General features: G+C 35.4%; 2 protein-coding genes and 1 pseudogene across 3 annotated transcripts; 2 read left to right on the forward strand and 1 right to left on the reverse strand.

The window, feature by feature from the left end:
- The first annotated feature begins 237 nt into the window (after positions 1–237).
- LOC131851077 (alpha-ketoglutarate-dependent dioxygenase alkB homolog 6) lies at positions 238–1,247 on the forward strand. The gene is made up of 2 exons (XM_059201506.1): positions 238–438; positions 602–1,247. Exons 1-2 carry the CDS (start codon positions 403–405, stop codon positions 1,238–1,240), a joined length of 675 nt encoding a protein of 224 aa, XP_059057489.1. The 5' UTR covers positions 238–402; the 3' UTR covers positions 1,241–1,247.
- Positions 1,248–3,768: 2,521 nt separating this feature from the next.
- LOC131850968 (cytosol aminopeptidase-like) lies at positions 3,769–19,674 on the forward strand (annotated as a pseudogene).
- A 2,032-nt stretch (positions 19,675–21,706) lies between these two features.
- LOC131851142 (calmodulin) lies at positions 21,707–60,858 on the reverse strand. 2 transcript variants are annotated; one of them, XM_059201591.1, is made up of 4 exons: positions 60,551–60,858; positions 54,221–54,395; positions 25,919–26,161; positions 21,707–22,571 (listed from the first exon to the last, which is right to left on the reverse strand). In XM_059201591.1, the coding sequence occupies exons 1-4, from the start codon at positions 60,551–60,553 to the stop codon at positions 22,543–22,545; spliced, it is 450 nt and encodes a 149-aa protein (XP_059057574.1). In that variant the 5' UTR covers positions 60,554–60,858; the 3' UTR covers positions 21,707–22,542. The 2 variants fall into 2 exon arrangements, with proteins under 2 accessions (XP_059057574.1, XP_059057573.1); XM_059201590.1 differs by lacking the exon at positions 60,551–60,858 and adding an exon at positions 54,895–54,924.
- Between the last annotated feature and the right edge of the window lie 83,321 nt (positions 60,859–144,179).

Raw genomic sequence — 144,179 nt, forward strand, 5'->3', positions numbered from 1 at the left:
GACGACTAACCACTACTCCACATGATGTGGAGATTTATATATGTACCTAAAACATTTTTTCTCTAATTGTATATTTGGTAGGATATTGGTGTTCTGTGTTTGGTACTGTCTAATCATCTAATGGATATGGCAACTAAGTATCTAGTGTCAGGTTATTTACTGTGTTTTTAAACTGTCATTATGACAAGTAATGTGACTTTGACAGTTTGATTTTATTATTTATTTATCCGTATCCGAGCACTTTTATATCATAAATTTAAAATTATTTGCATTACTTTTTAGTTTATATAACTTTAAAAAGTTTTTATTATTATTCAACTGATTTAAGTTAGTGGTTACATTACGAATGTTTGTTTCCTTTAATGCAAGTTCTTTATCATTATGTAGATAAGATTTGTTGAAATGTCCACTGATATAAAAAAGTTTCAAGTTCAAAACGTAAGTTATGTTTACTATTTTATTTTTTTATACATCCTTTTATTTTTGGGCTAGCAGAAGGCCTAAATGGACATTTCTGACATCTGTAATATTAATTTTAATTGGAATTAAATTGTCTCCCGCAATAAACGTATGTTTAAAAACAATATAATTGTTTTCGTAGATACATCCAACGGCTTACTATATATCGGAATATATATCAGCGAGCGAGGAGAGTTCAATTCTATCAAATGTGCATGCGGCACCGAAACCAAAGTGGACCCAACTTTCAAATAGACGGCTGCAGAACTGGGGAGGCATACCTCACAGTAATGGCATGATAGCAGAAACAATACCGACCTGGCTTGATCACTACTTAGAAAATATACACAGACTGGACGTAATGGGCGGGAAACGACCTAATCATGTTTTAGTTAATGAATATTTACCAGGGCAAGGCATTATGCCACATTTAGACGGGTCATTATTTTACCCAACTATCACAACAATATCCGTTGGTTCACACATCATTCTAAAGTTTCTCGAACCTCAGCAAGATACAAGTAAAGTGACTCCAATATTCTCATTACTTTTAGAGCCGAGGAGCTTGCTCATTCTGCAAGATAGTCTGTTTAGTAAATATTTACATTGTATCGAAGAGTTAAAGGAGGATGTACTCGATGATTCTGTAGTTAATTTGAGCATGTGCTCTGAGAAATATGTGAAGGGATCAACAGTTAGTAGAAAGGCTAGGATATCTTTAACAATAAGACATGTTCCTAAAACAACTAGTTTTAAAATTAATATTGGTAATAAAAGATAAGAAATCATATGTATTGTTTATTTTGGTAAACTCAAGGTTGAGTATGGCAATCCATATTATACAACAAGTCAAGAATTTTGATATGTTTTAGAAGCATAAGTATTATGGATTAAAACACATTTATATTTTAGAATCATGTTTTTTAATATGAATGCTTGTATTGAGGCTTACATAGAATGATTATATTTTTGTACCCTACATATTTGACTTTTTTGTTAAAAGTTATATTGAGGGTGATAATAAAAGACACACACAATTATTGTTATACAACAATAAGCTTTAATGTTGGTTAATTTATATAGCAGTGGACGTCTTTTGGGCTGAGGTGATGATGATGATGATGATGAAATTTCTATATATAACAGTTTAATAAAGAGGACCACACAGTTTTCAGAATAGGCTGTAGATTAAAAAAAACTATTCTATTCAAAGCAGCTTAAATTGAGTTTATTTGAATAAAAGGATTTTTTCTCTAAGAAAAAATTACAACATATCTGATTATAGCCATAAGACTGATGGCAGATGGAAAGAGAAAAGGGAAAAAAAGGATTTTCTATTCTATTCTATTTTATGGCTCCGTACCGCCTATCTCTAAAGCCACATTGAAATTAAATAGAGAAATACCAATTCTCCTAACTATATTATTTAGGCGAAATGTAGAAAGCCTTTGCATATTGTAAGTATGTGTTGTTCAGTCATCAAATTTCTTTCAAGGCATTTTCAAATGTTTTATGGTGAAATAGAAATAGAAATAATCTTTATTCAAATAAACTTATAATAAGCACTTTTGAATAGTCAAGTTTTATTATTCTACCGCTTATTCAGAATGCAGATTCATCACAAGAAGAATAAGCAAGAAACTTGTGTGTTGCTCTTTTAAATAAATATTGGTTTACTTATATTTAATTAATAATAAGGATTAGGCATGCGACAATCAACATAGAAACCGCTACGCACTTAATCTCTGTTCAATCAGATAACATTGTCAGAGCTATGAATTTTAAGTTATATATTTTCTACAAAAACATTATTATCATTTATGAATTCTTCAATTTTATAATAAGCTTTTTTGCAAAGAAACTATTTTATGACACATTTGAATTTTTTTTCTGGCAAATTGACTACAGACTCTGGGAGTTGGTGTTGGTTGGTTGGGGAGTTGGTGAGTAATGTAATGTAATGTAGGTTAGACTCCATTTTCCGCAATTGGCTTCTCGTTTGGGCTGTTGTGCGTGTAGAGCCAGACTACTGAAGTGGCCAGCCAAGCTCCTCCCAGAAGCGCAGAAGTCTTCTGGTGTCTTCGCAGGCTTCACGGAGCGACCTCACCTTTCCGTGGATTTGATTACGTTGTGTGGCCACTGTAACCACTCCAGGATTACGTGAGCAGCCGTTTCCTCGGCTACAAAGCAGCCCCACACAGGGGACTGTCTGTAGCACCTATTGTGTACAGATGTTTGTTTAAGGGACAGTGGCCCGTCATTGTCCCTATCATTATTTTTATGTTGTGCCTATCTAAAGTTAGTAGGCGTTTTGTCATTCATTGGTTTGTTATGGTGAGTACATGCAAACTGTTAAATGTTATTTATTTATTTTATTAATAGCACACAAAATAGATTACAATCTGTACAAGAATTTTTTTAGAGTGTGTAGTTCGATACAAATCTGGATTGTAATCCAACACCATGTATGCCTAAAACCTAAATTATATAGATCAATATATAATATGTCTGTTTGTTCCGGCTAATCTCTGGAATGGCTGGACCGATTTTGACGGGACTTTTTTTGGCAGGTAGCTGATCTGTCAAAAAAAGTCCCGTTAAAATCGGAAGAGATTAGCCAGAGATTTGCCGGAACAAACAGACAGACAAAAATTGTTAAAATAATGTTATTTTGGTGTATGTACCGTATTTATAGTCATATGCATGTAGTAAAAAACGTATATATGCATATATGTATAGATATAAGCACACCCGGGGTGGGTAGCTAGTTGATTATAAAGTTTATATATTTATATATATATCCTGCAGCTCTGTCTACATTATTTTAATAATAATAATAATAATAAATTTAGCAATAGATACATAGTAAACATATATCATGTTATACTCGTACAAAACTCGTAAATAGACATGTTTATATGTATGAATTATTGTATGTAGGTATATGTCAATATGTATATTAATCTAAATGTCATGAGGAACAATTTATTATTTTAATATTCCATCGGAAAAAGAAACTAAGATCATGCAGTTTTCTTTAAATAATATTCCAGAGAGGGTTCTTATATCGTCAGACTTATTAAATATTTGGTCGTCAAAAACTCTTTTTTGTTATGGATAGTTATATCCTTGCAGCTCGGTACTAATTTATTCATCGTTGTCTGTTTTAGAGGAAAATATTATTTATATATCATTTATGTTAAAAATTATCTCATTAGTTAATAAAAATATTTTATTTAAACAATTTTAACAAAAGCAGAATGGAATAAAGAGTAAAGTAAACTACTTTTATTTTAGTAAAATAAAGTTAAATTTCACGCGGATAAGTTGCGGGAACAGCTAGTTATACATAAATTAAAGATTTAAGCATACATGGAAACGGACAGACAGAGACATCGACTGTTTTATATAATAGTACTAATAGTACCATATGTAGTGAAGTCACAATTTTATTCAAATTCATACATTCTACAATTAAAAACCGATTCCAACATATCCACAATCTAGATGGTTTAATTTCTATAACAATAATATTTTTTTTTATATTTTTATTGTCAGTATATATTTTTAGTATTTTTTGTGAGAATGTATTTTACAAAATTATTTTCGGGTATCAAATTTGTGTCAAATGGTTTTAATTATGTAAGAGTAGTGAACAGATCGTACTGTGCAGGAACAACACAGCAGGACCTCCCGGAGGCTGAAGAGTCGACGGTACATGACAAGCTGGATGAATCCAAGGTAATTAACAGCATCCTTACAATAACTAGAAATAGAAATAGAAATAATCTTTATTCAAATAAACTTAATATAAGCACTTTTGAATAGTCAAGTTTTTTTTATTCTACCGCTTATTCGGAATGCAGATTCATCACAAGAAGAATATAATCAAGAAACTTGTGTGTTGCTCTTTTAAATAAATACTGATTTACTTATATTTAATTAACAACAAGGATTAGGCATGCGACAATCAACATAGAAACCGCTACGCACTTAATCTCTGTTCAATCAGATAACATTGTCAGCGCTATGAATTTTAAGTTAGATATTTTCTACAAAAACATTATTATCATTTATAAATTCTTCAATTTTATAATAAGCTTTTTTACAAAGAAACTATTTTATGTCACATTTGAATTTTTTTCTGGCAAAAGTTTGTTGACAATTTCCATAAAACAGACTTTCGTGGGAGTTTGTTGCTTTTATTAAATCACCTACTTTTTCAAAACTGTTAATGTATTATCATATGTATTATAATAAAACGAATTATTTACATAAGAAATATTTATAAATATTGTAGCCCGCTCATACATAAACAAAATATCTCCTTTGGAAAGTTTACACTTTATCCTGAGGAGATAAAAACCAACGCTCCTAAGAATATCCTTCAATTCTTGTCCCTGACGGGTCTATGTAGCGAACTTTGAAATAGGGCTGTGTAATAGATGTATGTAGGTTTTTTTTAGTGTATGATAATGGAATGGAGCACCCGCCTGCGCTAACGGTTTACGCTGGCGGGGCACCAGTGGAGGAGGATAAGATGGGTATGAGGTCAGGTCAGTTATCGTAACAAATTCACCAGGAATTTATCATTATGGTTGCCAGGGGGAACCGTGTGGAGTTCAACCTGACTGGTACATTGCCGGCAATGGGATCATTGGTCCACATTACCTGACAATAGCCCATACCCCTCAATAAAAAATATAGTTTAATAACAGTGTTTGGGAAACTACTCTCTGCTAACAAAATGTTAGGGAATTTACTATGTCTGTCACGTACCTGTATGGTTCTGCGGATTTCTTGGGCTTCAGGGTCTCGAAGGTATATTCGCTAGCTTTCCAGTTTCACAGTAGGTTTCACAGTTCTAATTTATTTTAATTCGCAACAAATGCGCGCGCGCGTCAAGGCCGCTGTACGGTCCGTTTGTTACTGGGCAAGGGAGAGGAAAGCGAAAGCGCGGGAACAGAAACTAAAGGACTCTAATATAATAATCTGTGCTTACGATGTTACAGGGTAGATTTTGAACAAACAGCGTAGTTTGGGACTAAATGCGCTGTGTGAATTGTTTGAGGTTATTCTTTTTGTATACTTGTTATGGTACACACAAATTTCATGACTTTATTTTACTTTGTTAATAACTTTGTTTTACTTTCTTTTAGTTAAAAGATAGCCCTTTATCCTCCTGATATCTTTGTCTAATATTATTCAGATCCGCTCAAGTCGTCTCAACATTCTAGGGAAAGTACATTTAGTTGCCATTGAAAAGAAAGAAGATAATCCGCTCGCTGTTTTTAATTATGAATCGCTTAGAAACATTCATGAATTACTTTCTGATTCTAGAAAGGTCTAGTGGTTGGCGTGTACGAGGTGGGAAAGAAGTTCGAACTAACGCCAACCGCTGAGGAGATCAATCAGAAAACAGATGGGAAATTAAACAAGTACTTAAATGAGTAAGTAATATTTATTATGATGATCTATTTTATTAGTATAGCTAGCTAATCTAGTACAACTATCTCTTAGAACAGGGGTGAGCAATTCGCGGGCCGCGGGCCTTTTTCGGCCCATTAGAAAATTTTTTCGGCCCGCTAAGCATTATTAAAATTGAATAAATTTTTTCGACTTTCTCCCATCAATATATTCTTATAATAAAATGATAGTAAATCGAAACCGTTTATTATGAGGGGCCGTTTTTACGTAAGCACTATAGGGGGGCGGGGGGTTTTTTCTTTGCTTATTTTGGATGACATGGGGGTGGGGGAGTCTGTATGATGATTACGTCATCGGTCGTAATTTACTTTTTTACACGAATGGAAACCCTCACATTGTATTTGCTAAAAAAAACAATACATTAATTGAGAGATGTTTACGTAAGCATGGGTGGAGGGGGTAAGAGCTTTGCTTACTTTTGCTGACAACGGGGGATGGGGGATAAATAATTGTGATAAATCTGCTTACGTAATACTTGAACAGCCCCTGACAGACGCGGTGCGTCTGAGTGTGTTTTTATTTTGCATTAAAATATGTATATGATATATTAACTTTTTTTATTCCAATGTTTATTATACGTAATTAAAATTTTGTGAATTATTAATAAGTGTTAGATACTTTAAGTAGGGCCGGCCAAAATCTAAATTAGCCCTTTGATGAAACCGGTTGCTCACTCCTGTCTTAGCTGTATATTTAACAAAGAGTTAAATCCATTCAGCCGTTACTTGGAGTAATTTAGTTTGTTGTAGGTGTTCTGCATTATCGCAGTCAGTCAGAAATATAAAATGACACTCCAAGTTGTTTTTTATGTCATTTAAATAACAAACAAGCGCGGTTCCCCCTGGAAACTATCGTGGTAAATTGCCAAATGGCAATGCCAAGAATAGAATAGAATAGAATAGAAAATCATTTATTCAAATAAACTTACATTGAAGCACTTTTGAATAGTCATAACATTTTTTTTTTTTTTAATCATCCTCATTCTGGAATGCTGTCTCATCACAAGAAGAACAAGCAAGAAACTTGTGTGTTGCTCTTTTAAATAATTTATTCTTACTTACAATTTAAGTTTAAGTGTGTGAATACAAACCACCGATTAGCACTAATTCAATTAAATACTCAAAAAGAAAAAAATATTGAATACATAACCAACTGGTTAAACAATTAATAAAAAATCATCATAGTGATTAGAGCAGACCAGTTTGAACAGCACCAAGATGGGCTTGATGACCTCATGCTCATCTTATCATCCTTTTATAAACGGTTATATTTCATTATCATCCATAAAAATACTGATTATCACATTAAAAAATCATTTATTCGTAGGACATTTGAACCGCTTATGAACGTTAATTTTTTTATATTATATTTTTTTCCTACCGTCCAGTTCAGTATTTGAGAAGAACTGGCAAGAAACTCAATTGAATTACTTTTTTTTTAAAAAGTCAGTTTATTTACAATGTATATTTATATAGGTGTCTATGTCTAACATTAAATGAAAATCCCGTGCATGAACAACTATTGCCATGCACGCTCGTTTAGTGAGTAATAGGCTTTGCTCAGTAAATATTATTACTGGCATCTCAGCTTCTCTTCTCATCATGATCCATTGCAGAGTTTTATACAAGTATTTAACTCTTCTATTGCAGACTGTCGTGTCAATTAAAGTTAGGGAAGGCTTTCACAGTGACAGATCTGCTACCCGAATACTCTGCAGTTGCCATCACTTGTTTCGGACCCAAAGACCCGGGCTACAATAAGCTAGAGGAATTGGATGAGACGAAAGTAAGCTACACATATCCTGTACTAGCTGTGCCCGCGACTTCGTTCGTGTGGTTATCAAAAAGACTATCGCGATCTTTATTTTCCCCGTTCTTGCAACATTTTTCACTGATGCTTCGCTTCTATTGGTCGTAGCGTAATGTTATATAGCTTGAAGCCTTCCTCGACAAATGGACTATCCAACACAAAAATAATATTCCAATTCGAACCAGTAGTTCCTGAGAGTAGCGCGTTCAAACAAACAAACAAACTCTTCAGCTTTATAATATAGTATAAATATACAAAAGCAAATCCATGTTGCCTTCATGGTATCCATGGCATCACGAGTGAACGGCTGGACCGATTTTGGATATTCTTTTTTTGTTGTTTGTTATTGGCAGAAGGTTCTCATGAAAGAAAAAACTAAGAAAATTGAACAGAACATTATAAAAGTTAATTGTGTATTCAATATTCATAATTAAGACAGGAAGTCTGTCGTGTCAGTTACTTATTAATAAATAAGGTTTTTTTTATGCAGAGCTTCTGTTAAGAGTACCAGATAACTCAGTGTCAAAGTAGTATATATCTACCCCCAGGGGTCTATGACAAACTGCAAGGGGTCTACGACAGCGGTCATCTTGTTGTTTTTACTTTGTTTTTAACACTAAACTTTACTACAGTTAGAAAATTACAAAAAATCAATACCAGGTAAGAATGGGGGGTGTACCCAAAACCGAAAAATATGCCAAAGGTTGGGAACCTCTGAGATAACTGATACATATACTTAAATATATTGTTTTTGTAAATACATACGTAATATACATTGAAAACACAGAGCGATACAAATATCATGTGAGGAATCGAACCTACGATAATCGCAATTAAGTGTTTGTTGTAAATACATACATAATATACATAGAAAACATCCAGACCGATACAACAATCATACTCATGAACAGAATTATGTATCGTGTTAGAAATTGAACCTGCGATCATAGGAAGTAAACCGCTACACCAACGAGACGTTTTTGACGTAGTGCGGCATGACATGTTACAGGAGAATGTCCGCTGGGGTATCGGAGCTGGAGTACGCGAGCTGCAGGCACGTGGCATCGGTCATATCCAAGTGGAACCTGCAGCCTCCTGTCTCGCCGCTGCTGAAGCCGCCGAGCTCGCTTCCTGGAGGTATACTTTGTATAAAGTCATCCGCGTAGGTATGTCTGTCTTACCACCAAGTAGCTTGCTTTGTGAGAGATGTTTTAGTATATGAGATATGACAGTGAAATTATAGGGTATGGATGCAAAATATCTTAGTTTTCAGGAATAGAAAACATTGTGGACCCCAACAATATTTGATGACTTGAAGTCCGTAGTGCTGTTTACTGGATATAGCTTACGCTTCCCATATACCACCAAGTGGATCGTTAACTCGTTTCTCAATTGGAAATATATATAGGTATTCGAGGATTTTAGTAATGGAGACAAGTGGCTTCACTAGTGTAGCAAGTCACCTGTACACCCGTATATGTACACCCGTGCGAAGACTGGGCGAGTAACTAGTATTGAAATAAAAAAATATACTCTTTTGTAGGTTTCAGGAGTTTACGTCCAACATACCGGACCAAGTGTATCGTTGTATGTCGTTTCTAAATTGGCCAATATATATGGGCGGAGGGCGCGGAGGGGGGGCGCGCGCAGAACTGGGCGCGGTGGCTCACAGACATGCCTGCCAACAAGATGGCACCCGTCGACTTGGCGCAGGTTATAATCATCTATCAAGATCATGACCAAATTGTTTGCTACCAAAATGTTGGGGAAAAAAGTATGTATATATATATTTGCTGGTCAGTCACGTACCATACATCGTGACTGACTGATAGCAAATTTGCGGATTTGGACTTGGGTCTCGAAGATATCTTCGCTAGATCAGGATAGTTTACATCTCAGGTTTATAGTTCTAATTTATTTTAATTCACAACACAAATGCGCGCGCGTCATGGCCGCTGTACGGTCAGTTTGGTACTAGGTAAGGGAACGCGCGGGAACAGAAACTAACGGACTCTATATATATATATATATAGATATATAGATTTTGAACAATTAGATTACTACTCATTCTCTCATACATTACTCTTCTATTGTCATTAGCTTTTTTGTTAACAAAAAGTTGGTCCGCTTTCTCGCTGTGTTTTGGATTTGTCGATCTACTACTTATACGCAAAACTTTCTAATCAAACTTACTTTTGTTCTTTTAAATAGTTGTTGTATCTTTACATTTTTAAGTTAATATGTGTGAATACAAACAACCAACTAGCACTAATTTTGCTAACATTATAAACGCGGAAGTATGGATGGATGGGTAGAGCATGGGCGGGATTACTATTGTATTTTGCTGGAGATTCCTACAGACTCCCTGTCGCGAGCAGATATCATAAAATCATGCTTAAATCGTTTTTAATTGAAATTTTAATATTACGGACGAATATGAGAGCTCATCTTCATGGAATTACAGATAGTGATTTCCTACAACTGCTCAAACTTGGGGAAAAAATTTTTCCCACTCCAAATTTAAACAGATATTGTGATATCTTAACAACTGCTCAAACTTGGGGAAAGAATTTTTCCCACTCCAAATTTAAACAGATATTGTGATATCTTAACAACTGCTCAAACTTGGGGAAAATTTTCCGTCAACTTAAACAGATATTGTGATATCTTATCAATTCAAACTTGGGGAAAAACTCTCTCCTACTCAAAATGTTAAACAGATATTGTATATATATACAACTGCTCAAACTTGGGGAAAGAATTTTTCCCACTCCAAATTTAAACAGAAATTGTGATATCTTTCTGGATGCGTTCTTAGGTCAAATCGTTTATAATTTAGAAATTTTGATAGATGCCTATATCACATTACTCACAGTAGGCTGCAAAAACTTTTTTCTACATATAGGTTTAAACAGTTCTAAAATTATTTTAATTCACAACACAAATGCCGGGTCTGATAGTATATATATATATATATATATATAGATCTATATATAGATCCGGCGTCATGGCTGTATCGTCAGTTTGTTACTCAGGAATTTTTTAATTCACTTCTGGAACGCGCGGGAACGAACTGACATCTAAAATAATAATCAAAAACTGCTTACGATGTTACAGGGTAGATTTTGAACATATATATATTACTATCGGAATGACACACTCTCTATAAAATGGATATTATCTAAATTGTCATTAGCTTTTTTGTTAACAAAAAGTTGGTCCACTTTCTCGCTGTGTCTTGGATTTGTCGATCTACTTATACGCAAAGTTATCTAATCAAACTTACGTTTTGTTCTTTTAAATAGTTGTTGTATCTTTACATTTTTAAGTTAATATGTGTGAATACAAACAATCAACTAGCACTAATTTTGCTAACATTATAAACGCGTCTGATAGTATATATATATATATATATATATAGATCATATATAGATTATATATAGATATTTTGCTGGAGATCATTAACTTAGTATAAAACAAAGTCGCTGTCGCTGTCTGTCCCTATGTATGCTTAAATATGTAAAACTATGCAACTGATTTTGAAGCGGTTTTTTTTAATACATAGAGTGATTCAAGAGGAACATTTATATTTCACCTCCCATCTTCGCTAAACACTTCTAGGAATTATAGGAATATTTTTCATTTGATTCACCTCTCTTTTGGTAGACGGCGCTAAACAACTGTAGGAATATTTCTCCTTCAATTCACCTCATTTCCGGCAGATGGTGCCGAATACTTATAGGAATATATTTAGTTTCTTTCACGTCCCCTCCGTCGGGCGGTATTGAATCCCCATGGGGATATTCTTTTAATCAGAATTACTTTTCTATCGGTCTAGCGGCGGTAAGTATTTATGAGGATATTTTTTAGTACGATTCAGTTCCTCTCCGAGTAGCGGCACCAAGTGTAGGGATAGTCCGTTGACTGGATCTCCGGTTCCGGCAGGCGGCGCTGAGCACGCTGTGTCCGCTGGGCGTGCGCGTGGAGGCGCGGGACGCGGCGTGGGTGCGCGCGCAGGGGCTGCGGGCGCTGCGGGCCGTGTCGCGGGGCTCCGCGGCCGGCCCGCTGCTGCTCGAGTGCCGCTACCACGGCGCCGCGCCCTCCGCACCACCCGTGCTGCTCGCCGCGACCGGCCTCACCTGCGACAGGTAGCGTACAGGTACCATACTGTGGAGGCGCGGGACGCGGCGTCCCAGTTCCATTATCGTCCACTAAAAAAAATATTCCAATAAAGAGTATAAGCAGCCATCCCTCAATAACTTAATCTACCCACATATATAACACATATAACATACATATGTCTAAAAGTATTTATGATACGAACCTAGTTGCCTGAAATAAATAAATAAATAATAATTGTTAGTCATGTTTACTGATGATCCTGTGAATATATGATCTTATTGCTATACTAGCTGTTCCCGCGAATTCGCCCGCGTGGAATTTAACTTTATTTTCTAAAATAAAAGTAACCTAAGTTACTCCTTGTTACATCATTTACCTGCCAAAAAAAGTGCCGTCAGAATCGGTCCAGCCATTACAGAGATTAGCCGGAACAGACAGACAGACAAAAATTGTAAAAAATATTATTTCAGTATATGTACCGTATTTATATTCATATGCATGTAGTAAAAATGTTGTTGGTCGACAGATGTATATTTAAATTGCAATATTACACAACAGTCTTACTAGACATTATTCCAATTTTATTTATATATATAAATGTATAGCTAAAAAGGTAATAAATTTAATTGGCATAACACTAAAAAAGGTTGGGAGCTGTAATAAAGCATTTATTATTATTGTAAATGTAATTTATTACATACCGTGTGATCGTACTGCCATGTCTCACCCGACTCGTGTACAGCGGCGGTCTGTGCCTGCGTCGTGGTAGCGACATGGCGGAGAGTCGCACCAGCATGGCGGGCGCTGCTGCCACGCTCGCAGCTATACGTATCCTCGCTAAACTCAAGGTACACTATCATTTAATAAATAGATTTTCCCGCGACTTTATTTGTCTAAAATAAAAGTAGCCTAAAGAACTAAAAATTATTTTGTTCGTCTTAATTTATTCGTTCCATTAGGTACTGATAGGTTCAAACTAATACATTTACATCCTGCATCATCCCCTATTTTATCCCTATGGGGGTTGAATTTATCAAAATCCTATTTAAGCGAACGTCTTCATCATAATAGCTCCAATTTTTAATTTCAGTTCAATCAGTCGAAAATCTAAGAAGATTTATATATACTTTCATCCCCTATTTTATCCCCTTAGGGGTGGAACTTATCAAAATCCTTTCTTAGGGGATGCCTACGTCATAGTAGCTTTATGCATGCAAAGTCTCAACCAGATCGGTTTAACATTGACAAAGTTTCATATAAATTTTCATCCCTTATTTTATCCCCCAAGGGGTACTAATCAAAATCCTTTCTCATACCGTCATACGTCATAACATCTACCTGCATGCCAAATTTCAATCCGATCCGTCCAGTGGTTTGGGCTGTGCGTTGATAGCACTATTCAGTCAGTCAGTCACCTTTGAGTTATATATATTTAGATACCTATGATTTACAGACAGAAATACAGACTCGATCTCAAAATAATAATATAATAATAATGATAATCTGAGCACAATTCAGATAGATGACGTCTATTATTTTAAATGTGTTCAGTGAGATTTTTATTATTATTAATTTTTTTATCTTCTGCATAACGCTAAGTATATTCTATTTATTTCTATTACTTGTACAAAAAAAATTGAATGATGGTGGATATTCAGGTGCCCCTGAATGTGGTGGCTGTGATCCCGCTGTGTGAGAACATGGTCAGCGGCCAGTGTATGAAAGTGGGAGATGTTGTGCAGGCTCTCAACGGCGTCCATATACAGGTCTGATATCATTCCCTTTCCTACTATATTAACTACTAGCTGCGCCAGCGACTTCGTCTGCGTGGAATTTAACATAAAACTTAATTAGAGATTTTTTCTAAAATAAAAGTAGCCTAAGTTACTCCTTATTACATTAGCTACCTGCCAATAAAAGTCCCGTCAAAATCAGTCTAGCCATTTCAGAGATTAGCCGGAATACACAGACAGACAGACGAAAAATTGTAAAAAAAATTATTTTCACCGTATTTATATTCATATGCATGTAGTAAAAACGGTTATTTCAATTTTACAAACAGACACTCCAATTTTATTTATATGTATAGATATATTAAAAAGTCAAGCAAAATATTTGTATCCCTTTGTACATGAAACTTCGCACACTTATAGTTTACTAGCGATCCGTCGCGGCTTCGTTCGGATCCATTACAAAATTTTGAATTTCTTGGCTTGTTCTGCACTATAAAACGCATCTATACACATACACCTTCCTTTTGAAAATCACTCTATCTGTTGCTGAAATTGCATTAAAATCCGTTGTGTAATTTTAATGATATAACAACAGCAGCGGCGACATTGTTTTATACTATGTAAACATATAGAATAGAATAGAAAATCATTTATTCAAATAAACTTACATTGAAGCACTTTTGAATAGTCATTACATTTTTTTTAATCCACCGCTCGCTCGAAAGCTGTCTCATCACAAGAAGAACGAGCAAGAAACTTGCGTGTTGCTCTTTTAAATAATTTTATTGTTAGTTTACATTTTAAGTTGAAGTGTGAATACAAACTACCAATTAGCACTAATTCAATTAAATACTCAAATAGAAAAAATATTAAATATACAACCAACTGGTTAAACAGCTAAATAAGAGGTTATAGAGTTTTACTCCTTTGATATACTTATATGAATAAAGATATTTTGAATTATAATTGTATGGTGTATGCAGATCGAGGATACGGACAACGAGGGGCACCTGATGCTGGCAGACGCGCTGGTGTACGGACAGGCGCTGTACAGACCCTCGCTAGTTATAGATGTCGCAACCCTCACCAGTTAGTAGCTGTATAAACACCTCTTATCTATAAAATACTAACTAGAAACTACCGGGTACTTAGAGACATATACTATCACTAGCTTTTGCCCGCGGCTTCGCTCGCGTTAATTTATCCCCTTAAGGGAGAAATTTATCGAAATCCTTTCTTAGGGGATGCCCACGTCATAGTAGCTTTATGCATGCAAAGTCTCGGCTCGATCGATTTAAAATTGACAAAGTTTCATCCCCTCTTTTATCCCCTTGGGGGTAGAATTAATCAAAATCCCTTCTTAGCGGATGCCTACGTCATAACATCTACCTGCATGCCAAATTTCAGCCCGATCCGTCTAGTGGTTTGGGATGTGCGTTGATAGATCACTATGTCAGTCACCTTTGAGTTATATATATACATACATATAGATAACGGATTAATATATACGAGGCCATATAATAACAGAGAACATTAAAACCGATTTCAAAATAGAGGGAGTGCAGTATTCATAATGGGCCTCCACTTATAATATAATATTTCTGTCGGTATTCGGCACCCTTCCATTTGTTTCCACATAACTTAGATTAAGTTCTGTGTAAAGCCAGTCCACGTTACGACTCCGTGTTGAGTGTACGTGTCCTAATAAGCCATGTAAGACACTATTAAATAAACATAAACTTAATAATGTAGTTCAATTATTACACCTGTAGGTATACTACCTAGATACCGCAGAAAACAAATAAAATAAGTAGTGTCATTTCATCACATGTGTAACGCTACAGTGGTGAACAGAGGGCACGGCGCTAGTTGCTGCGTGGGTGGTGCACAGAGGGCACGGCGCTAGTTGATGCGTGGGTGGTGCACAGAGGGCACGGCGCCAGTTGATGCGTGGGTGGTGCACAGAGGGCACGGCGCCAGTTGATGCGTGGGTGGTGCACAGAGGGCACGGCGCCAGTTGATGCGTGGGTGGTACACAGAGGGCACGGCGCCAGTTGATGCGTGGGTGGTGCACAGAGGGCACGGCGCTAGTTGATGTGTGGGTGGTGCACAGAGGGCACGGCGCTAGTTGATGCGTGGGTGGTGCACAGAGGGCACGGCGCTAGTTGATGCGTGGGTGGTGCACAGAGGGCACGGCGCTGGTTGATGCGTGGGTGGTGCACAGAGGGCACGGCGCCAGTTGATGCGTGGGTGGTGCACAGAGGGCACGGCGCCAGTTGATGCGTGGGTGGTGCACAGAGGGCACGGCGCCAGTTGATGCGTGGGTGGTACACAGAGGGCACGGCGCCAGTTGATGCGTGGGTGGTACACAGAGGGCACGGCGCCAGTTGATGCGTGGGTGGTGCACAGAGGGCACGGCGCTAGTTGATGCGTGGGTGGTGCACAGAGGGCACGGCGCCAGTTGATGCGTGGGTGGTGCACAGAGGGCACGGCGCCAGTTGATGCGTGGGTGGTGCACAGAGGGCACGGCGCCAGTTGATGCGTGGGTGGTGCACAGAGGGCACGGCGCCAGTTGATGCGTGGGTGGTGCACAGAGGGCACGGCGGTAGTTGATGCGTGGGTGGTGCACAGAGGGCACGGCGGTAGTTGATGCGTGGGTGGTGCACAGAGGGCACGGCGGTAGTTGATGCGTGGGTGGTGCACAGAGGGCACGGCGGTAGTTGATGCGTGGGTGGTGCACAGAGGGCACGGCGCTAGTTGATGCGTGGGTGGTGCACAGAGGGCACGGCGCTAGTTGATGTGTGGGTGTTGCACAGAGGGCATGGCGCTGGCGACTGGCGGCGGGGCGTATGGCTGCTTCACGAACTGCGAGGCGGCGTGGCGTACGGTGCGGGAGGCGGGGGCTCTGTCCGGGGATCGTCCGTGGCGGATGCCGCTGTGGGACTACTACCACCGACAGCTCACAGGTACTGCGCACCTTCATGTCCAATACTAAAATATATTTTTAACTAGCTGTACCCGCGACTTCGTTCGCGTAAGTAATGAAAAAATATTTAATCACCTAACCCAATAAAGGCCTAATAAAAAAGTTTCATCGTTTTAGCTTCAAAAATGAGGATACAAATTTCCGTACAATTCAATCAACAGCCTAAAAAATAAGTTTCAAACGTCTAGCTTCAAAAATGACGAATTTTGTCCTCTACTTTATTTAACCAACTTAAGGGTAAAATTTTTACAAACTTTGAATGTAATATTTATTTATATTTAATCAAGAACCTTAAAAATAAGTTTTAAGCTTCTAAAAAGTGAAGAATCGTCCATACAATCTTTCATCCCCTTACAACCCTTTTTTCGTATTAAAAAGTAGCCAATGTCCTTTCTCAGAGTCTATCTGTGTACCAAATTTCATTTAAATTGGTTCAGTTGTTTTTGACGTGAAAGCGAGACGTACATACAGACAGATAGAGTTACTTTGGCATTTATAATATTAGGAAGGAGTAAGGAAGTAAGGGTGGATCATAATGGAATGGTGCAGCCACCTTTTCTAACAGCATACGCTGGCGGGAAACCAGTGGAGTGTGATAAGATGAATGAAGTAGATCGGTCGGCGATCGTGGCGATTTCATCAGATTTTTTCACGAGTTTCATATACCTTTTCTTTGTATAAAACAACTGTCGCCATTCAACTTCATCTGACAAATAATTATAAAAGGAGTAAAGCTTTATTGAGTATTGTTATTTTTTTTAAGTCATTAAAAGGTAGATCCAAAATATCTTTTGGTTATATTGTAAAATTGAATGCCCATTACCATAAGACATTAACTTCTAAATCTAAATTATATTTGGGTTCTGCAGGTTTGTATTTGTATCTAGGGTTAAGGTTCTCGAAATCACTATTTTTGAGAAATAAATCAAAGTTTGTGTATATATACTTTGAAGTTGCAGTGAGAATATTGATCTCTTTAAATTTTCTCCTAATTAATCACAAGAGCCCAACCGACAACAGCGTAGCTCTTAAATTATGAATGAAAGAATTAATCACAACTTCCTATAAATACAATCTGTATATCTTCTGCCTCTTTGCCGATTCAGTTGAGACTAGTCACAAAAAGAATTTCGATAAACTGCATAGTCTTGTGCCTTATTATATTTCTGTCAACACTTGAGAGCCTTCCATTAGTTCACGTCTCCACTAACATAGATTTAAGTTCAGTGTAAATCAGTCTACGTCCCGACTCCGCGTTACTAATAAGCCATGTAGCACACTACCAAATAAACTTACTAATGTACAATAAATAGTACAATTATTTCACCTGTATATTCACTACCTACATGCTGTTAGCTAATATATTATGTCACCACACCTCATCACATCATACATAATGTTACTGTGGTGAAATAACCTCCCCGCTAGTCCTAATGCCCAATTTACACTCAGCCCGAGTGGGCAGGGAAGTGCGCAGCGCGAGAGTGTAAACATGATACTTCCCATGCCATTAGCGCTATCACTTTCGCTGCCCGGCGCTCCCTCGATTGTCGGTTTTTCGTACGCGAGTGGAAGCGTGTGTTTACGCAATATTTCCGGCAGCGCGAGTGGCAGGGGAAGCGGCTGATTGTAAATGTTTGTGTAAACAGTGATTGAGGTAGACCAATCAGTCTAGCCTACTGTTCCACTTTGTCAAACACCAGCATACTAATTCTGAATGTACTTTTTCAGATGACCCATCAGTTGATTTGAGAAATAAAGGTTCCGGGAAAGCGACACCCTGTCTCGGCGCAGCATTTCTCAGGGTATGTTATTTGTATGCCTGCCTGCACAGAACGGCTTTTGTATGGATTGTAGATTTTTTTGTTTATCATACATTTGCATTTTTGTAATGCATTAATTACTAGATACTCGCCCCGGTGTACATGTATTATATATATAAATTTTCCTCTTGAATCACTCTATTAAAAAAAATGCATCAAAATCGGTTGCGTAGTTTTAAAGATTTAAGCATACTTAGTGACGGACAGACAGCGATAGCGACTTTGTTTTATACTACGTAATGATGGTAGATACTCATACACAGAGGACTTTTGGCTGTGTATAATGGATTTTGTATGGAGACTAGATTGTTTTTTTTTATTTTACCGTGCACTTTTACCCCTAGCTTATATTATGTTCCATTAATATGTACGCAGAGGACTTGTTTGTTTGCACATTATGCGAAATTCGATAGCCTAAGAGGTTACAATCCGATGGTCGCAGGTTCGATTCTTCGCACGGCACAAACAATTGTATGATTGTTTGTATCGGTCTGGATGCTTTCTATGTATAATATGTATGTTTTTACGAAAAAAATATATCTATGTATTTGTATCAGTTATCTTGTACTTATAACACAAGCTTTAGCTAGTTTAACTTGGGTCTAGATGGCGCTGTGTGAATTGTCTTGAGAGTGTTATTATTATTTTACTAATATTATAAACACGAAAATTGGTTAATATGAATGGATGTTTGTTACTCTTTCACGCAAAAACTAAGGAACTGATTTTGAAGAAACTTTACAGTGATATAACTTATACACCAGAATAACATCTTAAAACTTTACTATATGATATATTTAGCGTATATATCAGAATAACATATAGGCTATAAATTTCACGCGAATAAAACCACGGGCACAGGTAGTATGTTCATAAATACAACCGAGCGGATATTCCAACGTCTTAATTGGTGACTAAATAATTGACTATGTTGTATAATAATATGTATGTATGTATGTGTGAGCAGCGGTTCGTGTGCTGCGAGTGGGTGCACGTGGACACGCGCGGCGTGGAGGCGGCGGCGGCGGGCCCGGGCCCGGGGGCGGCGCCCTACCTGCAGCCGCGGCGGGCGGCCGGCCGGCCCGCGCGCGCGCTCGCACTGGCGCTCCGCCTGCTCGCGGCACCACCCACCACCGACGACTGACCATCACCTTCAAGCTTTCTCCCGATACTGGCTCACTCGACAATATTGCACACACTATATCCGTAGTATAGTTATTGATTGACAATAAATTTCTATTTTCTTTCTACAAAACCCGTTAGCTACCGTTAATTATATTGATAAAATGCGGTTATTTACTGTTAGCCGACAGCGACAAAGAAAAAATTTTTTTGTCTAGTTTTTTTCTAATAGGTTTATACCTACATTCATTACATTCCTATGAATGTACGTGGATCCTCTGGAACTGTATAATGCTTTTCATGTAATACCTAGAGAGATTGAGATTTCTTAAATTTTGCGATTTCTACTTTAACCTTGTTATTCCTTGTGCCTATTCATTTATTGTGTGGTCTACCACCTCATGTTGGAGGAAAGGGAATTGTTAGTAATGTGGACTTATGACCCCATTACTGGCAATGTACCATATCAGGTTGACCTCCACACGGTTCCCGCTGGAAACCATTGTAATTTATCACGATGGCGGCGAGGAGATCAACCTGGTGAATTTATCAGAATGGGCTAACTGACCTGACCTTATCCTCATCTTATCATCCTCCACTGGTGCTCCGCCTGTGAGTGCATCAATCCATTATCATACATAAAAAACTACCTCATGTTTTTATCTATACATATAAATAAAATTGGAGTGTCTGTTTGTAATATTGAAATAACAGTTTTTTACTACATGCATACGAATATAAATACGGTACATGCACCAAAATATTTTTTAGAATTTTTGTCTGTCTGTATGTTTGTTCCGGCTGATCTCTGACATGGCGGGACTTTTTTTGGCAGTTAGCTGATGTAACAAGGAGTAACTTAGGATACTTTTATTTTAGAAAAACAAAGTTAAATTCCATGCGGACGTAATCGCGGGAACAGCTAGTACTGTATAAATATTAGTCATATTGTACGAGCTAGCATCGTACATTATTTCGCAACATTAACATTTTATTTTACATTTCACATTTCACTAAATCAGTTCGCATTCGGTCATCAAGGACGCCGCGCGTACTCATTACAATCATTAATCAGTTATAGTTAAGTTTCAATATACAGTTTTAATCAAGTTTCTATCAGTATCATTTATCAGTTTTACCTATCAGAATCTTTATAGTTTCGGTACAACCCGAACATTGATCCGGCTCGAAGGACCGAACCGATTTAATGAAATTTGAAATGTAAAATAAAATGTTAATGTTGCGAAATAATGTACGATGCTAGCTCGTACACATATATTAAATTATTACCAGCCTATGTTCTATACTTGGATACTATATGAATATTAGATGTATCTCAAATAATATCCTATCAAATTCATGCATAGCTTCCTAATCTATGGATCACATTTTATATAGAGGTCACGTGATCCCTCCCCGCTTCATATTGCATACCCCTCATATGTCTAAGAAAAGGAGTTGGGTAGCTTACCCACAAACTTAGGTCAATGTATCCCTATTGGGGGAAATGGATTGTTAGTAATGTGTACCCCATTGCTATTAATGTATTGGTTATTTCTACGTAGTTCTGCCTGGAAACCACTGTTGTAAATTGCCGTTTACGAAGACAGACAATAGTAGGATCTATGGCACTTTGCAATTTTCATGAAAATATTGACCTTTAAGTGAGAGTAAAATCTAGTGATTCTTTACTCACATAAAATTATGACAGTATAAAACATGCATGATCTATGGCACTTCCTTTGCAATTTTTATAAAAATATTGACCTTTTAGTGAGAGTAAAATCTTGCGATTCTTTACCCACACAAAATTATGATAGTATACAACATGCACCTACTGTTGCAACTTAATAGATCAATATTGCTCTTAACCATTAATTTACATGCAATGTAATTACATATCCAGTCAATATGACTGTTTGTATTTATATATAAAGGTTTACATTAAATAAACATATTATCTTATGGCATGTATTTATTATTACATTAAGTACCTATTACAAATAAATAACAAAGTAACCGTTAGCGGATAGTCTAGCCGAATAGAGATAGAGAGTGCGGGAGTGAGATAGAGAGAGAGACGGCTCCCGGCGGCGAACGAGTGGTGGCGTGCAGGGTAGCGGCGAAACTAAACCTAAACAACGGGACTAAATGAAACACCGATACTTATTGACCTAAAAATGAAGAAACATTTATTTTCAGTATGTCTTTTGTAAAATTTAATAACAGAATGAGTTCAAATGTGTTAAGATAGTAACAGAGCGGAATACTTTCATTACGATAGTATTAGTTTCACCAACAATAGAAATATAGTTACCAAGTAATTTACAGATACAATTGATGCATTACAGTATCGATAAATCTAATTTATTCGCTTGCCGAGTCAGATTGAAACATCGGTGGTGACCGCTGGTGTACACGAAGTAGGGGGTCGAGCCTGTGTGGGGTGACCACCAGCTCGAGTCCACTACCACGCCACGGACAATCACCACTCTACACCTTAATTTTTTTGGGATTTTTCAAATTTTTATCATTCACGTACTTTATAAATATCTCATACTTGAAAAAAATTTACATTAAAATGTATATCGGAAAGGTGCGGACGCTGGCAGCGCGTGCGCACACACACAGCACAGGCGCGCAGTACAGTAATATACACAAATATAAATTATGAGCCGACACGAATCCGACACTTATAACCATCACATTGCGATTGCACACCTATTCGTTTCCATTTGTACCGCTACAGTTAAAAGTTTTTCTTACATAGTAAAATTAACGGAATATTTTAAGACTAAACGAGGGGCCGCGGGGGGAGGCGCGCCCCCCGCCGCCGCCCGCCATACAATTACATACATCATATAAACTGAAACGATGACAATATTTAATTTATCGCAAAACACTAGAGAAATGCAGGTCCAATACGATGGTAATATTGTGTGTCATGAAACAAAATGTATATTTAAATTCTCTGCTTTTTACACACACACTAGCCGGCGGCTCACTTCGACGTCATCATGGTGACGAATTCTGGAAAGAAAAAAAAAATTGCGTCATTAACGCGCACCATCATCATTATCACACGCAAAATATATAAGATGTACAAGAAACTGTTTCACATAAACCCTTGCATAACATGTCTAAGATAAAATGTTAACACATATATATTAACACAACGAAAAAAGTGACCGACACGAATTTAGATGCACTAATAAAGATGTAATAACCGCTATTAGAAAGGCGGGCACGGGGCCCGGGCGCCGAGCATACGCCTGCGGCCGACTCGCATCAGCAGTACAAGGCGAGCCGTATGCTCGGTGGTACAACGAACAACAATTAAACCGACAAGAAATTTACCTTGTCATGCCACTACAAAGGGATTATGTGAAATACCACCCTCTGGATATCGGTTACATTTAAACAATGCCATATAGTTATGAATGCGCCCCGCCGTATGCCAGTGCGACAAGCCTATATGGTCCGCTCATATAAACAACGGTACGTGCGCTGACGTCTGTTTGTTTGGTTGCTGCTCGTTTACGGTAACAGTACACGGACGGATGCTGCTTTGTTCCGCGTCCGCAAGAACAAAGTGTGCGGCAAGCGAGCGACGCGCGGGTCGCGCCGGGAGGGATCGCCAGGTGGTATTTCTAAAAGAAAAGTTGCTATACAAATATTAGATACATGCACCAATACACAGGCGGTATAGAGACGGCAAACCGGCGGCTCGGGCGGGTGCAACGCCGCATCCACGCGGTTGCATTCGCCCGATAGCCGGGGCGAGGGAAACAGAGACACAATCGATAGTCAAGTGGTGAGATCCCAGAGTGTGAGGTGAGGGGTGACGAGGGGTGACGGGGGGTGGCGGGGTGTGGCGGGAGCAGCTAACATATCCAAGGTACGAGGAGGAGTACAGTTAATAACGAGCAGCAAACCATTCATATTAACACTTCTCATGTACCTATTGTCGGACCGCGCTCCACGTACGTAGGCCGTCGGTTGGGCACTTTGCTACACACTACTAAGGGAAATCGTTTCGAGATCACAGCGTTATCGTAGAGTCTTTTCTTATTGTTAGTTACGGTACTAATATCACAAGTGTGGCGGCGGACCGCGCGCTAGCGGCTGCCGTCCCCGCGAGCGAATATGATTTGGGCGAGGGCATGGAAGTCTGCAAGAGAGAGAACGCTCGGTCGGATGATACAGCATACACACACACACCAGCCGGCGCGTGCACCTGCACCTCGCCCCGTCCGCACGAGCCAGGGTTGCCAAACACTTATCGTCGTAAGAAGAAATCAAGAAATCTCATAATTTCCCTCTGAGTTTGAGCCTCCAACTTTGGACATTATAATACTTTGACCGACATTCATAGACCAAAATCTCGTATAAACTTGGACCTCGTACCAAAGGGCGAACTGGTATATGAGCGGTTGGCATCCCTGGTGCAGAGGCGCGGGGCTGCAGACGGCGAGCGTACACGACTGCGGACGAGGTCCGCTCGCGCTGGACACCCCACGTTTGTTTGTGTAACGCTCACCGCCACGTGACGCCAGCTGGCGACCGCCCAAGCGCAGTTTTTCATCATACTCGTAACATAACACTGAATCCATGCAGAGCGGGGCAGCAGGCGTCCAACTTACCAAGCAATGTCTAATCGCCGGTCACGTTACTGTGACTCATTGCGCAATCGGGGTTCAATAACCAAAAATTCACGTTTCGCCACGGATCACGGTGCGGACCACGGCGAAACGTGTTGTGTTTGGCGATCGTTAGGTACACAACGTGATATAATATCGATGGAGTCACTTCTTAATATATACATACTACATAATCATCAACATATAACGAGCGCTGACCAACTATTGTACTTGTATAAGCTCAACATACAAAACATATCTAATCTAATTGCCGACGTGTCTACAATGCTGCACAGGGGATTGTTATAAGCGAATATCCCCATTAAATTCATTTCGTGTATGGCAACAGTTCTAACGTGTCAGCGTGGGAACATATATAAATTGGCAACAATGCTTTCATTATAAAATCACGGTGTTCGTAAATCAAGAGTAATGTAAACATTGAGTACTATTAAACATTTTTATGAGGAGGAATCCTCGTGATTTTTGGACGCAAGCAAATCCCAACCGTGTTAGCGTGTGATGACATCTGTACATGCGGGGCCAGGGCCGGGGACGGTGTAGGTTCGTCGTTTGTACATATAGCATTATTGACACAAGAGGGTGGTATTGTGTTCGTGTAGTCAACACCATAGTGTTATACTAAATCTAAATGAAATAAATTTATTTCCCATACATGTTGGGATAAATAAATTTACATCTTGATTTAATGCATTTATTATACGCGGAGCTAATTCGGATACAGTATTTAGTTCGTATCCAGTAGGTACTGCGACACCTTGTATGTTACAAATTGACGTAATCGAACCAGTCCGGACCGCTGGACACAATCTTATCTTTGTGTAATGATAAAAACTAAGTACCATGTCACATTTGGCCACCTCTTGTACTGCGTACACTAGGAAAAAACATCGAGCCGATTGCGTCAGGTTCAGGTTTACAAAATGCTCTGCAGCAATTACTAAACATTATTAGAGATTCACGGAAAATATGAACAAGTTTATTATAATCTATATATTATATACCGAGGTTTGGGAGAATCATTACAGACTTCTAAAGTACATAACATTATGGGTACCTTACCATTTAAGGGTAAAAAATTAATGGTCATCACTTTTATTTTATCTGTGATATGATCTCCGTTTGGTATATTATCGTCTTATCCGTACATACATACATCGCGACACGATAGTAAACAAAGTCACTGAATTCTAAAAATGACCAATGACATGAATGTATCAATCGTGACACACACGGGCCATTAATATGGTTGATTATTGTAATTTTGAAACGATTAATGTTAATTGCAAATATACAAAATGTAGATCATGTTACGGACCACGGAGTATCGGATATGCTAAAAAAACTGTTTAAAAAACATGAATTACATTATTTCACTGCAGCTTTATCAACAAAATATACAAATATATTTACAGTTCATTAATTGTTAGACTAGTAATCTCAATTTATTCCAAGGTTTTGGACTTGTCAACCCCAAAACATCTGAGAGTATACTATAGAACTAGCAAGATATTTCAGTAGCACCGTCTAAAACATTCCAATGATTCTCCCATAATTATGTTACGATAACTTTAAATCACCGTAAAACATTGCCTACACAGTTAATAGAATCCAAATTCGCAATCATCGATTCTAGTGCTACAAATGCTCCTGTAAACCTGAACGCTGAGCCTATCTCACGTGAACATTGTTCGTGTGCTGAGTGCGGCAACTTACCCTCGTAATTGACCTGGCCGTCGCCGTCGATGTCTGCTTCGCGGATCATCTCGTCGACCTCCTCGTCGGTGAGTTTCTCGCCGAGGTTGGTCATGACGTGGCGCAGCTCCGCGGCCGATATGAACCCGTTGCCGTCCTTGTCGAATACGCGGAAAGCCTCGCGGATCTCCTCCTCGCTGTCCGTGTCTTTCATCTTGCGCGCCATCATCGTCAGGAACTCTGGGAAATCTATCGTGCCGTTGCCTGGAATAGTCAGAAAAAATACACGTAAATTTTATGTTAGCATTTTGTGCGATAGCGTAGATGGGTCCTATTACAATGATCTTATTACATTATCAAATCCGTACTTAGTTTTAATGCAACCAAGATGATGGTATGTGTTAATGGTTGCCTATACACAGTACCATCTGACATCACGTCATCTTGTGTCATCCGTAGTATCCCTCAAGTATTGCCATTCCAGAGAATCAACTTACTATGCCTCCGTACCATGTCCAACCGAAATATATCTTACAAATCAATCTACTTGGTAGTCGAAATAGACGAAAGATAAGTATTCACACAAACTGATCTCTGTATTTCGTAATGCTAACGTTTAACCGCATGACGATGATTGACCGGCATAAAGAGTATCCTACATCATGATATGCCAAGATTTATTTACATAGCGTTTAGAGATCCCTTCAGAGAATACTCACAAACTGAACCAGTATATCAGTAACATCAACGCAAAAAAATACAGAGGCACCATTTACATTTAGCTGACTTTTTGACGTCATGTAAACATCTGTCACAATAATCAGTTCATAATCTCACGATCGAAGGACGAGTACACTTATGGTGTTACGATGTCGCAATTGCATATACTTGGGTTAATTTTTAGTGTTAGATTGAGCTGTGCGGATTATAAACGGATTAGGTCTGTGTGAACGACTTGTATGAGTTTAATCATTTTATAATACAGGAATATCTCATTTCATCCTTAGATGTCTGTACAAGTAACGTAATCCTTGATTGTACATCAACCTATGCGTCTAATATCCGCCAGATTATTTCTACGGAAGAATCTGCGCAGTCTTGAAGACTAGATATTAAAAGAAAATCGAGGAAATGACTTTACAAATTGCCTGTACTGATGACAGTTTGATTGTTAAAAAATTCTCAACTATTTTTCTATAAACATGTGCCCGACAGTAACACTCCTCTAAATACATGAACATAAACGGCTCGTCATCATTCCTGAGGACTAAGGTCATGTTCCGTAGCCTATAATTTAAAGGGATAATTATATAGAAATACTGTTGAAGCTGGTACTACTCAAATAAATGATGCAAAGGTGCCGCACGCAGAAGACTTTGTACTCAACTTCGGTAGTTTATCTCGAATGATGACTATAATGTACACAGTTCATAGACTGGCTGCAACGACTGATTAGATCCACTAGACTACCATATTCACTAGTGGATCAAACAAAACGTTTATTAATATGACGCGCGGTATTTTTAGAGATTTCCTCATTTAGAACACAAAACAGATGACGCATTTAATTTAATTAGATGCTGAAAGTCAGTAGCTTTATATATTTTCCGCATGGTAACTATATTTAGTTTAATCACTAATGCACCTTCAATTAAACAGGCTGCTAATTAGGTTTTACCACTTATGCAAGTCAAGTTGTTTTCGACATTTTCTAACACCTAGTATTATATATAGGCTACTTTATTGTTTACCATAATATTCCTAAAACCTAACACTTGGATGACGCCAATAAATCATCGCTGAGCCATGATAGTAATTTCGGTTTCGACAATGCAATTATTATGTTAACGGCGGAATATTTTTATGGATGTCCATAAACCAAGTAACACCTAGTTAATTATGTAGTAGTGTCAACACTAGTGTTGTATACCGACAGGGGTTACCAGACTAAAAACTTTTACATCAAAGTAACATATTGTCACATGCCTAATCCTGACTTTTTACGTAACAAAATCGCAGCGAAAACTTTTCTCAAACTTTTAATGGCAAAATGTATTGTAGTACTTGTATAAGTATAAACTTATACAAGTACTACAATATCCTTGTACATAGATGGACGAATAAAAATCTACCCTCACAATGGTCGTACTACGGTTGACAGCCCTGTCGGTACCTGCTGTCGACGTGTTTACGTCGCGATGACAATCTCGTGTCACCTCGTTATACCTGCCTCTAGAGTACTTAATAATATCATTAGCTCATATGCAAACTAATAGAAAAATACGTGCTATGACATACGGTCGAAAATGGTATAGTAACAGTGTAGAGCTACATAGAAATGGCTGGCTTAAATGTGTATTATAGCAAAGTAGTTTCTAATTGGGACTTTGTACACGTTAAAATGAGCGATTCCAAATTTTTGTCCGACATTTAAAATTTTTGACAAACTCATCGAAGGTTGAAAAATTTCAAAATGAATCTGAGAGACAACATTAGGACCACCCTCTGCCACAATCAATTCTCAGTGTAATGTAGCAAAATTAAATGTCGACTTCATCGCAACGTCAACAGTTAAATAATGAGAGGCATTATCAAAATTTCTACCAGAATATTGGATCCCGACTTAATGGAGGGCGAGCACACCGTACTCTTAGATCAATTTAGTCTCTTCATCATTCACTACGTCCGATCTAAGATATAACAGATATTTTTGAATGACAGCTGAAATAGACAAAAGAGGAAGAAGATGAAAGGAAAGGAAAAATATATGGCAACTAAGCTACAAAACTATATTGGAAACTAGCATCAAATTTTGTGCTCTGTATTTCTAGACAAGGCTAAGTGTGAGAGCAATTCGACGCACTCGTAATTTGCGCATTAATTTTCAATGCTTCATTGATAGCATGAAATCTATTTGGAACATGCTTATAGATTTCTTCGAATCAACAACTAACGCTATTAATATTTGTCTGGATTCTTAGAAACAACTGCCTGCCGTCCAATCCAAAACAAACATAAACCATATATACCATATATCCTTGTAATTTTATGGGTCATTAATGACAGACGTTTTTTTATACATTCCTTACGCGTTGGAATAATCCAGTATTGTTAATTTACTGTTTCATCAAGTGCGAATGAATAGATATGTAACATCTGTGTATGCTTGTCTAGTGTAATCAATGTGTCTAACGTATTCGTATAGTAGGCACAAATAAATCGAATGCTCATTTGTACCAAACCTTTGTACATTCTAATAAAATACCTAAAAAAGTTTAATTACCTATTAAACTGTGGATACTAACTGTAGATAAATTACTTTAGGTAGTGTGAACAAGTGGACATATTGCCAGGCATGTCCCATATGTCAATTCTACATCCACGCGATCCACCCTTTTATTTTTACTTGTGGAAAATCCATCCTGAACTCATTGCAAGCAATGTACCATGTCGGGTTCCCCCGGAAACCACCCTGATAAATTCCTAGCGAATTTGGCGTGATGGGTCAAATGACCTTTACACATCCTATCATCCTGATGCCTAGCCAACGTAAACTGTTACCGCAGGAGAGTACATCACTATCACCCATCAAAAAAAATAAGTCCTCATGATCACGTATCGCGGGGGTGAACGCTCGGCCCGGCTGCTAGTTGCAAAAATAAGTGCAAGTTAAGTTTGGCGCGTCTAATTCTGGTTTAACCTTTCCGAGGCGGTTCGCTATCTATATTTAGCGCGGCGCGAATCGCTCGGCCTCTGAGAATGCAGGCCGCGCGCCGTACGCCGCACGCACCACTCGCACCCTAATTGTTCTAGGCGCAGACACCGCTGCACCTGGAGTACCAGTAGTGATGTGCTTGATATTGCTATTCATATCCGTATCCACGGATATATTAGAGGAAACAGATCCGCGTATCGGATCTCTTACATTATGAAATGTATAAAATTCTTGATATATGTATAGCAATTAAATAATTAAAACTTAGAGCATTTTTAATTAATGTTTCTAATTTAAAGCCTATTTATATATCCAAGAAAAGCTAGAAATTTGCCTGTTGTTCTTTTGAACAAGTTATAAAACTACATATGATTGTTGACACACTTTATAAGTGAGTGTTCCTACTAATATATGTAGTTTAGTGGTTATGATGATGTCATTTATAAAACATCAATTGCCGATTTTAAGGTTACTGAAGGAACGAAGAAATTGCGGATATTGACCAGAATAGACTATGTTCGTATCCGTGGATACACATTTTTTACGATCCGGCACATCACTACGTACAAGTACTATCAATCGTCGGGGATGTCTCGTTAGTACCACTTGCCACTTGTGTCAACGTTACTAATGTTGAAAACACCGTCGGTTGTCAACGCTAATGTTACTTCTGGTAGGGACCGATTAGCATCGAGAAATATGTCTAAATTCTGTCATCAAAATCATTTAACATACCACTGTTGGCCTCTAGCGTCTTCTCTCTGTAGGTGAGCGATATTAACGATTTTTTATGGGTGTTGTTGATATTGAACTTCCGCCTTGACTAACGGATTACGCTGACGGGGCATCAATGAATGATGATAGTATGTCCTGAATGAGATTAGTTAGCCCGTCCTGGAGAATTTATTAGGAATTAATCCACCGTACATCCTACCTCGTAAGCTCGAGCCAACAATAGGGTCCTTAATTCCAATTCGTAACAATCCCCTTACTGCATAGCAATTTTCTATGCATATTACGTATCTAAATATATCTTTCAACAGTATCTAAGTAACAGTTCTTAGTAACTATAGGAGTAGTTGGCGCTGTAATGTCTTCTGGCATATTAATAAGAGCTTAATAATAATGCAAGACAACTGTAGAATCAATGACAATACAGAGAACATTATTTATGCTGCGTGAGGCCAAAGTACGAATATCTGTTAGAAACGAAGATCAAACTACGCACAGCAACAATGGCCGCTCGCCTTGAACCCGTCCCGTCCTGCCGCCGATATTTGTTGTTTTTGCATCGTTCCGCTGTCCGTACGATGCAATCCCATCAAATGTTCCAATGAGATATTTTGCCCGACTGTCTGCATGGACTGTAGACTTGGGTAAACATTTTGGACAAGATCAGGCAAACAACATCTTATGGCGACTGATAGAATTGGACGCCGTCACGAAATCTGGTGGTGTGTATGTCTAATGTTTTTTAGATTGCTACAGAACCAAATAACATGACGACTAATAATAATCTCAAATCGGATAGTAGAAGACTGTCCAATTTGCGTTGAACCCATTAAAACTGAGAATTTTTCACAATTTCTGATACGTTCAAACCAGAGATTAAGATTTTAATATTGGATTTAATATTCTATTACATTATTAGGACCATTGTTGTTTGTACTAAAATATGAATGGGAAGACTAAAGCAGACGTCTCGAGCTGTATGTCCAAATGACTGAGGAATAAAGGGTAAAAATTATACATAAGATACATCGTAAGCTGAAATAAACAACGGACAACCAAGTTAAACGTTGCTAATTGTGTAACAAATTAGAATACATGTCGTTCCGAGGCACGCTTTCTATATTCTAAGCCGTTATTGAAATGCAAAACGTATGTTATACGAGGCTGGTTTATGCAAATTCACTTTGAACTGGACTTGAATGGTGAGACTACTTTGGTAACGAAAAAGAAACTGCTTATTTTTTATGTAATTTGAATGGCTTGCCAAGGTGACACACCACATTATGGAAAGTGGTAACCGTTGCTTATACACATCCTTGAGGACTACAACTGGTACAAAGCTTCTAAAGCAGTCTACTTGCAGAAATATGTAAGTAGACAATTTTATATGTTATTGTACAGTACAAGAAAATTCAATAAGATGGCTTCATTACCAAAAGTATTTTTAAGGCAACGAAGATAATTCGGAGGTATCCACACGACGTCTTCGTACAGTCTACAATGTAGACGTAAAAGATATAAAAACAATAATTGAAATATAAAGTTAGACTCTACATCTTTAAATTTCAATTACAGTTTTTACAGTAAAATCACAAAAACCAAACTACTTATTACATAATTGATGCACGAAACCATTACAATAAACATGGATGATGTTCCATTCTTGGACAATGTACTTGACCTTCAAACTGAGATTCACATGCAATCATCAGTTGACGGAACTAATTATAAGAGTTATAAAACCATCCTCTAGGCAGGACAGGTTGTAGGCATGACATGAGCAAACCAGTTCTAGATAGGCGAAGATTACATAATCAACAGAAAAACTTAACAATGCCGTTGTATAAAATTATGTGACATTGTTTTTCATATTACCAGAGTCAGCGCATACGATAATGTTAAGTAAAATATGTACACGTTTTTACAGACTTTCTAAACCGAGTTCATCCACTTTCTATGTATTATTCTAGTTAATATAAAGAATTTTGATTTAATTTGGAACGGTTCTGTTTTTATCGTGTATAAATGTGAAGTAGACATATTCTAGAGTGGAACGCTCCGCAGCTAAGTGAAGCGACGATATAAGTAGGGTAGATGGTAATAACAGGGCGAAAAGAATTGGGGGCCCAGTGGCGTGCCTTGGGAGAGACCTACGTCCAGTAGTGGGCTGATAATGTTTTAATAATAATGAAGTCGGGTCAGTTAGCTTCAACGTGACTAAAATTTATAGAGTCAGGACATACCCCAATTGAGTCATAATTGTATATACGCGTATGTAAAGGCGTATCATACCTTAATTCTGCTAAAAAACCAATGTTTTCGATCCGTTGTATATATTAGAGGCTGCGATCATGCCGCACTGTGATTACTGAAGTACAAACCGAAATTAGTTACCAATACTTTGTAAAATATTGTCGGTTGCGAGCTGAGTCGTAAATAGTTTTATTAGTGTAATGCATAATTATTATTGTGGCATACAATCTATTGATTTGTTTACCTTTGTTGTTTAAATTCACTTACCACAATGGGCACAGCCCACGCCATGCTTTGTGGTGTTTTGAGACGCCACCAAGGCCGTTCAAACATTATTTCACATATACTGACGGCCTCGCTGGTCTAGCGGTTTAGCACACCGTTTTACTTCCGATTGTCGCGGATTCGATTCCTCGCATGATGCAAACGTTTGTATTTATGACCATGATTGTGTTGTTCTGGATGTGCATGTATATTATGTATGTGTTTAAGTATCCTATCAGTTGTCTAGTACCCATAACACAGGCTCTGCTTAGGTTAGAACTAGATGGCGCTGTATGAATTTTCCTGGATTATTATTCAGTATCGTGAGAAGTTCATTATATTATATGTATGTTAATCTATAATATGGGCCATTATTTTTACAATATTATACTTGCCTGATTATGTAAATATTATTGTTATTGTCTACGCTAACAGATAAAAGGTTTGTTTGTTTGAACGCGCTAATCTCTGAAACTACCAGTCGGTAGTATGAATCAAATCGAAACCGTTATTTGTAACAAAAGAAGATTAATATTCATAGTTTGATTCTAAGTATTTTCAATACTAAAGCGAAAATATTTTCTATCCAAAGTGTTTGTCATGATTTTTAAGAGTTTCATGAATAATGATAGTTTTATATCTTTCAACTGTTACAAAGAAGAATAAGGACAGTTTTATACCTTCAAATGAGTCTTTTAATAAAGAGTAGTAATTGCGAATTAAAACTGTCCAAATGTCGATAACAAAAAATTCCAGACAAGATTTTTTAGAAGATTCTTGAGATTTCGCTGATATACCTCTCGCTACCACTTAGACTGTATATAAATTAGTTAGAAAAACAAAAGAAAAAAGGAATAATCTTCCATCACATCCTTGGGTTATACCTAAGAGAGACGTTAAACAGGTTTAGTAGCAAAATCGTATCGTCGATGGACTAGCGTGCGAATACGAAGCCTTACAAAAGTGGACAAGGACATGTGAGTCACCGCTGCGGCAATGGCGTCAGCGGCCGTTAACGAATTCTCGACACATTCCATATACGACGCTAAAATCTAATTACTACGCAGAGCACACACGCTCATATAGCAGATGATTTCGATAAAAAAAAAGTTTGGTATACGCCACAAAGCGTAACTGAGAAAACAAAGAAATTTAATAGTAATAATCCTGGACAATCCACATCTAATTCTAAGCTAAGTAAAGCTTGTGTTATGGGTACTAATGCTAAAGTCTAATTACTACACAGAGCACACACGCTAATAAAGCAGGGAGTATTCGATAAAAAAAAATACCTGTTATACACGGCCACAAAGCGTAACAAACCAGCAAAGGCTGAGAAAACGAAGAAATTTAATAGTAACAATCCACAGCTAATTTTAGGCTAAGTAAAGCTTGTGTTATGGGTATTAGACAACTGATATAAATACTTGAATACATTTTTTTCTTTACATTACACATACATTTAGTATAATGTGAGGAATCGAAACCGCGACCATCGTAAGTAAAGCGGTAATCGAAACCGTTAGACCACCGAGGTCTGTAATTGTAGAAACACTTACATCAGATTTCAAAATTCTAGAAAAATAATCCTAGTTTTGAGGCACAATCTATCTTCATTTCAAAATCAATAAACACAACTTAATAACTTAATATTAGACGTAAGTTTTTTATATCTAGAACATTCTCATCATCATCAGAACTCATATTGACGACAATACAGAGGTAGACTTTGTCCAAGATTTCCTACCTGAGTACTTTACGTACGGACTGTTATAGCGCCACATTCCATCAGATGGACCGGCGCTTCCAGTTACATTAAAAAAAACAACACCAATTCACAGTGAGATAGCAGTAAATGATACTGAAGCGGAGGTATCTGATGAGTGAAACGTACTGAGGGTTATATGAGGAAAAATACGGAGATAAAATGCGACTAATACGACAGCGATATATAATAGAATGTTACAAAAAGAATATGTCAAAAAAATATGATTATAAAATTAAAAAATAATATAAAAACTTCTCAAGGAGTTCGCTACAGATACAACAATGGAAATGCTGAAGCACGCGGAAGTACAGCACTTATACAGACCAAGAGGGTTACTGCACGCGTTATGGGCGATATTTATGAAGTTAACAGTCGTGTGGCGCCAGCCGACTGAGAAAACACAATCTACACAGATGCACTTTTATCGCCGTTTTGATATAACATTCGTAATGGTTCAACGGCATCATTCAAAGTGATTTCTGCGCAACATATGGAGTAGCTATATCGTTATACATTATCTCTTGTTGCTGTGGTAAATTCAGTAATCTCCTATGTATTTTTAAAACTTATCTATTACATTCCCTTACATAATTATAGAAATGTGAGAACAAAATGAACATAAATTTAAAAAATTAGACAAACTCCTCTATGCCCGCAACTTAGGGCTTTGCCCATTACTTGCGGTATGACAGTTATCATCTTCCAGCGTCATATTTGAGCTTACCCTTCTATTATGCGTAACATCTTTCACATAGTCCATCTTTTCTTTGATTGTCCTCTTCATTTACATTCATTCGCTTTCATATTTAATAGCCTTTGAATCATTGTCATGTCGAAATTTAAATTATTTAAGAAATATCCTAAGATCAGTAACCAATAAAAAGGCAGTGTCTTCAGTAACTCGTTTAGATAAATTGTCATTAGAATATTTAAAATGCCAAATTTTAACTGAATGGGGCCGCAGTGCTATGAAATGCCTTGAAATGGCTTAAAATTTACAACTCACTAATGGTACTTTAGTTGGCAACTTAGTGCCCCTGCTTAGAAAATGTTCTCTTGTGGGCAAATGTTCAGTTTTATGAATACTATCACTGGCTTTGTGCTTGGTAACCATTTACAACTAATTCTCTATAAACATGTCTACTAGTCAATTGCGAGAAACACGCTGGCACGAGGCCAATGGAGTATGCAGATTTATTTGCAATTTGTAAGGATTCCAGCCATGTCTGATTGTTGTGCGATGTCAACAACAGCCGACGCCATATGTAATTGTTACTGTGATATATTAGGATATAAGTAGGGAGATAAATTATTAAATTAAGTGTATGTTAAACTGTTTCTTGTGTCTTTATGTCATACTCTTTTGTCTGTCATTAAACGCCGTTAAGCAAACATCTATTTTATTCGTCTCCGCTATAGAACATTCCAGCATTTCTCAGTTATGAATATATTATCGCAAAATAACCTTTGTGGTAATACTCCAATAGACATGTCATATAGACATGAGCAGTTGCGAGGGCTTATTAAATTGTCGAGAAGTTTTCTCTTCAGCAATTTTACATGTATAAACATTTGGTCTCCAATATTATGTAATATACATAGTACATTACAGCAGTAAAATTAGGAAGTAGTACTATCCCAACTTCACTAACTGAAAGTTCGTAAATAAATCTGGCCGACTTGCAATACGTCCACAAATCTGGTGAACATATTCAAACAAAGCAAAACAAATCTGAAAGACTGCGGTAGACTAGCACATCTGTATAATTAAATCATTATTATAAAATATCTTCTCAGCAATATGGTCGTGTGACAGAGTATCCAAAACATCTGACAATACGGAAACATTGGAAAACCTGAGCCGTGAGATAAACATAATTACACTACATACAAATGTAATAAGATTTCTCTCGAGAAACGCAATTTATTTATGCAAGTTGCATTTTGAAAGAAACGATGGCCAACAAAAGATACATTAGCGTCAAAATAGAAATGGGGAAACTAAATGAAGCCGTGATTCACAATCTGAAAGGGCATCGCGGCAAGCAATTAGGACAATAATGGGTCACTATTTGAACTATGCGCGGGGGCGTCAAAGAGCCCGGTGCCTACATCGGCTCGAGAGATTGGCATGATACCAAACTGACAGTTTACATTTACCTAAGCGCTATATGATGCACCCTCACAAATTCTATTGTCACATTCTTATTTAACTCTTGATTGATGACATTTAGTTCTCTATCTTCACGCTAGAACTTAGAAGACAGTGAATTGATTGCCATTGACTTTGATGCTATACACTGCTTCATTCACATTCATAAATCTTCTCGTACGCTCTCGTTCTTGAGATTAGTTATTCCTGCATCAAATAATACGATCCTAATCGTGACAGGTCAAGTTCACATATCGGTTTCGTCCGTTCTTTCTTCTGACAAGAGTTTTTATTTTAAATTCAAAGAATAATAACGGCATTTGACACAATTTTTGATCAAATCTGTTTTTGCTTTTCTTGACGGTGCAGCTATTTAGGAATCATCATCATTACATACATAAAATAATCTATCTGTCTGTCCCTATGTCTGCCTAAATCTTTAAAACTACGTAACGGATTTTGAAGCGGTTTTTTTAATAGATAGGCGTGATTCTAGAGGAAGTTTTATATATATAATACATGTACACCCGTGGTAAGCCGGGGCGAGTAGCTAGTATGAATAAATGAATTCCATTATTCAATTGAGTATTCTATCATCTGTATGATAGAATACACTTTCCTGAATCCACAAATAATACAAACAATTCGTTCGACCCTGTAAAGTTTTACTGAAAAATCTATACACCTATATAGTATAGTAAAAGCACCATCTAAAGTCAAATAAGCAATACATATAACAGGGGGAAAGGGGATTGTTAGTAATGTATTGATAACCCCATTGCTAGTTCCCCCTGGAAATTATCGTGATAAATTCCTGATATTGGATGGGCTTACTAACCCGACTTCGCGTTCACCTTATCATCGTCCACTGGTGCCCCGCCATAGTAAACCGTTAGCGCAGGCGGGTGCATCAAATCATCCATATAAAAAATACATATAACTATACGTTAGTTATATAAATTTACAAATACAATAAATCAGAAATAATATAATACATATGTTGCTAAAATAATCAGACAAGGTCTTGCAAATTTTTAATGCTAACATTACAAAAGATAAACACATTTAGTAAACATGTAGTTTGTTATCATCGAACCAAGGAAACGCAGAGAAAATTGTTGGCGGTGCAAATATAACGCGTATCTTATGAGATAATAGATGATTACTTAATTACGCAAGTTGTGGAAACAATACCCAATTATAACAGCTTCAAATATTAAATCTATACTAATATTATGAATACAGCAGATTTTGTTATGGGAAACTACCATTGAAGCGATTTAAGCATTTCTTTCACAGAAATATATTATCTCAGACAGTTATAGGATATATGCTATGTCAATATATATGTCGACGACCTCGGTGGTCTAGCGGTTTAGCACACCAACATACTTACATTGGTTGGGGTTTGAATCCTAATCAATTTTGAATTTCGTCAATTATATTATGTCTTTTTAAACAATTTCATGCTATTATTATACATAATAAAATACTACTATATATATATGTACATTGTACAACCAATACTATAGCAGGGAATACAAAAGTCACGAAATCATAACAAACCGCGGCGGGTAGTTACAATAAGATTTAATATTATAAACCCGAAAGTTTGTGAGTATGGATGGATTTGATACTCTTTCACGCAAAAACTACTGAACGGATTTTGATGAAACTTTACAGTGATATAGCTTATCCATCAGTATAACATATAGGCTATAAATTTCGAGTGAAACCGCGGACACAGCTAGTATTATTATAATATTGTCATAAGAGTTATAGTGCGACACGTACGTTAATACGTTAGGTTATTTCAAGGATAGCAAATAAGTTTATATCCATTTTTATGGAGTATCAATAGACATATGCGATCTTTTTTTTAATCTACAGACTTAACACTACCATAGCTAATGTCAACTATACATTATTATGATATGTATATGTATACTGCTCAGAGTGAGGAATTTTGTATGTATTTAACATTTAGTTTAAGTTTCTTAAGGGTCATCAGATGGGTTAACCCTTTACCATCAGATGGGCCGTATGCTTGTTTGCCACCTTCGTGGTATAAAAAAAAATTGTGAGTGTTAGAAGTTTCGTATGAAGTCTATTAGAAATACTGAAGGGGACAAACAAACATATTACGAAACAGATGATGATGAAGAGAGTAGACGGTTCGTTATCTTTTGCAGTTCATTAGTAGACCAATTGAAAAATTTGGAAACATTTTTAAACAAAATCAACCCTTAGCATACAAATAGAATATATAATAACAACATATCGTCGATTAAATAGAAAAATGCCATTTTTTTCAAAATTGCCAGAATTCTAAATTTTATATAAGTCAATTAAATTAACAAAGCCGTCTTAATCATTATCTAAGATACATTTAAAATTATATACAATACTTCTGTGTAAATGTATAAAATTTAAAAAATAAGAACTTTAAATAAATGCTTGTCTTGTAAAAAATGTACTTTTCGAATATTGCCATTTTTCTATTTAATCCGACGATATATATATATATATATATATATATATTTAAGTATATACAGTACGTATTCGTAGAATACCAGCGTCGTTGTTGGACACGCTGTGAGACCAATTCGTTACTACAATTTAGAGCTGTGTGTTCGATTCTCATTTCTTTTTGCTTACTTTTGCATTATGTGAAACGAATAAACATTTACTTCAAAAATAATACTCAAGTAGATATTTGTCCTGTTTTGAAACGACATAAGAGCTAGTTTCGCCCCATTATACAATTAGTGTGGAGTCCAATTTTCGCGTTAAGCCGTCGTGACAGCCATCCCATCTGATGTAGACCAGATACGAGCGTTACGCTAACCAGAAGCTCCACCAAAATATTCCTGACACGGTATATCGCGACTTATATTTATTTCCTCAATCATTCAACACATTAATCTATTATCAAATGTTACAAAGTGTAAAAAATATACATGGTAGTCGGAACTTTCTGGAATATATGAAGAAATAATAGGTGACAAACAACATATCTATACATAGAAATAAAATTGGAGTGTCTGTTTGTAATATTGAAATAACTGTTCTTAACTACATGCATATCAATATATATACGGTATATATACCAAAATAACATTTTTTATAATTTCTGTCTGTCTGTCTGTCGGTCTGTTTCTTCCGGCTAATCTTTGAAATGGCTGGACCGATTTTGACGGGACTTTTTTTGGTAAGTAGCTTATGTAATAAGGAGTAACTTAGGCTACTTTTATTTTAGAAAATAAAAGTATAAAAATTAATTCCACGAGGACGAAGTCGCGGGAACAGCTAGTTATCAATATATATGCCTATATATTCAAAATAAAATCAAAATATATTTATTCATGTAGGTCTATTACAGACTCTTATGATCAAATCCACCGTCAGTTCGGAAATCCTTTCCAATATTGTTTACAATAATTCAGATAGATTTTTAAATTCAAATTTGGGTGACACAGAATAACCACCAGCATATGCTATTGCAATTTTGTCAAAAGCATATAGTATAATCAGTGTTCGAGACCCGAACAGACCAGTCACAAACCCGATACGTAAATAAGTAGTTCTACTATCTACTGTATTAGAGTACGCAAAGTTTTCACTTATTAAAATTAGGGAAATACATAATTCTGTTTTTATCGAAGTGGAAATCCTACAATTTGACTTGATTTCATCTTGACCTCATCTTCATCCACTCTATTCCTATTAAAATAACGTAGTGGAAACCCTATCATTTGACTTGAGTGTATATCTTCTGTCTAAAATTTTACTAATATTCATCTGTGGTATGTGAGTTTGTGTATATCGTATATCGTAGGCGAATAAAATGATACTAATATTTTGAATATGTGAGTTTGTGAATTTGAAGAAGTAATATCGGGGGATTGTACAATTCTCCAGGAAAGCTGTGGGCTAGATAACATCACTCTAAGACCAATAGGAGTCGAGCTGCACTGAGAGACGTAGCAAAAACGGTGGAAATGTGACGTAGACAAAGTTGCGCGGGTTAGCTAGTCTATAAAACATAAAGTTGGCGCTCTTTATCTTGAAAACTGACAGTTCCACTTATGTGGACCATTAGCGTGTTTACCATTCTAGTCAAAACACTATATGACGTCAACTGACAATAATAATAAGAAAAATATGACAATGGCAAACCAAAAAAGTAGAGCAACCGTAAAACCAAACAATAAAAGGTTAAAACAAACGACCGCTTATGGAATCCGCCGAGGAAATGAACGACGGCGAAGCGTACCACTTGGTAATGAGCTGAAAAAGGTCAGCCGTTGATGTATTACGACCATTCCCGCTAGCTAACCATTTAGGGTAATAAAGGGCGTAGTATTAGCCAAATTATCTATAGGATACCTTCACACACACCAGTGTTTCCCACCTTTTCAGTGGCATGACTAACGTGACCAGACGTCACGTTTTAAACGGGACTGTTCCTTTTTTAATTACGAGTCCCGGAGTCCACAAATGAATTCTGAAACGCAAAATTCTCTCGTTTTTTGGAACTCCACGAAAATTTGTGTGGTTGAGCGGGCCGATTATGATGTTGATAATTAAGGAGAATATAAAAAAACGTGCCAAGAGTTTCAATCTTACTTAAAAGCTTCATATTAGCTATATTAAAGCAAATTCGTTTATCGGATAATACTTAAGTTTTAAGCTAGATAAGATGTACACGAGGTCAGGTCAGTTAGCCCATCTAGCTAAATTCTATGAATTTATCAAAAACGTGGAGTTAATAACAGATTTGGGATTAAGAATATAGATAGGCTATGGTTGCCACTTGGCATGTGACGCGTTGTCACAGATATCTGATATTACATTAAAAAAAACACAGATTTGTTAAGAATATAGTCATTCTTATTCTGAAAAGGAAGTGATTATAGCTAATTATGTAGTGGAAATAGACGAGGCCTATTTGTAGCATCATTGTTCCATTCGGTCATTACATGGTGTATGAGATCATCACAAGCACAAGGCTCGAACTTGTTACAAATTTTAATGAAACAACTCATACTGTTGGCAATGAAATCATCATTGAGTCATTGCAAACAATCATTAATACATGTTGTTTCAGTGATTTAGGTTCTAACCAAGTTTTTAAATAAAGAAACATTACAATAAAACTGCTTGTAGGAGAACTGGAAAAAGTAAAACTAGCTAGACGTAGAAATACGACTGATTTACAAGTATCTGTTATATTTATTTACTTTTGTCAGCTTTACTATATGACAATTGTATTAGCAAAAATCTTAATAAAAACAGCAACACGCAAGTTTCTTATGATTCTGCGCTAATAGGTGATGACTAAAAAATATGCAACTCAAAAGATTATTTCTATTTCAAATACATAAATAAAACAGGGTTTATTTAAAGAACCACGCGACTAAAATAGGAAATACTCAACAAACAAACTTATGTTTACTTTATTAGAAATGCTCATTCCAATGGTGATGAATTATTTCAAACATAAATTTATTCCAATCCAACTTGTGTAATTCTTTTTTATTCACGAGAACTTTTAAACTGATAAAGAAAATTTAGTTTCCATTGGTTAAACAGAATAAAGAAATACTTAATCGCTCCTTCTATACAAAACTACAAATGTTTTTTTCGTTTGGAAAATAGTTTAATCTGACCACGTATGGATTAATAGAGATCACATCTTGAGAATCATGTGCAAAATTAATTAACGTCGTGTCTAGCCTCGAAAGAAGTCATAAATAATTGGGTTACATACGAGTACATTCATGCTACAAAAAATCATACATCAATATTATCAGCCAGCTAGAAATGTAGAGATTCCTAAATTTTACCCGAGCAAAACTGGGAGCGACCAAGAGAGCCCTACAACTTTACCCGAGCAAAATGGGGAGCGATAACTAGTATATGATAGTACGTAACTGTGATCTAGAAAGCCGCACGATTGGCTCCGAGTCGATCGATGGCAGGCTGGGTTGCTTGACCGGCCCGTAACCTATTTTTATTGTGATCCCGGTTTAGACAAGCGTAAACAGGCGCATGCGTTGTAAGAACATCGTCTCTTGTGAGCATAAATCCTAAAGCACAATAGATGTAGTAGATGTACGATAAATTTACACGTATAAATGATCTGTTCTCTCAGCGCACACTCAAACATATGTCTAGAAACTTTTAAATTAAGGTTCAAATTCAAGTCATCAAATTCGTCTCTTGTAAGCAAAAATCCTAAAGCATGATAGATGCTATAGATGTACGACAAATTTTGTCATATACATCATTTGTTCTAACAACACACAAGCAAAACTATGTCTAGAAATTTTTAAATTAAGGTTTATTTTAAGTCGTCAAATTCGTCTCTCGTAAGCATAAATCCTAAAGGACAATAGATGCTGTACATGTACGACAAATTTATACGTATAAATCATTTGTCCTATCAGTGCACAACCAAAATTATGTCTACAAACTTTTAAATTAAGGTTTATTCTAAATTATCAAGTTTTTGCAAGCGAAAACTCAATGACATTATGCATATAATAGCGGAAATAATAACTAGCTAGTACTTTATACAGAAATCAGGCTACAATAAATACTAATCAAAAATAATATTAGTTCAAAGAAAAATGTATAAACTAAAAATAAAAAATTACTTCATTATAACTATTTCGAATTTCAGTTTAGGATTTGCAGTTTTCAGTCAAAGGACAATTAACGTATATGCACGTAAAATTTGCTTTAAATATTTTTAGTTAATATATTTTTAGAATATTGTCTGTATTATTTTGACTAGAGATAATTCTGCAAAATTATACAGATTTATCTTTTTGTAATAAGGCCGAATGAAAGGTTGAAGGACAGAGTATTAGGTTGTTAAAGCTATAGACACATGTTATTTTAATCATATTATAAATGCGAAAGTTTGTGACTGTGATGTTTATTAATAATAATAACCCAGCAAAAAGGCTAAGAAAGCGAAACATACAAATAATAATAATAAAGCATTTATTACTCTTTCACGCAAAAACTACAGGACGGATTTTGATGAAACTTTACAGTAATATAGCCTATACATCAGAATAACATATAGGTTATAAATTTCACGCGGATGAGAAACCGCGGGTACAGCTAGTAATCCTATAAAGTATAGATAACATTGAGTGCCTTGATAATAACAAATAATTTCCGTTTAAATTATACATATAACCGCATAACCTTATTTTGAGCATCCACACTCATTAGCCTTGGTTTTTTCGGACTATGGGGTAGGTCGCTAATGATAATCGGATATAAATATAGTAAACGACTTGCTGGCCATCCTCAATGGTAAATAAATATACAGCAGTGATTCATAGCCGTTTCAAATCGATGAGGCAAGAAGTCAATTGAATTGGACGACGCCTATCGTATCGCGGTAATTGTAATCGTTTGCCTCTACGCTATCTGAACGGAATAATTCAATAGTATGCGCTGATTTCTGTATTATGTCCATGTTCAGTATAAATAGCAGAAACAAATGCCTAATAGAAAATTACTTGCATAAATCTTTATATATAAAAATTACGTGTCACGTTGTTTGTCCCCAGTGAACTTCTAAACTAGTAAGCCGATTGTAAATTTGATTTGCATATTGTGTGCAATTTGATCCATTTTGAAAGATCTATATCTTATCTAGGGTTTAGGGAAATTTACAGAACGTACCGATGTATACACATTTATATATAATTTTTTTTTTTTTTTTTACTATTTATATCAACCTTATGAAGAGAAAAATAAGTATAGGGAAAAGGATGTCTGCCATTTAATTCAACGACAGATAAAACCCCACTCAGCTAATTTCAGTATAAAATTGTATTGTACAAACTATGAAAATATCTTAAATCCGAACACTGAACGCGGACAATGAAAATCCGATGTTGTAACATGGGATTTGTGGGATGGAGGCGTTCGGGTGATATTTTTCGGTGCAGTGAGCAGTTGTCGGTCGCCCAATAACGGGCGGCATGTATTGATCGCAGCCCCTCCGCGACCCTCGGCCTCGGCCTAGCTCAGCTGACAACACTTTCCTCGATATTCATTTTACATTGTTAAACTCGAGCAAAATTTACTGAAACCCCACTATGTTGGATAATAGAGACAAGAATTTCTCCAACAAGATGTCGCCCGAGTCGAGTTTTTATTGGATAATTGGATAGTGCTATTAAGCGAATGGCGTACGCAAACCGGGCACTAGAGAAATACGATATTTATGGATGAAGTCAGTCAGGTCAATTTGGATCAATTTGCTCGTAATTAATCACGATGGTTCGCGAAAGAATAGCGTAGCTAGCTCTCTAGACCCAATCACTAACGATCGCCTTCCCCCTTCAGACTAGATATAAAAGAGGATGACGCAAGACAATGATTTTGGCAGTCGATTCTTTTTCCTAGACTACTAAGAGACGAGAGAATGAAGATTGATAATGATAATTATCATAGAATAAATAAGTAATCGGCATCGCCTTGGCATCTGCAGTAATTATCAACTATAGCACATGAACTAATTGTCATAATTTCACCATCCCATCGCCAAAACCTTGATACGTTTTTGTGATTGGGCAGGAGCCAGGAAGTTGTCGATTCGATTATGTTCCCAAAGGTCATTCCTTGGATTATGCTGTCTGGTCAGCTGTCGATGTGTCGTCGAGTAAAGCCGAGTTTAATGCTCGGCACGGCAGCATTGTTCCACAAATAGCGGTGAGGAGCGAATCCGCCGGCTGCGCTCCCTCAGTTCACTCAGTGAACGACTCCTTATCACTGTGTCCGTGACATCACACAAACAAATGTATGCCAACTAAAGAAATGTACTAATTTGAACTTGTAATTTTAGTAACAATCCGCGAGTATTTTATATCGACTAGTCAGAAGTTTTCTGTACTATCAAGACTATTTCGTGTATGCGTTCAGGACATTGTAAATTCTAATAGTTGCGAGTTCGATCCTCGCATAACAGAAATATATGTATTTTGGGATAATATATTTATGTAAATTTTTAACCCATTGTCCAGTTCAAACAATCTTCGGTTGTTTTTTAAAACCGGATATGTTAAACTTATATATTGGAGTGTATATGTCTATGTCATCTATTTAAGGATTATGTTTCGCAGATAGCCACTTGACCATATTGTTCAAACGTGCACTCGAAATGTAGTAAACTTCAGTACCGTGGGGTCAATGAAACTTGGCAGATGCAACGGTTCCTCTGCGAATTCGGTCACTAGCGCCAGCGCCCACGTACCGAAAAAAAATCTCTTGAAACCGACCACGAACTACACCATACACACTGCCAATATGTTGGGAGCGGTTTTTCGTCATTACAAAAATAAACATTCTGACGTGGCGTTGTCAAGCGTTATGAAAACTGTTATTATTTGCTTTACGGAAGGCATCGTAAGGTTATTTTAAAGTCCATTCCGAGATTAGAGCACTGTATTATTTTTTTATGTATTCCAGTTACCAACAAGCCGATTGCTCACTTTATGGTCTGAGATAACCGTCTCTTATATGTACATAAACATACAGCTCGTACTCGCCCACTTCGTTCGATTGAAATTTAACTATTTTTTAATAAAATTTCTAAAACAAAAGTAGCATAAGTTACTTCTAATAATATTAGCTATCGGTGAAAGTCCCGACTAAATCCGACAATTCACTTGTCCCAGAGATTCGCAAGACCAAACAGACTATCATACATCCCTGCAATTTATGGAGAATATAACAAGTTATACCACATTATCCATAATATGTAAAAAACTTTATATAGTCTCCAAAAACAAACATTTTCTCGACTTAAACAAGGTGGAGGCCTGTAACATTTTGACATATTAAAGAGGACAAACTATTGACAAAATATTGATCCGATTTTGAAATTTCTTTTAGTCTTAGATAGCCCATTTATCAAGACAGGCCATAGGTTATTATTTCTCGCTACGACCAATAGAAGCGGAGTTGCAATAAAAATGGCAAAAACGCGGACATAATGCTAGTGCTAATGTGTAGCTAGAACAAAATATATAACAAATTTTGATTCAAAATCGCGGACGTACTGAAATTTGCCAACGACGAATGCGCCGGTGCTGTAAACAATCGCACCAGCACGGGACGACATTAAAATAATTACAGTCGGCGATCACTACGTGTATGGGAAACTTGCCCAAAACCTACTACACTAATATTAATAACGGGAGAGACTCAGTCAGTTTTTGTTTATCGTTAAATAGTACAAAACAAAGACGCAACCGCTGTCTGTACGCTTGGACCTTTTAAATTACGCAACAAATTTCAATGCAGTTTACAGAAATAGAGTGATTCAAAAGAAAGGTTTATAATAAATATGAATAAGTTCAGAAAACCAGAGAAAGAGCAAAGATTTCTAGTGCACCCGTGCGCAGTTGGGGCGGGTCTGTAGTGGATAAAATGGATAAAGTCAAACAATAGCTAACTGATATAAATTCCTTCAGGTATAGAAAACTGCATTGAGGCAAAGTAACACGGACAATTATATAAAAAAAAATAGAGATGGCACTACTACTGTAAGTACAGAATTATGACTTGTACAAAACAATGTCAATAATATAGTTCTAGACGGCACTATTAAACTAATTGACAGAGCAAGTCAGGTAAACTTCAGATGTGAAACAATTAACTCTGTTGAATACAAGTTGTGACTAGAATAAACTGTTTTACTGAAACAAAACTAGTTCCAAACACAGTCAAGGCTAAAGTCAACCAAATCAGTTTCTGAATGTATTCTTGGACCAGGGTTGCCAACAGTACGAGAATTCTCGTACTATTCTTTTCTACTAATAAGTCCATATATAATAACAAATTTAATATATATTAAGAAATACTTTCATAAATCCTTAAAAATAAAATCAGTATATAAATGACGAAGTTAAGTGATAACAAACGTACGACCTAATTCAGAATCTGCCCTTTTTTACGTAAGTTAACTGGAATGGCAAAGAAGCTGAAGGCTTATCTGATGATAAGTGGCAAACGTTGTCTATATAAATAAAGAGGACGAAATCACGTCACGATCTGACGCCCGTGGTAGAGGCCTTGGGTGTCACCAAATTTATCGCCCTTCATCCAAAACGAATGAAATACAACAAACGATTTTTAAATTTACCACTATTAAAAAGTTGCAAAGTTGACAACCCTGTGTTGAATGTTATTTGTCGATAGAGTTAGGCACTGCGACAGGAAACCCGGTGCGTTTATCGGCAGTCCTTTCCGTTAATAAGCGACAAATAAATTCGCAACACTACCTATTGTTGTTATAGCGGATGTAATAATCTATTATAGTTAGGCTTTAGTACACGGATCATTGTCATAACGTGAGCAATGTATTTCTTTCCTTATATTATTTACTAGTTATAACACCCGAGGTACCTACACATGTGAATCAGACTAAAAAGTATCATATGTATCTAGAGAAATAAAAATAGGAAACTATTTTTCAAATACAATCAATCCTGTAATACAGTTATTTGAATAAAATACTACAGATTCTGGGCTATTCTAACTTGAATTTGCAAAAGCCTAAGGCTATTATTTAATCAATTTGATTGAAGATACCTATATTTCCATTTCTGTCTAATTTACTTAAATAATTATCATTTTATATTTTTAGAATGTTTAGTGAATTTTTTATAATTTCAGTTGTGGTCATATCAATAATAACAAGTCTTGTGTTATCGTTAACTAGAACAGTTCAATAGTTGACACAAACATAATTATTGCGATAGTCTTTCCCGAAACCACGGCTATCGTTGAAATATTTCCGATAAATAATCGGTTATCGATAGATTTGTGGATATCAACATTATCAACATTCAATATGGATATAAGTCTAATTGTTTAAATATTCAAAGAGGAAAAGATATAACACTAAAATCTGAGTCATTTATGCTATGACTTCGGAATGTAGGTTTATAAGTTAAACTTAAAAAGTATCATCATGTTTGTGTAAATAAGTATAATTACTACAATGAATCATTTAAAAACAGATATGTTTGCATATTTTAGCAATAAACACTGACGTAAGCTGACAATATGGTTGAACATAAAGAAAAAGAGACTGGACCGAGGATAGATCCTTGTGAAACACCTATTTTTAAAATCGACTAATTAGATGTAACTGCTCTTTCCTTAAACGTATTATAATGTATAATTAATTATATTAATGTGACGCGATCAATATACATGAGGAGGTGAGCTTTTGTTAGCACAAGAGAGTTTTCCCATATCGTATACTGATGAACTCAGATGGCAATTGTACTAATTGTGATGATGGGTTAAAGCAACAAATGAATGAAAACCATCGTATGGGCAATATTTAATTATTAATACGTTACGACGACTTTTCCAAAGCAAAGAAGAGTGTTATAACTTTAAAATATATTAAAAGAAGGATGCAATTGAAATTATTTAATCAGGAAGCCGTTTAAATTTGGATAGGGTAAGTGCAAATGCAAATACGTTTAGTATGTCAAAAATTTGTATTTAATACAGAATATTTTAATTAAAGAATCCATAATTATAAATGTCATTATAACTTTTAGGCATATCTTTATCAATAAACACACAAATGACCTTCATGTTATTGCAGGATACAATACAATAGAACGTTAAAATGGGATTGAACCTACCAAGGTTATTAATTTAATCGCACATGTTTTTGCACACTTTTATAGCATAGAACGTGTTGTTTTACAATTTGATGTAGGTAATAAGGCAACAACGTAGTTTCGCGTTGGAAGTTACGAATGGTCATATTGTTACAAATGTTACATGAGCCTAATCATTATGAGCATATAACTGTAATTTAGATCATAACGTATTTAACGATGTTATCTGATATTTAGATTACACAGGAATGATCTTGAACGCAGCGTTGCGGTTGATAATAGCAACGGTGTAAGATATATCTGGTTAAGTAATTAATAAGACATGGAATATTTTTCTCAACAGTTCATCTCGAAACTGCCAATAATAAAAACATATTTGCATAACCTCAGCGAACTCCAAGAGTACATGTGAAAAGTGTGATTGATGAACAATACAAATTAATTTGGTTGATAATGACGGCAGCGGAATAAAGCCGGAAAGTACGAGTGGTGTAAACAAACAGTCGTCGCGGTGTCGCCCACTGATGGCGGAACTGAAATAATGCCGCCTCCATTCGATTTGCATGTCACTCAATGACTGTCACGTCGAAAGGAGAAAATGAGAGCAAATGCCAAAATTTACCAGTTTTATTGGGCACATCAAGATAAACTTATACTTATATTCGTGCAAGCGTATATAAATAATATTAACGAAGTTTACATTACTAAAGTGAGTTATGAAAGTTGCAACTAATGCCTTTTATTCAAATCTCCATTTTAATATGCTGATTTTTAAGTAAACATAATACAGAATACAGAAAAAATTACGTGAATAAGTGGAAAAAAAATTTCTTATACGAAGAAATGAAAGAAATGCTTTAGATTCCCCAACTAATGATGTTTTAGTGTTTCTTGATCCATTAAAGGACATACCCTTGCTGCTGTAAGCGGAGATACATATAGTGTGGAATAAGTACGTTTTACGGCAATAAATATTGTATCTAATATAGTACGAGCAATTGCTTGTTGACCTGTTTACTATGCGCATTCCGTAAAAGTCAATCAAGGTGAAACATTAATGTGCCAAGTGAGAGGTATTTGGCGAAACGTAAGACGCCGGCTGGTGACATACAACACCGACCGATTTCACACGAACAGAGATCAAATATCGTGCATTACAAATCTGCCTACACGTGGTACGCAAATGTGTACTCAATACATTGTCAATTGCAAAATGTATCTCGGAGTCGAAACATTTTAGTTCGAATCTGTTACGATTGTATTTCATCTTATTTTACCATTTTTGTTATTTTGTCTAACACATTTGTAATTACCGATAATCTAATGTTGCTCCGACCCAAGTTAGCGGTATTCGCTGGTGCGACACCAATGGAGGATGGTAGTCAGGTCCGTTAGTCCATTTTGCGATATCACACATTCGATTCGTGTCAGAAGCCAATCTGGGAACTTGGATCTTTTTATTCAAATGTACTGTTGTAAACAGAGCAAAGTTTATTTGCTACTCTTTATAGCACAATTACGATAAATGTTATAGATACAAGTACATTGACTTCGAAGATGTAGCATCCTCTAACATCTATCACAAAGGCATTTTTTGCTTTAAACCTTTGATATTCTGGTAGGATATTCCTATGCAGATTTATATTATATAGTCAATATACCTAGCAATTAATTTTACGGCACTTATTTGGATAGTCCATGTAAATATTCGCCATGTTTATTTGCGAGTTCATTGCCACTGATACGGCATTCGGTAATGCCTTATCTTGTTACCGTTTAGTTTATTTGGACAGTATTACGAGTAAAAACAGTGTGTTATTTTATAGTAATTTCTTATTCTTTGTTTGTCCATGATATTTCTGTTCTTAGTGACGCGGTACTCGTTTTAAATATATATACCGTATTCAGAAAAAACTCTAAAGTACTGTATATTTTAAATTCCCTCAGTGTAGCTTGCAGAAACTCAGAAATTACTGAGTATGAAATAGAAATAGAATTTTGAATAGTCATACATTTGATTCTACCACTCATTTGGAACGCAGATTCATCAGAAGAAGAATGAGCAAGAAACGAATGTTGCTCTTTTGATTAGATGTTTTATATAAATTATTACACTATTATAAGTAAGAGGCATGCGATAATCAACACAGAAATCGCTACGCACTCATTCTTAGTGCAATCAGATAATATTGTCAGTGCTATAGATTTTAAGTTTTTCTGATATGATACCTTAGTATTTAGACATACCAACGCTATCAGTAAGACGGGTAAATTGTATTTGGTAAAGAAATATGTACTATTATTATAGCATTGTCAGAGCCATTGCGGAATGTTGAAATAATATTTGCCGAGTTTAAAATGAAGTGATAACTCTTATCAAATACGATTACTACTGATAACATTGTTCTTTCATTATTAGCGATAATTAAATTTCGATTAATTGACTTTCTACAGCATAGTGACCTATTCAAATAGTGCAAATTAATTTGTTAAACGGCAACGCATAGTTTTACTCCTGGTGTTTAAGGCGTCCATTGGTTTGGTAATAAATGGACCCTACGCTCGTTTGCCACATTGTGTTATAAAAAATAACTAGTACATGGTACTATGTACATTAAAATTTCTTACGAAGTAACTTTGGGCATCTGATTGACGATCAAATCTATGGCGAAGATCATTCATTATCATCATCATCACACACATTCCTAAATGCATTTTATATGAAAATACGATAACGGACTCCAGGCTTGTACTATAGATGATACTTATTGTCGCATTACATAAGTCATTGCATTATCGCTTCGTTACGTCAGCGGATAAAGAAATAATTACTACGCTGATATGGTGTGTGACAAATGTTAACTACCTTGCTCGTGGAACAGAAAACAATATATTGGAGGAAAAACAAGTGACATGGCAAAAAGTGGATCAAATATATTATTATGACCGTATTGGAGAAGGATAAGTGGAACAGCATAAAGGCGACCAAAGGTGATATATTAGGGAAAAATCAAGTGGAAGTATATAAAGACAATCAAATAGATAACATATTGAATTGGCATGGCATAAAGTTGAGCAAATTGATGACCATAAGGGAGAAGAATAAGTGGATCAGCATAAAGGTGACCAAATAGGTGATGATGTATTAGACAAAGATCAAGTGGGTGTTTATAAAGACAATCAAATAGGTAAATCATTGCAGTGGCATGGTATCAAGTCGAGCAAATAGATTACCATATTGGAGAAGAATAAGTGAAACAGCATAAAGTAAATGTTAGTCCGTTAGGTTTATATTATGGACCAATATTGTTACATATAAATAGTATTAAATTGCCTAATAACTGAAGCTAATAAACAAAATAAAGAGAATCAAATAGTTGAAGCATTATTGGATATATTAAAAATATTATGCGAATAATATAATACGTCCTCGGCATAACGCAATAATCTTATAAGTAGGTAATACAGTCAAAGCCTGTAAGATAATAGTTATAGATAATATAATAAAATTATTGAACAACCTATTCGTTCTAACATACTACAGTTGCGATACGTCTACCTTAGTGAATATTTCCATTTGAAGATAAATATACGGTGTACTGTAAATATTGTATACTATATTTTTTGATGATATTTTTCTTAATACATACACTGATTTCTTACTGCAACGTACAGACACTTGGACCATACCTTTCCAGGTAAATTTATGGTATTCTTCTCCATCCGATTTACAATGTACATCGGAATTTGAATGTTATTTTACATAACTTGTAATAATGACGTAGTTGTGTGTGTAATGAAAACATTCAAAGTTCATTCATTATGTTCATGTTTAAAAACAATTCTTGTATGGCTTTTTTCAAGAAGGGTATAATAAGGTTTCTTAGGGGTCGGCAACGCGCACGTATCTTCTTTGGTGCTTCAGGTGTCCGTAGGATGGTAACCTTTTACCATCTGAAGGACCGTATGCTAGATTACCACCATCATGGTAATGAACAAATCTATACTTCTAAATTATTAAAAATAGTAGCAAATTAAATTTGAACTAAATTAAAAAATACTTATTGACAATTATGCAAAGTAAAACACTTCATTGATACTTCATACATATTGGATTTTATCTAAAGAATCGAGGAAGGCGGCTGAGGAGGTCATCTCGATTGTATTTAATCTTGTAGGTACTACGAGTGTGACAGGTGGCCGGTCATGTTTACGAAACAATCGGATAGATAACCGCTTATCACATGAAGGTGCATTGAGAAAAATATGACTGCTGCAATATTTTGAAGATAAAGTTCATCTGGATACGCTAACTAATTTGGAAACTGCCCGTTTTTCTTAGAATCACCCTCTTGGTACCGTAGTTGTGGTCAATACGTGAGGGTTGGTTTGCGCAGTTCAAATAGAAAAAGTAACAGACTTTAAAGAATGCTGAATTATCAGCGCGCAATTCATCTAGTTTTTAATTTTTAAATTAAGCGTTTAATATACATTCAGACAGCTTGGATAAGGAGACTGCATTTGAGAGAAGCTTGGCTGGCTACTTTAGTAGTCTCGGCTCTACACGTACAACGGCCCAAATGAGAGGCCGATTGCGGAAAATGGAGTTCAATTTCCATTTATATTTGTACATCCAGTCTCACAGATTTGTAAACTATTACTATGTTTTTGTACATACGAGCGACAAACGTTTGTTTCTACATTGAGTTAAGAAGCAGAGAAGGAGAGTAGGGAGAGTGAGATAGATGTAAGTACTCACCGTCTGCATCAACTTCGTTGATCATGTCTTGCAACTCGGCTTCTGTGGGGTTTTGTCCTAGCGACCGCATCACGGTGCCCAATTCTTTGGTTGTGATCGTGCCATCGCCGTCTTTGTCGAACAGTGAGAACGCCTCCTTGAATTCGGCGATCTGTTCTTCTGTTAACTGATCCGCCTGGAACAAAACAACATTATATTTAGACACTTTCTTTTTTAGCATAGGGGTCAAACGAGCTTGCCTGATGACCAGTGACTACCGAGCAACACCAGGGGAATTGCTAGTCCGTTGCCGATCTTTTGATAAGGAAGCTCTTTTGAATGTTTTAATATCATATCGGTTAGGAAATATTGCTATTACTAAATTTATACGAGCTGACCGAAGTAAGTTCACCGGCTGGTATGACGGCCATGGCCATACATTGCCATTCTCGAAGACTAAGAAACACCACAACTTGTAATATCACCCTTCAAAACCGAACTTACACAAGTAGCTTAACAAATTGTTGAGATACATGTACCCCAGAACGACTGTGATATGACGTCACGTATGACGGAAACCAAGATTCCAATAACAAAAAAAAGACAATCGAATCGCAAACCTCTTTGGAACACACTTGACTAGACTAATAATTAGAGCCTTTGCCTATACTAATAATTAAAAAAAATATACGCACACTTGTGACAACCATGTTGAGTGGAATATGTACTGGATGGCTGACAGAGGGAAACTAAGCAATAATTTGTGCCATATCACCTGTGTGATAAGATACAGTGTAGATTATATATAATTACCTCTGTTTGGCCTTCTGACACGTCACACTGCGGTCTACTCTACAGATAACAAATACTGCATTACAATAATCAAGCAGTGGAGCAGATTCATTCGGATACCTACAAAATTACACATAGCATGTGAAATGTAGGTACAGATATGCTCTGATAATCTATATTCTTATCTTTGATAATTCACTCTAATATTATAAACACACAAGTTGGTATGTCTGTTTATTTGTTACATTTACAGGACTTAACAGATGAATGAAATTTGATATGAAGGGGGCACTTAACTTTATTTTTCTAAAATAAAAGTAGCCGTTACTCCTTATTACATCAACTACATGCGCCAAAAGTGCCAGACACAGACAAAAATTTAAAAAAATATTATTTTGGTGTATGTACCGTTTTATATTCATATGCATGTAGTGAAAACCGGTTATTTCAATATTACAAACACACACTCCAATTTTATTTATATGTATAGATTACTGAGTAGCAGGCCTATCTATTCAATTGATAAATCGTAAATACTTTATATAATCTTTCTGTCTACCTATAATTTCAAAAAATGGCATACAGAAGCATGGAGTTGGTATTCTCAATTATTGTAAATTAGCTGACCCTCGAAATTTCGTGTGCATCACACTTATCATATATATCGCCTAATTTACATAATATCTTTTTAAACTATAGCCTGTATGTTATTTTGGCGTTTAAGGTATGTTACTGTAAAGTTCAGCCATCCGTTTTGCCACCAATCATCTGCTTCTTCCTTATCCCATTTATTTGTGTGGTCGTCGTAATATGTTTTTCTCTTCCATTCATCCCTGTTCGCAGTCATCGCGTTATTTACTTCCTTTCTTACCATATCATCTTTCACACAGTCCATCCATCTCTTTTACGGCCTTTGTTTTGCCACCACCGTAGTATAAAAAAAATCAATGGCTAGTTAATATAGAATTTCATCTAGCATCGAGGGTGACGCAGCTGGAATCGAGTCACGTGAGTCCCGGGTTCCTACTTACATGCTGAACACCTTCATGAAGGACTACTGGCCGAAGGGTGTGGTGTATCGGTATGTGTGAATAAATGATTTTCTATTATATTCTATTCTATTCATACGCATCAACCCCACATTTCGTGGTTTCATAATCGAGTAGGTACTAGGACAATTCACACAGCGCTATCTAGACCCAAGTTAAGCTAACTAAAGCTTTTGTTATGGGTACTAGATAACTGATACATATACTTACATTTTTTTTTTGTAAATACATACATATTATACATAGAAAACAGCCAGACCGATACAAACAATCATACTCATGAATACAAATTTTTGTGCCGTGCGAGGAATCGAACCCGCGTCCATCGGTCGTAAATAGGTGTGCTAGACCGCTAGACCACCGAGGTCGTTAATTTTAGCTGCATACCACTTCAAAAAAGACCTCAAACCTTGCGTACATCTTATTCTAGCAATCACATTAATATTATAAATGTGAAAGTTTGTGTGTGTGTATGTTTTACTGATAGCCGCACGTACCCCTTGATGCAACTTCACGTACCCCTGGGGGTATGTACCACTAATTGCGAAACACCGACCTAAACGAACTAGCCTTACTTACTTAGGAAGCATCTAACAAATGACATGGTACCTAGCACTGTGACTATCTCCTAATGGCCTTAACACAGTATCTGATTACAACTGGAAGGGTTGATTGCAGATAGATTAAAAAAAATATGCTAGTGCTACATGTTTCTGCCAAAACATGCTACCGGAAACTTCTAGAATTTTTATTGTGGCGTAAATGGCTTGATCATTCTGCTTGATAGTTCAATTGTTGTCTGTCTGTTGACAACAATTGAACTATCAGTTCAATTGTTGTCTCATCAGTTTACTGAAAGAGCTTACAACGCAAGCTGCTTGGTGATTACAATATGTGAGACACAGGTACCTGGTGGTTATAATATGTGAGACAGAGGTACAGCAGTTCACTTTGTATTAAGTTTACTTTAGTAAAAATTATCTGTTATCTGCTTCGTCATAGTCACATTATAGAACTGCATAACTGTTGGAAATTGTAGTTGTAAATAAGGTTACAATATGTGAGACAGAGGTACCTATGCAGATCACTTTGTATAAAGTTTACTTTGGTAAAAATTATCTGTTATCTGCTTCTTCATAGTCACATTATAGAACTGGATAACTGTTGGAAATTGTTATTGTAAATAAGGTTACAATATGTGAGACAGGTACCTATGCAAATCACTTTGTATAAAGTCCACTTTGGTAGAAATTAATTATCTGCTTGTCATTAGGCACATTACAGAACTGACTGATAAACTCATAATTTCTGTCAGGTTGACCTCAATTCAATTCCTCTGAAAACCATCATGATAAATTCTTTGTGAATTTGCTATGGTGGGCTAACTGAGCTGACCTTGTGTTCATCTTATACTCCACTGGTGCCCCATTCGTGCAGGCGGGTACACCATTCCATTCTCATCCATAAAAAACATTTTAGTATTTGTGTAACAGTATTACACTACTAATAAATTCCTTGTTAATTTGCTGTGTTGCACTAACTGACCTAACCTCATGTTCATCTTCACATACTCCACTGGTACCTCACCAGCACCCTTAGTGTAGGTCTAAGCAAGATTACATTATCCATAAAAAAAAAACTGTAGTAATTGTGTAGCAGAATTCACTAATAATATTGTGATATCTTAAACCAAGGCTTTCAAAATAGCATAAATCATCCAAGTATGGTGCCAGAATTAATAGAAGATGAAATGAAAAAATGAAAAGATGAAAAAATGAAAGGATGAAAAAATGAAGAAGATGTTATATCAATTATATAAGTATTTGTCACACCATTAAAGAATAGAAGAAGGTAGAAGATAACACCAGATCAAGTACAGCAACATAGTTGATGGTCTCAGTGGTCTAGTGGTTTAGCATGTCTGAAGGTTGCAGGTTCAATTCCTCGCATGGCACAAACATTTATATTCATCAGTATGATGTTTTGTATTGGTATGGGTGATTTCTATGTATAGTATGTATGAAAGTACATAAAAAAGTATCTATATATTTGTATCAGTTGTCTAGTAACCATAACACAAACTCTGCTATGCTTGGACTAGATGACGCTGTGTGAATTGTCCTGAAATATTATTATTAATATAAGATCAATACTGTAAAACTAATCAAAATCATACATCTAACCAGCATGTGATAACATACTGTTTATGCCTATAATCCTAATAATTATATTACAGATATTGAATATTAATTTTGTGATATAGCAACACAGTATCAGTAATGGGAAGTATTTATCTACAATCAAGGTCATTGTATACAGCAATTTAAAAGTATGCTAAAAATATAACATGAACAGTTTCCTGCTGTTATCAGTGTGGCCAGGCAGTAATTAATATAATAATTTACAATAACTCGAGATTACAGCCATTGTTTTCAGATGTTTTTCATTGTATTCATAACTAGCCGTACATGCAACTTCATCCGTGTGGAATTTAACTTTTATTGTATAAAACAAAAGTAGCCTAAGTTACTCCTTATTACATTAGCTACCTTCCAAAAGAGGTCTCATCAAAATTGATCCAGTAATTTCAGAGATTAGACAGACAAAAACTGTAAAAAATGTTATTTTGGTATATGTACCATATTTATATTCATATACATGTAGTAAAAAACGGTTATTTCAGTATTACAAACAAACACTCCAATTTTATTTATATGTATAGAAGTATAGATAAATGACTACAATGGTTGTACAAAAACATCTATGCAAATAGGAACTATTCTCTTATGTCACAAGCAATTATATATACATTTCTTTTAATTTATAGTATTTGTGGCCTATTTACAATAATATTTGCACTATAGATACATTAACTTCATGCATAATTAAATGAAAAATAATTTAATCATGTAGGACATGTCAGACATTTTTAAATATCAGTTTAAAAAAAAATCCTTACTGTCCAGTTCTAATTACAGATTTAAATGAAAATAACTTTTATATTCTCCATTTCATATTTACTGCACTTATGTCACATTATGCCTGTATGAAAAATGTATTTAAGTATTTTTATTGTGCTGTATTCAGGGGCATTGAAAGAAATAATTACATAAATGTGTAAAAATAAATTTATTTTTTTATTAAATAAATTTAAAAAAAATATTGTCTTTGGGTTACACCCTCTCTATGGTATAGTCTGTGACAAGTCAGCTATATAAATGTCCAATTTGTTTAATAATAAAATATAATATATATAAAAAACCACAATTATATAGTCATAAAATGGATAATTTTTTAAGGTATTTTGTTTAGAATTAGATGCTGCAATTTTATGTCTGTTTTTTATTTTATTTTATTAGAATATACTAGCTTATTGGAAAATGTTTATAATCTGTGCCTTTGTCTAAGAGATAAAATAAATAGGGCAAAATATATGTCAGCATTGTTTTAAATGTACATATGACTATAATTTGTGATAATTGGTTAAGTCGTTAAAGATCTCATTAATATCACACACATCAATTTTATGTATTGAGTAATTTTAAAATTATATTCCAAATTAGATATACCTATATTTTAGTGAAACATACCTCAAGAATTTTACTATCTATTTATAGAAGTTACACCAATTTTAGTTGATGTCACAACAGACTACCCTATTGTATACAAACAATCATATCCGTGAAACAGGAATACGCCAAATTAGGTATTACATTTGTAATGAAGACATTTCAAAGTGACTCAGAGCTCCAAATATGTAAAACAAGTTCTCGTGACTTACTAGATTGCCTTGTGAGAACACTGCTTGCATATAGTGCAGTGGAAATGAGGAATGAAGGCGCAAACGACGCCAGCCGAGTTTTACTCGTATGTAAATACACCAATAAGTACCGGTGGACGATATTCGGGCCTAGTAACAGTGCTCGCTCTAACGTCTCCCACATTACCATCGTGTGCAGCACGGATCCCTACACCGGCCGACACCAGCATACAGAGCCGGAACAAACTGCGTATGTGAAATACTTGTTACGCGATGAGTCAACGTTTGACAGTTGCGGCCGGCCGATCGATTCCCGTCGACGGGGCGCGACGCGGCCTCTGCACACACCGAACGCACGAAAACCACTTGTTTTCTACTAGAAACTAGCTACGCGCCATTTTAAACCGTCATGTACGACCGGCTTCGATTAGAATCTAACGTCATTTTCACCGGTACCATCTACGGCACTATGGCGACGGATGTTTCTCGAGCCTCCTTTCACAAAATAGAAGAGACAGTAGCACCTCGATACCGTTTCGGGGCATCCGCATCTGATGATGCTCCGTCCTTATTATAACTTCAATCGTGTCGCCGTTCCGCAATGCGGTAAAAAACGGCCATCACAATAATAATGGAGGCCGTCATCACTATAAACACCGATTCACTAAATCGCAAAAATACACCCAGCCGCAGGGCCAGGGTGATCCCTCGAATGCACTCCCGACACCTTTCAGAAGAAATAACACTCACCATTGTAGATTAACTTGGATTATCTGGAGCTACACTAAAAAATCACAGACTACGCCGCAAAAGCGACCGCACGGACCGAGGATTGAAACGATACTGCCGCCCTCTCTCGCGCGAGCGGCCGCGCCGGGAAACTCGCGACCGCGATTCGCTAGAGCTCGGTCGCGAATCGTTCCGAATAGTGTATTCGATTCACCGTATTTTCATATCCGGTTTTCGATTTTCGAAATCGTATCGCACTGTGCTTGTGTTCGGTTTTAGACACGATTTTCTCGAACGTCGAAGTCCATGTCTCGGGACGCACGACACGGGATTACATTTAATCCGCAAAGGATAGTGGGTTTTATATCGGGCGGGTGCGGCGGCGTGGAGTAGCGGTCGGCGCGCGCCGATTGGCCGCCGCGCACCTGCAATGCGTCACTGCGGGGCGCTAGCGAGAAGCGACGGCCGCGGCCAGAGAAGCGCGAGCGAGCCACGAGCGACCAGTATGAGCAAACGGCGGGCTTCTCCACCGCTGGTGTGCAGTGGCGGTGGCCGCTCCACTGCTCCCGATCTGCGATCACCCCGCCCGATGGCCTAGTTCGCGGTCGGCGGCGAGGGCGCGCCGCAGTGGCCGCCCGCAGACGCCGGTCGCGCTAACGAGATAACAAGGAATGTGGGCTGCCGGCAGCGCAGGTTTCATTGGCGTCGCGACTTGTACTCATCCAAGTACCTACGATGCACTTTGATTACCATAAGTCGCGATGTCATTGAACAACAGGGCACAAATATAAAAAAAATCACATATTCCAATTACAATGAAAATGTAAACCTTCAGATGTCCTTTGTTAATAAAATAAGCTTTTCAAAGTCGCGACGTCACAGAAACAAATATAAAATGAAACCACATATTCTCAATTACAATGAATTAGGAATGAAAATGCAACCTACAACCTTTTCCTAAACTAGACAAACTCTCGTTCTACTTGAAACATTCCTATTAGGTTCATTGGTATTGTCTGAAAAACAAGATGATATCTGCAGGATCCACTCTAAATATTAATTTGCACAGCTGGCATACTTCATGTAATAATGAATGGGATGTTCCGCAGGTGCCACAACGAAGTATAATGCCATGATGATCACGGCGTTGTTAATGTCTGAGAAAACGAAATGTGACATAAGTAGGTCGCCTCATTACACGTTATTCTCACCAACAATTAAAAAAACATAGCAACACTGACGACGTAACAACATTTAACATTCAAAATAATATAAACACATTAAGCATTACTTATTTTATTACATTACAAACTACATTTATTACAATAGAATTACAATTACAATTACTGTATACGACAGCTTTTTGTGAGCTAATTTAAAAGATCAAATAGGTACTTCATGTAAAGGTTTTAATCCAGAATATGATATCCCTGCGTACGCATCAAACACTGAAACCGGTCAATAAACATGATTAATATATGTTTAACGCTTAATATGTTAGCAGAATTATTAAGTCATCAAATCCCACGTAATATGAAACCGGTCAATAAACATGATTAAAATATTATATATGTCCATACCATGATAGACGATTACTCTTCAACCTCTCTGACACCGGTGCCACTTTCATTAGCAGAATTATTAAGTATTAAACATAAATTTCAGCTCTGGACTATAATAACATATATAAAAATTTAATATATATCCTACCTACCTACTACCTATATATAACCTTCATAAAATAATCGATTTTAAATTAATCAATTCCATGTATCTAATCGATTTACACATTGAATGACAGAATTGCAGCCATCTAGTGGCTAGTAGCGTAAAGTTGCAAATTGCACGATCATCGGGCTGTTTCAATGTAACGGTTTATTTCCGCATTCGTTGAGTTCGTTCATCATTCAATTATTCGAGAATCGAACGTTATTTTTTGTAAATGTTACATGTTGTAACTAGTAAATGTCAAAAACGTCAAAGTCATGTATGCACATTACACATTTCAGTCATTAAAGTACGCTACACGAGTAAGGACGGACTCATTACGGATAAATAAAACAAAAAAAAAATGAAGGACGGACAATTCATTGATCCCAGTAAACATCACAAACCAATATGGCTACCAAAGTTGAATCTTCTCTTATAAATAAAAACGAAATAAGTTATGGTAATCTCGCTAAAACTCGAGAACGGTTGGACCGATTTAACTAATCATTAAATATTTATATTTCCAAGGAAGGTCTAAGTGGTGAGAAAATATGACGAAATTGCATGGAAAATAGTAAAAATGACAATTTTATTTTCTCATACAAACTGTTCGTTCATAAATTTATTCCGTAACTAAACGTCAAAAAATCTTTGACAATATTTAATTCCATGGCGTAACGGAATTCGCGAGGTCGCGGTCGTTTTACGTTTTAGATGAACATTTGATTTTAAATTTTAGGATTTGGCATCTCAGTGTGAGACAATATTGGTTGGTGTATATATTTATACTACGTGTGCCCGCGGTTTCACTCGCATGACGCAATTTGTAGCCTATGTGTTATTCTGATGTATAAGATATATTACTTTTAAGTTTTATCAAAATCCGTGCAGTGATTTTTGCGTGAAAGAGTAACAAACATCCAACCATACTCCCAAGCTTCCATGTTTATAATATTAGTAAGGTTTTCACTTAGTATTGTTGTAATATATTATACAACATTTACAATACTACAATACTCGAAGCTACTATATATATATTGGATTCCAAGTCTACCAACATAAGAAAACACGTATGTATTCTGTTGTTGGAATTTCGATCTTATTACTAAGTGCATACGATCGTCAAAGGTTACCGTTTATTTGGTGGGCTGTAAGAATATAGCTGTATGAAAGGAATTGCGCTCCCATATTGGAATTCCTGCATAGAAGTGGATGTTGGCTCGTGACACGAGTATGAATGCGTCAAAGGAAAGCCTACTATACAGGTGATGAATAAAGCCCTTAGAATAGAATAGAATAGAAAATCCTTTATTCAAATAAACTCAATTTAAAGACTTAATAGTCCTCACATAGGTGTCCCCCTATTTTTAAATTGGGAATTGTTAGTAATATGACTGATGGCCACGTTGCTAGCAATGTACCATGTCAGTTTGACCCCCCTCCGATCGATCCCCCGTCCAATTCAAACGGGGATCGAAATTACGACGGCCTGAGCTGAGGTTCGAACCCCGGTGCCCTCAGACTAAAGTCGTATCCGTCAGGCGGGAGTTGGTCTTCAGCCGCTTCATAAGTCCTTCCTTGGTTTGGAGTGCCATCTGCATCGCCCCCTAACGTCCGGTGAATCTGTAAAGGTCAGCTGCGGTCAACAGAATTAGAGTAGTCCGAAAAAAAAGTCAGTTTGACCTCCACGCTTTCCCCCTGGAAACTTTTGTGATAAATTCCTGGTGAATTTATCACGGTGGGCTGCCTGACCTGACCTTATGCTTATATTATCATCTTCCACTGGTGCCCCGCCAGCGTAAACCGTTAGCGCAAACGGATGAACTATTATAATCCATTAAAAAAATAGTCATCACAATTCATTTAATCTACCGCTCATTCGGAAAGCTGTCTCATCACAAGGGGAATGAGCAAGAAGCTTGCGTGTTGCTCTTTTAAATAATCCTTGTAACTTCACATTTACAAGTCGAAACGGGTGAATACAAACTTTGGTAGTTTGTATTAATTTTTTTGGGTCAAATATAAATATACAATAAGATTAAATCAGTCGTAGTGATAAGAGCAGACCACTCCCTACAAGCAGCACTCGTTCATGAATATAGTCGAGCGCAGTGATGAGCTGAGATGAGCGCAGTGATGAGTGATGAGCGATGAGTGATCACTGCGCTCGACCATATTTTAGGTCGTCACTAATTTATTATCAAATATAAATACACAATAATTATTATATGTAGGTTCTCTCATGCATTTAAAGCTGGCATTATGACTATTAACAACTTTTAATCTTTTTTACATTATTGAGGTACACTGTACAAAGTTGGACCTCAGTGTTATGTATTACTAGGTACTCGCCCCGGATTAGAATAGAATAGAATAGAATAGAAAATCATTTATTCAAATAAACTTACATTGAAGCTTTTGAATAGTCATAACATTTTTTTTTAATCTACCGCTCATTCGGAATGCTGTCTCATCACAAGAAGAACAAGCAAGAAACTTGTGTGTTGCTCTTTTAAACAATCCTTGTAAGTTCACATTTTACAAGTCGAAACGTGTGAATACAAACAAACAACCAGCACTAATTTATTCATGAGCATGATTGTTTGTATGGGTATTTGGGTATTTCTATGAATAATATGTATTTACGAAAATCTATGTATTTGTTGTCTAGTACCTATAACACAAGCTTTAGCTAGCTTAACTTCGGTCTAGTTGGCACTGTGTGAATTGTCCTGAGATTATTATTATTGATTGTGAAACCGCTTTTTCTTATAAATTGGTTAAGTAAACAGATAAGTTATATAGTTGTTACTAGTCGTCGTAGAATTACGTAATACATCCAAGAATCCGTGTAGCAGGCGGTCGACAGATATCCAACAACTTCTGTTGGAATAACTTTTTGCTTTTCACTTTTAGAAGCGGCTTAATGCAAATCCTGTTGGTCGGATTCCATCGAGATTATTTGAGACTCATACTGACTACTGTTCCGGTAACTGACAGTTTTGCCAACTAATATTATATCGAGGAAACACAAACCGAGCCATATCTATCCATCATACATACCTACATATAAATAAAATTGGAGCGTCTGTTTGAAATATTGAAATAACCGTTTTTTTTTTTCGGAATGCTGTCTCACAGCATTCCGAATAAGCGGTAAATTTAGAAAAAATTGTTGACTATTCAAAAGTGCTTAAATTAAGTTTATTTGAATAAATGATTTTCTATTCTATTCATGAATACAAATGTTTGTGCCGTGCGAGGAATCACACCCGCAACCAGCGGAAGTAAGTACTAAACCACTAGACTACTAAGACTGACTTTTTTTTAATGGACGACAATGAATTAGTGCACCCGCCTAACTATTTTATATATTTTAATAATTTATCACGATGGTTTCCAGGGGGAACCGCGTGGAGGTCAACCTGACTTGGTACATTGCTGGCAATGAGATCATCAGTCCACGTTACTAACAGTCTCCTTTCCCCCTACTAAGACTGTGTATAAATGCTGTACTTAACATGCTTATATTTATTTATTTATTTAAATAACTTTAATGCACGTCATACACATGTAAAAAGTACATATGGCGGACTTAACACCTAATGGCATTTTCTACCAGTCAACCATGAGTTGTGCCTCTGCACAACTCATGGTTGACTGGTAGATTATCTCTATAAGTTGTTGGCGGTGCAAACAATATTATAATATTTTATAGAATATACATGAATAAATATATATATATACACATGTAAATACATAAATATTCCTACAAATATACACAAAAATATATATATATACAAAAATATACTGGCTTGCAGCACGTGTGTATATTTACACGAAATATATGAACAATCAAAAACTTATCACACAAACCTGTCAAATTTGGTTCATATATTGAGACTTGCTAGATAAATATGTGTTCCAAATTTCATAAACATATCTCAAACGGTTATTTAGATATTAATGTCCAAAAATCGTCATTTTTATCACTGATCAACTATAGATCAAAATTATAACCCACTTCCAGATGACCTAGGAAGTTCAAATTTGGCATGCAGAATTTGAATATAAAGGAAAAAATCTGAAACTGGTAAATTGTTATCATTTTACTACAATTTTTCACTTTAATTGATTATATTTCAACTTATACTGGACGATTACTAAAATTCTATGAAAACGTCGATAGCCAAATTGACATTTTGGCGAAAAATTTTTTGTCTGTTTGGAAAGTAATATTTTGAAAACGTCGATCTACCAATTTGTTGACCCCTTCACATCTCTGATAACTAGCAAACTTCAAATATTGCATTGAGCGGTAAACACTAGTTGCTATTTTTTCTGTCTAAAATATACTGTACTTATAACTGAATAGTCGAATTTCGTATTTATTATGTTATTAACTGAGATTTGGTATTAATTATTATTTCAATATTTAGCGCACATCGATAGTGTAAAATCATTATTTTTATAAATAATTATTAAATAATAGACATTTGGAGTGTCTGCGATAAAACGTTGAATATTGAAATAGCCGTTTTGTCTCAATGTTTTGTTTCTCGAATATAACCTATAAGGTTGCGATTTATGCTACGAAATTTATAGCTTTCTTAAATTATACTTATATATTTGTGGTTATATTATTATTACATTATTTGTTACGTATGGTATAGACAATAGTTTAAACCAAAAATAAATAACAATTTTAGTATAGTTATAAGTAGGAATGTATAGTTAACAGATGAGAACTCATTGGTAACAAATTGTCTTGAGAATTCAATAGAAAACATTTGTTAAATATGTTTGTCTCTCTATCGAAGTTTCAGATATTAAATAATGTATATGTTGATAGAGAACAATTCCGTATTTGCTTAACATATGCTATTACTATCCACAAATCACAAGGCCTTAGTTTTGGCAGTCCTCTTCTCAACATAGGCTCCTCCATATTTAATAAAGGGCAGGTTTACGTTGGACTCTCCAGAGTTAAAACCTTAGATGGGGTACGTCTTAACAATTTAGATCCAAGTCACAGCTCTGTTGTAGATACAACCATCTGTGGACGTTATAGCCGATTTGCCCAAAAATTCCTGATACTGAATTGGCTTTGGACTTAGACATTTAAAAGTTACAAGAAAATATAGAAAATCATTTATTCGTAAATATAAAAATACAGTAATTTATCAAAAATAATTTGGTATTAATTTAGTTATCATTACATTTTTTAATCTACCCATCAAAAACATAAATGTGAAATGTCTCATCACAAGATATATGCCTTGAGAACGACAAAAGAGGTGAAATCTAAATGGGTGCCAAGTTCAATGGTCTTTTAAATGTATTTATAACAATATAAAATATCATTTCTTCTTATAACTTAGGATAATATTTTAAGGTCTAAGCTAGTGTGAAATATACAAACCACCAATTAGTTACTTGTAATTCATTTTAATATTAATAAATAGCAAAAAAATAATTGGTATATATAACCAACTGCTACAGTATATTACAATTAATAAGAAGAAATGATATTTTATATTGTTATAAATACATTCAGACAGACCATTGAATTATAGATATATATTATATAAATAGATATATATATATATATGTATCATTTCACATTTATGTTTTTATATTATTATATTATTAATTAATAAATAGAGAGAAAAATATGTTTATGTTATTTGACATTTTTGTCTGTCTAATATTAACTTATGCATTTAGAGAGAAGCTGTTAATTTAAAATTACAAACAGACACTTAAGTTTTATTATATACTAGCTGCATCCGCGTCTTCGCGTGAAATTTAACTATATTTTTCTAAAACAAAAGATATTTTCTAAAATAAAAGTAATCTAAGTTACTCCTTATTACATCAGCTACCTGTAAAAAAGTTCCGTCTAAATCGGTCCAGCCATTTCAGAGATTAGCCGGAACAAATAGACAGAGACAGAGAAAAATTGTAAAAAATGACATTTTGGTGTACGTACCGTATTTATATTCATATGCATGTAGTAAAAAACGGCTATTTCAATATTACAAACAGACACTCCAATTTTATTTATATGTATAGACTAGCTGGATCCGCGACTTCGTCCGCGTGGAATTTAACCTAATTTTTCTAAACTAGAAGTAGCCTAAGTTACTTCTTATTCATTTATCAGCTACCTGCCGAAAAAAGTCCCGTCAAAATAGTTTCAGGCATTTCAGAGATACGAACAAACAATTTAAAGACTTATTATGCAGACAGATACAAATATATATAAAAAGGTGTATGTACCGTATTTATATTCATATGCATGTAGTAAAAAACGGCTATTTCAATATTACAAACAGACACTCCAATTTTATTTATATGTATAATGTTCTGCCGATCGATCTTATGATGCAGCCAGCATGCATCTTCGAACTCCCGCAGTTTCCAACACCGTATATTAAATAGCATGCTCTTGCAATACAACCTATAATTTATTGGTCATATATTTATGTGTATGGTATATTTTTGTATATATATATCCCATCAAAAACATAAATGTGAAATGATATTGTTTTTTTTAATGTAATTTTTTTTAAATAAGTTCAACTGAAATGTATTTATAACAATATAAAATATCATTTCTTCTTATGCGATGATATAGAGTAACAAACGTCCAGTTCTCATATACCAATTATTACTTTCGATTGGTAGTTACTATAATATTAAAATAGGAATCGACAAGTAACATGTTTAGAACTTGCATAATATTTGTATTTAAATTGACCTTAGGCTACGTGTTATTTCTGATAAGAAGAAATGATATATTATATTGTTATAAAAGTTTCAACCAAATCCGTTCAGTAGTTTTTGCTTGAAAGAGTACATAATATTAAACATCCATCGATTAACAAACATACTTTTTGTACATAAATTATTCACTTGTTTATAACTATTAATAAAATTATTTTTGATAAATTACTGTATTTTCGTATATTTACAATATAGTTATATATTTTCTTGTAACTTATCATTAATCAAGCCAATTCAGTATCAGGAATTTTTGGGCTAGTATAACGTCCACAGATTACTACTTTGATGGATCTACAGATAAGAGTACCCCATCGTGGAGAGTTCAAATGCCCTTTATTAAATATGGAGGAGCCAAATATAGTTGAGAAGAGGACTGCCAAAACTAAGGCCTTGTGATTTGTGGATAGTAATAATATGTTAAGCAAAAAATTGTTCTCTATCAACATATACATTATTTAATATCTTCATTGACGTTATACTCGTAAAGACGATTATGTAACAAATTGACTGTTATCTATTGAATTCTCAAGAAAGCAATTTGTTACCAATGAGTTCTCATTCTCGAGTTAACTATACATTCCTACTTATAACTATACTAAAATTGTTATTTATTTTTGGTTTAAACTATTGTCTTTATTTCTAAAATAATGGCAAATATATAAGTATAATTTAAGAAAGCTATAAATTTCGTAGCATAAATCGCAACCTTATAGGTTAGATATCGAGAAACAAAACATTGAGACATATGAGGGCGGCTGCCATTCGCTCGGACAGGTTCGCGTCAACGTTTTATCGCTCCGCTCCCACACGGCGCCGCGGTGTATACCGAAATGTCTATTATTTAATAATTATTTATTATGATTTACACTATCGATGTGCGCTAAATATTGAAATAATAATTAATACCAAATCTCAGTTAATAACATAATTTTGTTCTTTTAGTTATAAGTTATCTTATATAATAATCTAAATTATGCAACTAGTGTTTACCGCTCAATGCAATATTTATTGTAGTTATGTGATGTGTGTAAATGGTAATGATCGACGTTTTCATACAATATTCTATTCCGTAGTACTATTAAATTTTTCGCCAGGGAGAATGTTTGTCACGATGATATATAATTTTTCATCGTCCGTATATTGAAATATATATTGAAAAATTGTAGTAAAATGTATTTATGTTTATATTATGTACCTTATGCCAAATTTATATATTGGAATATTTTTGATCTATAGTTGATCAGTGATAAAAATGACGATTTTTGGACATTAATATCTAAATAACCGTTTGAGATATGTTTATGAAATTTGGAACACATATTTATCTCGCAAGTCTCAATATATGAACCAAATTTGACAGGTTTGTGTGATAGAGTTTTTGAGTTGTCTGGAAGAGATCCAAATGGTTCGTGTAAATATACACAGCGATAAGAAACCGCCTTGTACCCATAATCTAAATATTGTTTTCGCTTAAATCTGTATATATGTTTTTTTTTAGAATGATTAGGTTTATATGTATAATACATGTAATAAATAAAAAAATAAAAAATAGAAAATCTTTATTCAAATAAACTTAATACAAGCACTTTTGAATAGACACATTTTTTTAATCTACCACTCATTCGATGCAGTCTCATCACAAGAAGAACGAGCATGAAGACTTGTGTGTTGCTCTTTTAAATAATTTTATTATTACTTTACATTTTTAAGTTTAAGTGTGTGAATACAAACCACCATATAGCACTAATTCAAGTAAATACTCAAATAGTAAAAAATTTGAATATATAACCAACTTGTTAAACATTTAATAAGAGGAAATCAGTCATAGTGATTAGAGTAGTAATTATAGATTTATATTATATAAATAGATATATATATATATATATATATATAGATAAGAGTTTTATATTATTAATTAATAAATAAAAAAAATATGTTTAGTTATTTAAGCTAATATTAACTTATGCTTCACAATCAAGTTTTCACTTAGTGTAAATAACGTAAAGGTCGCAAATTATATCACTGTGGGGTCTATTAATGTTTGGGGGCCCTGGGGCTGGGGCTGGGGGGCCGAGGCTGTACCTGTCAGGTGCCAGGTGCCACCAGCCACCAGTAATCGCGAACATTACAAACGACCATAAACAAAGCGCTGCCATCACTCAACCCCACTAACATATATATACCATACTAGCTTAAAACCGCAACTTCGTCTGCTTCACGCTTACTTGACATTTATCATTATACTAGCTATGCTCGCGGTTTCATACGCATGAAATTTATAACCTATATGTTATCTAAATATATATAACTCAAAGGTAGTGAAATATATTATGCCCAAACCACAGACTTATCATAACAGGTAGATGTTATGACGTAGGCATCCGCTAAGTAATTTTTTAATTTATTATTTCTAAAATAAAATTTGTATGAAACTTTGTCAATTTTAAAGCGATCAGCTGAGACCTGCCAATAAAAGTCATCCCGTTAAAATTTTGATAAATCCAGCCATAAAATTCTGAGATTAGCCGGAACAAACACATAAGACAGACAAACCTAACACAGGTATTATTTAGGAGCAGTTCAGTTCTAATTCATTAAATTAAGATCTCTCTATAGACATCTTATAGCTATAATAAACGAACGAATAAAAATACATATAAATAAAATGTTATGTTTGTAATATTGAAATACCGTTTTTTACTATATGCATATGAATATAAATACGGTTATTTCAAAATAACATTTTTTACAATTTTTATCTGTCTTCCTGTTTGTTCCGACTAATCTCTGAAATGCCTGAACCGATTTTAACGGGACTTTGTCTGTCTGTCTGCGTTTGTTCCGGCTAATCTCAGAAATGGCTGGACCGATTTTAACGAGACTTTTATTGGCAGGTTGCTGATGTAATAAGGAGTAATTTAGCCTACTTTTATTTTAGAAATAATAAAGTTAAATTACAGTCGGACAAAGTCGCGGATACAGCTAGTGTTATGATAAGTCTGTTTGCATAATATATTTACTCTTTGCTGTTATCTCGTATACATTATTGTAGTTTTATTCAAATTATACAAGTTTTATTAATTAAAACAACAGTAAATTGCAGCTCCTGGCTTTTAATTAAAGCGAGACATTAACTGGGTCGCTAGTGGGGTTTAGAATTATTGATATTCAAAACAATAGGTGGAGTTTACTAGAGTTTTTTTAAATTGTCGGTTTTAAATTGACAAAGTTTCACACATACTTTCATCCCCTATTTTATCCCTTTGGGGGTAGAATTAATCAAAATCCTTTCTTAGCGGATGCCTACGTCATAACATCTACCTACCTTGCATACATCTTATTCTAGCAATCACACTAATATTATAAATATGTAAGTTTGTGTGTGTGTATGTTTGTTTTACTGATAGCCGCGCGTACCTCTTGATGCAACTTTATGTACCCCTGGTACCGATAGACCGACCTACTACATTGACTTCGGTCTATAAATACGGAGGTCGGTAGTTGAATAATCCTCTTTCGTTGAATAAATCACGGCATTCAGTCGACGAGCGCAGCGCACGCCGGTTGTGTTTTGGATACTAAAGTGTATTGTATTAGAAATGGGTTTATTCCGGCCTTAGTTGGGTCTGGGGGGAAGCTGCAAGTAGTGAAGGTGAGTGTTAATGCATTCTAAAAGGGCCTTTTAAACCTACACCCGTGTCACAAGTCACGGGCGCTACATGGGGCTTCGCTTGCGGTAGCCGGCTTCGAAGCCAGAGTCATCATTATTGATTAGTGCTTCTTACAGTATGTACAGACAACTCTCTTTTCTCAGGAATGACAACTGATGAGGCGTACACCGTTCCGTACTAAATAAATAAAAGAATTTGAAAAGGAAAGTTAAAGTGAAGTTTCCGGGTATACTATATATAAAAACAACATTATTACCTATAAATGATATAAATTGTTATTATTACATTTAATTTTAATTCACTAATTTTAATTTTGGACATACTTATTATTACTTAATTTAGTAATATAAATAATTATGACATTCATTGTTAACATTTAACAAGTTATATTAACATGAATTTAAATTTGCATGCTCAAAATATTTCTTAAGTTAATTTGTAAGAACAATGTAACCTATTCAAAGCAAATAAATAAATAAACATGTTTATGTGAGTGTACGTACGTGTGTGTAGTATATGCAATATACTACACACACATACGTACACTCACATAAACACACATACACGTACACACACACACACACACACACTGACTAAATTCTATAAAATATTAATTAGGTTTATGTCTGCATGTAAATTAATTAAAACTGTTATCCTTGTTTTGAGAAGAAACTGACTCCTGATATACAGCTCACGCTAGTTGGTAGTCAGGACTGCGTCAAACTGTACACTGATGAAGAAATAAATAAATATTATGTTACACAGATTATGACCATCCATTATTATGAAACTTGTCATTACATAGTATAAAACAAAGTCGAGGTCGCTGTCTGTCCGTCCCTATGTATGCTTAAATCTTTAAAACTACGCAACGGATTTTGAAGCGGTTTTTTTAATAGACAGAGTGATTCTAGAGGAAGGTTTATATGTATAATACATGTACACCCGTGCGAAGTCGGGGCGAGTAGCTCGTTACTGATAAACACGGAAAGTTACGTGATGTTTATCAATGAAACGATGAAATTGAAAAACCAATTTCCGCTTCCTAAGTAAAGACTTTCTATTTCACTGGGCAACAACTTATCTTTCATCGAAAAAGAGATGGATGGACTGTGTGGAAGATGATATGGTGAGAAAGGAAGTAAATAATGAGATGACTGCGAACAGAGATGAATGGAAGCGAAAAACATATTACGACGACCAGAAATAAATGGGATAAGGAAGAAGCAGATGATGAACAACTTATCTTTCGTGAAGGCATACTTTATTCAGTATATTTTATTTTTAAAACACAGGGGACAAACAAGCATGCGGCTCACCTGATGGTAAGTGATTACCGCCGCCCATGAGCACCCGCAACACCAGGGCAAATACAAGTACGTTGTCGGCCTTTTAAAAAGGAATAAGCTCTTTTCTTGAAGGTTTCAATATCGTATCGGTTCGGAAATACCATTGCAGGAAGGTGATTCCACAATGTGGTTGTGCGAGGCAAAAAGTTTCTAGAAAGTATATAATATTAGATGTGTAAGATTAAGTGAATTTTATCCCATTATTTTTTTATTAACTAAAATTGTGCATTCTACGGACGTCTGTCTGTCATCTGATACTCGTGAACCCGTGCTGCTTGTGGGGACTGGTCTGCTCTAATCACTACGACTGATTTACTCTTATTTAGTTACTCAACCAGTTGGTTATATATTTAATATTTTCTCTATTTGAGTATTTAATTGAATTCTACGCATTCTACGGACGTCTGTCTGTCATCTGATACTCGTGAAGTTACTCAACCAGTTGTTATATATTTCATATTTTCTCTGTATTTAATTGTGACTGGTCTGCTCTAATCACTACGACTGATTTACTCTTATTTAGTTACTCAACCAGTTGTTATATATTTCATATTTTCTCTATTTGAGTATTTAATTGAATTCTTCGCATTCTACGGACGTCTGTCTGTCATCTGATACTCGTGAATCCGTGCTGCTGTAGGGACTGGTCTGCTGTAATCACTACGACTGATTTACTGTTATTTAGTTACTCAACCAGTTGGTTATATATTTAATATTTTCTCTATTTGAGTATTTAATTGAATTCTTCGCATTCTACGGACGTCTGTCTGTCATCTGATACTCGTGAACCCGTGCTGCTTGTGGGGACTGGTCTGCTCTAATCACTACGACTGATTTACTCTTATTTAGTTACTCAACCAGTTGGTTGTACATTTAATATTTTTTCTATTTAAATATTTAATTGAATTAGTGCTGGTTGGTAGTCTGTATTTACACACTTCAATTTAAAAATGTAACTACAAAATTATTTAAAAGAGCAACACACAAGTTTCTAACTCATCCTTCTTGTGCTGAGACAGATTTCCAATTGAGTGGTAGATTAAAAAAAAATGTGATGATTATTCAAAAGTGCTTCAATTTAACATATTTGGATATATGATTTTCTATTCTATTCTATTCTGTGATGTCCATTTTGCTATTCATTTATGTAGGCAACGCTTATTACTTACCATTAGAAGTACCGTAAGCTTGTGTATCAATGTAGTCACATAAAACATCGTTTTCATAAATTTGATGATCGCAGGTTTGATTCCTCGCACGTACAAACATTTGCATTCATGAGTGTAATTGTTTGTATCGGTCTGTATGTTTTCGGTGTGTGTGTGTGTCATGTATGTACTTTAAAAATAAATCTATGTATTTGTATCAGTTATCTAGTACCCATAACACAAGCTTTATTTAGCTTGGTTGTTTGGAATAAGACCTAATGTACACTATTTTATAAGCATCTATCTATCTATACATATAAATAAAATTGGAGTGTCTGTTTGTAATATTGAAACAGTTTTTACTACATGCATATGAACATAAATACAGTACATACACCAAAATAACATTTTTTACAATTTATGTCTGTCTGTCCATCTGTTTGTTCCGGCTACTATCTGAAATGGCTGGACCGATATCAACGGAAATTTTTTTGGCAGGTAGCTAATGTAATAAGCAACTTAGGCCCTATGTATTGGCATAGGGACGGACATACAGCGACAGCGACTTTGTTTTATACTATGCAATGATGACGAAAGCTAGTTTGTGTGTATAATACACATGTATATCCGTGTAAAGCCTGGGCGGGTACCTAGTTAGTGATAAGTTGACCTAAGACTGAACTAAGTCTTCTCAAGAGAGGTGGGGTGGACACCCAAAATAAAAGCGAAGGGGCCCGCAAACTAAAGCGGGCCGACGCCGCCGGAGTTGCGGTGGACTGACTTTCGATCCCGCGACTCCGGCTATAGGCGCTTCGTCGGGATACCTTGGAGTTTTTAGTGAGTAGGAGTCTCACAGTACCCGCGGGCTTCCCCCGGGGCCGGCGGGTCTCCATGAGGGATTTTCTCCAAGTTAAAAAAAAAAAAAGACTGAACTAAGTGACCGTTGCTGTTAATTTACTAAATAAATTAAATCGATAGACCTTGTTATGTATTAAACAAACTTGTTTAATTGGTAATTGATATTAGACCTTAGCAAATTGGGTTATTAAATTGAATGTTAATAAATTGGTTTGCGTCACATGTAGGTAGACGAGTACTAGGTGCGGCCAGCTCTCGTGTCTTCCCTCCATTTAAAAGTAGGGATGTGCTTATCGATGTCGAGGTGAGAATCGATTTTTGTCCTATTATATTTAAATATCCACCGAGATAACCAAAGAAGGAAATGAACCACTGATTGCAAATCAAAAGTGGCAACTCCAAAAACAAACCATCGATTGACAAAACGCCTACTGAATTTACATTGGCATAACCTCAAAATAAGGATAGGAACAATAACGGGCCACTGTCCTTTACAAACACACCTGTACACAATAGACGCTGCAGACAGTTCCCTCTGTCGGGGCTGCTTTGAAGAAACGGCTGCTCACGTAATCCTGGAGTGCTTGCAGTGGCCACACAACGAAAACAAATCCTCGGAACGGTGAGGTCGCTCCGTGAAGCCTGTGAAGACACTAGGAGACTTCTGCGCTTTTAGGAGGAGTTTGGCTGGCTACTTCAGTAGTCTGGCTCTACACGCACAACGGCCCAAATTAGAGGCTAATTGCGGATACTAGAGTCCAATTTACATTTACATTTTTGACCTATTATATTCGATAAAAAGTGAAACGAATTGATAATCTAAATATGTATAACTTGAAGGTGACTGACATAGTGATCTATCAACGCACAGCCCAAACCACTGGACGGATCGGGCTGAAATTTGGCATGCAGCTAGATGTTATGACGTAGGCATCCGCTAAGAAAGGATTTTGATTAATTCTACCCCCAAGGGGATAAAATTTTTGTATGAAACTTTGCCAATTTTAAAACGATTGGGCTGAGAATTTGCATGCATAAAGCTACTTTGACGTAGGCATCCCCTAAGAAAGGATTTTGATATATTCCACCCCTAAGGGGATCAATTAACGCGAGAGAAGCCGCGGGCAAAAGCTAGTAATATAATAACTTTTTGATAGATAGATATAATTTTAGGTTTAGCACATCGCCTTACTTCCAATCGCGTATACGTTGCTTGAGTGTGGATTGCTTGATTGAGTATTTGGATATATTGAAGGGAAAATTGTATGTGTGGGCGTTATATGGACGCAGAGTGATTTAAAATGTTGACGGCTGTACGGTGACGTATCGTACACCTATATATTCGTTTCATAATCGATCATTGCACATCCCTATTGGAATGTAATCGTAATAATAAACATAGTGACATAATGCTTACGACATATTGTTTTTAATTAAATTGTTCTGTTGTTATTGTTATTTCTAATCCCAATATATTACCGACAGCAAATAGTGGCCGTAGCTCCTTTTTATTGGTTGATTAGCTGTTTCCCTTGCTCTGCATAAATTGATATAAAAAGTATTTGAATGATCTGTGTACCAAATTTCATTGGAATTAAATCAGCAGTTTTTGAGAGAAAGAGTAACTAATACTCGTCAATACTCACAGTTCTGTTCGCTTGGGACTTCTCCTATCCTTTTCTCTGTCCAATTAATCTGACAACAAAATTATATATTACTAGCTTTTTTCCGCGAATTCGCTCGTTTTAATTTATTCCCTTAGTGGTGGAATTTATCAAAATCTAGGATGCCTACGTCATAGTAGCTTTATACATGCCAAGTCTCAGCCCGATCGGTTTAAAATTGACAAAGTTTCATACAAACTTTCATCCCCTATTTTATATCCTTGGTAGCTAAGAAAGGATTTTGATTAATTCTACCCAATTAATCAAAATCCTTTCTTAGCGGATGCCTACGTCATAACATCTACCTGCATGCCAAATTTCAGCCCGATCCGTTCAGTGGTTTGGGCTGTGCGTTGATAGATCAATATGTCAGTCACCTTTGAGTTATATATATTTAGATTATATATTACTCGCTGGTAATATTGCTTCATATACATATGAAGCTAAAACAATTTTTATATTCGGTTTTGTATTTTTTAGTTTAACCATTTTTACATATGTATCAACCAAAATTACCTACTGCCACTGTCTGTGCGCTGAGAACTTTTACACAACGGATTCTAATGCAATTTTCCGCAAAAGATAGAGTGATTCAATAATATAGAGTGTATATTATAATATAACATGCATATTATTGTAAACAATAACAAATAATTTGTAATGCATCAGAGCAAAGTCAGGGCCACTCGTTAGTTATAAATATAAATATCAAAACATTTGAAACTTTCATTAAACAATATACAAATAAGATAAAGTCCTCGGTGATCTAGCGGTTAAGCACTCAGCTTTAATTCCGATGGTCGCGGGTTCGATTCCTCGCACGGTACAAACATTTGTATTCATGAGTATGATTGTTTGTATCGGTCTGAGTGTTTTCTATGTATTTTATGTATGTATTTACTAAAATTGTATCAGTTGTCTAGTAGCCATAACACAAGTTCTGCTAACCGTGGGACTAGATGGCTCTGTGTTAATTGTCCAGGGTTATTTATTTATTTACATCCTCACAAATGTGAAGAACATTTCATATTATTGTAGCTGACCCGGTCACGCGTTGCTGTGGCTAAGATTCTTAGATAAAATAATATTGCGACTATAAATTGAGATGTAAGCTGGATATAGCTTGCATCCGCGAAACTCCAATATCTATACATATAAATAAAATTGGAGTCTCTGTTTGTAATATTGAAATAACCGTTTTTTACTGCATGCATATAAATATAAATACAGTACATACACCAAAATGACATTTTTACAATTTTTGTCTGTCTGTCTGTATGTCTGTCTTGTGTAATAGTAGACAACCCTTATCACTTAGGGGTATGAAAAATGGGTAGTAGCCGATTCTCGGACCTATTGAATATGCGTATAAAATTTTATAAAAATCGGTCTAGCCGTTTCGGAGGAGTATCGTAACTAACATTGTGACACGAGAGTTTTATTTACAGGATATTGGAGTTTCTCGGAATTAGACAAATTATACTTTGAGGTAGTTAATGTCATGTACATTAGCGGACGACTGTAGGGCAGTCGCTCGAGGGCGGTCGCACCGCGACAGCATGGTGTGCGTGACCTGACCCCATCAAGTAATTGGTTACACCTACACTCCACCATGATAACATCGCATTGCTTTTTCCATAAGCGACAGACAAACTCATTAACAAATGTGTTAAGTGAGTAATTGCGTCCTTCTTTGTATACTCAGTGGTGACGCAACTCCTAAAGTTAAATACTCGACTTTTGCCTACATTTCTTATTACTATGTTTGTATTATGGCACTAGACGACTGATTTAAAGATTCAAATATATTTTTTTTGGAAATAGGTTATTGAGACATTAGTCCCGAGGAGCGACAATTCAGGATACCATATATAGAAGTCCGAGGCGGTACTTCACTGCGGATCAGAGACTTCTCTTATATAAGTCACAGGTTCGGCCGCACATGGAGTACTGCTCTCATCTTTGGGCGGGAGCACCTGAATACTAGCTCGGTCCTTTTGACTCAGTTCAGAGACGTGCTATGAGAATTGTCGATGATCCCAATCTCTCTGGCGGTATCGAGCCACTTAGCTTCAGGCGAGACTTCACTTCGAGACAGTCATCTTTTACCGCCGCCCCGCTTGTCATCGACAGGGAATTCATCCCCACACGCTGCAACCTAAGTGGTCCCGAACAGTGCAGTTTCTGAGGAGTTTCCTCCCGCGTAGACTTAGATTGTGGAATGAACTTTCTGCCGAGGTTTTCTCACGAGACTACAGCATGGGGTTTTTCAAGAAGGGCATAATTAAGGTTTCTTAAGGGTCGGTAACGCGCACGTGATAATCCTGGTGTTTCAGGCGTTCATAGGCTACGGTAACCATTTACCATCAGATGGGCCGTATGCTTGATTGCCACCATCATAGTATAAAAAAAAACCATATACTCTTCTCGCAAAAAATAAGGGAACAATTTTTTTTTTCCAAATTTATAGGTGATTTTCACAGAGGCCTATGTCCAGCAGTGGACTGCAGTGCGCTGACGATGTTGGTGATGATGATGATGGGTGATTTTCAACAGGCCCTATTTCGATGAAAAATAGTCATACAGAAAATAAAAAATAAAGATCTTGAAGCTTGAAAATTCTAGTTTTCAGAATTTTTTTCAGAGCTTCTGTTCTCATGCAATCCTGAGAAAATACATATATTTAGATAGTATACTGACATAAACAGAATAGAATGAAAGTAACAAACAACAATCTATAAAAGGAACTATAAATTTTAAATACAATTACAAGTTTAGAATATAAAACACATTTCTTATTAACCAGTTACAACAATCTCTTTTAAAAACAATAGGATAGAATAGAAAATTATTTATTCAAATATACTTACGAGTACATTGAAGTACTTTCGAATACTCATTACTTATTTTTTTAATTTCAAATTATTGTTGCTCAGTATATTTTCTTAGTAAACAGATCTAATTGTTATTTATCTCCGCGAAATCCCGTAATTTAATTAATTTGTTCTCTGAAACATCCAAGAATACTTTTAAATTCGCCGCTAAATAAATTTACATTAAGATTGTTGCTACGAGAATGCTACGCGCGTAGCGTTTGCTACGGACAGGCTTCAAACTAGTTCGTAGACACGTATAGTAATTCTATTTTGTTTTATAACACAGGGGACAAACGAGCATGCGGCTCACCTGATGGTAAGCGATTACCGCCGCCCATGAGGTACCCGCGACACCAGAGGAATTGCAAGTACGTTATCGGCCTTTAGAATAGAATAGAAAATCATTTATTCAAATAAACTTACATTGAAGCACTTTTGAATAGTCATTACATTTTTTTTTAATCTATCGCTCGTTCGGAAAGCTGTCTCATCACAAGAAGAACGCCTAAGGCCTTTTAAAAAGAAATAAGCTCTTTTCTTGAAGGTTTCAATATCGTATCTTATATACTGCTGGGCTTTAAAGTAATAGATAGATAGATAGAATATACTTTACTTTATCTATTACGAAAAAACCTCTTCAAAATCTGTTGCGTAATGACAGCGACTTTGTTTTATACTATGGACCATACAACACAAATAGAATTATTAAATTCGAACCAGCAGTTCCTGAAATTATAGCATATGCTGGTGGTCACTCTGATCTCTCAAATTTGAATTTAAATGAATCTGTATTATTGTAATCATGTACAACATTTATTTGAAAATAATACGAGCAGAGTTTCTTGTCAGTTCTTCTCATCTCGAAATCATTCCGAACTGACGGTAGATTCGTCATATCATAAGAGTCTGTAATAGGCCTACATGAATAAAGATATTTTGAATTTTGATTTTGTGCATTTAAAAAACAAACAAAAAAACTCTCCAGCTTTATAATATGAGTATATATGTGTACAGTAGTAGTGCACTTTGGGCTCGCCGCCCGCCTCCGCTGCCAATTGTCCAGCAAGTCGGTCCATTTGGCAACGACTTGGCATTTTAGCCCGGCCAGGATTACTTGGACTTGCTTTACGGGAATAACAGATACGCATCATAATTGATACATCCGTTTGGGAATAAATAAATATATAACAAATTTTAAATCATATTTAATAATTAAAAAAATAGAAAGAATCTTTATTCAAATAAATTCAATAGATACAAGCATTTTTGAATAGTCATATTTTTTTATTCTACCACTCATTCGGAATGCACAATCATCAGAGGAAGAATGAGGCAGAAATTTCTCTGTTGCTCTTTTGAGTAAATGTTTTTTTTAATAAATAATTACACAGTAACAAGTAAGAGGTATGCGATAATTGACATAGAAACCGCTACGAATTTTAAGTTTTTTCTACCAAAACATTATTGTCATTTATAATCTCTTCGATTTTATAATAAATGTTTTTGCAGAGAAAGTGTTTATGTTTATTTTTTAATTATGGTAAATTAAGTTTCATTATATGTACATTTTATTTGCTCTTTTTTTTTCGTTTGTTGTTTATATTGTATTTTTTACATTGCACTGAATAAAATAATTTTCTTTCTTTCTTTCTTTCTTTCTTTCTTTCTTTCTTTCTTTCTTTCTTTCTTTCTTTCTTTCTTTCTTTCTTTCTTTCTTGCTTGCTTTCTTTCTTTCTTTCTTTCTTTCTTTCTTTCTTTCTTTCTTTCTTTCTTTCTTTCTTTCTTTCTTTCTTTCTTTCTTTCTTTCTTTCTTTCTTTCTTTCTTTCTTTCTTTCTTTCTTTCTTTCTTTCTTTCTTTCTTTCTTTCTTTCTTTCTTTCTTTCTTTCTTTCTTTCTTTCTTTCTTTCTTTCTTTCTTTCTTTCTTTCTTTCTTTCTTTCTTTCTTTCTTTCTTTCTTTCTTTCTTTCTTTCTTTCTTTCTTTCTTTCTTTCTTTCTTTCTTTCTTTCTTTCTTTCTTTCTTTCTTTCTTTCTTTCTTTCTTTCTTTCTTTCTTTCTTTCTTTCTTTCTTTCTTTCTTTCTTTCTTTCTTTCTTTCTTTCTTTCTTTCTTTCTTTCTTTCTTTCTTTCTTTCTTTCTTTCTTTCTTTCTTTCTTTCTTTCTTTCTTTCTTTCTTTCTTTCTTTCTTTCTTTCTTTCTTTCTTTCTTTCTTTCTTTCTTTCTTTCTTTCTTTCTTTCTTTCTTTCTTTCTTTCTTTCTTTCTTTCTTTCTTTCTTTCTTTCTTTCTTTCTTTCTTTCTTTCTTTCTTTCTTTCTTTCTTTCTTTCTTTCTTTCTTTCTTTCTTTCTTTCTTTCTTTCTTTCTTTCTTTCTTTCTTTCTTTCTTTCTTTCTTTCTTTCTTTCTTTCTTTCTTTCTTTCTTGTTTAAATATGACATTTGAATCTTTTTCAAGCAATGTTTAAAAAATGAGCGCGTTTTCTCTTTCTATAGAGAGACAGACAGACGAGACCATAGTCGAATTTTAAATATTGCATGAGATTGAGCTGATCGAATAATTAATAAATACAAATATATTACACTAGCTAGCTGCCCGCGACTTCGTCCGCGTAACCGTTCACGACCTTAACCAAATCATAAAAAAATATTTAATAATCTGACCCAATAAAAGCCAAATAAAAGAGTTTCATAGTTCAAAAATTACGAATTTCCATGAAAACTTTCATCCCCTATTTTATTTTACCACCTTAAGGGTAAAATTTTTACAAACTTTGAATGTAATATTTGTTTATATTAAATCATCAGCTTAAAATTCAGTTTTTGGCTTCTAGCTTTTATAAAATGACGATTCTTCTACACACTTTTCATCTCCTCTGTCAACCTTTTTTTGCATTAAAACGTAACCTATGTCCTATCTTAGGGGTTAGACTATCTTTGTGTTAAATTTCATTTAATTCGGTTCAGTAGTTTTACGTGAAAGCGAGACAGACAGACAGGGTTACTTTCACATTTATAATATTGGTAAGGAAGTAAGGATTATATCTATATATATTTTACTAGTTCTAATATGTTGGTAATATATGTAATATTATGTTATCTGTGGCAATATTAATTAGAGATAATGTGAACAAAGTCCGTAATATAGCATTACCTAATACAATTATTAGGTTAGAATTACCCGTTGGACGATATTCGTGTTAATTCTTTAGCATTTGGCGTGACTCAGCCAACAAACCTTGTAATTAAAGGCACACATACGGCCTGAGGGACTTTAAATATATAGTCGGGCTCAGGGGCGGATCTACCTAAGGGCTTACAGCCCAGGGCCCCGAGGGTACAAAGGGCCTCCAGTCACCACTGAAACGATATTTAGAACACAAAAAAATATCTAAAATGTTAAAACTATCCTAAGGTTGGCAACCCTGAGATCAAGAGATCTTATAAAGTCTTGAATAAAGACTTTATATAAATTTATTTCCAACACTGGGAAGAAATTATAATTTTTTTTTAAGGTTTTGTATTTTATGTTGGGCTAAAAAGGACTTGTATCCAGAGCCGTAAAATATTAAATAAAAAAAAAAGGAGATTTCCAGGGCCGTAAAATACTTAATAAAAAAAAATAAACACATGCAAGTGCGCGTCTATCGAAAGGAACGGTGAATTTCTGGTTGCTTGTTTTTGGTGTATTTTTTAGTTGAGTAATATCATTAGGGCGCTAGATTTAGCCCAGGGCCCCACAAATTCACGACCCGCCTCTGGTCGGGCTTAATTACGAGTAGAAAGGTGTAGATTAGCTTTACTTGCATGTGAATGGCGAGACGCAATGCAGACTGTACATATGTTTAGGTCTCCCACGGCCTACCTTGACGATAATTACTAAGTAGTGTTAGATATATCGCGATATGAAAGCATAAAATATAAAATAAATAGCTCGTGGAAGTACTTTTTGCACGATTCAAGTATGCATTATTAAAAACTATCGACCGGTTACAACTTTGCCCAGAAGTAGATCCTTACTAATATTATGAACTAGCTTTTGCCCGCGGCCTCGCTCGCGCTAATATATCCCCTTAGAAAATATCAGTACATCAATGCAATGAATATTATTGTTTGGTAAGTTTTATTACATTACTAAATTATGGTCGAGTGTGTCAGATGTGTTATTCGGATGCATAAGCTATATTAATGTAAAGTAGAATAGAATAGAATAGAATAGAAAATAATTTATTCAAATAAACTTAATTTAAGCACTTTTGAATGGTCAACAATATTTTTTTAAATCTACCGCTCATTCGGAAAACTGTCTCATCACAAGAAGAATAAGCAAAACACTTGTGTGTTGCTCTTTTAAACAATCCTTGTAAGTTCACATTTTACAAATCGAAACGTGTGAATACAAACTACCAACCTGCATTAATTTATTTAGGCTCGAATATAAAAACACAATAAGATTAAATCAGTCGTAGTGATAAGAGCAGACCAGTCCCTACAAGCAGCACTCGTTCACGAGTATGACGGATGATCCAGCCATCACTGCGCTCGACCATATTTTAGGGAGCCCAATGACCCGGCCCACCACGCCGCCACATGTCTGGACATTTTAGTGAGCATGACTACTCATTCCACTCGACCACGTCATAGCTACGTTTTATCAAAATCCTTTCAGTAGTTTTTGCGTGAAAGTGTAACAAACATCCATATTTACAAACTTACACGTTTATTAAGTTTAATATGTGAATGCATTTTATTTTTTGTATATTAATATTTTGTTCATATGAGCATGCGTTAAATTTAACTGTACAATATTTTAACTTTACAATTTTCTTCATATGAGCATTATATGAGCGTTAAATTTAACTGTACAATATTTTAACTTCACAACTGTCTTCATTAGGCTGGAAGGCTTAACCTTTGCGACCCAAATAATCCGATCCCCACTAACCATTGCCTTATCTGTGATTAAAAAGGCAATTTTAAACCGGACCCCTCACCCGGCACCGTTATCGTTATCTGGTTTAATTAAATGTTAAAATAATTAGTATTCTAGGCGACCGCACCAATTGTTACTATATATAGATATACACATATATAACTCTAACTAAAACTAAAAAAAAACGTGATACGCTATATACAAACTAGCTGTACCCGCGACGTCGTCCGCGTGGAATTTTATTTCATTTTTCTAAAATAAAAGTAGCCTAAGTTACTCCTTATTACATTAGTGAAACCGCGGCCACAGCTAGTATTGTACAGATTGGGAAAATAAAGCTTTTTGTCTATCTACTAGCTTTTACCCGCGGCTTCGCTCGCATAACTTCATTACTGCTGCTACATGGCGCTGAAGTAGCAAAGTGTTGATTTTTTTTGTTTTTATGAAAATATTTTTTTCTTTTAATAAAAAGTATCCTATGTTCATTCTAATACGTTGACTACCTTGGTGGTATAGCGGTCCAGCACACCGCTTTATGTCCAATGGTCGCGGGTTCGATTCCTCGCACGGCACAAACATTTGTATTCACGAGTATGATTGTTTGTATCGGTCTGGGTATTTTCTATATATAATATGTATGTATTTACGAAAAAAAAAATCTATGTATTTGTATCAGTTATCTAGTACCCATAACACAAGCTTTAGCTATCTTAACTTGGGACTAGATGGCGCTGTGTGAATTGTCCTGAGATTATTATTATTATTATTATTAATACGTCCAAGAGCACGTGTATAGAATTTCATAATGATTGATTTAGTAGTTTTTGTGTGAAAGCGTAACAAACATCCCTACTCTCACATCTAAATATATCTAATCTATCAACGCACAGCCCAAACCACTGGACGGAACAGGCTGAAATTTAGTATGCAGGTAGATGTTATGACGTAGGCATCCGCTAAGAAAGGATTTTGATTAATGCTACCCTCAAGGGGATAAAATAGGGGATGAAAGTTTGTATGAAATTTTGTCAATTTTAAACCGATCGGGCTGAGACTTTGCATGCACAAAGCTACTATGACGTAGGCATCCCCTAAAGGATATAAATTAGCGCGAGCGAGGCCGCGGGCAAACGCTAGTTACAGTATAACAAGTAAGAGGCATGCGATAATCAACATAGAAACCGCTACGCTCTCATTATTAGTGTAATCAGATAATATTGTCAGCGCTATGGATTATAAGTTTATATTCATATAACGGTTATATTTGTCAGTATAAATAGTAGAAAATATCACCAATTTACGAAGCGGCCGCCGACTGTCGACATCCCGCAATAATAGCTGCTGAGAATGTACCCTGAATTCATTTGGAGGCAAAAATTCCAATTCCGTATATATTGAGGAAACACTGTTCATTTTATCTGAATACTTTCTGAATTATTCAATAAAAATAAAATTGTGTCAGATGAGAAACCGGAGTGGAGAGAAAGTCATCAGCTTTCATGGTTACACGAGGCGGTGTGAACTGGATTTTGCAGAGTTTTACGTCCATCTCTCGGCGTGTACGAGGGTTTAGGACGGTTGTATTTGAAGCAGGTAGTGTATGAGATTCTCGTTGGCTGTAGGCGTAGTATTTTAATCTGGGAGCTGAGGGAGTAAAGCGAAAGTACGTAGAGCTTTCTCCGTCGCAAATAATCCGATGGTACACGGGAAGGGGGGACGCGATTTGTGTATAATATTTCGATATTACTAAATATGAACACTCTGGAATTCGTTGTTGTGAAATCTAAACTGATAAATATACTTATAATAATAATAATCTCAGGACAATTCACACAGCGCCATCTAGACCCAAGTTAAGCTAGCTAAAGCCTGTGTTATGGGTACTAGACAACTGATACGAATACATAGATATATTTTTTCGTAAATACATATATATTATACATAGAAAATACCCAGACCGATACAAACAATCATACTCATGAATACAAATGCTTGTACCGTGCGAGGAATTGAACCCGCGACCAACGGACGTAAATGGTGTGCTAGACCGCTAGACCACCGAGGTAGTCAAATATAATAATAATGAGAAATTATTTCATTCTTTATTTATCTATATATATTTAAACCAAATTGCGTTAGTTACACAGTACACAATGTATATTTAACTCCAGAATATATGGACCGAGTTCAATGATTTCTGATTGTGCTATAAATCAGTACTACTACTACTATTAAAATATCACAAATAGAAAGATATTTTAAACACATAAAATATTTGAATTTATGTGTAAATTAAATATCAAGAATCTATATTTGGATGTTATTTTTTGAAGTAAAATATCAATAACAAATGACAACGGTCAATGTCAAATAGATTGTTTTTGATCATTCCATCATTCGGTCAATCAGTTCACCTGTCAATATTTAAATCGTGACTGTTAGGCCGTGTGAATATCGGGTCAGTTTGTAATTGATAAAGTCAAAATATTTTACCATATTAAAAAATCTTTTGATATAAAGAATTATCAATATCGTAAAGTAACATGTGCTGTATTGTTTAAAAAAAACGAATGTGTAAAGTTACTTGACCAACAGATGTACATATAGTGACTGCACAAAAGAATTTCAATTACACTAAAGTTTAACGCGAAAATTTGTCATAATCATAGTAGCAATCAAACAATTGTTAGGGTTCACATCGATATTGTCGAAAAATCTGATATTTTATATTAAAAGAAGGTAGTTTCATTATTACTCGGTATCGTTAAACTAGTTGCATATAACCCCCACTCATATCTTCTCTGTATAAAAGGGGGAGGGATTTTTGTACGGGGAGCCGCGGCATTCGGTCTTTGATCCGTAGTTGGCCTTCAGGATGTGCTGGTTGTATTTTAAATTGCTAAAGAAAATTGTGTTAGAGATATAGTTAAATTAATGTTATATAGTTGTTATTTTATTATAATACATACTTTTACTAGTATATACAGTTGATATATATTTTACACAATGAAGGGAGATTTTTAATTCCCTCCGATCGTCACGACTTTGTACCAAATGTTTTTATGAATAAAAATGAATCCTTAATCTTCTGCTAATCACCACCCTGGGAGTTTATCACTTGAGCCATTAGCGCTTCGTGGAATCGCGTCAGATCCCGAAAATTCAGCTGCATTAAGGCACGGAATATTATTCAATTTGAGTCGGCGCACATTAAAAAGTTCCCCCTTTCAAGGTGGGGCGATTTTATACGTATCTACAATTCTACTGCCAGACAGCAAGGTTTTGGAGTGTGTATTTTAAAGAATTTTCATTGTTTAAGTCTTTAATGTCTCCTTTAGTTGCTTTTGTGAGTTATAAATGTTACTTTAATCATATAGGAGGCTTAATCCACAATGTGGTCTTTTTTTTGTGGATGAAAAGGTCTTGAAACCCGCCTGCGCTAACGGTTTACTGACGGGGCATTCATCCAGATGATAAGATGAGTATTTTGAGGGGTATAGCCCATCGTGATAAATTCTGCAGAATTCACGATGGTTTCAAGTTTTACGACAGAATCTTGGCAATGGGGTTATCAAACATTACTAAAATCTCCCCCCTAAATAAAATGTGGTCGTGCGTGGCAAAAAGTTTCTTGAAACACGCACGAAGAAATACAGCCATTCATCCAGATGATCAGGATAGTATTTTCCGATGGGGTATACCAGCATGTTCTGCAGCAATTCAAGTCAACTTTTACGCACAATCTTGGCGGTTGAAACACTGCTGAAATATCCGGAACTAAATAAAACGATTTTTGAATTTTGAACGTATAGATTTGATAAATCATAAGAGTATGCAACACGAATAAAGGATGAATCAAATAAAATTTAAGTGTAAAATATAAATTTTAATTTTATTTGATTCATCCTATATATACATTCTCGTGTCACAATGTTAGTTACCATACTCCTCTGAAACGGGTTGGCTGAGTTTTATGAAATTTTATATTCACCATTCAGTAGGTCTGAGAATCGGCTACTATATATTTTTCATACCCCTAAGTGATAAGGCCCAAAAACATTATTTTTTTATTTTTTGGGCAATTTTATTTTATTTATATTTAATTATTATGTGACATTAAAAATACATACAACTTTAAATTTTCACCTTTCTATCACCAACCCCTATTTTTTTATAGCGTTATTAATTTATATGGCAAAACAACGTTTGCCGGGACAGCTAGTAATATATAACAGCTATCAAATGTCACTTGACCCATCTCGTTGTGGTTTTGAGTTTTAATATCCTTTTCCATTGCTTAACTTCTGAAGTACTTTAGTGCTTTCAGCCTGTAAAATTAATGAGGCATTCGTTGTATAATGTGGCGGAGGCTTTCGAGGTGGTATGGGGGTTGTTTGCACCCTAGTGAGTATTTAAGCGTCGGCTTGTGTAACATTGTGCTAGAAATCTCATGTCAATGTTGAGAGCAGTTTATTATGTTATGCTGTGTATGATAAAGGAGAGCCAGATGTATAAAGATGAGGTAACAAGATGGTGAATATTATATAGACTACTAGCTGTGCCTGAAATTTATAGCCTATATGTTATTAGGATGTATAAGCTATATCACTGTAAAGTTTAATCAAAATCCGTTCAGTAGTTTTTGCGTTAAGGAGTAACAAACATCCATCCACACTCAAAATTTTCGTCTTTATAATATTAATAAATAATTAGATGAGATCTTTTAAATATACCATCACAGAGGTTGTGTTGTTATTACTAGCTACTCGCCCCGGCTTCACACGGGTGTATATGTATATATAAACTTCCCTCTTGAATCACTCTATCTATTAAAAAAACCGCTTCACAATCCGTTGCGTAATTTTAAAGATTTAAACATACATAGTGACGGATAGACAGCGACAGCGACTTTGCTTTATATATTATTTTATATATGTATTATTGTTAAAATTACTAGAAGGTTTATATTTGTTTTGTTTCCAACCGTTGAGCCTAATAACAAACTAAAACATAAAAGAGCAATAATTTTGTAATGTTCAACATTCCACGCCCATCATTTTTGTAATATCTTTTTAAAGAATTTTTAATATTTCAAACATAAGAACGGGGGCTTTTTTTTACTTAAATTGTTTACTAAATTATTCAAATACATCGAGTTTGTTGATAGAAAGCTGATCATATTCTGATGGTAATCAGCTGTCCTTATTAGCTGTGTGAAGTGTGAGATATATAGCAATCAGTCAAATAAGAAATTGACAGTTGGGCTTATTATGCTGCTAAACAGCTTTCCTTGGAAGCTGTGTGAAGTGTGAGATATATAGCAATCAGTCAAATAAGAAATTGACAGTTGGGCTTATTATGCTGCTAAACAGCTTTCCTTGGAAGCTGTGTGAAGTTATTCCTTTAGTTCCTTTCTAACGCTGTTGGTATTTACGGCTTTACTGAACGATATGGGGAAAGTCTATATTGCACTCCAAACCCGCGGAAGGACTGTGTGGAGCGAGATATATAGCCAACTCAGCCTGAAATAAGAAATTGACAGTTTTGGGCTTATTATGCTGCTAAAAGTCTTTTCTACGTTTTATGAGAACGGTAGAAAAAAATATTGGATGAAATCTGTTGTATATATTAGGTTTAGATTCCAACATTGATCTGCAGTTTGTCGTTGTACCAACATAAATAAATAACCCTGGACAATTAACACAGCGCCATCTAATTCCATGGTAAGCAGAGCTAGTATATTGGGTACTAGACAACTGATATATATACTTAGATTTTTTTTAGTAAATACATACATAATACATATATAAAATATTAAATATACATACAAATATGTGATGAGATGAAAGATAAAAATCATTTATTCAAATAAACTTAATTTAAGCAATTTTGAATAGTCATAATTGGAAAGCTGTCTCATCACAAAATTACAAATAGACTTCAAAATGCAACTTATCTATTAATATAAGAAAGTCGTAAAATGTGAATAAAATAAAATAATAATAATCAAATATAAATATAAAAAAAAAATCAGTCTAGTGATAAGAATAAAAGTTAACATCTAGCACTCGTTCAAGTATGACGGATGAGCCAAGCCATCACTGACTCGACCATATTTTTGAATAATGATGGCCCACCACCAATATATCTATATTAGAGAACTTATAGTAACTAGTACTAGTAGCAAATATATCTATATTAACCGATATAGCGAGTCCGTCCGAATATAAAAAATTGACAGTTTATATCAAACTGCTAAACAGCGACTTGTGAGCTGTAAAATAGTGAGATTGAGCAAATTTTAAAAAATATATATTAATAATCTAACAAACAATAATAAATTTAAATATACATACAAAAATGAAATTTGAAAGATAAATGTATTACAATTCAATCAACAGCCAAAAACTAAGTTTCAAACTACTATCTATAAAATGAAGATACTTCCATACAGACCAGACATACATTACATCTCCCCTTACAACCCCGTATAACCCTTTTTCTTGTTTTTTTTTAATGCAACTTATATTATTCAATATAATGATAAGATGTCGCTAAATGAACCATTTATGGCTGAAATAAAATAATAATAATCAAAGCCTAAAAAATGGGTTTCAAGTTTCTAGCTTTAAAAAATGACAATCTGCATACAACATTTTAAAATTCTGACTTACAACCCATTTTCGTTAATTATATTTAATCAATACGAAAAAAAATAAGATATATCTAAATATTAAAGAACTTTTCAGTCTCTTATAACCCTTTTTAGCATTAAAAAGTAACAAATATATCTATATTAAGATATAGACTTTAAATTTCATTTAAATCAGTTCAGAAGTTTTGGCTTTTAAGACAGACAGACAGAGTCACTTTCACTTTCATAATATTAGTAAGGTATTTATTAAATAAACTGACCCAAAAAAGCGTAAGAAAAAAGCTTCATCGTTCTAGCTTCAAATATGACGAATTTCCATAAAAACTTTTATCTGCTATTTTATTTTACCCCTTGAATGGTGACAATGTGATATTTACAAATTTAAATGTCATATTTATTTATATTTAATAAACAGTTTAAACATTTCTTTAAATTCGGTTTTGAAAATTGGTGGTCCAGTTGGCCAATAACATAATAAAATTTTGTTAAATCAAAATAATAGATGTGATATTCTAAATTGCAAACTATCCCTCTACTTGCGCGAACCATATCTCTTACTCTACTGGCCAGAATGGAGAAACGCGTATTCCGAACCTGAATAGCTCGGATGGAACGGTAGATGTTGTTTCTTCCAAGGAAATGTTGTTCATATGTATTGACAACATTTTTATATATTATATGTTGTTTTATTCTTCAAAAATATTAATAATATGTTCTTACGCTCTTGTCCAAGAGCAGTCATCAGTTATAGAATATACCAGGATTATATTTATGTATTTATAAAATAAAATTGCAGAGCAAACGTTTATTCATTTAAATTCATAAGGAGACAACGGATTGACAATAATCAGTTGCGCGCGCAACTTATACAAATGACATATATGTTTATTTATGACATATGAGCGTTAATAAGTCGCATATCTAGTACAATACTGGTGTAATTCAGAAATTAAAAATTTTTGAAAATAGACTTAATAACACAATTATAAAGTAGACTTTCCAAAATATCTAATTTTTTAGTTAAGCCATTATTATAATAAGTGTGTATTCAACCGCATAAAGATAACCTTGCATTACCATTTTCAACCCCTTACAACCCTTTTTTCGCATTAAAAAGTAGCCTATGTCCTTCCTCGGCGTCTAGACTATATGGGTACCAAATTTCATTTAAATCAGTTCAGTAGTTTTGGCGTGAAAGCGAGACAGACAGACAGACAGACAGACAGACAGACAGAGTTACTTTCGCATTTATAATATTAGTAAGGATTATCTGAATACGTTTGTTGATAAAAGGAAGTGTGGGCGACGTAGACATTACTATATTAATATGATCAGTATGTTAGTAAGGACGGGCTTGTTTGATAGCGCAGCGAAGCGTGTGATGAGGTAAGAGATTATCAGTAAGTAGGACGGGGCACGGTGATGACCTATTGTTTTCCTCGAACCTAATCTAAAATGCTATCACACATCGGTGATTCTGTCACATCATGTCTTGCAAATATGTACAGACTAGCTGGGCCCGCGGTTTCATCCACATGAAAGTTATACTACTAACTGACCCTGCAAATGTTGTTTTGCCATATAAATTTATAAATGGGAGTTAGTGATAGAAGGGTGAAAATTTAGGGTTGTATGTGTTTCTTAATGCCACATAATAAAAAATAAAAAAAATTGTCAAAAAAATAAGAAAAAAAGCCTTTTGGTGTGAGCCACCCTTAACACTTAGGTATATATATAAAATTTGTTTTAAACCTATTTTCAGACTTACTACAACTACAATATACATACAAATTTTGATCCAAATCGGTCAAGCTGATTCGGAGGAGTCTAAACACAAAACCTATTAGATGTTATTCTGATATAGATAGATAGATATATCGTTTATTTGTTTGTTACTAATCACACACATGTTCATAAGAATAGACAATACACAATACGACATAAGATTTATAAAATTGTGTTATTATGTGTGATCTGTAGCATGATATATAAGCTATATTACTGTAAAGTTTCATCAAAATCCGTTCAGTATTTTTTGCTTGAAAGAGTAACAAATTTTCACGTTTATCATATTATTAACATGAGATAAAATTGAAATATCTGTTTGTAATTTTAAATTAACAGCTTTGTGGACGATAGAATGAAACGATGGTGTTTGTGTGATTTTAAACCTTTGAAATGTGATGTTGGAGAAGGATGGAATTAGTTGGAAAGATAAAACAAGGAATGAAGAAGTGCTTGAAAGGGTTAAAGAAAAGAGACAGATCATAGATATTATTGAGAATAGGGGTATGAAAAATATAAGTCGAAAAGATAGTAGTCGATTCTCAGACCTACTGAATCTAAATATATATAACTCAAAGGTGACTGACGTAGTGATCTTTCAACGTACAGCCCAAACCACTGGACGAATCGGGCTGAAATTTGGCATGCAGGTAGATGTTATGACGTAGGAATCCGCTAAGAAAGGATTTTAATTAATTCTACCTCCAAGGAGATAAAATAGGGGATGATAGTTTATATGAAACTTTGTTAATTTTAAACCGATCGGACTGAGACTTTGCATGCATAAAGCTACTATGACGTAGGCATTCCCTAAGAAAGGATTTTGATAAATTCCACCCCTAAGGGGATAAATTAACGCGAGCGAAGACGCGGGCAAAAGCTAGTATGTTTATAAAATTTCATACAAATCGGTCAAGCAGTTTCAGAGGAGTATGGTAACTAACATTGTGAAACGATAATTTTATATATAAGATATATATGTATACTGCTTTTTTATATTTAATGAAGTCAAACATAATATATATAAAGTACCTAATCATATATTCACGACTGTGTCTTATAGTCCATACGCAACACAACTTTCGCTCCACTTTCTCGGGAATACAGATGTAATCGTAATAACGTAATGCAGTAGATTTTTCCTAACAATCCTTTAAGTCCAGACAAACATATATACATCTCGGAGGCAGACCATCCTACCCTCCGTATAATAAATGAGGTGACATCACAAACGGTTGGAATAAAGGTCAACAGAACGTCTAGTCAATGCAATATCGCAATATCTGATTAGCGAAACGGTATCTGATTTTGTAAGCGGGGTAGGAGGCACGGTGGGGTGGCGCCGGGAGTTCCTTATTTTATTATCGCCTTCCTTCCTCCCTTTACTACCCTCCGCAGATAGAACCCGCGCACGCGCGCCACCCTCGTCCGTACCGAGCAATATAGCATCTACACACGACACTAAAATTAGTCGCTATACCTTTGCAGTCTTGTGAAGCGACCTCGAAATTAGTGTGTAGTAAAGTCATCATAGGGACCAACTGGCAAAGTGTCAAAGGGCAATGGAAAAGAGTATGATGGGGATCAAACTAAGTGACCGAACAAAATCACAAACTGGGACATCAGACAGAGAACAAAAGCCACAGATGTACTCTCCAGAATAGACTATTTAAAATGAAGTTGAACTAAGCATATGCTAAATAAATGGAGCAAGCAAGTGACTCTCTGGTATCCTAGAGACGGGACTAGAAGACAGGGTCGCCAAAGAACACGATGGAAAGATGACATCAATCTGACTCTGGGATCGTTCTGGAACAGGGTTGCGGAAGACAGAGTTTAGTGGAGAGAGCACACCGAGTTGCGGGACATTTTGTAAACATCAAATGTACCCCAACTTTCGGAAATAAAGGGCTATATTATTATTATTAAGTTATAACAGTAATAATTATAATTTGTCTACACAAGAGGCAATCAAGAAAGCGTATTTGGGAGTATTTGGGAGCGTCTACTTATGGAGAGTAATATTGATCAGATATTTTGTTCTCCCCATTTCGTCAAAAGCAGGGAGTTGGAGTCTTTGTTATACTCCATTGCTTTTAAGAAAAAAGCAATTACATATTATTCACAGCACTTCATCCTTCCTAATTGAATTTAAAAATGAACCTGTATTTTTGTAATCATGTACAAGCACAATTGAAAAGAATACGAGCTGAGTTTCCTGTCTTCTTTGCTCGAAACTTCCGAAGATGGGAGATATGATATGAGTTTGTAATAGGCCTACATATTTTGATCGTTTGATTGACATTAATATAAATAAAAGTTACTTAATGTATTAATATTATTTTGTTTAATTCCGCTACCATTAGCATGTGTGAGACCACAAATATTCAGTGCGGAAACCTGACCACCGCTACTGGAAGCGTCTACCATTAGCATGTGTGAGACCACAAATATTCAGTGCGGAAACCTGACCACCTACTGGAAGCGTCTACCATTAGCATGTGTGAGACCACAAATATTCAGTGCGGAAACCTGACCACCGCTACTGGAAGCGTCTACCATTAGCATGTGTGAGACCACAAATATTCAGTGCGGAAACCTGACCACCGCTACTGGAAGCGTCTACCATTAGCATGTGTGAGACCACAAATATTCAGTGCGGAAACCTGACCACCGCTACTGGAAGCGTCTACCATTAGCATGTGTGAGACCACAAATATTCAGTGCGGAAACCTGACCACCTACTGGAAGCGTCTACCATTAGCATGTGTGAGACCACAAATATTCAGTGCGGAAACCTGACCACCGCTACTGGAAGCGTCTACCATTAGCATGTGTGAGACCACAAATATTCAGTGCGCAAACCTGACCACCGCTACTGGAAGCGTCTACCATTAGCATGTGTGAGACCACAAATATTCAGTGCGCAAACCTGACCACCGCTACTGGAAGCGTCTACATTAGCATGTGTGAGACCACAAATATTCAGTGCGCTAACCTGACCACCGCTTGGAAGCGTCTACCATTAGCATGTGTGAGACCACAAATATTCAGTGCGATAACCTGACCACCGCTACTGGAAGCGTTACGACCTTCGCTATTGGTGATCAAATTCCGACCTCACAAATATTCAGTGAGGAAACCTGACCACCGCTACTGGAAGCGTCAAAGCATGTGTGACCACAAATATTTATAATGAAATCGTACAACAAAACATTAGATGTGTGAGACCACAAATATTCAGTGCGACATCCCTGCTGCTGGAACGTCTACCATTAGCGTGTGTGAGACCACAAATATTCAGTGCGGGAACCTGACCACCGCTACTGGAAGCGTCTCCATTAGCATGTGTGAGACAACATTGGGTCTTTCAAGAATGAATAGCGTCTACCATTAGCATGTGTGAGACCACAAATATTCAGTGCGCAAACCTGACCACCGCTACTGGAAGCGTTTCGACCTTCTCTATAGGTGATCAAATTCCGATCGTTATTCGATCTACATCAATATGGCGACATGTGTATCACCTTTGAATGAGGCATCATCAGGTATGGAATAGAGTTTGGATATAACTTGGATGTCTAGTGATGATTGTTCGGTACTGTCAAAGTTTGGTCGTCAAACAGTTGCAACTTTTTATAATGAAATCGTACAACAAAACGTAGAGAGTGACTCCTCCTATAGATTGACATCCCTGCTGCTCGAACTTGCATCATCTTTCCTTATGAGAGCAGCTAAGGAGTGGAACTCTCTCCCAGCATATATTTCTCCTCCTCTTACAACATTGGGTCTTTCAAGAGTGAATAGGCACTATATGAGCTTGTGTAACTGCTTAGATCCCATCATCACTTAACATCAGGTAAAATTGCGGACATACGCATTCAAATTTAGATATAAAAAAATACGGACGTCCGTAACCTATTTTTTTTTTTTTTTTTTTCTCTTTATTTTGGCAACAAACAGTCGTTATAAAAACATATAAATATACAAATAAAAGTAATTTTTACGATAGACATTGAGTGCCGAAAATTTTTTACTTAATTTTATTTTTAGTGAGCCTAGTGGACTAAAATAAAAACAAAACAATACAAATACGAAGAAAATAATAATTATTATAAATAAATACTATTTCGATAAAATAATAATATATCCTTGGAATATTTACACATCGCCATCTAGTCTCAAGTTAAGCTGAGTGTTATAGGTACTAGTCTACTGATATAAATACATAGATACTTTTTTTGTAAATATATACCTAATATATGATACTAGACTGGTACAAATAATATTAATTCGATAATATTTAACAGTGATGTTAGGAAGCTCCGTAATCGTAACCGAAACTATTGGATATCCGATATAAAAAAATATCCGTAACCGTAACCGAATCCGCAATAACAGTTTCGGATAATATCGAATAGGGGCGGAGCCTAATTGAGACACGTTATGTAACCATTTTATTAGCTATTCGTATTTTACTTTTGAAATTCCTTAAAAAAATAATATCCTTATCCGAAACTAACGGATGATCCGAAATAATTTCATATCCGCATCCGTATCCGTATCCGGTATAATAATCATTCCTATATCCGAAACCTATCCGTATCCGATATATATCCATAACATCCCTGATATATATATAAAATGTGTTTGAAGCGTTGTGTGTAGTCGCTTTTACTGCTACCTTCAACCAATAGGCTTAACACGCCGCTGTCTGATGTTTTCTGTTCCATGTTCTGGGTTATTAAGTTTTAATTTACTTGGGCCTCAAGGCATGAATATAGCACTATAATAAGTAAGGGTAGTTTGTGAAGCTGAAAAACTCGGCGGAATAGAATTTTGTTAAGTATTCAAGAAGATAAGTGAAGAAAGAAAGAAGAAAGAAAAATATTTTATTCAGTGCAATGTAAATGAAGCATAAGTAAAGGTCGTCTATAAGTGATTGCTTATATTAATAACACTGGCTTTGTCATTACATTGTATAAAATAAAGTCGCTGTTGCTGTCTGTCCGTCCCTATGTATGTGTAATGGACCGGTGGACTGGGTGTCTAAATGATGAAAACATGTAGTTTATAATAATCTTATATATAAAATTCTCGTGTCACAGTTTTCGTTCCCATACTCCTCCGAAACGGCTGGACCGATTCTCATGAAATTTTGTGAGCGTATTGAGTAGGTCTGAGACTGAGAATCGGGTAACATCTATTTTTCATCCCCCTAAATGTTAGGGGTAGTCCACTCCTTAATTTTTTAGACAAAATTTTTAGTTTCTTTTTTTTTATGATACAACATACAAAAATACACACAATCCTAAATTTTCATCCTTCTATCATCAACCCCTATTTTTATATAGCGTTATTAATTTATATGGCAAAACAACGTTTGCCGGGACAACTAGTATAATATAATAATATGCAGTTGCGAACTATCAAAAGACAATAAAAGAATGATACAATAAAGTGAAGTTTCAAATAACATGACATATAAAAAAGAACTCAACAAAAATATACATTTAATATTAATAATAATATCCAAAGAGTTATGCGGTCGGTCGCCAACAGTATGTTTAAATCTTTAAAACTACGCAACGGATTTTGAAGTAGTTTTTTTAATAGATAGAGTGATTCAAGAGAAAGGTTTATATATATAATACATGTACTCCCGTGCGAAGCCGGGGCGAATAGCTAGTAATTCGATAAAATATTCTTGGTATTAGTCTTCATATTGAAAAAGCTGATGTAGGCGATGTGTCAGCACGAGGAAGCCTGTCAAAGGTGTTGCCATAAGTGGCTACGAATAGCTGTTCTAACTTTAGCATCCGCGTTGTAAACAAGATTATTATTAATATCACAAACATTGTACATTGACGGTTATCACTCGCATAGGTTACTATTCAAATTAAAAATATTCATTTATTTAATCACAAAACTTTGTTCATTGACGGTTATCACTCACATAGGTTACTATTTATATTCAAAGTATTTATTTATTTATTTAATCACAAACATTGTACATTGTCGGTTATTACTCACATAGGTTACTATTCAAATTCAAAGTATTTATTTATTTATTTATTTAATCACAAACATTGTACATTGACGGTTATCACTCACATAGGTTACTATTCAAATTCAAAGTATTTATTTATTTATTTATTTAATCACAAACATTGTACATTGACGATTATCACTCACATAGGTTACTATTCAAATTCAAAATATTTATTTATTTATTTAATCACAAACATTGTACATTGACGGTTGTCACTCACATAGGTTACTATTCAAATTCAAAGTATTTATTTATTTATTTATTTAATCACAAACATTGTACATTGACGGTTATCACTCACATAGGTTACTATTTAAATTCAAAGTATTTATTTATTTAATCACAAACATTGTGCATTGACAGTTATCACTCACATAGGTTACTATTCAAATTCAAAATATTTATTTATTTATTTAAGCTTTGAATTTTATAATTTTACAGTAGATAGATCGACAGGTACACTTCAAAGTAGGTTAATTATGGACCCTGTTGGCCACAGCAAGAAAGAGAAGAATATTATCCGTAACTTTTATTTCGGATTCGGTTACGGCTACGAATATTTTTTTATATCGAAAGTTTCGGTTACGATTACTGATTGATACATACAGGTTATATTCAAATTAACAGCAAAACATTTCGTCTTACTCTACGGACTATACTAGTTACACAGTTTACATTTTCAGTCTTATACATTCTTTTATCTTCTGACTTATTGCTATTTGATTTTATTTTACACTAGCTTTTGTTTAGAGGTGGAATTTATCAGAATCCTTTCTTCGGGGATGCCTACGTCATAGTAGCTTTATGCATGCAAAATCTCAGCCCGATCGGTTTAAAATTGACAAAGTTTCATACAAACTTTCATCCCTATTTTAACCCCTTGGGGGTAGAATTATTCAAAATCCTTGCTTAGCGGATGTCATAACATCTACCTGCATGCCAAATTTCAGCCCGATCCGTCCAGTGGTTTGGGCTGTGTGTTGATAGATCACTACGTCAGTCAGTTACTTTTGAGTTATATATATTTAGATTTTTGCCTTTTTACTCCTTATATAGCTAGTCACTATTATGTTATTGTCACGGAAGTTATTTTTGAACAAACTTTTTTGACATCAATTCTGTTTAGGAACTCCGAACTGAAATTTTACAGAGCCAGTTAGTCGTTACTGTGCCTGAATTAAATCTAACATTTAAACGTTTGCAACAAAAGTTTATATGATAAATGTTTGCTTTGGTTTTGAAGTTTCTGAATACTTTTCTACCATCGAACTACAAATTTTCTTTGATAGTGTAATAAAAAATTTGGTTGGCGACTTACTGTCGCCATTTTATTACAGGTTTAGCCACTCGCCCCGGCTTCGCACGGGTGTACATGTATTATACATATAAACCTTCCTCTAGTGTCACTATATCTATTAAAAAACAGGTTCAAAATCCGTTGCGTAGTTTTAAAGATTTAAGCATACATAGGGACAGACAGACAGCGACAGCGACTTTGTTTTATACTATGTAATGATGATGAAGAGTCGCCGGCATTGCCTAGTTTTGTTATATAGAAGCTTTAAAATACTTATATGGTCCAGAAAATGCAATCTCATAGATACAAGACAGGCCTCCAGCAGTCAGACAGTGCGATCCTGGCACGCAACTCTAACATACTTGCCAACTGCTATTTTTGTTAATTGCCAAGGCTTTGTTTCCATGTAGATTCAGTTGGCAACGATGCCACCGCTCAAGTAACGTTGTACTATGCTAACTTAACTGTCGTTAGAGAGCCTGCGTACTTAGGTTATGGAATAAAATTCCTGCTGAAGTTTTCTCACGAGACTACAGCATGGGGTTCTTCAAGAAGGGTATATTAAGGTTTCTTAAGGGTCGGCAACGCGCACGTGACACCCCTGGTGTTTCAGGCGTCCATAGGCCACGGTAACCGTTTACCATCAGATGCGCCGTATGCCTGTTTGCCACCATAGTAGTATAAAAAAAAAAGTCTGTAGTGCATACTATGTATTGATCTGTGTTTCAGACTTATTGATGGCATCGGTGGTCTAGAGGTTTTTTTTAAGGATGATTATGGTATGGTGCACCCGCCTGCGTTAACGGTTTACCCTGGCACCAGTGGGGGATGATAAGATGAGCATGAGGTCAAGTCAGTTAGCCCATCGTGACAAATTGATCAAGAATTTATCACGATAGTTTCCAGGGAGAACCGCGTGGAGGTGATCTGACATGGTTTATTGCTAGCAATGGTATTGTTAGTTCACATTACTAACAATCTCCTCCCCCCTGGTCTAGTGGTTAAACACACTGCCTTACTATGATCACCGGTTCGAATCCTATTCCACCCTCAACACCAGGGTAATTACATGTACGTTGTCGGCCTTTTAAAAAGGAATAAGCCCTTTTTTTAAGGTTTCAATATCGTATAGATTCGGAAATACCATTTCTGGAAGGTGATTCCACAATGTGGTTGTACGCGGCAAAAAGTTTCTAGAAAACCGCACTGTGGAGGACCGCCATTCATCCAGATGATCAGGATGGTATTTTAGTTATTATTTAATAGATATTTTGTTTTTTTTCTTGACCATATTCGCCTCTACAGCGCTAAAAGATGATTTTACGATTCATGGTACCGGGGGCGCCACTGGCAGCTATATTCGCGACATGTTCGCATCCAAGCAACGTGATGGGAATACTCGACGCTGGACTATAACGACATTAGGTCCAGATTCGAAGCAAATACCTACCGTCCTATGCATACAAATAGTTTGCTCGCTGAAATTGAAACAAGCTGACAGAATTAGGGGATACAAACAAAACTCTTTCCCTCTATCATTTACTTACAGTCCTTAGTTTTATCTAATTGGAATAGAAAGAGCCTTGATGGTCTAGCGATTTAGCTCGCCGCTCGACTTCCGTTCGTCGCGGGTTCGATCCTCGCACGGTGCAAACATTTGTATTCATGAGTATGATTGTTTGTATTAGTCTGGGTGTTTTCTATGCATATTGTGTATGATTTTACAAAAAAAATGTATTTATATCAGTAGTTTAGTACGTATGACACAAGCTCTGCTTACCGTGGGACTAGATAATAATAATAATACTGTACCTATTGTACTTTCTACTACGGGTATTGTACCCAAAACACTTCAAAATAGTTTGCAAACATTAAATCTTCACCCTTCCAAAACATATCTCCTACAAAATGGCAAAATACTAAATACCTGTGGCATAACTCGAAAATTCTTGACTTCCTCAACAATATCATCACACACCACAACCTCTCCCACACTTGGCTAAGGCCCGTGTAGGTGACTATTACCTTCTTTCAAAATTCTAAAGGAAGAGAAAGAAAGAGAATAGATAATAATAGAAAAAACTGAGAAAAAGAGAAAATATCTCGACCTGGCTCACGAGGTGACCGAAATGGGGGTGATGTCCACCGAAATCATTCCAATCGTTATGTCGGTCTTATCCCAACCAGTCTGGAACAACATCTTAGACGGTTGGGATTCCGAGGCGGCTCACTCCCGGGAAAGATGCAGAAAGGGGTGCTCTTAGATCCTGCCCGCATTGTACGCCGGTTTCTCTCCCTGGGGCTCCCCGGCTGACTGTGCTTCTGCCGGGGGTAAGTTGCCATCTCTTCTCCTTAAGAGGGGAGATGAGATTTTTTTTAAGTTTAAGAAATAATAATAATAATCACACTGCACTTACTTGGTTTTGGCCCGTAAGTGTGGTATACCGTATACGCCGCAAAGCGTACAAATCCAGCAAAAAAAGTTGAGAAAACAAAATATACAAATAATAATACTTTCTTTTCCAAATGTAGGTAAACAATAAGGTGTTAACAATATATTGTCGAGATCCGTACCTCATAAGAGGTGTGCAAAATTTCAGTTTGTGGGTACAATTTATATTTAACTAAATGGTGAGGCGATGGCGCTGTGTTAATTGCCCAGGGTTATTTATTTATTTATGTTAATTCGCTATGCCACAAAAAATATTGAAAATTATTATATATTAGAAATTAACTCTAAAAATACACGAAGAAATATTCCCTCTAACCTAACATACAGCCTGAAATAAAATCGCCATAAAGCTTTTATATATCTCGAGTTATTTTTCCAGGATCATGTTTTTATAAAGTTTGCCGAGAGAAATTCGAAAAGTTTGTATGAACTTATCAATGTATTCTAACCAAACAATGCAAGATGTTAGTACTCGATATTCGAACAAACATGTGTTGGTAATAGATGGGTACAGCAAAAAAAGTGTAGCAAAGTTTATTGGGTACGTCTGCTTCTCATTCGATGCTTACTTGACATATGATACAGTAATTCTAGCAAAGTTTATTGGGTACGTGTGCTTCTCATTCGATACTCTCTTGACAGATGATACAGTAATTCTAGCATAGTATATTAGGTACGTCTGCTTCTCATTCGATACTCTTTTGTCAGATGATACAGTAATTCTAGCAAAGTTTATTGGGTACGTCTGCTTCTCATTCGATACTCTCTTGACAGATGATACAGTAATTCTAGCAAAAGTTTATTGTACGGCTTCTCATTCGATACTCTCTTGATAGACGATACAGTAATTCTAGCAAAGTTTATTGGGTACGTCTGCTTCTCATTCGATGCTTACTTGACAGATGATACAGTAATTCTAGCAAAGTTTATTGGGTACGTGTGCTTCTCATTCGATACTCTCTTGACAGATGATACAGTAATTCTAGCAAAGTTTATTGGGTACGTGTGCTTCTCATTCGATACTCTCTTGACAGATGATACAGTAATTCTAGCAAAGTTTATTGGGTACGTCTGCTTCTCATTCGATGCTTTCGATTGATGATACAGTAATTCTAGCAAAGTTTATTGGGTACGTCTGCTTCTCATTCGATACTCTCTTGACAGATGATACAGTAATTCTAGCAAAGTTTATTGGATACGTCTGTTTCTCATTCGATATTTTCCTGACAGATGATACAGTAATTTTAGCAAAGTTTATTGGGTACGTCAGCTTCTCATATGATACTTTCTTTACAGTTGATGACATAATGTTCATAAATATAAATGACATTTTTCTCATCCCATGACACTGGTCTTCTGTACCTCCCCAGAGGAATGAAGGTTGGGACCTTGGGGCCCCTTTGCCCCAGCATCGATTCCGGGGGCGATAATCGATGCAGATATTCAGTAGATATAATTTAATCTCGATTTGATCGCAGTTGCTCGTTACATATAACTGTTACTTAGCAACTTACTACTTATCTATACATATAAATATAATTTGAGTGTCTGTTTGTAATATTGAAATAATCGTTTTTTACTACGTGTATATAAATATAAATAAATAGTTGTACATATACCAAAAAACCACTTTTTACAATTTCTGTCTGTTTGTTCCGGCTAATCCCTGAAATGGCTGGACCGATTTTAACTTGACTTTTTTGGCAGGTAGCTGATGTAATAAGGAGTAACTTAGGCTACATTTATTTTAGAAAAATAAAGTTAAATTCCACGCGGACGAAGTCGCTGTTACAGCTAGTTTTAAATGTGATTGATAACACTGATAGGCCGCACAAATTTAGTTATTAACATTAAAACTTCTCTCAAAACTAGGATTGACCACGCAACAAGTCAATTCTCCTATACCGGAAATCAAAACAATGTTTTAAGACTTGAGGAATTGTCTTAAAACATTGTTCGACGTAACTTGAAGCGACGTAAGTGGATAACTGTCTGTATATTTAAATGAACTGAGAATCCTAGCTTAAGAGGTAATACCATACTGGAGAATGACATTTTTTTATTCTGTAATGTATATTACTTGCTTATTTTACGTGGTAATCAAGATAAAACGATAGAATATACTTTATTTGTAACACACAGTAAAGAAAAAACCATCTATACATATAAATAAAATTAGAATATCTGTAATATTGAAATAACCGTTTTTTACTACATGCATATGAATAAATACGGTACAGACCAAAATTACATTTTTTACAATTTTTGTCTGTCTGTCTGTCGATCTGTTTGTTCCGGCTAATCTCTGAAATGGCTGGACCGATTTTGACGGGACTTTTTTTGGCAAGTAGCTGATGTAATAAGGAGTAACTTAGGCTACTTTTATTTTTAGAAAAAATCCTTTATTATAGAAAAATGAAGTTATTTGTACGCGGACGAATTCGCGGGAACAGCTAGTAAACGATATATTAAAGGACAACATGTGTAGTTACAATAAGGCGGCCTTATTGCTGAAAGTAATCTTTTCAAGGCAACCTTAGGGAAACTGATTGATAAATGAACAGATGGGCAATATGCTACACAGTATATATACTATACTACACACACATATATGTTAGATATATCAACTGTATGTACTAGTAAAAGTATGTATTATAATAAAATAACAACTATATAACATTAATTTAACTATGTCTCTAACACAATTCACTTTAGCAATTAAAATACAACCAGCACATCCTGTGCTCAAAGACCGAATGCCGCGGCTTACAAAACCCTCCCTTTTATACAGAGAAGATATGAGTGGGGTTATATGCAATTAGTTTAACGATACCGAGTAATAATGAAACTACCTTCTCTTAATATAAAATATAAGATTTTTCGACAGTATCGATGTGAACCCAAACATATACTACAGGAGAAAACTAAAAATTCAAATTTGGCGTCTCCTTATTTCTGCAAAGGTGAGATAGAGGTACCCATACCCGACTATTACGAGTTATAATCTACAAAAGGGTTAATATTCCGTTTATTATTATAGTTAATAACGTTGTGAGAAAATACTGGTATCTATTTAGTTCAAAACATTTCAATTTGTAAAGGAAAATCATATATAACTCCCGGCCGCAGGCACGTCTATGCTCAGGGTTGCACAAGAAAACATTTAGCATCGCATAAACAAATAATAATCTCGTACATTAGGTCCATTTTAGCTGTCTAACATCGTACTTATGGGGGAAAGGGCATTGTTAGTGATGTGGACTGATGATCTTATTGCTAGCAATGTACCATATCAGGTTGACCTCCACGCGGTCCCCTTGGAAACCATCGTGACAAATTCAGTAATGTAGACTGATGATCTTATTGCTAGCAATGTACCATGTCAGGTTGACCTTAACACGGTCCCCTTGGAAACCATCGTGACAAATTCAGTAATGTAGACTGATGATCTTATTGCTAGCAATGTACCATGTCAGGTTGACCTCAACACGGTCCCCTTGGAAACCATCGTGACAAATTCAGTAATGTAGACTGATGATCTTATTGCTAGCAATGTACCATGTCAGGTTGACCTCAACACGGTCCCCTTGGAAACCATCGTGACAAATTCAGTAATGTAGACTGATGATCTTATTGCTAGCAATGTACCATATCAGGTTGACCTCCACGCGGTCCCCTTGGAAACCATCGTGACAAATTCAGTAATGTAGACTGATGATCTTATTGCTAGCAATGTACCATATCAGGTTGACCTCCACGCGGTCCCCTTGGAAACCATCGTGACAAATTCAGTAATGTAGACTGATGATCTTATTGCTAACAATGTACCATGTCAGGTTGACCTCCACGCGGTCCCCTTGGAAACCATCGTGACAAATTCTTAGTGAATTGGCTAACTGGCCTAACTAGCTCATCTTATCATGCTCCACTGGTGCCCCGCCAGCGCAAACTGTTAGTGGGCGGGTGCACCATTCCATTACTATCCATAAAAAAACATCGTACATATTTCAACCGATTTTCGTAGTGTTCCACCAATTTTAAGTAAAGTATTCACACACTTAAACTTAAAAATGTAAAGTAATAATAAAATTATTTAAAAGAGCAACACGCAAGTTTCTTGCTCGTTCTTCTTGTGATGAGACAGCTTTCCGAATGAGCGGTAGAATAAAAAAATGTAATGACTATTCAAAAGTGCTTCAATGTAAGTTTATTTGAATAAATGATTTTCTATTCTATTGTATTCTATTTTCTCATAAATGAATATATATGGCATAAGACGGATTCATCCAGCGCCATCTATTCTTATTATTGAGAAAAATAAAACATATTGGTCAAACAGTTCATCATCGCCTTCCCTATATCCTATTGTTTTAATTATTATCATTAATATTTTAATATATATATTTTACTTACTACCCCCTTTTATATATATATTTATTCATCGTTTTGGTGCCACTGAAAACCAGCTGTATGTTCACCTAGAACATACATTAAAGCTGAGTGGAGCCATTTCAGTGCATATATGGATGTAAAAAATGATTATTTTATGTTTATTCTTAATTATCTACATGGTAAATTAAGTTTAATTATATGTACATATAATTTGCTCTTTATTTTCGTTTATTGTTTATATTGTATTTTTTACATTGCACTGAATAAAATATTTTTCTTTGTTTCTTTGTGTCTTTGTTTCCTTGTTTGTTTGTTTGTTTGTTTGTTTCTTTCTTTCTTTCTACTTGTGGTCGGTGCAGTATATTATCCTCTTCCACTATTCCCTATCGGCCGTCATATTTGAGCATACTATCCTTTTATACATATCATCTTTCACAGAATCCATCTATATTTCTTTAGTCGTCTTTTATGTCCTACAAACTTTTGTCCTTATAAAAGTTTGTAAGACATTCTGACCTATGTATACGATGTGAAAATGTCCTGGTAGAAAGGCCAGGCCTCGTATTTGCACGAATTCTCGAACAGTTGGCACCCCTATGTGTGCTTTTACGCCCACGTATCGCAGGCATTTGGGAGGCTTGTACGGTTATACCGTAATTAATGTTTATGTTATACAAAACGGAACCTCTTATTGATTTAGTAATCTGCGTTGTATTGAAACTGTGAAGCCTTGGGATAGTTTTCGGGTAACGTAAAAAATATTAAATAGCAACACGCAAGATTCTTGCTCATTCTTCTTTTGATGAGACAGCTTTCCGAATGAGCGGTAGATTAAAAATAGGATAACCATGATTATTCAAAAGTGCTTAAATTAAGTTTATTTGAATAAACAATTTTCTATTCTACTATAATAGTAAGCATATAATTACTAACTTTAGTTAAACTATATTTAAATAAAACCTATTTGTTATTATTAGTGTTAGTTTTATTAGTGACTAGCTTTTGGCCGCGGCTTCGCTCGGGTTAATTTATCCCCTTAGGGGTGGAATTTATCAAAATTATTATTACCTTTCTTAGGGGATGCCTACGTCATAGTAGCTTTATGCATGCAATGTCTCAGCCCGATCCGTTTAAAATTGACAAAGTTTCATACAAACTATCATCCCCTATTTTATCCCCTTGGGCGTAGAATTAATCAAAATACTTTCTTAGCGAATGCCTACGTCATCTACCTGCATGCCAAATTTCAGCCCGATCGGTCTAGTGGTTTGGGCTGTGCGTTGATAGGTCACTATGTCAGTCACCTTTGAGTTATATGGTATATATGTTTAGATTTTTCTATTTTATCTAGTGATTTTCTCTGTCTACTCCATTAAAATCCAGGTGTAATTTATTTTATTCATTTCAGGATACATATTATAAATACCTTATAGACTAACATTCATAAGAAATTATAATAACGTATAACTTCAAGTTGTCTCTATGTTCACGGCACTGATGACGGCAATCTGCCATTGTAGAGCCGATACACCACCCCCTTCGTTTCAATATCGTATCAGTTTGGAAATACCATTGCTGGAAGGTGATTTCACAAAATGACTAAAATAGAATAATGGACTAATTAAAGTTCAAAATGATTCTGTAATCACGTACAAACTCATTTTAAAAGAATACGAGCTGAGTTTCTTGACAGTTCTTCTCATCTCGAAGTCATTCCTACCTGACGGTAGATTTAACATATCATAAGAGTCTGCAATAGACCTACATGAATAAAGATATTTTGAATTTGTACGAGAAACTGTGTGTCGAGTTTCTTGTCAGTTCTTCTCATATCGAAATCATTCCGAACTGACGGTAGTTTTGACATATCATAAGAGTTTGTAATAGACCTACATGAATAAAGATATTTTGAATTTGTACGAGAAACTGTGTGACGAGTTTATTGTCAGTTCTTCTCATATCGAAATCATTCCGAACTGACGGTAGTTTTGACATATCATAAGAGTTTGTAATAGACCTACATGAATAAAGATATTTTGAATTTGTACGAGAAACTGTGTGACGAGTTTCTTGTCAGTTCTTCTCATATCGAAATCATTCTGAACTGACGGTAGATTTGACATATCATAAGAGTCTGTAATAGACCTACATGAATAAAGATATTTTGAATTTGTATGAGAAACTGTGTGACGAGTTTCTTGTCAGTTCTTCTCATATCGAAATCATTCCGACCTGACGGTAGATTTGACATATCATAAGAGTCTGTAATAGTCCATGAATAAAGATGTTTTGAATTTGTACGAGAAACTGTGTGTCGAGTTTCTTGTCAGTTCTTCTCATATCGAAATCATTCCGAACTGACGGTAGATTTAACATATCATAAGAGTCTGTAATAGACCTACATGAATAAAGATATTTTGAATTTGTACGAGAAACTGTGTGTCGAGTTTCTTGTCAGTTCTTCTCATATCGAAATCATTCCGACCTGACGGTAGATTTGACATATCATAAGAGTCTGTAATAGTCCATGAATAAAGATGTTTTGAATTTGTACGAGAAACTGTGTGACGAGTTTCTTGAGTTCTTCTCATAAAATCATTCTGAACTTGGTAGATTTAACATATCATAAGAGTCTGTAATAGACCTACATGAATAAAGAATTTTTGAATTTGTACGAGAAACTGTGTGACGAGTTTCTTGTCAGTTCTTCTCATATTGAAATCATTCCGACCTGACGGTAGAAATAACATATCATAAGAGTCTGCAATAGCCCATGAATAAAGTTATTTTGAAATTGGACGAGAAATCGTGTGATATAAGTGAATGACGTCACACCAGTCATTGCGTTATATCGTATCAACCATTCAACATCCAGGCACTCGATGTCCACTCTTATAAGCCCTTATCCCGATTACTAATCCCAATCCAATGATTGTAATCCAAATTAAATTTTAGGACCACTATATAGGCTACACATGATAAGATACTGTAATACCATATTATTCAATACAATTTTAATTAATATCCCAATATCTCGGGATTATTCGACACATATATTCAGGATATTTTTTTTTCGGACTACTCTAATGCTGTTGGCCGTAGCTGGCCTTTACAGCTTCACCGGACGTTAGGGGCGAGTGCAGACGGCACTTCAAACCCGCGGAAGGACTTATGGAGCGGCTGGAGGCCAACTCCTGCCTGACGGATGACGACTTTAGTCTGAGGGCACCACTAGGGGTTCGAACCTCGGCTCAGGCCGTCGTAATTTCGATCCCCGTTTGAATTGGACGGGGGATCGGAGGGGAAAGAGCTTGTGTTATATACATAGACTTATTATTAGACTAGCTGTATCCGCAATTCACTGTTTTAATCCACTTGAAGCCATCATCATCATCGCAACCCAGAAAACGTCCACTGCTGGACATAGGCCTCCCCCAAATATCTCCACGACGATCCGTCCTGCGCTGCTCGCATCCAATGCCTTCCAGCGATCTTAACCAGATCGTCGGTTCACCTTGCTGGAGGCCTTCCCACGCTGCGTCTTCCGGTTCGTGGTCGCCAATCGAGGACTTTAATGCCCGTTTAAACACCCGTTCACGAGCATGACGGATGAGCCAGCCATCACTGCGCTCGACCGTATTTTAGGGAGTCCAATGACCCGGCCCACCACGCCGCCACAAGTCTGGACATTTTAGTGGGCATGACTACTCAAAACACTAGATCACGTCATACTTACTTACAATTGCCATCTGATAGTTATAGTATTCACATTTTACATACCAAATAACTTCTTCGCTGAAGGTGAGTACTGCCAGCCACGACCTCGCTCCTAACTATTGCCCGAACTAAATTCGGCAGCGAGAGGTCGGTTCATATAGAAGAACCTAATATTAATATAGATAGATAGATAGAATATACTTTATTTGCAACATACAGTAAAGAAGAAGCACAAACAATATAACAAAGGACACATGTATCATTACAATAAGGCGGGCTTATTGTTGAAAACAATCTTTCCAAGGCAACCTTAGGGAAACTTTAAGTGGATTTAAATAAAGATTACTTCTTTCTTGTTTTATGTCTATATCTCCTTGTTTTTATATTTGAGCCTAAATAAATTAGTGCTGGTTGGTAGTTTGTATTCACACGTTTCGACTTGTAAAATGTGAACTTACAAGGATTGTTTAAAAGAGCAACACACAAGTTTCTTGCTTATTCTTCTTGTGATGAGACAGCTTTCCGAATAAGCGGTAGATTTAAAAAAATGTTGACTATTCAAAAGTGCTTAAATTAAGTTTATTTGAATAAATGATTTTCTATTCTATTCTATTCTAGTTAAGATAATTTAGGGTGTATACACACGATGCATTGTGGTTTTGAGTACATCGGTTATTACTGGCAGTGTGTTGTATTGCAGATATGTTTAACGTGTTTCATAACAATCGTAAACTGAAATAGCTATCGTAAAAGGGTCCAAATAGACTCACCGTGGCATTCTTAATGTACCCACGTTCTGTACTTAAGTACACCGCACTATAAAAAAGTCTTTAGACGTGACTTTAATCGTAATAATAGTATAATAATATTGCTCCTTTTTATTTTATATTTATTTTAATTATTATTTTAACGTACCCTCAAATGGGTTGAAGCTGAAAATCAGTGTTTTGTTCCCTGAACAATGTTCCACGCTGAGCTTCGACCTTTTTGTATTGCTACAGATCACACATAAAACACAATTTTATAAATCTTATGTTGTATTATGTATTTTTATATTCTTATGAACATGTTATGTGTGTGACTAGTAACAAACAAATAAACGATATATCTATCTATCTATCTATCTATCTATCTAATAATATTTAAGGACAATACACACAGCGCCATCTAGGCACATTCTAAACAGAGCTTGTGTTAGGTGTAGTACCCCCTAATCGATCTATGAAAAAACGTATTTAAAAATATACATACACATGTCTATAATAATATAATATACTAGCTGTTCCCGCGACTTCGTCCGCGTGGAATTTAACTTTATTTTTCTAAAATAAAAGTTGCCTAAGTTACTCCTTATTACATCAGCTACCTGCCAAAAAAAGGCCCGTCAAAATATGTCCAGCTATTTCAGAGATTAGCCGGAACAAATAGACCGACAGACAGACAGACAAAAATTAGAAAAATGTTATTTTGGTATATGTACCGTATGTATATTCATATGCATGTAGTAAAAAACGGTTATTTCAATATTACAAACAGACATTCCAATTTTATTTATATGTATAGATATATAGATAAGGGCAGAGGGCAGAAGGCCGAAAAAGAGATGGATGGACTGTGTGAAAGATGATATGATAAGAAAGGAAGTATAACGAGATTCCAGGGGTGAATGGAAGAGAAAAAATTTCAAATAAATGGGATAAGGAAGAAGATGATGATGACGATATTTCTCATTGACCCCGACGACCCCATAACAGCAGGTAACCTCCCCACGGGCCCACCCGTTCCACCCCGACCACATATATAGAACACACAATATCGCGCATTCAAGGGCAGCGCGCGCAGAAGGCCGAAAAAGAGATGGATGGACTGTGTGAAAGATGATATGATAAGAAAGGAAGTATAACGAGATGACTGCGAACAGGGGTGAATGGAAGAGAAAAACATATTACGACGACCACAAATAAATGGGATAAGGAAGAAGATGATGATGACGACACATATATATGTATATATATATATATATATATATGTCTGTGTATTTATATTCTATGTGTATGTGTATTCACGATCTAATCATGAGCACAGAACAGGTGTTAAGTATAGATATGTTATTAAGTAATCTGGGCTACTACACATTCCGTAACCTAATAACTACAGCAGTGTTTCTCAACGTGGCCCCACGGTCCACAGGGGGCAGTTTTTGTTTTACGAATATAATGGAATTGTGCCGCCTGCGTTAACGGTTTACGCTGGCGGGGCACCAGTGGAGAATAAGATGAGAATAAGGTCAGGTCAGTTAGCACATTTGACAAATTAACCAAGAATTTATCACGATGGTTTCCAGAGGGAACCACGTGGAGGTCAACCTGACATGGTACATTGCTAGCAATAAGATCATCAGTCCACGTTACTTTGAATGTTAAAGGCAATTCGAAAATTGACTCCTTATAAAATTAAATTGGCAGTTAGCTGATGTAATAAGTAGTAACTTAGGCTACTTTTATTTTAGAAAAATAAAGTCAATTTCCACAAGGAGGTTACAGCTAGTTTCTAACAATTTAAAATGACTACACTCTTAAACACGATTCCTAATAAGCGCATATGAAGTAATTGGAAATCGATTGCTGTACGTGTCGACGAGTGGTGGGTGGTGGTGTGGTGGTGTGGTGGAGTGGTGGGGACATGGTGGGGACGCGGAAACTGGATCATGCCGGATTATTGTCGCGTGACTCCACAAATGTTACTACAATGAAAACTAATACATAATAATGTCACATTCAAGTTTCAAATTTAATACGATGTATATATATTTTTAATTTTATAATAATATCTGCTTCCTTTGTGGCGACATCCTTTTGGCCAAGGCTTTTTGTTTCTTTTTTTTTTGTTTGAGCTTTTTTTTATTACACCCCCTGTGTAATAAAAAAAAGCCCAAACAAACGAGCTTGCGGCTCACCTGATGGTAAGTGATTACCGCCGCCTATGAGCACCCGCAACACCAGGGGAATTGCAAGTACGTTTACCTTTTCAACTTAGGGGTATGAAAAATAGATAGTAGCCGATTCTCAGACCTACTGAATAGGCATATAGAATTTCATAAAAAATATATTAGTAAGTAACTAACTTACACGTTTATTTTCCTTATATATATATTGTATATATATATAATAGATCCTAGTATATGTATTTTATTTTTTCTTTTTACTTTTTTTTAATATATACTATACATCTTTACATATAAATAAAATTGGAGTCTGTTTGTAATATTGAAATAACCGTTTTTTACTACATGCATATGAATATAATAATACGGTACGTACACCGAAATAACATTTTTGTCTGTCTGTCTGTTTGTTCTGACTAATCTCTGAAATAGCTGGACCGATTTCGACGGGACTTTCTTTGGCATGTAGCTGATGTAATAAGGAGTAACTTAGGCTACATTTATTTTAGAAAAAGAAAGTTAAATTCCACGCGGACGAAGTCGCGTGTACAGCTAGTCTTGTATATAAATTCCCAGAAATCTTTCAACTTTACCTCAGATTTCCTTCCAAATATACATTTCTATAAGAATTTATTATGAAGTATTGAAATATAGACTTCATTATATAGTAACTAGGTTACATTTTTAATTGAATTACCTGCTTTATAATACGACAATCAGTCTGTAATCCGAATGAACTTTGTTATTAATCAAAGGCGCAACCACGGCTCGGTTGAAGAATAACTGCCCTTTACGTTGGACCTTTAGTACCCCTTCTACTAAAGGTACTTGACGTGACTTTCACAGAAGGCACCCACGATAAAGGTATTAGACTGGTGTTCCTCAGCTGCTGCAACTTGTTATCTCTAACTACGTCTTCAAACTCAAAAGCATTTATTTTTTGACGACCTCGGTGGTTCAGCGGTCTAGCACACCGCAGTGTGTAGTGTAGTGTAATGTTGGTTGGACTCCATTTTCCGCAATTGGCTTCTCGTTTGGGTTGTTGTGCGTGTAGATCCAGGCTACTGAAGTGGCCAGCCAAGCTCCTCCCAGAAGAGCAGAAGTCTCCTGGTGTTTACGGAGCGACCGCACCGTTCCGAGGATTTGATTACGTTGTGTGGTCACTGCAAGCACTCCAGGATTACGTGAGCGGCCGTTTCCTCGGCTACAAAGCAGCCCCACACAGGGGACTGTCTGTAGCACCTATTGCACCTAGCACACCGCTTTACGTCCGATGGTCGCGGGTTCGATTCCTTGCACGGCACAAACATTTGTATTCATGAGTATGATTGTTTGTATCATACATATATAATATAGATAGAAAACACCCAGACCGATGCAACAATCATACTCATGAATACAAATGTTTGTGCCGTGCCTGAACCTGCGACCATCGGAAGTTAGGCGGTGTGTACTACCACTAGACCTCCGCCGTCAATATAAGCACTTGCATGAGTACAATACATAAAACGATGTTATTGCAAATATAATTATTTTCAAGGTTACCTTTAGAATGCTTATTTAATGTTCAGTTAAATGGAAGCAGTATTTATGTATAAGAAGGAAAATATATACAAATTTATTATATAACTAGCTGTACACGTGACTTCGTCCGCGTAGAAATTAACTTTATTTTTCTCTAATATGAAATTAGCCAAAAAAATACGTCAAAATCGGTCTGCCATTTATTACAAACAGACCGTTACAAAAATTTAAAATTTATTTATAAATCCGTCAAAACGTTATTTCCATTTATTTCAGAGAAGTATATATATGATATTCACAGAAGTATAAAACTGTTCTTGATATATATATACATAAAATCATATAAAACATAAAAATATCTACGTAAAACCCTCTACCTAGTATATATAATTGCACACAAAACTATATATAGATATATATTATTTATTTTTATTTAACTTTGGCGACCACGGACCGGAAGACGCAGCGTGCACACAATACAATATACATTTGGCGGACTTAACACCATGCGGCATTTTCTACCAGTCAACCATTGGTGGTGCAGAGAATAAAAGTTGGCGGTGCAAAATGATAAATTAATTTTTTCTTTTTAATTAATTATTAAAGTTCATCGCATTATTATCTCTGATCTACGCGACTGTTGACTGGTAGAAAATCCCATCAGGACGTTAAGTCTGTCAAGTGAACATATTTGTATGCTAAAGAATAAATATATAGTTTCGGCTCGCCATTGTGTTTTCACTTCTATTGCAAGAGCCCGGTAATTTAAAGCTTATTATTATTAAAGTAAAACAGCGGTAAAACCCGTAAGGCACTGCTAGTCTAAATACATATAACAAAGGTGACTGACATAGTGATCTATCAACGCACAGACCAAACCACTGGACGAATCGGGCTGAAATTTGGCATGCAGGTAGATGTTATGACGTAGGCATCCGCTAAGAAAGGATTTTAAGTAGTTCTATCCCCAAGGGGATAAAATAGGGGATGAAAGTTTGTATGAAAATTTGTCAATTTTAAAGCGATGGAGCTGAGACTTTGCATGCATAAAGCTACTAAGACGTAGGTATCTCCTAGGAAAGGATTTTGATAAATTCCATCCGTAAGGGGAAGCCACGGGCAAAAGCTAGTAAGTTCATAAAATGTCGTGCTCACCTCGCGTGATCTCGGTGATCCCATCTACAAGTAAGGGCGCCATTATTCCCCAGTGTTGCCACCTCCTTCCTGCTACGCCCGAACTCGTAAATAAACGATTTACCCAACAACCTACATACTCTCGAAGTAAATAGAAATATCTCAAGACAATCCCCTCGAATATAGTTAGTTGGCAGTCGAAACTCATTTGGTAAACATAATAATAATAATAATAATAATAAGGGGGGTAAGTTGCCATCTCCTCTCTTTAAGAGGGGAGATGAGATTTTTTTTTGGAAGTTAGAAATAATATAAAATTATAAAATTGAAGAATTCGTTAACGATAATAATGTTTTATAGAAAAACTTTAAATCCATAGCACTGACAATATTATCTGATTACGCCATCTATGTTGATTAGATGCCTCTTACTTGTTATACTGTAATTATTTATATAAAAAAAAACATCTATTAAAAAGAGCAACACACAAGTTTCTTGCTCATTCTTCTTGTGATGAATCTGCATTCCGAATGAGTGGTAGAATCAAAATATGACTATTCAAAAGTGCTTGTAATGAGTTTATTTGAATAAAGATTATTTCTATTTCTATTTCTATTTCTATTTCTATTTCAATAATAATAATCTCAGGACAATTCACACAGAGCCATCTAGACCCAAGTTAAGCTAGCTAGAGCTTGTGTTATGAGTACTATAACTGATACATATACATAGACATTTTATTTTTTTGTAAATACATATATATTATACATAGAAAACACCCAAATCGATACAAACAATCATACTCATGTTTGTGCCGTGCGAGGAATCGAACCCGCGACCATCGGTCGTAAAGCGGTGTGCTTGACCACTAGACTACCGAGGTCGTCAAAAAACAGAGTTAGAAAGTTTAAATAACATCGAAGAGGTTTTTGGGATTAAGTTTATGTGTAGATGTATATACCTACATACTAGCGGCTAAAATGTCCTACATGAATAAACGTTTTTTTTTTACCTATCTACTACATATAAATAAAATTGGAGGGTCTGTTTGTAATACTAACCGTTTTTTTTTTAATTTTTGCCTATCTGTCTGTTTGTTCCGGCTAATCTCTGAACTGTCTGGACCGATTTCGACGGTACTTTTTTGGCAGGTAGCTGTTGTAATAAGGAGTAACTTAGGCTACTATTATTTTAGAAAAATAAAGTTACATTCCACGCGGACGAAGTCGCCGGAACAGCTAGTTATTTATATATTTACGTGGACATCGCAGTGGGAATCAGGTCGCTACATCACACCTGTACGTCGCTATATTTTTCCACCACCTCCATTTTTATTTTATTTTGTAATATTATATTTCTGTATTATTTAATTGGTAAACTTTGTTTCTATTTATAAAATGTATCTCATGTATGCTATATGTTTGTAATTGTTGAATAAAGACCTTATCTATCTATCTATATATCTATCTATCTATATGAAGGACTAAGGCGTCATGCCTTATTTAGTAATTTCTCATCATATCTTAGCTTTTAATCTGAAACTAAGTCTAAGTCTGAAACTACTTTACAATTTAAGTCAAAGTGTGTGAATACAAACCACCAATTAGCACTAATACAATTAAATATTCAAGTAGAAGAAATATTGAATACACAACAATTGGTTAAACAATTAATAAGAGGAAATCAGTCATAGTGATTAGGCAGACCAGTCCCTACAAACAGCACCCGTTCACGTTTGACGGACCACTGCGACTCACTGCGCTCGACCATATTTTAGGGAGCCCAATGACCCGGCCCACCACGCCGCCACAAGTCTGGGCATTTTAGTGAGCATGACTACTCAAAACACCAGACCACGTCATAGCTACTTTGAATAAAGTTCACTACGTTATGGACTATTCAAAAGTCCGTCTCGACCACACTTTTACACACAATCACGACACCGTCCTCGCCGGCGAAGACGACGACCTCAAACACACCATATCGCGCATTCAACCGGGCGCCTGTGCGCGCCCGGGCGCTCCACACCGGCACCCCTCCGATCGATCCCCCGTCCAATTCAAACGGGGATCCATATTACAACGGCCTGAGCCGAGGTTCGAACCCCAAGCGGTGCCCTCTGACTAAAGTCGTATCCGTCAGGCGGGAGTTGGCCTTCAGCCGCTCCATAAGTCCTTCCTTGGTTTGGAGTGCCATCTGCACTCGCCCCCTAACGTCCGGTGAAGCTGTAAAGGCTAGCTGCGGCCAACAGCATTAGATTAGTCCGAAAAGTGCTGAAAATTATTACGTCACTGGACTTTCTAAAATATGATCGAGCGCAATGATGGTTGACTCATCCGTCATACTAGTGAACAAATGCTGCTTATACGGACCAGGGATGTTAAGTATATGAAATATCGAATACGGATAGGTTTCGGATATAGTATTGATTTATTATACCGGATGCGGATATGAAATTATTTCGGATTATCCGTTACTTTCGGATAATATCTGTTACGGATATTATTTTTTTAAGGAATTTCAAAAGTAAAATACAAATAGCTAATAAAATGATTACATAATATGTCTCAATTAGGCTCCGTCCCTATCCGATATTATCCGAAACTTTTATTTCGGATTCGGTTACGGTTACGGATATTTTTTATATCGGATATCCGATAATTTTGGTTACGGTTACGGAGCTCCGTAACATCCCTGCTAAATATACCTACCTACAACAGAAAGCCCTTATAAACAACGTTTAGTCATGAAACCGCCGCATCGCTAGGTACCTGCATTTGAAATCTGTAATATCTTCAGAAATATTCATTTAAATTACAATCTGTAAAGGTTTTTTATATCAGATATCCGATAGTTTCGGTTAACGTTACGGAGCTCCTTAACATCTCTGATATGGACTGGTCTTCTCTTATTTAGTTACCCAGCCAGTTGTGTATTTAATATTCTAAGTCTAATAAATAATGCTAAATACTTGATAGTTTGTATTCACACATTTCAATTTTTAAAGTTACAATATTTATTTAAAAGAGCAACACGCAAGTTTCTTACTAGTTCTTTTGTGATGACCTTTCCGAATGAGCGGTAGGTTACTAAAAAGATTATTGTGACTATGCAAAAGTCCTTATATGTAAGTATATTTGAATAACTAGCTGTACTCGCGACTTCGTCCGCGTGGAATTTAACAAAAAGTTAATTAGATAATTTTTCTAAATTAAAAGTAGCCTAAGTTACTCCTTATTATGTCAGCTACCTGCCAATAAAATTCCTGTCAAAATCGGTCCAGCCATTTCAGGGATTACCCGGAACAAACAGACAGACAGACAAAAATTGTAAAAAATGTTATTTTGGTGTATGTACCGTTTATATTCATATGCATGTAGTAAGAAACGGTTATTTCAGTATACAAACAGGCACTCCAATTTTATTTATATGTATAGATGTATAGATAAAGAAATTTCTATTCTGTTCCATTAAGAATATATATAGAAATAATGTTTATTCATAAAAACTTAATCTATTTTATGTGAGACATGTACCAAATTGTTATGGTATGTATTCAATTAGGCTTTACTATCTATTACGTACATCGTAAGAAGCCAGTCGATGCTCATTCCTTTTCATTTTATGAGCAGAACGGAAAAGAAATGAAGCAATAATTGCCACAATCGAAGGTAAATCCACACGAGGACTTTAGCTATTGTGTATACATTGAAGAGTTAATAAGTGTAGTATACTACATGGCTGATTGATATAACACATTGGACATGTAACGATTTGAAGTCTCGTAACGAGAACTGGTACAGGCCAGGGACAACTTGCCCCGCACGTGGCTGGAAAACGCGATCGATAGTACGTGCGACAACTGTTGCGCCGAATCTTCCCTCCCACTCGCACTACCACCAAAATCCGTCACAAACAGAGACAGAGCGAAGGACTTCGGCACGAGCTCTTGGTGCAAAACTCACGCACCAGTAGCGCTGTTTCATTTATATTTACGTTGCATGGAAGTGGTGTGAGGGAGAGGGGAGATGCGGCATCGCATGCTCCTAAAATGTCAGAAAGGAGGTCGCCGGTGAATAACAATGCGGGCTGCGGTAAGGATGTCCTTATCGAGTTGTGCTTCAGAACATAAAAGTTGCTTAACGTTAATGTTTAACCACATACAGACATATCAAATGCTTTATTTCATATGACTAGGAAATTGTGAGACGATGCATATACATATAACTATAAATCTTCCAAAAAACAGCAATACTATACTACTGTATGAAGAGTCGTGACTCGTTTAGAGAGAAATTCAAATAGGCAAATATTTTACCGTTGCTTCTCAATTTATATATTCAAATATCCTATATGTTCATAAAAATCTTGACTTATTTCCTTAAAAAACAGCAATATTCATAATATTAAATCAAGATTTAAAGACAAACTATTACTGTACTAAACGATTACTTGTATCGTTTAGAAAAAGTTAATAGGTCTTTTATGGGAATAGGTATAAATAAATTCAATAAGATACCAAAGGATATGTTGGATCTATATACCGAACTTAAATAAATTCAAAATTATAATGTTAAAAATTTGACGTTCATAAGCGGCTAAAATTACATTAATAAATGATTTTTGAATGATTTGAGCGAATTTGCATGGCAATAGTTGTTCATGCAGGTTTTTTTGAATTTTCATTTAATGTTAGACATAGAGCACCTATATAAAAATACATTATAAATAAACTGAATATTTTAAAATTAGCCAAAAAAAAGTAATTCAATTTATTTTTATATATATAGATTGAGACACCTATATAAAAATACATTGTAAATTGCCAGTTCTTCTCTCAATTGGATCTATATACCGAACTGGACGGTAGGAAAAAATAAAATTATAATGTAAAAATTTGACGTTCATAAGCGGCTAAAATGTCCTACATGAATAAATGATTTTTGAATTTGAATTCGCAATAACTAGGGCTTAATTTTGTTTAATCCCATTACTTACACTTAGATTGTGAAATGAACTACCTCCCAAGGCTGTATCACGAGACTACAGTATGGGGATTTTCAAAAAGGGTATATTAAAGTTTCTTAAGGGACGGCAACGTGTTACCCCTGGTGTTTCAGGCGTTCATAGGCTACGGTAACCGTTTACCATCAGATGGGCCGTATGCTTGATTGCCACCATCATAGTGTAAAAAATATATACATATATATTAAGGTTTCTTAAGGGACGGCAACGTGCACCTGACTCTCCTGGTGTTTCAGGCGTCTATAGGGTATGGTAACTATAGTAGTATAAAAAAATCCTTTGCTCACCTCTTAATTTTCTATATTAACTAGCTGTCCCGGCAAACGTTGTTTTGCCATATAAATTTAAATCGCTATTAAAAAATAGGGGTTGGAGATAGAAGGGTGAAAATTTTCTTTATAATGACACATAATAAAAAAATTTTGCCCAATAAATTTAATATTAACTTTAGGGGTGGACAACCCTTATCACTTAGGGGTATGAAAAATAGATAGTAGCTGATTCTCAGACCTACTGAATATGCATATAAAATTTCATAAAAATCGGTCAAGCCGTTTCAGGGTAACATTGTGACACGAGAATGTTATATTGTATATAAGATAAATTCGTCAAGGGGTACGGTAGACTCGAACGAAACCTTATGTGAATAACAAAACATAAAAAAATATTGATTTCGAGTCGACAACATATATCCGCAAAATTAGGATTATGGAGTATTTCGTTAAATTCTAATGACACTGACAAACCAACTGCAGTCGCCATCTTTTCATTTCACTAGCTTTTTCTTCGGTCGTTGACGTTTCGCAAAAATATTGTTTTTGACACTTTTTATGATAAAAGAGTATGTTTTTTTCTTTAAACTTGAAATTGGCCGATTGCGAGGGAAATGTGGTATTGTTTTTTATTAATTTTTATTACGGCTCTGGATACACGTCCTTTTCAGCCCAACTTAAGTGCAAAAGTTTTTAAACAAAAAAATAAAAATAATTTATATAAATACTTTTGCACTTTTTATTTAATATATTTATTAAACACAATGAACGTAGCTTTACAAATCTATGTCTTGCATACTTTTAATATTCCATGATAACTGATGACTACAGAAATATCTATATTAAAGCCGGGTTTTCACAATGAACTCTCTCCCCCAATTGATTTGATTGTTTGTAAGTGGAGAAATGAAGAATTAACCAAATCTTCCCTTCTCAAAAAGCCCCTTTACGTCTGATAGAACCCCGGCCATTAGTCCACGATTCGGTTAGGGTTTTGCGGCAACTAGGGTCGCCAACTGTCCTTGTTATATTGGGATGTTTTGATTTCAGACTTCTTAGTCCCATAACCTGATGAAGAGATTGATGGGATCCAAATTTCCAATAATAATAATAGTCACACCAGGCACACAATAAGTACACACACATTCACACATACATACATGCGCACACACACATACACACACTCTGCACTTACTTGGTTTCGGCCCGTAAGTGTGGAGAAAACCAGCAATAGCTGAGAAAAAATAAAGAATAACAATAATAATAATAATAATCATTTATTCAGCATGAAAAAGAGTACAGAGTAAAAAAGAAAACTTAAAAACTAATGATTTGCTATGCTGAAAAGGCTTCCACTCAGCTGGTGCCGCAGCGTGTCACATAACAGCGCTGATTTTCATGAAGAAAAAAATAAATAGCATTCGTTATGAATTTAAATATTTAAAAAATGAAGAATCAGTTAAATGGATGAATTATAAGTATGTGTGATAAATAGAAGAAAAATATATAAGTATAAACAAGTGTTGATAGAAAGAATAGGTTTATTAATTTGACGGCGTCTGTGTTATACTGGTTTAGCTAGTCTCCTTAGTAAATTTATTTTTTTAGTAGTCGCGGGTTCGATTTCTCGCAAAATACAAACATTTGTATTCATCAGTATGATTGTTTGTATCAGTCTGGGTGTTTTCTATGTATATTTGTATGTATTAATACAAAAAATAGGTATGTTTTATATATTGTCGCGAATTCTTTTAATATATATAATTGATTGCTGTTTGTTCGTCTATAAATATACGTGCATTTTGACCATAACCCATTATATGTTAAAATAATTGTATTGTAACTAATTTTTTTTTCTCTTAATGATTTGTATTGTATTTATTATTTGTATTTATATATTATAATAATTTATATGCTGCTGTGAGCATCGTCATTGTTGTGTTGTGATATATGATTGTAATAAATATTATTCTATTCTATTCTAACAATTGTTGGTGAACCCAAAAAAATATCAGTTGGATAGTACCCATGACAAGCTTTGCTGAGCTTGGGACTAGATGGCGCTGTATGAATTATCCGGAGATATTACAACAATTATGTATTAAAACTAGAAATATTACTTAAATGGTGTTTAATACTTAAAAAAATATATTTATGTGTATTTATATTTTGTTGTTGGATTGGATGCGAGCAGTTCAGGACCGATCGTCGTGGAGATCTTTGGGGGAGGCCTATGTCCAGCAGTGGACGTCTTCCGGACTGCGATGATGATGATGATGATGATGATATTTTGTTGTTATTATTTATGTGTCTATTAAAATTATTATTAGATTTACTCTTATTTCAAGTATTATATTTATATATATATATTTCTTTTCGACGCGTATTTTTTATTGTACCTCTATCCACCACTTCATAATTCCTTTCAGTCACTCAAAGCTTGATTGGAAGATCCCTCTTTTGAAATAAGTCCGCCATTGTACCATTTCTTTTTAAGACATGTATCTGTTAATATTTTGTATAATAAAGAATTACAAACAAACAAACTTATGACAGAAGTTTGTCGGATGTGAATCCGATTATTATTAAAAATAAAAAAAGTCACGATTTTGTGTGTCGCGAAAAAATCATTAACAAAGTTGGCCAGTGTAGCGGCAGTTGACATGAATTTTCATTAGCCTCTTTCTGTTCAAATTACTATATATTGGGGTGAAGGGTGGACTGATGACCCCATTGCTAGCTAGGTACCATGTCTGGTTGATATCCACGCGGATATCTGGTAACCGTTATAGTAAATTCCTTCAATTTATCAGGATGTGCTAACTGACCTGACCTCATGCTCATCTTGTCATCGTCCACTGGTGCCCCGCCAGCGTAAACCGCTAGCGCAGGCGGGTGCACCATTCCATTATCTATACATCTATACAATTGGAGAGTCTGTTTGTAATATTGAAATAACCGTTTTTTACTACATGCATATGAATATAAATACGGTACATACACCAAAATATTTTTTTTTTACACTTTTTGGCTGTCTGTATGTTTCGGCTTATCTCTGAAATGGCTGGACCGATTTTGACGGGACTATATTGGCAGATAGCTGTTGTAATAAGGAGTAACTTAAGGTACTTTTATTATAGAAAAATTATCTAATTAACTTTTTTGTTAAATTCCACAAATATAAATATAATATAATAACTAAAACATATTAGAATAGAATAGAAAAACATTTATTCAAGTAAACCTAATTTAAGCACTTTTGAATAGTCATAACATTTTTTTTATCTTCTGCTCATTCGGAAGGCTGTCTCATCACAAGAAGAACGAGCAAGAAACTTGTGTGTTGCTCTTTTAAATAATCCTTGTAAGTTCACATTTACAAGTCGAAACGTGTGAATACAAACTACCAACCAGCACAATTTTTTTTATTATTAAAAGGAGTCCCTTTAGGCAAAGTTCCGAAGATACTGGCAGCGTTCCCTCTTTGAATGGCTAGACTAATTCTTTGTCCGAGGTAGCTGCCAGCTCTTCGGTCTTCTGTGATGTCGACTAACCTTTTTAATTTTTAGCTATTTCCGTTATATTTTTTAAGGTTTTAAATCTTAATCTTAATAATATTATAAACATGTAAATTTGTTTGAATGGTTGTTTGTTACTCTTTCATGCAAAAACAGCCGAAGCGATTTTGATAAAACTTTACAGTACTATAGTTTACGCATTAGTAATAACATATAGGCTAATACTTTATATTGAAATTTACATACAGAAAAACGTGGTATCAGTTTGTAAATAAATAAATGGATAAATTACATAAAAACAACCCCTCCTTTTTTGTTATCGGTGAAAACAATATAAACATAAGGAAATATCCTGAATTCCTTTCATAAACAACATTGTGCGAGGCGACGTTAATAAGAAACACGGCGGAAGACAAATAAAGGCAACTGCCAGTTAAATTAGATCCGCCAAATGACTCCACTCGAGTTGACTGACATCGAGATGAGTTTGTAGCAGACATTAGGATCTCAACACGTGTCCGAGATGATCTCGTCTGTTCATTTTTACTGGTAATATTATCTTATCTTTGCTAGTACTGAATGATCTTCATCAAAAAGGACTCACCGTCTTATCACATAGTATAAAACAAAGTCGCTGTCGCTGTCTGTCCGTCCCTATGTATGCTTAAATCTTTAAACCTACGCAACGGATTTCGAAGCGGTTTTTTTATATAGATAGAGTGATTCAAGAGGAAGGTTTATATATATAATAATAATACGTAGATACTATTGTAGAGAAACACTGATAAATTTAGAGGATTCTAATGTGATATCGAAAATAGACACTTTTTTTTAAGCGCTGGCTGAACGCAATGAGATAAATAAAAATAATCTACTACACTATTGTACACCTTAAAAAGGTCAACAAAAAAGTCATAGCGGTCCAGCACACCGCTTTACGTCCAATGGTCGCTATCTCGCACGGCACAAACTATGATTGTTTGTAAGGACCACAATATACCTTTTTTATCCTTTAACACAAGCTTTTTAAGGGTAAAAAATGGCGTTGTGTGAATTGTCCTATGATTATTATTATTATTATTATTAATAACCTTTTTTATCCTTTAATTTTAAGGGTAAAAAATGGCTTATTTACGAAGTGATTTTATGCAATACATCATTAATTTTCATCCAATTAAGTACCTTAAATACATTGTCCATTTAATATAGTGTAAGCCCTTTACAGCATGTAATTTAAATGAATATTTCTGAAGATATTACAGATTTCAAATGCAGGTACCTAGCGATGGGGTGGTTTCAATCAAAATCAAAATCAAATTCAAAATATCTTTATTCATGTAGGTCTATTACAGACTCTTATGATATGTCAAATCTACCGTCTCATGACTAAACGTTGTTTATAAGGGCTTTCTGTTGTAGGTAGGTATATTTAGCAGGGATGTTAAGGAGCTCCGTAACCGTAACCGAAATTATCGGATATCCGATATAAAAAAATATCCGTAACCGTAACCGAATCCGAAATAAAAGTTTCGGATAATATCGGATAGGGACGGAGCCTAATTGAGACACGTTATGTAATCATTTTATTAGCTATTTGTATTTTACTTTTGAAATTCCTTATAAAATTAAAATCCGCAACAGAAATTATCCGAAACTAACGGAGAATCCGAAATAAATTCATATGCGCATCCGTATCCGGTATAATAATCAATCCTATATCCGAAACCTATCCGTATCCGATATTTCATATCCATAACATCCGTGGTTCGTAGAAGCAGCATTTATTCACTAGTATGACGGATGGCTAATATCTGAAATGGCTGGACCGATTTTAACAGGACTTTTTTTGGCAGGAGGCTGATGTAATAAGGAGTAACGTAACATATCTTTCTTTCTTTATTTTTCTTTTATAAAGTTTATTTTAATACAACTGTTGCGAGTAGCAGTTAGTAGAGAATGAGATGGTTCTCTTATGATATTAAATCTTCATCTATACATATAAATAAAATTGGAGTGTCTGTTTGTAATATTGAAATAACGGTTTTTTACTACATACCTATTAATATAAATACGTGTCTAAATATTGTCTGTCTGTTTGTTCCGGCTAATCTCTGAAATGACTGGACCGATTTTGATGGGACTTTTTTTGGCAGGTAGCAGATGTAATAAGGAGTAACTTAGGCTACTTTTAATTTAGAAAATTTTCTAATTAACTTTAAATATGATAGACTCAGCCGTGAAATCACACGCACAGACTGTCAACCGCATTTTTAACAGTAGTAAGTATAAGTAGGTATGTATATAATGTATCGTACCTTAACATCAATTAATAATATAATCAATATTCACCTGAATAATGTAGTAATGTAATAATGACATGTCTGTACCATGCGACACTTGTTAGTTCCCATAAAATATAATTTCTAAATAATAGCCCGCCATTTTAAATTGACCGTTTCATTTTATTTCAGTTTCATAACATTGTCACTAGAGAAGTTCCGGAATTAGCCGGAACAAACTGACAGACAAAAATTGTAAAAAATGTTATTTTGGTGTATGTACCGTATTTATATTCATATGCATGTAGTAAAAAACGGTTATTTCAATATTACAAACAGACTCCAATTTTATTTATATGTATAGACTAGTTGCCGCGACTTCGTCCGCGTGGATTTTAATTTTATTTTCTATAATAAAAGTAGCCTATGTTACTCCTTATTACATCAGCTATCTGACAAAAAAAGTCCCGTCAAAATCGGTCTTGCCATTTCAGAGATTAGCCGGAACAAACAGACCGACAGACAGACAGACAAAAATGGTAAAAAATGTCATTTTGCTGTATGTACCTTATTTATATTCATATGCATGTAGTAAAAAACGGTTATTTCAATATTACAAACAGATACTCCAATTTTATTTATATGTATAGATATATACATAGATAATTTTCGCTACTTTCGCCATCGACATGGCAGAGACAATGATGGCGCGTGGTGGTCGCGTCCCACCATCCTGCTGGTGAGCACAACACCACCATTACTGTCTATAAATCTACAATTAAGGTTACTTGCTCCAACAGAATAATTTTATATAAAAATTGAAAGATTAATGAGTATACAATTATCGCCACTTTATTCAAAGAAAGAAAAAGAAAAGAAAGGTTTCGCACGGGTGTACATATATTATACATATAAACCAACCTCTTGAATCACTCTATCTATTAATAAAACAGCTTCAATATCCGTTGCGTAGATTTAAAGATTTAAGCGTACATCCCTATGTATGCTTATCCTTCAATTCTTGTCCCTGACGGGTCTAAGTAGCGAACTCTGAAAAAGGGCGAGCACAATAGATCTGTAGATCGCAGTGCTACAGGTGCTACAAACATCTGACAATAGTCAAAACAGCCCAATAAAAAAATACATAGGGACGGACAGACAGCGACAGCGACTTTGTTTTATACTATGTAATAATATATTGAGTATATATAGATAATTTTCGCCACTTTCGCCATCAATAATGGCGCAAAAGTCGATAATGGCGGAAATATGGCAGAGACAATAACAGCGCGTGGATGTCGCGTGTCACCATCCCGCTGGTGAGCACGACACCACCATTACTGTCCATAATAAAGCCTGAATTGTATCGTGTTCTCACGATAGAAATAAAGCTTGCATATTACATTTGTTAGTTTTCAAGGTGATTTTCAACTGGTACCGAGTGAAAATATGATCGATCGATGTCGTTGTTTACGTTAATACTGTTTTGAATAATAACGAAACGGTAAACAGGTTTAGTTTCGTTATTTATATAACTATTATTACGTCTCTCGACAAATTAAACTATAACGCATGGTTTAATTTGTCGAGATATGTAGGTAATACCTACATATAAATACCTACTAGGTATGTATGATGGATAGAGATGGTTCGGTTTGTGTGTTTCCTCGATATAATATTAGTTGGCAAAACTGTCAGTTACCGGAACAGTAGTCAGTATGAGTCTCGAATGTAGTAAAAAACGGTTATTTCAACATTACAAACAGACACTCAAATTTTATTTATATGTATAGATCGACGACCTCGGTGGTCTAGCGGTCTAGTCTACCGCTTTACGACCGATGGTCGCGGGTTCGATTCCTCGCACGGCACAAACATTTGTATTCATGAGTATGATTGTTTGTATCGGTCTGGGTATTTTCTATGTATAATATGTATGTATTTACGAAAAAAAATATATATCTATGTATTTGTATCAGTTGTCTAGGACCCATAACACAAGCTTTAGCTAGCTTAACTTGGGTCTAGATGGCGCTGTGTGAATTGTCCTGAGAAAAAAAAAAAATAGATTACGTTTCTATCCGTGAAAACCTGTAAGTGGCCGTTCTGATTTAATTATATTTATAAATAGCCTTGGTTTTCCGAAAATAAATAAATATAAAACACGTAGTAGGTAGATGGTAGTACCATCCCCCTACACACATACTTACCTCTGTTTACGCTCCAATTTTACCACCCCGTATGAAATAAGATAGGGTATATCGAGGGAAATTATGATCTCTTTGACCTTTGATACACTGGGTACGCTCTGATATATAGCTTTGAATATATTAAATTCAGTTGCGAGAACCGTGAGACAACGTATATAAACCAATAGCGTTCTTTCATATAATAATTTTTGTGTAAGAAAGAAAATAATCTTTATTCAAATCACCTCAATACAAGCACTTTTGAATAGTTATATTATGACAATTTTTGTGCAAGAAAGCCTATTACAGGATAGACGAATTCATAGATGACAACATGTCAAGTAAATAATTAGTTTATTAGCATACAACGTTATAATTTATTTATCTCATTGCTTTCTTGATTCAATTATTTTAGAAATATGAAAGCGTAGCGGTTTTTGTATTGATTGCCGCATGCATTCTTATGTGAAATGTGAATAATATAACTGTCAGATGGAAATTGTAAGTAGCTATGACGTGGTCTGGTGTTTTGAGTAGTCATGCTCACTAAAATGTCCAGACATGTGGCGGCGCGGCGTGGTGGGCCGGGTCATTGGGCGCCCTAAAATATGGTCGAGCGCAGTAGTGGCTGGCTGATCCGTCAAACTCGTGAACGAGTGCTGCTTGTAGGGACTGGTCTGCTCTAATCTCTAAGACTGATTTCCTCTTATTAATTGTTTAACCAGTTGGTTGTATATTCAATATTTTTTCTATTTGAGTATTTAATTGAATTAGTGCTAATTGGTGGTTTGTATTCACACACTAAAACTTAAAAATGTAAAGTAATAATAAAATTATTTAAAAGAGCAACACGCAAGTTTCTTGCTCGTTCTTCTTGTGATGAGACAGCTTTCCGAATGAGCGGTAGATTAAAAAAATGTCATGATTATTCAAAAGTGCTTCAATGTAAGTTTAAATAAATGATTGTGAATGAATGAATTAAGTTTTGAATAAATGATTGTCTATTCTATAATATAAAGAATGAATACATTAGAGGAAGTATGAAAGTGGCGCCGGTGTCGGAGAGGTTGAAGAGTAATCGTCTATCATGGTATGGACATGTAATGCGAAGGAACGAGGATAATATTTTAAGAAAGGTGTTACATATGAATGTGGATGGTTATAAGGGCAGAGGAAGGCCGAAAAAGAGATGGATGGACTGTGTGAAAGATGATAAGAAAGGGAGTAAATAACGCGATGATTGCGAACAGGGATGAATGGAAACGAAAAACATATTACGACGACTACAAATAAATGGGATAAGGAAGAAGCAGATGATGATGATGAATATAAAGTTTAATCAAAGTCAGTTAAATGTTTTAATTGGGGAAAGAGTAGCAAACATCACTCTAACTATACTCATAAGTGTGATAAACAATACTTCAATTCAAAATTTGCCGTAAATATTTACGTTCCGCTGTACACACAGCTTACTTATTATATATATTTCCAAAAAACAGCAATATTCATAATATTAATACTAGATTTAAAGACAAACTTGCTGTCCCCAAGTATCGTTTAGAAAAAGTTAATAGGTCTTTTATGGGAATAGGTATAAAAATTTACAATAACATACCAAAGGATATATTGGATTCAAAACATCTGTTAAATCATATTTACTGAGCAAGGCCTATTACTCCCCAAACGATGACTTGAATGACGAGCGTGCATGGCAATAGTTGTTCATGCACTGAATTTTCATTTAATGTTATACATAGACACCTATATAAAAATACATTGTAAATAAACTGGCTTTAAAAAAAAAAGTAATCAATTGAGTTTCTTGCCAGTTCTTCTCAATTGGATCTATATACCGAACTGGACGGTAGGGAAAAATAAAATTATAATGTAAAAATTTGACGTTCATAAGCGGCTAAAATGTCCTACATGTATAAATGAATTTTGAATTTTATAAGTATAACAGTAAATAAAAAGGTTCTAGCTGTGCTCGCAGTTGCACCTGTAAGATATTTATAGCATAACAAACATTTGTATTCATGAGTATAATTGTTTGTATCGGTCTGGGTGTTTTCTATTCATATTATGCACGTATTTACAAAAACAATCTATGTATATGTATCTGTGGTACGTGTTGATGCGGCTCGAATGCTCAGATGGTAGGTGACGTTGTCTTCAGCAGATTACAGGGTTGTTGAAAATGATAGAACTTGCTTACTATCTTAAATTTAATGGGTAAATACTACTAATAAATTACAAATTAGGAGTGAACAAATTGTACGTTAGATTGATCGGTTGATATTTTGAGTCTGTACGTTACGTTGCGTATTTAAATTGGATGGGTGTGCGCTCCAATCAGAACGCTCCTTTTGTGTTGCGTTTTGTTGCTGCTTGTACGCGACAATCTGTTATCTAGTACCCATAACACAGGCTTTAGCTAGCTTAACTTGGGTCTAGATGGTGCTGTGTGAATTCCCCTCCGATCGATCCCCCGTCCAATTCAAACGGGGATCGAAATTACGACGGCCTGAGCCGAGGTTCGAACCCCTAGTGGTGCCCTCAGACTAAAGTCGTATCCGTCGGGCAGGAGTTGGCCTTCAGCCGCTCCATAAGTCCTTCCTTTGGTTTGGAGTGCCATCTGCACTCGCCCCCTAACGTCCGGTGAAGCTGTAAAGGCCAGCTACGGCCAACAGCATTAGAGTAGTCCGAAAAAAAAAACTGTGTGAATTGTCCTGAGATTATTATTATTAATAATTACATAGAAATAATGTAATTTGGAAACACTAACTACCTTAACCCAAATCACTCAATTTATTAATCTGAGGATTATTTATAAAAGGCTTCTAAGTAAGGCACGGGGCCTTACGTAACAGATATTAAAGCTACGCGGTGTTTGTTCGATACTCACCCTTATTGCAAATGTTTTAGGGAGTTTGCCTTATGTTTAAGGTAAGTTAACGTGTTTATTTATATTAGTGATGCGCCAGATATTCGTATTTATATCCGTATCCGTGGATATTCGAGTAGGAGAATGATATCTGTATCCTTTTATTCAAGACTATCTACTTCGAGCGCCATTTTATAACTGAAAAATAATATCATGTCAAAAATATCTTTTTTATGGAAGATAATGGAATGGTGCACCCGCCTGCGCCAACGGTTTACACTGGCGGGGCAACAGTGGAGGATTATAAGATGAGCATGAGGATAGGTCAGTTAGCACATCGTGACAAATGCAAGGAATTTACCATAACGCTTTTCAGAGTATCCGCGTGGATATCAATCAACCTGACATGGTACATCGGTAGCAATGCACGATAAGACGAACATGAGGTCAGCATGCGCATTGTGACAAATTCACCAGAAATTTATTTACTATAACCACTTACTATTGCATGGACCATATGCTTGTTTGCCACTAAAGTAGTATAAAAGAAACAGAGCGGATATTTGTTACGACCCCTATTGGTGATCAAATTCAAACTTGATTGAGTCTACCCATATTGCGACACGTGTTTCGCCTCTGACCGAAGAATAGAATAGAATAGAATAATCTTTATTGTTAACTGTGTGGGATGTATATGCAGCTTGCAGATGTAGCTTGGAAGCCTGTTCACTGTTCAGTACTGTCACAGTTTGGTCGCGGTACAGTTAATTTCAGTAATGGAAATTAAAAAATAATTTATTCATGTAGGACATTTTACCCGCTTATGAACGTAATTTTTTTTATATTATATTTTTTTCCTTACCGACCAGTTTAGTATATAGATAGAGAAGAACTGGTAAGAAACTCAATTGAATTACAATTTTTTTTTAAAGTCAATTTATTTACATTTTATCTTTATATAGGTGTCTATGAAAATCCGGTGCATAAACAGCTATTGCCATGCACGCTCATCATTCAATTAGGCATTGTATAGCTTTGCTAATGAAATGTACTTCAAAATAACACCTAATACGATAGATTGTATATAAAAAAACTGTTTTGTTAAAAAGTTGTGCTATGCCATTGAAAACGACTAAAAATCCGCAGCGAAAAAAATCACGTCGGTAAATAATTTTTGTCGATGTGGCCCATCACTAATTGATATAAGGGCCGTATTTCATAAAATTTACGATATCTGCAAGATCGGGTGTACAATCCCGGTCTCTGCTAGACCGGGTGTACAATATCATACCCGCAATTTTATACAAACAATATATACCGCAAATTTTTCAGGCGCCTCCCGATATTCTCCTCCCGTTCCAGAAACTTCAATGCGGACTTTTTGAACTTTGCCCGCACATCAAACTAGGAAGTCGCTGCTCTTTTTGCAGATATGTATCTGGGGTATATCGTTGGACACAGAGACAAATGTTTTCACTTTATGGCGATCGTTTCATTCCGCCTGCATGTTTATAGAACCGTAAAACGGTTGGTGTCTATTTCACAATGACGTTTCGTAAAATATTTTGTTTTACGGTTACATGTATTACTATTATATTACTAGCTGTTCCCGCGACTTCGTCCGCGTGGATTTTATAATAATAATAATAATAAAGGCATTCTGAAGTTTACAAATATTTTGAACTATAATATACTAATTCTTTTTATTTAAATTTTTATAATATATCTCTAATTTCAGTGTACCTTTTGACATAGGCCTCCTCCAGCGACTTCCATTGATTCCTATCCTGTGCAACTCTTCTCCACAGTTGACTTCAACTCATCTTCCCATTTCATCATCTGCCTTCCCCTCTTTCTCTTTCCATCTCTAGGATACTACTCTGTTATTTTTCTACTCCATTTTTCCCTAGTATCACGCATCATGTGGCCAGTCCATCGCTATTTCTGCTGGTTTGTTAGTTTCATCCTCAACCTAAGATCACTTCCTTACCCGGTCCAGTCTTTATACGCCGATCATACTTCTCTCCATAGCCCTTTGGCAGGTAGCTAATTTTGCTCTACGAGCCTTGGTCAAGGCCCAAGTTTCGCAGCCATAAGTTATACATGGGAGTATGCAGGTATTGAAGGTTTATCTTTTGATTGCCATTGCTAGGTCTTTAGACTTCATTATTTCCTTAAGAATCCAGTATTTTTTCCAACTCGTAGCTATTCTCAGATTTATCTCTTTTGTAGTCTGATCTTCAGTAGAGATAACTTGACCTAAGTACATGTAGTCTTTAAGGTATTCTCAGGTCCTCGTTTCCGATTTTGATGCTCTTCATCAATGGTTGGTCATTATCTTGGTTTTGTTAGCATCATCTTCAATATAAGGGACTAAGATGTCCTCCAAGAATAAATGATTTTTTATTTTATTTGAAACCTTGGGTAGTAAATTGCCATTTGCTAGGATGAATTTGACTGACTTCTGCTCTGACTTCTCAATTTATTATCCTCAAGTGGTGCCCCGCCAGTGTAAACCGACATCGCAGACTTGTACATCATTCCATTCCATCATAAGAAAACAATGTCCAAGTTTCCGAAATTAACGCTGTTTCATAAGAATATATAAGACAGACAATATACAGACAGAATTTGTTCTTATTAGGCTGTTTTTGCCTGTTTAGAAAATACCTTTACCTTTTTGACAGTAAACTCTAAATAGTAGCTGAAACTACCCCAATTCCAGTTAGACCCTCAAAGTAGGTCTATGTAACTTTAACACAATTTGCGCAAAATTGCAAAAATTTTAATTGTCATCATTCCGCCATAAATGCCAGGATTGGTACATTCAAAAGCCCTAATATCGGGCTACTCGAACAAATACTCCAATAGACTATTGCTATTGAGTAAAAACAGCATGTGCATGATGACTAGGACCCTCACAGGACACTGCAAATTAAACAAGCATATGGCTAAACTAGGCCTATGCACAATAAAAATCTGCAGATTTTGCCAAACTGAAGAGGAAACGCCACTACACATCCTATGTGGTTGTAGCCCACTCATGCATAAACGAAATATCTCCTTTGGAAAGTTTACACTCTTTCCCGAGGAGATAAAAACCATTGCTCCTAAGAATATCCTTTGTTCCTGACGGGTCTAAGTAGCGAACTCTGAAAAAGGGCGAGCGCAATAGATCTACACAGGTCGCAGTGCTACAGGTTCAAGTACCTGACAATAGCCCAAACAACCCAATAAAAAATGAACCTTTATCCTTTTAGCTCTAAATAGTAGCTAAAACTACCCCAGCAGTTCGACCCTCAAGGTAAGTAGGTCTATGTATAGCTGTAACATAATTTGCGCGGTTTTATTGGAGTGCCTGTTAAATACTTGGTTGCGTTTTATAGGACCCTCAATGGTACCGGTTTACTGCCGTCATAACTATTGCTTTCTATTTGATAGAATCACTTTATTGGCCACTAAATCCTCTTCGAGTGGGCCAGCAGTTAATGTCCATAGTCTAATTTTATATCCAGTCACTCCGCCATAATTGTTTTCTATTAATTTAGCTTTTTGATAGGCGCACAATTTGTTTATTGCGTTTATAAATATATCTTCTGTTTTCGAAAATATGTAAATAATTTGTGTATAAATTTGCTGTTTTGACTATTGTTTAGGTTAGACTATTGTTTGCTTTGTAGCGGCATAGATTTGTTTATGTCCGCCCATTGTGTTTAGGGATCACAATATATCATTTTCGTGGTTTTTTGTAGTTTTTTGTATTACTATTGTATTTAATTTTAAATGTGTGCGTATAAAATTGTCGGGATGGGACGGCCGACGCGCACAGCTCGGCGGGGGTGGGGAAGGACGCGCTGCTGTAAAAGGCTGGTTCTCGATCGCGCTCTCTTACGCATACGCCACCGACGAAGAACCACCGCCGGCGCAACGACCAAGAAAACCCCACTCCGGCCGGCCGACCCATAGAATAAGAAACAAATTGAAATAATCCACATATTTAGAAAAAAATCTTTTAATGTACCCCACATCTTCATTACATAGTATAAAACATCGTCGCTTGTGCTGTCTGTCCGTCACTATGTATGCTTAAATCTTTAAAACTATGCTACGAATTTTGAAACGGTTTTTTTAATAGATAGAGTGATTGAAATAAAAATAATCTTTATTAAAATAATCTTAATATAAGCATTTTTGAATAGTCAATTTTTTTTATTCTACCGCTTATTCGGAATGCAGATTCATCACAAGAAGAATAAGCAAGAAACTTGTGTGTTGCTCTTTTAAATAAATTTAGGCATGCGACAATCAACATAGAAACCGCTACGCACTTAATCTCTTTTCAATCAGATAACATTGTCAGCGCTATGAATTTTAAGTTAGATATTTTCTACAAAAACATTATTATTATCATTTATAAATTCTTCAATTTTATAATAAGCTATTTTACAAAGAAAAAATTTAAAACACATTTGAATTTGATTCCAGAGGAAAGTTTATATGTGTAATACATGTACAACCGTGGGAAGCCGGGGTGAATAGCTGGTTATTTATATAGATAGATAGATAAATTCTTTATTCAACAATTACAGAAGCATAATATACACGAGATACAGAAAAAAATATATACTGTTGTAGCATGTGAATACTTGTGAACGGGTGCTGCTTGTAACGGGTCTCTCTCTATGGTTGGGTCACGAACACTGATTAGACTATTTGCTTTTGCAATAGCATGTGCCGGTGGTCAGTCTATTCTCACAAATTTGAATTTAAAAATTAATTTATATTATTGTAAACATGTATAACGTTTATTTGAAAACAATACGAGCTGAGTTTCTTGTCAGTTCTTCTCATCACGAAATAATTCCGAACTGACGGTAGATTTGACACATCATAAGAATCTGTAATAGACCTACATGAATAAAGAGTTTCTTGTCAGTTCTTCTCATCTCGAAATAATTCCGAACTGACGGTAGATTTGACATATCATACGAGTCTGTAATAGACTCACATGAATAAAGATAGATAGATAGAATATACTTTATTTGCAACATACAGTAAAGAAGAAGCACAAACAATATAACAAAGGACACATGTATCGTTACAATAAGGCGGGCTTATTACTGAAAGCAATCTTTTCAAGGCAACCTTAGGGAAACGGATTGAAATATCGAACAGGTAGGTACAATGACATGAACAGCAGAAAACTAAAAAGTAACAAACATATAATGATGATGAAGAAATTTTGAATTTGAATTTGAACCCCAATGGTAGATTTATAATATTTTGACGTCGATCGTCACTCCTACTACAATTTTACTAATGTCTACGAATACATGTTGTTATCTTTAATAACAAAGTTCTTATAAAATAAACGACTACTTAAATGACTACAATGTGTGGACTTAATTACAATTTTAACTTTTGTTATGAGGCATATAATTTTTCCCATTGACATGGATAATGTAATAACAATAAAGAAACTTATTATAAATTTTGTAATGACATATTGTAAATTTAATATTGTAATGGGTGAAAACTGTGATCGGTACAGCCTATGCTGTAAATAATATAATTGACGTAGTGGAGTAACCTGAAACAGTCATGCTCGCTATAAAGTTCAAACTTGTGGCGGCGTGGTGGGCCGGGTGGATGTGTGGTCAAATATGGTTGAGTACAATGATGGCTGGCTCATACGTCATACTCGTGAACGGGTGCTGCTTGTGGGGACTGGTCTGTTCAGGTTGTGAACACTGATTAAATTTTTTGTTATTTGCGATAGCATATGTATGGTCACTCTATTCTCCCAAATTTGAATTTTAATAACTGTATTTATCATAAACATGTTCCACTATTATTTGAAAAAAATACGAGCTGAGTTTCTTGTCAGTTCTTCTCATCTCGATATCATTCCGAACTGACGGTGGATTTGACATATCATAAGAGTCTGTAATAGACCTACATGAATAACGATATTTTGAATTTGAATTTGAATATATCTAATATATCTATACATCTAAATATATATAACTCAAAGGTGACTGACTGACATAGTGATCTATCAACGCACAGCCCAAACCACTGGACGGATCGGGCTGAAATTTGGCATGCAGGTATATGTTATGACGTAGGCATCCGCTAAGAAAGGATTTTGTTTAATTCTACCCCGAAGGGGATAAAATAGTGGATGAAAGTTTGTATGAAACTTTGTCAATTTTAAACCGATCGGGCTGAGACTTTGCATGCATAAAGCTACTATGACGTAGGCATCCCCTAAGAAAGGATTTTGATAAATTCCACCCTAAGGGTTTCCCCCTTATTAACGCGAGTGAAGCCGCGGACAAAAGCTAGTTTCTTTATATATACAATACAATAGCCTGGCCTCCTTACTTAGAGCGTTAGAGGAACAGGAGGGTGAAGAGGGTGGAAGGCCTAAGGCCTTGGTACCACGGGCTCATGTTCACAATTCAATTACTAAGGTAATTTGCCTTACTTCGACTCGTTTGTTACAGCCTTTATTATTGCCTGGTCCTTGGTTAATGTTATCGGAAAGCAATATTGTGGGTATTTGATTCGATTATATTAAATGATTTCTTGTATAAATAATCATATACAAAAAATATATAGAAGAAATCTTTTCTTAAACTTTCGTGTTTAATATACATCTATACATATAAATAAAATTGGAGTGTCTGTTTGTAATATTGAAATAAACGTTTTTTACTACATGCATATGAATATAAATACGGTACATACACCAAAAATACACTTTTTACAATTTTTGACTGTCGGTCTGTTTGTTCCGCCTAATCTCTGAAATGGCTGGATCGATTTTGACGAGACATTTTTTGGCACTTTGTCTACTCGCCCGGCTTCGCACGGTTGTACATGTATTATATATACAAACCTTCCTCTTGAATCACTCTATTAAAAAAACCGTTTCAAAATCCGTTGCGTAGTTTTAAAGATTTAACCATACATAGGGACGGACAGCGACACTGACTTTGTTTTATACTATGTAATGATGAATAAATATAGTAATATTAATAAAACGTGAATTTTCTCTAATAATATTAATGTGATACATACATTCCACTCACGTACCAATAGCGGATTTTAGAATCTATAGCGACGGCGCGCCAGGGAGCTGTGCGACGGCGCGGCGGCGGGGCGGCCGGCCACTCTGCACCCCGTTCTAAAACACCCTTCTATATCAACCGCCGTAAATGCATGTTTATTTATTTATTTAAACTTTAATGCACAAATACAATATATAAATGTACATATGGCGAATTTAACACCTAGGGGCGTTCTGTACCAGTCATAAGGCGTGTTATGTTCAAGCTTGCCTGGTCCAGTGAATATTTTTTTTTCTGTGCTCCTGCATTCAGTCGGAGATTATGAACAGATGTGGTGTAAGGCGTAGGCTACTGGAACCCGATGATTAATCAGGACCACCAAAAGAGACGATGTCTCTTCTGGGAATCACTCTCTACCCGCGATGTAGCACCTATTAAATTGACATCAAAATAATTTAATATTATATCAACGAATGTATATTTATATCAACTTCAACATTAATCATCATCATCATTACATAGTGTAAAATAAAGTCGCTGTCTGTCCGTCCCTATGTATGCTTAAATCTTTAAAACTACGCAACGGATTTTGAAGCGGTTCTTTTAATAGATAGAGTGATTCAAAAGAAAGGTTTATATATATAATACAAGTACACCCGTGCTAAGCCGGGGCCAGCAGCTAGTCTTTATATATATATCCTTACAAATATAAATGCGAAAGTAAGTCTGTCTGTCTGTCTCGCTTCTACGCCAAAACTACTGGACCGATTTAAATGAATTTTGGTACCCAGATAGTCTAAATCCTGTGAAAGGACATAGGCTACTTACAATGCGATTAAAGGTTGAAATGGCAGATGAAATTCTGTATGAAAGTATAGTCAGTTTTAATGCTGGTAACTTGAACTCTCACACTCATCTCATCACAACATATATAACGCTACAGTGGTGAGGATAACCACCGCGCTACAGTAATTTTATAAAAAACTAGCTGTACCGGCAAACGTTGTTTTGCCATATAAATTAATAACGCTATAAAAAATTAGGGTTTGATGATAGGGGATGAAAAATACTATGTTGTATGTATTTTTGTATGTTGTATCTTAAAAAAATGAAACTAAAAATTTTTCTAAAAAATAAAAAATCAAAAATTTAGGGGTGGACATTTAGGGGGATGAAAAATAGATGTTGGACGATTCTCAGATTTTATATATAAGATTAAGCATGAAGAAAAAATTCCACTGACAATCGGTCTATGTTTGACGACCTCGGTGGTCTAGGGAACGAAAACTTTGTCCGACACGAGGCAACGCTGCCAGTATCTTCGGTACGCTGCCTTGATGTGTCGCGTTGGCTTACAATGATTGTTTGTATTAATTATGTAATTTTTTTTTTTATATCACGGGAGAAACGAGCATCCGGCTCACGGCGGTAAGTGATTACCGCCGCCCATGAGCACCCGCAACACCAGGGAAATTGCAAGTACATTGCCTTTTAAAAAGGAATAAGCTCTTTTCTTGAAGGTTTCAATATCATATCGGTTCGGAAATATCATTGCTGGAAGGTGATTCCACAATGTTGTTGTGCGAGGCAAAAAGTTTCTAGAAAACCACACTGTGGAAGACCGCCATTCATCCAGATGATTAGGATGGTATTTCAGTTTCTGGCGGATGGTACGGTGGTGAAACTCAGCAGCTGGTATTATATAAATAAAAAGTTTATTAGTTAAGTTAAGTTTAATATATAAATAAAAAGTTCTAAAGTTAAAAAACAATTAATGAACTTTTATTTGACATTTAAAAATCTTAGCATATGTTTTTAGTAATATTTTAGCATAATTCTAACAACAATTTCACATATTTTGTATTAGTCCTGTTGGCAACACTGTCGGGTCGTGCTCGTGACGCCATTGACCTATTTAGACTAGTTTGCGAGCAGTAAACCGCGTCATTTTCAATTGTTTATTTATTTAAATAAATAAATAAATATTCCTGGTGAATTAGTCACGATGGGGTAATTGTTTATTTATTTAAATAAATAAATAAACAATTGAAAATGACGCAATTAAGAACAATTGTTCTATTTTTACTCTGACAATGTTCCATTTATGGTACACAGCCTTATAATGGACTTGTTATGAATGTAACGATTAGCGAACAATGTCATTTAGGTCGGATTCCACCAAAGAAACTGATCGCGTTTAGTTCGTATTGAACGCCATTAAAACGTTTGAACGTGTTCAAAGCTTCATTTTGCATTTCACCACTACAAATTTCGCTAAACACGTTTATAAATTCTGAACGTCTGATTTCCTACAGTTAACTCTTTAAACGTATTTAAAGCAGCTGTCAGTTGTCAAACAGTCATCAATCAAATTTTTGACAATACAATATCGGGAATAAAAAGATAATTGCTAGTAATATAAAAAAAATCCTTAATAAAATATTTTTTTACTAGTTTATAGGTAAAGGTCGTTGTTTTAGACTTTGTAGTCGACGGTACTTATTAAATTAGAAATTAAAAAACTTATCCTAATTAACACATGATCAAATTACAAATATTTCTTAGAATTATTTTATTTAAATTACCCATTGCATCAAATATTATTTTATGAGCGTGTAACACTGTGAACGAATGAAAATCTAAACTTCATTTTGGTAAACGCGATCTGTATAATGTTGGTGAATTCCATTTAAAGTAAAACGAGATCAACGTCGTTCTTTTTTTCAACGTCGTTCTTGAACGTGTTTATACTACGATTGGTAAAATCCGACCTTAGTGTGTCTGGAATTTCATTATAATTACACTTAGGCGCCTTCCTTATTAGGGTTTTTTTTAACGATGATAATGTAATGATATATCTACGATCAGAATGATTCAGTCAGTTTGCCCTTCGTTGCAAATTTATCAGAAATTAACCTTAGTTTTCCTGGTGACCTCTTAATCAAACATATGATCTCTATTCTAAATCTAACATAATGATGACATAATTATAATCTGACATAATGATAATCAAACATCTTATCATCCTATTCTAAACCGTTAAGTCGGGTGCACCATACCGTTATCACCCTTAATAAGAAATGAGTCCAGCAGTATATGTTTATATCCGATCGCCTCTTTCTATGTTGATTATCGCATGCCCCTTACTTGTTATTGTGTATTTATATAAAAAAAAACAACTATTCAAAGATCAACACACAAGTTTCTTCCTTATTCTTCTTGTGATGGATCTGCGTTCCGAATGAGTCGTAGAATTAAACATATGACTATTCTAAATCTAACATAATGATGACATAATTATAATCTGACATAATGATAATCAAACATATGACTATTCTAAATCTAACATAATGATGACATAATTATAATCTGACATAATGATAATCAAACATATGGCTATTCTAAAAGTGCTTGTATTGAGTTTATTTCAATAAAGATTAATTTATTTCCTTTCCCGAAGCGTGCGG

The sequence above is a fragment of the Achroia grisella genome, unplaced genomic scaffold, assembly GCF_030625045.1.
Source record: "Achroia grisella isolate CSIRO2021 unplaced genomic scaffold, CSIRO_AGI_Agris_v1 utg780, whole genome shotgun sequence".
In the NCBI taxonomy this organism is placed as follows: domain Eukaryota; kingdom Metazoa; phylum Arthropoda; class Insecta; order Lepidoptera; family Pyralidae; genus Achroia; species Achroia grisella.

Coding starts and splice junctions, on each gene's coding strand:
- LOC131851142 (XM_059201590.1), bottom strand. Junction 26,162..54,220: donor CAACGAAGTTGATGCAGACG/GTGAGTACTTAC, acceptor TGACTATTCCAG/GCAACGGCACGATAGATTTC. Junction 22,572..25,918: donor CGGCCAGGTCAATTACGAGG/GTAAGTTGCCGC, acceptor TTTTCTTTCCAG/AATTCGTCACCATGATGACG.
- LOC131851077 (XM_059201506.1), top strand. CDS start 403: ATGTCCACTGATATAAAAAAGTTTCAAGTTCAAAAC. Junction 439..601: donor AAAAGTTTCAAGTTCAAAAC/GTAAGTTATGTT, acceptor TTGTTTTCGTAG/ATACATCCAACGGCTTACTA.